The sequence below is a fragment of the Martes martes genome, assembly GCF_963455335.1.
Source record: "Martes martes genome assembly, chromosome: 5".
Taxonomy (NCBI): Eukaryota; Metazoa; Chordata; class Mammalia; order Carnivora; family Mustelidae; genus Martes; species Martes martes.
In genome coordinates, this window is record NC_137892.1 from 120,234,195 (window position 1) to 120,353,697 (window position 119,503).

Here is a 119,503-nt window from a genome sequence, read left to right on the forward strand (position 1 = left end):
TCCCAGGACCCTGGGATCATGACCCGAGCCGAAGGCAGAGGCTTTAACCCACTGAGCCACCCAGGCGCCCGAGGATGAACAATTTTAAAGGCTTATTAAAAATATGTATTCCTTTCCTTAAAAATGGCTTATCTGTATTCCTTGCCTATTCTGCTATTGGTTTTATTGATTTTAAGGGCTCTTTGGATTTCAAGAATATTAACCTGTTATCTGCCATGTATTTTAAAAATATTTTCCCCAATTGCATGTTGTCCTTTGATTTTGCTTTGATACTTCAAAATTTGTATGTCATTTTTAATGTGAGAGTAGTCGAATCTATCGATCTCTTCCTTTATGGCTTCTGCCTTTACCTTGATGTTTAAAAGGCTTCCACCATTCTAACTCAGATTGCACCATTTGTTCATTTTTTTATTAACCATCTCATATCTGTAACCTAGGTCCTCTTAAACTGGCCTTGGTTTATAAGATTCAGAGTCTGCTAACTTGCACTAAGCCATATGACTGCTTTGGCTAGTGGAGCATCGGACTGGGAGTGGAGAATCGCACTAGGTAATGGGAGAAATTAATCTTCAACAGACTTGGCCTCTCCGTGCCTAAATCCTCTGTGTGTGAAATGTAGAAAATTACATTTGGACCCCAATTTTACCTTTTTTTATATGATAAAATGTGGTACATATACAGCAGGCTGCACAGTGATAACTAATCATAAGACAACCATCCATGTAACTATCATCTGTATTATTGAGATGGAGATAGAGACAGAGGGGAGGGGAGGAGGGGGAGAGGAAAGTGGGGGAGGGAGAGACAAGAGAGATTCCCGCAGCATGTCCATTCTCAAGGACACACTCCCCTTACCTCTTGGCAATCACTATCCTATGTATAATCACTGTAATAAGGTCTTCACTTCCTTGTCGTGTTTTACGTTTTTATTCCCTGTGTATTCATCACCTATATTTCCTGCATATTAATGGTTTGATTTTTTTCATTCACGTCCATAATCTATTTAGAAGTTATCTTCTTTTAAGATGTGAGAAATCAGAAGTTATTCTTCTTCAGATGGTTTAATGATGATTGAGGCATGGTGTATGGCACAACCCTTTCTTCCTTTGTCGTCACCACCAGGAGCAGGACATAGAGATGGAATATTCCTCATCCCACAAAACTCACTTGCACCCTTTTGTGGTCAGTCCCGCACTCCCACACCCTGGCCCTGGCAGCCACGCATCTGTTTGCGGTCCCTACAGTTTTGCCTCTTCCCGATGACTGACCCCATATGAGCACACAGCAGGGAGTCTTGAGTCTGGCTTCCTTCACTTAGCAGGATGCTTCTCAGGTTCATCTGTGTTGTTGCTCGTATCGGTAATTCACCCTTCTTACTGATGAGCACTATTCCGTTGTATGGATGGGCCAAGATTTACAGGTTCAGTCGTTCACCCAAGGACGATGCTGGCCACAGGGCTTTGGTAGATATCCTTTATCAGACTGAGGAAGTTCTAGTTTGCGGAGAGTTTGTGAACATCACAAAGGGATGTTCCATTTTATCAAGTGCCTTTCATGCACCTACTGTGCTCGGCATCTCTGTCTGCCTGCCCTGGGAGTGAGAGACCCCACCCGCCTAGAGACTTGAAGCTTTAGTCACCTTCCAGGGAACATCTTGCAGCGAAGAGGGCAGGGCCTCGCGCCCCACCTCATTTTGAGTTCTGTGAACCAGTGAGTTTGCTGCCCTTACCCCTGGGAGCTAAGTGTTTTGATCCTACAGGAGAAGGAGGCAGGGAAATACACGGCATTCTGTGTCCCCAGCAACCACGACTTGCCTCTCCCCTGCCTGCACCTCCAAGAAGGGCTTGGAGGCGGCCAGTCTCTGGCCCCCAGGGTTACTCACAAGCATCTGGTGGAAGTCTGTGGGAAAGTTCCCTGCTGAGTGTGAATTCCTGGGCTACCTCAGCTATTCTGGGTGTGCATATAACACACCAGTGGATTTGACAGGGTTACATTTTGCTGCTTTCTGGCTCCCACAGGGAGGGTTGTGCCTCCACCTCTTATGCTCCAGGGGAGTGTAGAGGCTGTGAAGCCCACCTCACCTCAGAGGGACTGGTGTCTCTTCTGAATCAGCTGAGCCCTCCTCCCAGGCTCAACAGAAGTCGAGATTTTGTAGTTTATCTGTCGTGTCTTCATTGTTAGGGCGGGAGTGATGTGCTTAACAGCTTTCTACATCTGAAGCAGAAGCTAAAGAACATTTAAATCCCAGCTTATCCTGCACCAAATGTATATACTTGAGCCTCATTGGGGGGCTGTTTTTATTCTTACACAAGAACCATGCTACTTTAATAATAAATCTTTCTTTCTAGCAGTGTAAGTCACCCTTCAATCTTCCAAAAATTCTTCAGCCTTTTATTAATCTTCCCAGGTGACCTTAGAATTATATTGTCTAGTTAAAAAAATACTTTTGACATTTTTATTAGAATTGAAATGGCAGAATTATTGAGTTATGCCATCCAAGAATGTGCTATGCCCTCCATTTATTTAAGTCTTCACATCTCCCAGTGAAGTTTTAGTTTTATTTATATGGGTTCTGCATACTTTTCTTATGTCAAGTTTATTCCTAAATATTGTCTATCTTAACATCTTTTTTAAATTGTATTTTCTAACTGATGACTGCTGATTTAAAAGATATGTGCTGATTGTGTATACTGGTTTTATAACCAACTGCCTTATTAAACTCCTTACTTCTAATAATTTTTTGGTTGATTTTCTTGGATTCCCAGGTAGGCAAATATATGCAAGTAACAATCTATCTCCTCCATTCTGAAGATTTTTCTCTTATTTCATTTTGTCTCACTGCTTTCACTCAGCTTCTGGGAAATATTAAATGACTATGGATAGCAGGCATACTAGACTTGTACTTGACCTTGGTGGGAAACACCAGAGTTTCACCATTAAGTACAATGATACCTGGGGCAAATACAGTAAATTTGCTTTCTCAGCAGCCACTCCAGTTTCCTCCTAGATCACACCTGAGAAAGAAAAGAGCAGCCTTTGACATTTGGAAGCTGGTCAGGCATTCAACAGTAAGCTATGTTGTTCTCCTGTTGGCCATAAACCATCTCACATAATACCAGCTCAGACAGGGTCACTCTGAGACCATGATTAAATGAGATAAAGGAAGTCCACACCATAATTTTGTCTAAACAGACAAAAATAAGGTCACTGTGCCACCCACAAAATACCAAACATACCCCTCTCTTGTCTAAAATAAGTGACTGTTAATTCTTTAGCAATGACCTCCTTTATAGTTTGCCTGTATATAAAATTTATTTATTGAGATATTCAATCATAAAATCCCCCTACACATAACTTTGCAATGGCATCCTACCTAGAGTGAATCTTTGGTTCCTTGGACCCTCCACAAATCACCCAACCAAAGGCCAAATCCTGTAATAGGTTCTATCTAACTCCCTCTTGTGGAGGGGTCCCCATGGTTCCATAGGATGTGTGTTCTCCCTCACTGCAACAAGTTCAGAAAATCCACCTTGTGCAGTTATGATTGTGTTTACGGTAGTCTCTGGCTGGAGGACGGGGACATGCTTTAAGAGCACAGAAAATTAAAAAGTTCTTTTCTAGACACCCTTATAGCTACGGTTCAAGTCATGACATTCCTTCCTGTCCATCATCTACACCCATGAGAAATTCAGAAAAGAAAGAGAACAATGTGAGGAGGTGGTCAAAGACTGCGAGAATATGTATTTTAGAAATCACAGTGCACTGACATCTGACCCTTTTAGGGTAGCTACAATGGATCCTGGTATTGAGTCCCTAGCATCATGGGCCTTCTTTCCACTAGAATAGTCCTGTTGTGGTAGAGGGAGTTTGTTTGTGGCTGGACCATCTAGCACATTCCTACACAGGATTCTTTATTTTCTCTGCATGCTTTATGCCCTTTCTCATACCTATTTTTTCATTTGCATTTCTTAATAGGACTCACAGTATCTGTCCATTTCAGGAATTTTTTTTTCTCTTTTCAAAGAACAAAGAGTTAGGAGTGTTCCATTATCAAGTAGATTATGTTTAAATTTTCTTAAAAAGAACAAATTTCTAGTTTTAAGGCAGTAGGATTTTTAAAAGTGGTCTACATAATTCTTATTTGGGAGAATCTACTGAGGTCTTCTTTGTAATAGGCCTGGAATCAATTTTACAAATTGATTTCTAAATCAAAGCCATCTGACACAGGTAAGTATTCTCTGTGGAGTACAAAGTTTAAAATAGTTCTCACAGCTATTGTTATGTAACAAACCACCTCAAACTTCAGTGGCTTGTACTGTAAGAACTTATTACTCTTCGTGAATCGATAGGTCAGCTGTGGTGGTTTTTTATGGTCTCAGCTGGGTTCATTCATGCTTGATTACCAGTTTTTGGTTAGGAAGAGAGCTGTGCTGATGTAGGCTGGGCTCTCTTGTATGTCTAGTGGTTGGCTGGCTGTAAGCTGGGGGCCCAGAACTCTTCCCTGTGGTCTCTCATCCTCCCCCAGCTTACCCTGGCTGTGTCACCATGGCAGAAGCAGAAGTCTAAGAAAGAAAGAGGAAGCACAGAAGGCCTAGACTGGAAACTGCAAACTGTCACTTCTGGCACATTCTACTGCCTAAGGAAGTCACAAAGTCAGCCCAAGTTCAAGGGGTCACTTAATAATAAGAGGACCTGCAAAGTCACATTGCAAGGTGCACGTATATAGGGAAAGAGCAAAGAACTGTGGCCAGATAGATAAACTTAAATCATTCAAATGAGAACTTCTTATCCTGGAGTCCACTATAGATACTTGGGATTTATCAATGACCATCAAGAGGTTTAGAAATTCTCTCAAATTGACTGCAGAATATGTCCTCAATTTGTGTTCTCAACAACCCTTTTAGTTTTAGCTTTTACCCTTTTATATTACTTGGAAGGAGGGCTCTGGCCAGGTTGCCCACATGAAGTGGTGTAGGGACCACTGGGGTCGCACTGGGAAAGAAGCTCTCCTTCCTGGAGTACATTTGGAAGAGGGTATATTGCCTCTCCAAGGACCAAAGACCCTGGAGGTGCCAGCAAACAGCCTTTCAGCAGCAGCAAACAAAGGCACATGCAGAGGCTGGATAACATGGTAGCTGCTTTTGGTGGTACCTCAGCATAGAATCCATGCATCATGCAGGATGGGGGACTGTCTTTTCTGGAACAAAGGGTATTAGAGTCAACGAGCCTCTAACCCAGTCGAGGGAGCAAATCTGAGCAGTGTGGGCTCCTTTAAGATTTGGGGTTTTGAATCCCAGCCACTGGAGATAAATGCAGGAGAGTGGGCCCTAATTTTTCTGTGAGAGTCTCCTGAACTACATAGGGGTAGGTGGGGGGTATGAGATCCCCTGCCCAGAGAGAAGAGACTGAGGTGGTGCCAATTTACCCCTCTACCAACATGGTGGGACATGAGAGAGCAACACAGCAGCCCCCAGTGGAGGTAAGAGCCGCTCAAACCCTGACCTTTCCCCCCTCCCCCCGCCCCGTGCTTGGCAAGTGCTATTTTTACTGGGGCAGGATTGACTCTGAGCCAGCATAAGGGACTTCCCCCCCAGAAGAGCAATGCAGGCAGCAGCCCATGCCCCATGTCTACTGGTCATACAGTGCCCTACAGCATCCCCTTCAGTTCTGGTGGAAATAGGATGAGGTTGGATTTTTTTTTTTCTTTTTTCTTCTTCCTTTGGAATCAGGCTTATAGTTTTTTGTGTGTTTGTTAGTTTGTTTTCTCATTTCCTTCTATCTCTTTCTCTTTTTGGAATTCGACTTCTTTTTTAATTTTTTTTTTTTTTTTTGTCTTTCCTTTTCTTTGGAATCAGGCTTATAGTGTTTTTGTTTTTATTTTTTGAATGTCTGGTTTGTTTGTTTTTTCATTCCCTTTCCTTTTCTCTTTTTGTTTTTGAAGGCTTTTCTTTCCTCTCTCTCTCTCTCTCTTTTTCCTTTTCCCCAGGCCTTTTTCAACCAACAAATCAAACCACACCTAGATGAAGGTCCAGGCACTCCCCACTGCAAGTAAGGAGGAACTCTGCAGAGGATGGACCCATAGGAAAGAGCAGCCAAAACACAACAGCAGAGTGCACACAGTATACACCAGAAACAGTTCCTGAAGTGCCAGGCCCTGGACAGTGTATGATCCTTTTTTAATATAACATCACTCTGAGGTGCAGGAAGTGTAACAAGCTTTAATGATATACAAAAGAAAGAAACTTAGCCAAAATGACAAGATGGAGGAATTCCCCCCAAAAGAAAGGTCATGAAGGTATCACAGCCAAGGACTTCCTGAAAACAGATATAAGCAATATATCTGAATAAGAATTTAGATCAACAGTCAAAAGACTACTAGCTGGACTTAAAAAAAGCACAGAAGACAGAGAAACCCTGGCTATAGACATAAAAGACCTAACAACTAGTCAGGCTGAAATTAAAAAATGGTGTAACTGAGAGGCAAAACTCACTGGATGTAATCTCAATTAAGATGGATGAAGCAGAGGATCAAATAGGTGATATACAAGATAAAATTATGGAAAATAATGAAGCTGAAAAGAAGAGGGAAAAGAAAACTATTAGATCACAAATATAGACTTAGGGAACTCAGAAATTTCATAAAGCAAAATATATCTGTAACACAGGAGTCCCAGAAGAAGAAGAGTAGCAAAAAGGGCAGGTTTATTTGAATAAATTATGGCTGAGAACTTCCCTAATCTGGGGAAGGAAATAAGCATTCAAGTCCAAGAGACACAGAGAACTCCCATCAAAATAAACAAAAACAGGTCAACTCCAAGACATATCCTGGTGAAACCTGCAAAATACAAATGTAAAGAGAGAATTCTGAAAGCAGCTAGGGAAAGAAAGTCCTTAAGCAACAAGGCTAGACACATAGGCTGGCAGCAGACCTGTCCAGAGAGACTTGGCATGCCAGAAATGACTAGCATGATACATTCAATGTGCTAAATGGGAGAAACATGCAGCCAAGAACACTCTATCCAATAAGGCTATCATTCAGACTAGACAGAGAGATAAAGAGTTTCTAAGACAAGCAAAAAGTAAAGGAATTCATGAACACTAAACCAGCTTTGTAAGAAATACTAAATGGGATCCTTTGAGTAGGAAAAAGAGACCTAATGCAACAAAGACTAGAAAGGCACAGAGACAATCTATAGGAACAGGGACTTTACAGATAATACAATAGCACTAAATTCATATCCATCAATAATTACTCTGAATGTAAATGGACTAAATGCTCCATTCAAAAGATATAGGGTATCAGAATGGATTAAAAAAAAAAAAAAAAAAAAACAAGACCCATCTAATGAGACTCATTTTAGACCCAAAGACACCTCCAGACTGAAAGTGAGGGAGTGGAGAACAATTTATCATGCTAACTGACATCAAAAGAAAGCTGGAGTAGCCATCCTTATATCAGACAAACTAGATCTTAAACCAAAGACTATAATAAGAGATGAAGAAGGGCATTATATCATAATTAAGGGTCTATCCAAAAAAGATCTAACAATTATAAATATTTATGCCCTTGAGAACAGCCAAATATCTGAGTCAATTAAAAACAAACTTAAAGAAACTCACTGATGAAAATACAATAATAGTAGGGAACTTTGAAGCCCTACTCACAGCAATGGACAGATCATTTAAGCAGAAGCTCAACAAGGAAACAAAGGTTTTAAATGGCTCACTGGATCAGATGGATTTAACAGACATATTTAGAGCATTCATCCTAAAGCAGCAGAATATACATTCTTTTCAAGTGCACATCTCCAATATTATCCAGAATAGATTGCATACTGGATCACAAATCAGGCCTCAACCAGTACAAAAAGACTGAGATCATACCATGCATATTTTTAGACCACAATGCTATGAAACTGAACTGAAGTTAACCACAAGAAAAAATTTGGAAGGACCATAATACATGGAGGTTAATGAACATCCTACCAAAGAATGAGTAAGTCAACCAGGAAATTAAAGGATTTTAAAAATACATGGAAGCAAATGAAAATGAAAACACAACAGTCCAAGACCTTTGGGATGCGGTAAAAGCAGTCCCTAAGAGGGAAGTATATATCAAACAGACCTTTCTCAAGAAGCAAGAAAGTCTCAAATATACAACCTAACCTTACACCTAAAGGAGCTGGAAAAAAACAGCCAAGGGAGGGGGGGGGAACCCCCACCTAAACCTAGCAGAAGGGAAAAAATAAAGATTAGAGCAGAAATCAAAAACAAAACAAAACAATAGATCAACAAAACTAGGAGCTGGTTCTTTGAAAGAATTAACAAGACTGATAAACCCCTAGCCAGACTTAACAAAAGGAAAAGAGAAAGGACCCAAATAAATAAAATCATGAAAGAAAGAGGAGCGATCACAACTAACACCGCAGAAATACAATTATAAAAGAAAACTATGAGAAATTTTTTGCCAATAAATTGGGCAACCTGGAAGATATGGAAAAATTCCTAGAAACATGTAAATTTAAACTGAAATGAGGAGAAATATAAAATCTGAACAGATCCATAATCAGCAAAGAAATTGAATCACTCATCAAAAATCTCCCAAGAAACAAGAGTCTAGGGCCAGATGGCTTCCCAAGGATATTCAACCAAACATTTAAAGAAGAGTTAATATCTATTCTTTCAAAACTGTTCCTTAAAATAGAAATAGAAGAAAAACTTCCAAAGTCATTCCATGAGGCCAGCATTACCCTGATCCCAAAACCAGACAAAGACCCCACTAAAAAGGAGAATTACATATCAATATCCCTGAAGAACATGGATGCAAAAATTCTCAGCAAGAGAATAGCTAGCAGGATCCAACAGTACATTGAAAGGATTATTCACAACCAAGTGGGATTTATTCCTGGGTTGCAGGGGTGGTTCAACATCCGCAAATCAATCAATGTGAAACACCACACTAATAAAAGGACAAGAATCATATGATCTTCTCAACAGATGCAGAAAAAGCACCCAACAAAATACAGCATCCTTTCCTGATAAAAACCCTCAAGAAAGTAGGGTTATAAGGAACATACCTCAACATCATAAAGGCCATATGCAAAAGACCTACAGCTAATATCATCCTCAATAGGGAAAAACTGAGAACACTTCCCCAACATCAGGAACATGACAGGGATGTCCACTCTCACCACTGTTGTTCAACAAAGTACCAGAAGTCCTAGCCTCAGCAATCAGAAAACAAAAAGAAATAAAAGGCATCCAGATCATCAAGGAAGAAGTTAAACTTTCACTCTTCCCAGACGACATGATACTCTGTGTAGAAAAACCAAAAGACTCCAACAAAAAAATTGCTAGAACTGTTACAAGAATTCAGCAAAGATGCAGGATATAAAACCAATGCACAGAAGTCTGTTGCGTTTCTATAGACCAACAGTAAAGAAGAAGAGAGAGATATCAAGGAATTGATCCCATTTATAATTGGACCAAAACCTAGGTATCCCTAGGTTTTTTATCCCTAGATACCTAGGGATAAAGCTAACCAAAGAGGTAAAAGATCTATACTCTGAAAACTATAGAACACTAATGAAAGAAACTGAGAAAGACACAAAGAAATGGAAAAACGTTCCATGCTCATGGACTGAAAGAACAAATATTGTTAAAATGTTAAAATTGTTAAAATGACTGTACTACTCAAAGCAATCTACACATTCAATGCAATCCCTATCAAAATAACACCAGCATTTTTCACAGACCTGGAACAAACAATTCTGAAATGTGTATTAAACCAGAAACAACCCTGAATAGCCAAAGGAACGTTGAAAAAGAAAACCAAGGCTGGAGGCATCACGATTCCAGACTTCAAGCTGTATTACCAAGCTGTAATTGTCAAGATAGTATGGTACTGGCCCAAATACAGACACCTTAACTCTATGGTCAACCAATCTTAAACAAAGTAGCAATGAATAGCCAACACACACACACATACACACACACACACACACACACACACACACACACACACGACAGTCTCTTCAACAAATGGTGTTGGGAAAATTGGACAACCGCATTCAGAACAATGAAACCGAATCACTTTCCTACACCATACAAAAATAAAATTCAAAATGGATGAAAGACCTAGATGTGAGACAGGAAACCATGAAAATCTTAGAGAACACAGGCAGCAACCTCTTTGACCTTGGCCATGACATCTACTTACAGGAATTCTTACATCTTCTTACATCTCCAGAGGCAAGGGAACCAAAAGCAGAAATGAACTATTGGGACTTCATCCAGATAAAAAGCTTTTGCACAGCAAAGGAAATAACCAACAAAACTAAAAGGCAACCTACAGAATGGGAGAAGATATTTGCATGGGAGAAGATATTTACTAGATAAAGGGGTAATATCCAAAATATATAAAGAACTTATCAAACTCAACACCGAAAAAACAAAAAATCCAGTCAACGAATGGTCAGAAGACATGAGCGGCCATTTCTCCAAAGAAGACATCCAAAGGGGGGGCGCCTGACTGGCTCAGTGGGTTAGGCCTCTGCCTTCGGCTCAGGTCGTGGTCTCAGGGTCCTGGGATCAAGCCCCGCATCGGGCTCTGCTCGGCAGGGAGCCTGCTTCCCCCTCTCTCTCTGCCTGCCTCTCTGCCTACATGTGATCTCTGTCTGTTAAATAAATAAATAAAATCTTAAAAAAGAAGACATCCAAATGGCCAATAGGCACATGAAAAATGTTCAACATCACTCAGCATCAGGGAAATACACATCAAACCACGTGAAAAACCACCTCACACTGATCAGAATGGCTAAAATTAACAACTCAGGAAACAACAGATATTGGTGAGGATGTGGAGAAGGGGAACCCCCTTATACTCTTGGTAGGAATGCAAACTGGTACAGGAACTCTGGAAAACAGTATGGTGATTCCTCAAAAAGGTAAAACCAGAACTACCCTATGACCCAGCAATTGCACTACTAGGTATTTATCCAAAGAATACAAAAACAGTGATCCCAAGGGGCACATGCACCCATGTTTATAGCAGCAATGTCCACAATAGCCAAACTATGGAAAGAGCCCAGATGTCCATCAACAGATGAATGGATAAAGAAGATGTGGTGTGTATATATACACACCACACACACATGCACACTGGAATATTACTTGGCCATCAAATGTGGTGTGTACACACACATACACATACACACACACACACACACACACACACACACACACACACGCAGGAATATTACTCAGCCGTCAAAAAAAATGAAATCTTATCATTCACAATGACATGGATGGAACTAGAGGGTATTATGCTAAGCAAAATAAGTCAGTCAGAGAAAGACAAATACCATATTTTATTCATATGTGGAATTTAAGAAACAAAACAGATGAACACAGAAGAAAGGAAGGGAAAATAAATAGGACAAACACAGGGAGATAAGCCATGAGAGACTCTTAACTGTAGGGAACCAATTGAGGGTTGCTGAAGAAGATGGGGTAACTGGGTGATGGACATTAAGGAGCGCACTTGAAATAATAAGCACTGGGTGTTATATGCAAATAATGAATCATTAAATACCACCACTGTGACCAATAATACACTATATGTTAACTAACTTGAATTAAAATAAAATCTACAAAAAAAAAAAATGTTTTACTTGCATGCACAAGTGTGATTCACCTCCTGATATTTCTTCTCTTCCATCCAAGGTATTTCAAATTCACAGTAGGCTGGTTTGACTTAAAAATAAACAAACCTCTTTCATATAGAGATCTGACCCTTGACAGTTACATCAGACACAGAGACTTAAGAAAAGGAGCCTAGGGGTGCCTGGGTGGCTCAGTGGGTTAAGCCTCTGCCTTCAGCTCAGGTCATGATCTCAGGTCCTGGGATCGAGCCCCGCATCTGGCTCTCTGCTCAGCGGGGAGCCTGCTCCCCCCCCCCCTCGCTCGGCCTGCCTCTCTACTTGTGATCTCTGTCTGTCAAAATAAATAAAATGAAATTTAAAAAAACAAGAAGAAGAAGAAGAAAAGGAGCCTAATCCAGAAGTGTTAATAATGTCACCTACACAATTTTCTCCTGCTTTGGAATCTGTCTGAAAGCTCATCTACTCCAAAAACATTTCCTATTTTAAACCTACATATGTGATTGGGCCCATTCATCTTAATCAACTAAAATCATCATTACAACCTCTGTATTAAAATTAAAAGAAGAGGAGACAAGATGGCAGAGGTGTAGCAGGCTGAGATGACATCAGGTCACAGGAGTTCAGTTAGTTATCAAACCATTCCGAACACCTACAAATCTAACAGGAGATCAAAGAGAAGAAGAGCAACAATTCTAGAAACAGAAAATCGAATACTTTCTAAAAGGTAGGACCTGCAGAAAAGTGAATCCAAAGCGACGGGAAGATAGACCATGGGGGGAGGGGCAAGCTCCCAGCAAACGGCGGAGCAACGGAGCACAAAATCAGAACTTTTAGAAGTCTGCTCCACTGAGGGACATCAGTCCAGAGGCTAAGTGGGGGTGGAGCCCTCGCAGGGACAGCGTGGTGTCAGATCCCGTGGGGTCAGAGAAGGATTGGGGGTATCTGAGTGTAGCAGAGCTCACAGGTATTAGAGCGGGGAAGCTGGCTACAGAGACGGAGCAAAGGAATGAGCTCTCAGCTCAGGGTTACCTTAAACTGTGATCCGTGGCACTGTCAGACCACTGCTCTTTGAGCAGGGACCCCACAAGTGGCAGATCTGGAAAAACCCACCTTCCTTCTCTGGAAACAGGAGTTGGCTGGGTTAGGAGACCCCAAATGGGGCTGTGTGCCAGAGACAGAAATGCTCAGTCACAGGCCAGGTGAGCTCGGAGCACGGCCAGAGACCAGAGAGACGGGAGTGATTGAGTGCTTTTCTCTGAGGGCACACTGAGGAGCTCTCGGCTCCTCCGGGCTGGATATTGGGAGGCCGCCATTTTCATTCCCATTCTCCAGAGCTCTACAGAAAGCTTTTGGGGAAAAAAGCTCCCGAATGCGAACCCGAGCAGATTACTTAGCCCAGCCCTGGCAAGGGTAGAACAATTCTGCTTCGGGCAAAGACACTTGAGACTCACTACAACAGGCCCCTCCCACAGAAGATCAGCAAGAACATACAGCCAAGACCAAGCTCACTGATTAAGGAGAACAGTGGAATTCCAGAGGGGAAAACAAAGCATGGAATTCATGGCTTTCTCCCCATGATTCCTTCGTCTTGCAAAGTTAATCAAATTTTTTTAATTTTATTTTTTTTCTTTTCTTCTTATTCTATTTTTTTAACTTTTACTCTTTCCTCTTTTAACATTTTTCAACTAGTTTATCTTAACAATAACTTTCTTTAAAAAAATTTTTTGAACCTTCATTATTATAGTCATATTTTATCCTTCATTGTATCTAACATTATTTTTTGTATACATATACGGTTTTTTCTTCTAAAAATTTTGGGATACAACTTCCTCTAATAGATCAAAACATATCCTGAATCTACTGCAGGGCTTTGCTCTAGTCTGCAGCCTGAGCAAATTCTCTCCACTTTCTTTTTCTTTCTTTTCCCGACCAACTTAACAACTCCTTTTTTAGAATTATTTTTTAATTTTCATCTTTACAGTCATATTCATCCCTTCATCGTGTTTACCCTTACTTGTGTGTGTGTGTGTGTGTGTATATACATATATATACACACACACACACATATATACATACACATATATATATACTAACATATATTTATATATACAAATTTATATATATATATTTATATATATATATGTGTGTGTGTGTGTGTGTGTGTGTGTATGCTTTTCTTTAAAATTTTGGGAGGTAATTTCTTCTAAGAGACCAGAATACACCCAAAATCAAATGGGTGGCTCTGTTCTATTCACCAGTCTAATATATATATTTTTTTAATTTTTTAACTTCTTTTTACCCCCTGTCTTCTCCCCACAATTTGGGGTCTCTTCTGATTTGGCTAACACACATATTTCTGGGGTCTTTGCCACCCTTTTAGTATTTTACTCTCTTGTTCATATATACATTTATCTGGATAAAATGACAAGGTGGAAAAACTCACCACAAAAAAAAGAACAAGAGGCAGTACCAAAGGCTAGGGACCTAATCAATACAGATATTGGTAATATGTCAGATTTAGAGTTTAGAATGACGATTCTCAAGGTGCTAGCTGGGCTCGAAAAAAGCATGGAAGATATTAGAGAAACCCTGTCTGTAGAAATAAAAGCACTTTCTGGAGAACTAAAAGAACTAAAATCTAATCAAGCTGAAATTTAAAAAGCTATTAATGAGGCACAATGAAAAATGGAGGCTCTTACTACTAGGATAAATGAGGCAGAAGAGAGAATTAGTGATACAGAAGACCAAATGATGGAGAATAAAGAAGCTGAGCAAAAGAGAGACAAACAACTACTGGACCACAAGGAGAGAATTTGAGAGATAAGAGATACCATTAGACAAAACAATGTTAGAATAATTGGGATTCCAGAAGAAGAAGAAAGAGAGAGGGGGGCAGAAGGTATATTGGAGCAAATTATTGTAGAAAATTTCCCTAATATGGCAAAGGGAACAAGCATCAAAATCCAGGAGGCACAAAGAACACCCCTGAAAATCAATAAGAATAGGTCCACACCCTGTCATCTAACAAGAAAATTTACAAGTCTTAGTGACAAAGAGAAAATCCTGAAAGGGCCTCAGGACAAGAGGTCTGTGACACACAATGGTAAAAATGTTAGATTGGCAGCAGACTTATCCACAGAGACCTGACAGGCCAGAAAGAACATTCAGAGCACTAAATGAGAAAACCATGCAGTCCAGAATACCATATCCAGCTAGACTGTCATTGAAAATAGAAGGAGAGATAAAAAGCTTCCAGGACAAACAAAAACTAAAAGAATTTGCAAACACCAAGCCAGCTCTACAGGAAATATTGAAAGGGGTCCTCTAAGCAAAGAGAGGGCCTAAAAGTAGTAGACCAGAAAGGAACAGAGACAATATACAGTAACAGTCACCTTACAGGCAATACAATGGCACTAAATTCATATCTTTCAATAGTTACCCTGAATGTAAATGGGTTAAATGGCCCAATCAAAAGACACAGGGTAGGGGCGCCTGGGTGGCTCAGTGGGTTAAAGCCTCTGCCTTCAGCTCGGGTCGTGATTCCAGGGTCTTTGGATCGAGCCCCACATCAGGCTCTCTGCTCAGCGGGGAGCCTGCTTCCTCCTCTCTCTCTGCCTGCCTCTCTGCCTACTTGTGATCTCTGTCTGTCAAATAAATAAAATCTTAAAAAAAAAAATAAAGACACAGGGTATTAGAATGGATTAAAAAAACAAAACCCATCAACATGCTGTCTGCAAGAAACTCATTTTAGACCCAAAGACACCTCCAGATTTAGAGACGGTGGAAAACAATTTACCATGCTAATGGACATCAAAAGAAAGCTGGGGTGGCAACCTTTATGTCAGATAAATTAGATTTTAAGTCAAAGACTATAATAAGAGATGAGGAAGGACACTTTATCATACTCAAAGGGTCTGTCCAACAAGAATATCTAACAATTTTAAATATCTATGCCCCTAACATGGGAGCAGCCAACTAATAGACCAATTAATAACAAAATCAAAGAAATACATCAACAATAATACAATAAGAGTAGGGGATTTTAACACCCCCCTCACTGAAATGGACAGATCATTCAAGCAAAAGATCAAATAAAGGCCTTGACTGACACACTGGACCAGATGGACATCACAGATATATTGAAAACATTCCATCCCATAGCAACAGAATACACATGAACATTCTCCAGAATAGATCACATCCTGAGTCACAAATCAGGTCTCAACCAGTACCAAAAGATTGGGATCATTCCCTGCATATTTTCAGACCACAATGCTCTGAAGCTAGAACTCAATCACAAGAGGAAATCTGGAAAAAACCCAAATACATGGAGGCTAAAGAGCATCCTACTAAAGAATGAATGGGTCAACCAGGAAATTAAAGAAGAATTGAAAAAATTCATGGAAACAAATGATAATGAAAACACAACCATTCAAAATCTGTGGGACACAGCAATGGCAGTCCTGAGGGAAAGTATATAGTGACACAAGCCTTTCTCAATAAACAAGGAAGGTCTCAAATACACAACCTAATGCTATACCTAAAGGAGCTGGAGAAAGAACAGCAAAGAAAGCCTAAACGCAGCAGGAGAAGAGAAATAATAAAGATCAGAGCGGAAATCAACGAAATAGAAACCCAAAAAACAATAAAACAAGTCAATGAAACTAGGAGCTGGTTCTTTGAAAGAATTAATAAGATTGATAAACCCCTGGCCAGACTTATCAAAAAGAAAAGAGAAAGGACCCAAATTAATAAAATCATGAATGAAAGAGGAGAGATCACAACCAACACCAAAGAAATAGAAACAATTATAAGAACATATTATGAGCAACTCTACGACAGCAAATTTGACAATCTGGAAGAAATGGGCGCATTCCTAGAGCCATATAAACTACCACAACTGAACCAGGAAGAAACAGAAAACCTGAACAGACCCATAACCAGTAAGGAGATTGAAGCACTCATCAAAAATCTCCCAACAAACAAGAGCCCAGGGCCAGACGCCTTCCCAGGGGAATTCTACCAAACATTTACAGAAGAATTAATTCCTATTCTCCTGAAACTGTTCCAAAAAATAGAAATGGAAGGAATACTTCCAAACTCATTTCATGAGGCCAGCATTACCTTGACCCCAAAACCAGACAAAGACCCTATCAAAAGAGAGAATTACAGACCAATATCCTTGATGAACACAGATGCAAAAATTCTCACCAAAATACTAGCCAATAGGATCCAATAGTACATTAAAACGATTACTCACCACAACCAAGCAGGATTTATTCCTGGGCTGCAAGATTGGTTCAACATCCGCAAATCAATCAATGTGATACAATACATTAATAAAAGAAAGAATAAGAACCATATGGTACTCTCAATAGATGCTAAAAAAGCACTTGACAAAGTACAGCATCCTTTCTTGATCAAAACTCTTCAAAGTGTAGGAATAGAGGGTACATACCTCAATATCATCAAAGCCATCTATGAAAAACCCACAGCAACTATTGTTCTCAATGGGGAAAAACTGAGAGTTTTGCCACTAAGGTCAGGAACATGGCATCAATGTCCGTTATCACCACTGCTATTCAACATAGTACTAGAAGTCCTAGCCTCAGCAATCAGCAACAAAAAGAAATTAAAGGTATCCAAATCGGCAAAGAAGAAGTCAAACTATCACTCTTTGCAGATGATATGATATTTTATGTGGAAAACTCAAAAGACTCCACTCCAAATCTGCTACAATTTGTACAGGAATTCAGTAAAGTGTCAGGATATAAAATCAATGCACAGAAATCAGTTGCATTTCTATACACCAACAAGACAGAAGAAAAAGAAATTAAGGAGTCAATCCCATTTACAATTGCACCCAAAACCATAAGATACCTAAGAATACACCTAACCAAAGAGGCAAAGAATCTGTACTCAGAAAACTATAAAGTACTCATGAAAGAAACTGAGGATGACACAAAGAAATGGAAAAATGTTCCATGCTCATGGATTGGAAGAATAAATATTGTGAAAATGTCTATGCTTCCTAAAGCAATCTACATGTTTAATGCAATCCCTATCAAAATACCATCCATTTTTTTCAAAGAAATGGAACAAATAATCCTAAAATTTATATGGAACCAGAAAAGTCCTCGAATAGCCAGAGGAATGTTGAAAAAGAAAGCCAAAGTTGGTGGCATCACAATTCCAGACTTCAAGCTCTATTACAAAGCTGTCATCATCAAGACAGTATGGTACTGGCACAAAAACAGACACATAGATCAATGGAAGAGAATAGAGAGCCCAGAAACAGACACTCAACTTTATGGTCAACTAATCTTCAACAAAGCAGGAAAGAATGTCCAATGGAAAAAAGAGAGTCTCTTCAACAAATGGTGTTGGGAAAATTGGACGGCCACATGAAGAAGAATGAAACTGGACCATTTCCTTACACCACACGCAAAAATAGACTCCAAATGGATGAAGGACCTCAATGTGAGAAAGGAATCCATCAAAATCCCTGAGGAGAACATAGGCAGCAACCTCTTCGACCTCAGCCGCAGCAACTTCTTCCTAGAAACATCACCAAAGGCAAGGGAAGCAAGGGCAAAAATGAACTATTGGGACTTCATTAAGATCAAAAGCTTTTGCACAGCAAAGGAAACAGTCAACAAAACCAAAAGACAACCGACAGAATGGGATATTTGCAAATGACGTATCAGATAAAGGGCTAGTATCCAAAATCTATTAAGAACTTATCAAACTCAACACCCAAAGAACAAATAATCCAATCAAGAAATGGGCAGAGGACATGAACAGACATTTCTGCAAAGAAGACATCCAGATGGCCAACAGACACATGAAAAAGTGCTCCACATCACTTGGCATCAGGGAAATACAAATCAAAACCACCATGAGATACTACCTCACACCAGTCAGAATGGCTAAAATTAACAAGTCAGCAAATGACAGATGCTGGCGAGGACGCGGAGAAGGGGGAACCCTCCTACACTGTTGGTGGGAATGTAAGCTGGTGCAGCCACTCTGGAAAACAGTATGGAGGTTCCTCAAAGAGTTGAAAATAGAGCTACCCTATGACCCAGCAATCGCACTACTGGGTATTTACCCTGAAGATATGAATGTAGTGGATCCAAAGGGGCACGTGCACCCGAATGTTTATAGCAGCAACGTCCACGATAGCCAAACTATGGAAAGAACCTAGATGTCCATCAAGAGATGAATGGATAGAGGCGCCCGGGTGGCTCAGTGGGTTAAAGCCTCTGCCTTCGGCTCGGGTCATGGTCCCAGGGTCCTGGGATCAAGCCCTGCGTCGGGCTCTCTGCTCTGCGGGGAGCCTGCTTCCTCCTCTCTCTCTCTCTGCCTGCCTCTCTGCCTACTTGGGATCTCTATCTGTCAAATAAATAAACAAAATCTTATAAAAAAGAGATGAATGGATAAAGATGTGGTATGTGTATACACACACACACACACACACACACACACACACACACACAGGAATACTATGCAGCCTTCAAAAAAACCGAAATCTTGCCATTTCCAACAATATAGATGTAACTAGAGGGTATTATGGTAAGAGAAATAAGTCAATCAGAGAAAGATAATTATCATATGATCTCTCTGATATGAGGAATTTGAGAGGCAAGGCAGGGAGAGATCATGGGGGGTAGCGAGGGAAAAAATGAAACAAGATGGGATCGGGAGGGAGACAAACCATAAGAGACTCTTAATCTCAGGAAACAAACTGAGGGTTGCTGGAGGTGGGGTGGGGAGGAGTGATAGGGTGGCTGGGTTATGGACATTGGGGAGGATATGTGTTATGGTGAGTGTGGAGAATTGTCTAAGATTGATGATTCACAGTCCTGTACCCTTGAAGCAAATAATACATTACATGTTAATTTAAAAAAAATTTTTTTAAATGGAAACAAAACAAAAAACTCTGTCATATGTTAGAAGTCAGGATAATGGTTACTTTGGGGGAAAGGAGGAGGGTAATGACTGGGATAGGGCAGGAAGGGGACTTCAGAGTTACTATCATGTTCTATCCACTGGGTTACTTGAGCATGTTCACCAGTTGATCATTTACTGAGCTATATACCAGTAATTAGTGCACTTTCTGAATGTGCTACACTCCATCATTATCTGATCAAGCAGGAAGTTACAAGCATTCAGAGATTGCCGTTAAAAATAATTAACAGGGGTGCCTGGCTGTCTCAGGGGGTGGCACATACAACTCTTGATCTCAGGGTCATGAGTTCAAGCCACAAGTTGAGCATGGAGCCTTCTTTAAAAAAAAAAAAATAATAACTAACAGACATTGTTTCTGAACATATAAAGTTAAACTTTAAGAGCCAATATGCTCATTTATGTCAGAAAATGCAGTCTTGGCCATAGAAACTAACCAGAAGTACACTGCACCAGCTGCAATGGGAACGATTCATTGAGGGGATGTACATAAAGTTCTTACAACAGTACTAAATACATAGTGCTATATGTTAGCTATTATTACACTTTTTCACATGTCAAAAGCATTTCCAGATGAATGAAGACTTCAGCTTAGGTCACAGCAAATTTCCTTCATTTCCTTTGCCCTTAATCCTTTCAAAATAGTTATGGAATCCACATCACCACCTGGTTTGTTTTAATCATGCCTGAGGAATTCACAACTCCCAGGGTAAGAACATCTGAAAGAGAGCACAGAGAGCCTCTGGTCCAATGATTCTCCAGTATGTGTCACTGGGGCACTTGTTAAAAGTTCAAGATTCGTATTCACTTAGTGTGAGAGTAGCACCTAGGAATTTGCATTTTTTTAACCAGCTCAAGTGATTCTGAAGGTGATCTACAAGAAACAAGGAACCTCTTGTTTTGTAGATGAATAAAATAGAGGTCAGGGAGGGAAGGGACCTGCCCAGAGTCTTCTTTCTGTTTAGGGAATATGCCAGGACTAGAACGAAGGTAGCCTTTTACCAGTCCAGTGTTATTTCCATGAATCCATGCCCCAATAACTTATGACCCAGCATGAATCTGTCCTAAGCCTTGGTGGCTTATTCCACTGAGCCCTCTGTCTTTTCACCCATGCATTTCGTTAACTAGAGAGGCAAAAATACCCACCTATACATTCATTAGGTATACAGAAACAGGTACTTTAGAAATCTAGTTTCTAAATCAATCATCGCTCTGACATTTTTACACACTGTGTGACACTGAGATAGTTATTTGAATTCTACGTGCTTTAGTTTCTTCCTTTATAAAGCAACAAAATAACACCTATGGTTTGCAGGATATTGTGAAGACTTATGTAAAATACTAGCACAGAGCTTGGTAAATAATGAGGTTCCAGTAAGCAGTAGCAATCATTAATGCCATCTTAAAACATGGCCCTACAGCCACATTCTTCAGACTAGAGGAGTATTCTCAAGTGCGGTTCCCTATAAACAGAACCATCCAGAAATCCTCCTTGTTTTTAAAATACAGACCTCTGATACTCACCCCTCACAAGACCTGGTGAATCAGAATCATGGGGGCGAGACCCAGAAGTCTGTATTAACAAGCAAAGTACCCCAGGTTCTTCCTCTGTATACCAAAGTTTGAGTAACACTGGACTAGGGCTGTGGACCAAACGCTTCTTGTCAGTGAAAACACTCCTTATCAATGAGAGCCAACAAGCGCTGAACACTCACTCTAATACTAACAATTTTGTTAATAAGAGGTAAGTGAGTGCCACCTACTGTCTTATTTTAGAATGCAACCCTCAGACTGGTTCAATTCTCTCAGTAATTGAATTCACTCTGAAAAATAAATCAATCCAGAACAAGATATCCAAGCAATAGAAAGCATTGTTGGAAGGAGACATGAAAACAGTCTTTATTTAACTAGAAGAAAACTTTCTCAGTTAAAGGGTTCTTGGAGTTCTAGATTAATGTATCTAATAAACTTCTGTAATTACAAGTTACTGCTAAAGCAGTAAAGGAAAATATAGAATGCCTCACCCATTGGCCTATGCCAACAGTGAAAGCAAAAACGCAACTACAGAGTGCCCTAAAATACATGTATCTACGCTCACCTCCACCACCTCCTCCCCAGTCTCAAGAAAAAAAATCAAAGGAAACAAGGACAAGCTTTCTTACTCTGCAACATTCTACTCAAGGCCAATATCTAAACTGCCACCTGCACGTGGCAAGTTTACATCCCCCTCCAAAGGTACTCAAAAAAGCCTTCTGAATTATACTGTTTAAAGCTGATTTCCCCTTCCAAGTTGCAAATGCATAAATATACCCAGAGGTTCAAAAAGGACAGGCAAAGCCTTATAAATATTCATATAAAATTAGCAATTATACTTCATACTGCACTAACTCAGTACAAACCATTAAAAACATTTGTCTTTAATTTCTGGTTGATAAGAAATAAATGGCAAAATGGATACACTGTGGAGTCTGAAAGCCCATCACAGAGTGTGAATAATCGTCCGGTTGCGGAGCTCCTGAATATACTCTTTGGCTTGGGTGACTGCCGTCTTCGGTGCCTCACGTGGAGGTGGGGGACCTTCCACCAACTTCACAAAATAATGGCAAAAAACCTTCTCCATGATCCCGAAGCGACCTCTGCCATGGTATCGGATACGTTTCAGGTACTGGCCTCGCCCTGACGTCGACTCAGCTAGACAGGGAAGACAGAGAGAGTTACAGGAAATGACTGCATCCCCAAGACTATAGCTCATCACCTGAGCAATATCTGTCCTTTCCTCGACCAGATTCTAAGACTCCATGAGTTCACTGGCTGATGAGAGCAGATCGGTCTCAAAACAAGTATCTCTGGAGTGCTTATTAAGGACCAGCCTCTATTCTAGGTGTGGAGAGAAAAGAGTGAACAAGACTAGCCAGGGCCCTGCCTCCATGCAGTGTACATTCTAGAGGAGAAAGAAAATAAACATGATCATTCCAGTTAGTGACAAGTACAATGAATTAAACAGTGATGTGGGAGGGGCACCTAGGTGGCTCAGTACTTAAGTGTCTGTCTTCACCTCAGGTTATGACCCTAGCGCCCTGTGCTCGAGCCCCATTGGGCTCAGCAGGGAGCCTGCTTCTCCCTCTCCAGCTCCCCTATGCTTGTGTTCCCTCTCTCGCTCTCTCTCCCTGTCATAAATAAATTAAAAAAAAAAAAATCTTTAAACAGTGATGTGAGAGAGACTGATGGGATGCTGGAGGCAACATCAGACCAGTGGGTGTCAAGACGCATCTCTGAGGGGGCGCCTGGGTGGCTCAGTGGGTTAAAGCCTCTGCCTTCGCCTCTGGTCATGATCCCAGGGTCCTGGGATCAAGCCCCGCATCGGGCTCTCTGCTCAGCAGGGAGCCTGCTTCCTCCCCTCTCTCTCTGCCTGCCTCTCTGCCTACTTGTGATCTCTGTCTGTCAAATAAATAAATAAAATCTTTAAAAAAAAAAAAAAAGAAGCATCTCTGAGGAAGAGACATTCGATCTAACTAAGAAGCATCTCTGAGGAAGAGACATTCAATCTAACTAAGACCAGAATCCATGCAGTCTATGGGCATGGTTTTCCAGGTAGAGGGAAAAGCAAATGCAAAGATGCAATGGTGGGCTTGTTTTATTTTTTTATTTAATATCTAATATCTAATGTGCTTGGCTTGTTTTATTTTTTTATTTAAATTTGATTTAATTAACATATAGTGTTTTATTAGTTTTAGAGGCAGAATTCAATGATTCATCATTTGCATATAACACTCAAGTGTGCATTACATCACGTGCACTCCTTAATGCCCATCTCCCCCGTTACCCCATCCCTCCACCCACCTCCCCTCCAGCAACCCTCAGTTTGTTACCTATAGTTAAGAGTCTCTCATGGCTGTCTCCCTCTCTGTTTTCTTCTTATTCTTCCTTCCCTTCCTCTATGTTCATCTGTTTTGTTTCTTAAATTCCACATAAGAATGAAATCATGTGATACCTGTCTTTCTCTGACTCATTTTGCTTAGCACAATACCCTCTAGTTCCATCCATGTCATTGCAAATGGTAAGATTTCATTTTTGATGGCTGAATAAAAATGCCATTGTATATATGTATATATATATATTTTTTCTTTATCTATTCACTTGTTGATGGAAATCTGGGATATTTCCATAGTTTGACTGTTGTCAACACTGCTGCTATAAACACTGGGGTGCAGGTGCCCCTTCAAGTCCCTATCTTTGTATTGTCTGGATAAATAACATGGTAGTGCAACTGCTGGGTCTAGCGTAGCTCTATTTTTAGCTTTTTGACAAACTACTCCATACTGTTTTCCAGACTAGCTACACCAGTTTGCATTCCCATCAGCAGTGTAAGAGGGTTCCCCTTTCTCTGCATCCTTGCCAACATCTGTCGTTTCCCAACTTGTTAATTTTAGCCATTCTAACTGGTGTGCTGACTTGTTTTAGAAACAGAAAAAATACCAGCCTGCTGAAGCACAGTAAACAAGGCAAAGAGTGGTATAAACAGGGGAAAGAAATCAGTGGTGAAGACAAGGTTACCAAGAGCCCTAAAGGCTGAGGTAAGGAGTTTTTATTTTATTCCAACTATGGTGAGAAGGCCCCTGGAACCAAAAGTTCCCAAATGCTGGTCCTCTGGCTACGTCAGACTAACCTATGAAACATATTTTAAATGCAGATGCTGAGGCCCCATCTCTGAAGATTCTAATTTACTGTATTTGGGGTGTACCTTGGAAATTACATTTGAACAAACACCAAGCCTCTTCCCCCAGTAACTCTGATTTATGGCCAGTTTTAGGAACTCCCACATCACAACTGCTCCCTCATCTCCCCTCCCCAATTCTGCGCATCAACGTCTGACCCTGTAAAATTAAGAAAAAATTTTCAAATACCAGTTAAGAAGAAATCTGTTCACCAGTTTTCACCCACAGTGAATCAGAGGAATATCCACCTTCTGCTATTTTCTGAATTTATTCAGTCAGTTACTCCTTGAGTTAATAAAGCCTTTTAAAAAGCCAAAACCTATAGAAGACATATCAAATTAATCCACTTCAATACTCACCATTCTTATATTCTTACTGTGAAATAACTTTATAAATACAGGGACGGTGTCAAAGTATACGCTTGATAACCCTCTAACTACAGTCCTCTCATGAAATGGGATTTGGCAGAACCATCCTAGCCTGGCCAGAGAGAAAGCTAAGGATGTGAGTGGAGTGGTTAAGAAAATTGCCTAGGGCCCCTGTGAGATAAGGAAAGAGCTACTGTCCTTACACCAACTTCATCACTGGGCACTAAAGAAATGTGTTTGAGGAATTACCAAAGAAAAAGCCAAATTACACAAATCACTTTAGAATGAAGTACCATTAGTTCCTCTGGATCCACCTGTCAGGAGGAAACCCACAAATAAGCACAATGACACTAGAAAAAGTGTAGAAATCCTCTAAAAGGCATTTTACAAACACAATGGCTACTTCTATCCAAAATTGCAACTCTACTGAATTTGAGGACCCATTTCCAAATAGTCTGAGGCAAAGGAACACTACTCCAGTGAAAATAGTATCTGAATTAGCTAACTATGCAGTACTACATAACCTATCCAAGCACAATGATCGGTCTACCAGGGTCTGTGTTAAGCACCATTTTCCATCTCCCCCAAATACGTAAGAGCAAACATCAGTAACTGCTAATTGCCAGTCATGATTTCATCCTAAAGCCGTAAAATACCATGTGCTTATCTTGGACCACATAATGCCACATTTTCTTATGTCAGAACAAAAGCATCAATTCTTCTGAACCACCAGGATTCTTTAATACACTGTAATGGTAATATGCAATACAGCCACCATGAGGTCAGAATGAAATTAGGACTTAGGAGTATAGATTGCAAATTGGTTTCTGTTCTCCCCTCCTCCAGTCTCTTTTACTAATTCTGTATGTGAGGAGTTTAAGTGCATTTATATAGAACCACTTCAATGAAAATGAAACAATAAATAGAAGCCCACTGTGCTGTGGCTCTGTTCTAACCGAAACACGAGTAGGGAGAGATCCAAAACTGTGCCATTCATTCACTCACCAAATATTTCTAAGTTCCTGCCGGGTGCCAGGCTCTACCCTGGGCTGCACCCTTGCCCACAGCACAATTTAAAAACCATTGCTTTAGAGTTAATAGTCTTAAAACACTGCCTTAGTAACATAAATCTCCTACCCCAAAACTTTCTGTTCATCCTCTTCACTATCATGTGAACCAAATTCCACAGCCTGCCATGCTCAGCCCTCTGGATCTAGGCCCAATCCACCTTTCAGTTTTATCTACTCAAGGTCAACCCTCTGCTTCCTTCAACTATTCTACTCACTGGACCACACAATTAATGTTCATTCCAACCTATGTGCCTTAGCTCCTGTGCTTACTCCACTCTGAAAATCTTTCTCTTTCAGATACCCAAACACTTATCTTCCAAAGCTAAACTCTTCTAGAAAATTACCATCACTTTTCTAACCAATACTGACCTCCTCTTCTCTACTCCTACTATTTACCTATATTACTCTTTTTGGTCTCAAACCATATGCTACCTTATCTGAGTGTTCATGGCTAATCTGTGAAAGTCACTTCTTCAACCAAACTTCTATATGTCTTTTGTATTTCCCCTAAAGTTCATATGCAACGAGGAATAGAAATGATTTTGAAATTACAACCTCTGCTAATTAATATATTTTTAGTATAGCTATCTGATAAATTTGCTCAAATTCTAAAATAAGTTTCAAAGTTTTCCAAGTACATACAGTACTAGTGACGTGTATCACTTGTTCCAACTCAGAAACACAATTTATATATCCTTCCAAAGGACTACTACTGTCAAAAAACAAAACTATATGAGCTAAATGTCTTAAGTTGCTTTAATAAGATATACCATCACCTAACTGTATGGACAGTATGCATGTGGAAGGTACTCAAAAACTTTCTGAATCAGAGAAAAAACATTAAGACACCTCAAAAATGGGAACAGCCTAAAGATTATGCCAACTCCCTGCTCAGCAAAGAGGCTGCTTCTCACTCTCCCACTCCCCCTGCTTGTGCTCTTTCTCAATCTCTCTCAAATAAATAAATGAAATCTTAAAAAAAAAAAATTATGCCCAAGATGATGCTCATCTGAAGATGATGCCCAATAGGTATCAAGAATATTTAAAATACTGTCAATATTTCCTATATACTAGTATTTAGGTAAATGTGAATCTTGACATTTTAAAATTGGAAACCCTCTTCCCCCTTCATCATTCTTAGCCCAGAAGAATGATTTACAAAGTCAGTCAATCACTTCCCCTAAAGTAAATCACTTTAGATGCCATGAATCACTAAGCAGTGACATTTTATTAGTCCATGTCCACTTGTTAAGGTCTATTCACAGTGCCATTAGTCATCATTATAAGTCTGAAAAGGAAATGAATTTTCAAAATCTGTGGTTATGCTACAGCAGGTATTAGCTTTAGACTGATGACAGGCATTTGAAGGAATTACCATATAATAAGAACACACACTACCAAAAAAGCACTTCCCTTAAAATGCCTATACTTACTTATGTCAAGAGACTGAGGAGCCACTGCTGAGCTGAAATCGTAGCCAACAAGTGACTAGTCTTTCAAAACTCTAAAAGACATTTATCCATGGAATGAAATGTCTAGGCCTTTTCCAAGAATACAATGAGAAAAATCATTTTCTTGTATTTTATAGGTACAAATCACTGGGGCTTTTATTCAACAAATAACTCTCCAAGCCTCTCCCCTGAGGTTTCAGACCCAGTGGGTCTGCAGTGGGTCCTGGGAATCTGTATTTTTTTTTCCTAAGAACCTCACATGATTCTTATGAGGAAAGTTTGACAAAACCAGAGATAAAATGTCTGACACGTCACGGTAAGATACTTCATCTTCCTGAAGGTACTCCTCTCTTTTACCTTCATAAAACAATTAGGCAGCAAAATACTTAGCAAATGAGTTTTTACAATCATAAGACAAATCAAAATTTAACAGCCCTACTCAAGAGAAGAGATTTTTACACAAAACTAGATGAAAAAAGGGTACAGGTACAGTAGAGATTTTTCAGCAGAAATGTGCATAAGGAGACGGATGAATTAAAGGCCCATTCATGTAGAACTGGTTAAGTTTATTTTTGTGGACTTTGCTCCATTTGGGAAGACAAGATTAAGCTCCTCACCTTTTCTCACTTTACTAAGATTACTGAAAAGGATCTAAAGACAAATTCTATTTCATTTGTATCTGAGTTCCATTACAAAGTTTGTCTGTCAGCTAAGAAGACCATATTCCTATGGAAATGAATAAAAGTAATTAAATCAGATTTGATATCCAGGCATAAAACAGGAAAGGTCACCAAGAGGTTTTAAGCAAATGGTCTTGCTCTTCATCCATTTCATCTCTTCCAATGATTCTGGGCCCTCCCTGCATTATTTATTCATGATGTTCTCAGAAGAAAAAGCTTATGAGTAACTACTATGGCCCTGCATCTTCTGAGATGCCATTTCGATTTCTCTCTGTATCTAGTCATGTATCAGAATATCATCAGTTATACAACATTCAGCTTTAAAATAAGATATTTCAATTGAAAATCGTAACTCATTTGAATTTCAGGAGTAAGTGTGGTTGCCAGCATCAATTCCAGGTGAGCTGAGGTTAAGATTTTAACTTAACCAGAATAAACATCTCCAGTAAGGTGGAATGCAACAAAGTAGAAAATTAGATGGTTTGTTTTTACCCTAATTGTTAAAAAATCATAATGCACAACTAATTTCTCCCATAATGATTCAGCTCTTTTTCCTCTATTTGGAGAGTAGCAGTAATCCCTATCTTCAATTTAAAATATCTTCAGTTCTCCTTACACATAGGTTTAGCAGACTGTGAAAATTTCGCTTCAACATCAACATCACTGTTTGATTACAAAATTGCTGAGGTTGGAGTAATGGCTGCTGAAGTGAGAGGAAAACAGCAACTCCACCCACCGCGTCGCTTTACTCTGGTGCTGAGAGGGGGGCAAGGGAGCTTTGTAATAAGCTTTGTAATAAGCGTTCATCTCTTTCTAGAAAGAGCTGTATGAAGGTATGCGACAAAAAAATCCCTCACATTTGTATGGTGCATCATGCTTCCCAAAGCATTTTCACTTATGTTAATTTAATTTGATATGGAACAAGTACACAAAACCTGAGATAATGCTTCAGAATGTAGTAACAAAGGGAACCAAACACATCTGGATCATCTGAGCCTTGGGTTTTACAATTCAACAGATTTCCCATTCTGGTAATTGGAAGGTTAAATTATGGGACACCTGTATGGATTAGGCACCTGGCTTGGCCCATGATAAATAAATACTCTTTAAAATTCATCTGTGATTCTTTATTTACCTCTTTCAGGGTTGACAAAGAATTTATTTTTTTAAAAAATCACTCTGGGGCGCCTGGGTGGCTTAGTCGTTAAGTGTCTGCCTTCCACTCAAGTCGTGACCTCAGGGTCCTGGGACGGAATCCCGGGTCAGACTCTGCTCAGCGGGAAGTCTGCTTCTCCCTCTCACTCTCCCCCTCTGCTCTCTCTCTGCTCTCCCTCTCTCAACCAAATAAACAAATAAAAATCTTTTAAATAAATAAATAAATAGTTCTGTTCCTTCTTCGTTTTATCATGATTAAAGGACCACTCCATGTACCATCATCTTGGTACCCATTATTAAGTAATTATTGGCAATAGGTTTCATGGTCTCATTCACATTACAGAACAGGTAACAATGAAGCAGTGAGGTTATTACCATTTATAACAGACTAACATTAGCATGCTGAAGGCAGAAGAATAAGCTATTACCAGCAATTTTCACTGGCAAACCCAGTCCTAAGTAGTTAGGTATCAAAGACTATTGTTAGATAATGAACTCAGCATCACTATTGGAAGACATTTCCCAATGCTAAGAATATTAAACATCTTACCTATATATAAATTGGATCTGAATTCCACATTGTGGTCTCTCACTGCCATATCTTGTGCTTCTAAGAGAACCTTAAACAAAGAAAAGACAGGCATTGATATGGTTGACCCTGAACTAAAATGGAATTAAATTTCTCATTTCTTACTGTTATCTCTATAATATGACTGCTAATCACATGCCTCTGTTTTATAGCTAATTTTAAAAAAATATTAAATGATAACAGTACTAAGGAGAAGGGATACACTGAGCTTTCCTTCTTCAGACAAGAACTGCAAATGCAGGCAACACGGTCCATCCTGCTAAGTGTACAATGGAATGTATGAGCTGGAAAGGAGGAAACAGCAGCACTGGTAGCAGTACTGTTGGTGATAAGCATTATGCCTCTGAGTCAGAGATTGTCAAAAAGTTCAAGAAGCTTAAGAGCTAAATTATATGGAAAATTCTTAAACTTTGGATCCAAAATAACCATTAAACATCAAACAAGTAGAGAAAATCATACTTGAAAATTTTAAGAATTATTAAATTTATACTCTAGATATTTTTAATTAAGTTAACCTGCTCCAGAACACATTTTTTTTTGAAGCTTTTATTTATTTGACAGAGAGATCACAAGTAGGCAGAGAGGCAGGCAGAGAGAGAGGAGGAAGCAAGCTCTCTGCTTAGCAGAGCCCGATGCGGGACTCCATCCTAGGACCCTGAGATCATGACCTGAGCCGAAGGCAGAGGCTTAACCCAGGCACCCCATCCAGAACACATTTTTAAAAATAACAGAAACCATGGGGTGCCTGGGTGGCTTAGCTGGTTAGGCAAAAATTCTTGATTTCAGCTCTGGACATGATCTCAGGGTCGTGAGATCGAGCCCTCTGTTAGGCTCCGTGCTCAGCAGAGTCTGCTTGGGATTCTTTCTCCCTCTGCCACTCCCCTTGCTCGCTCATGTACGCAAGCGCTCTATTTCTCTATTTCTCTCTCTCTCTCTCAAATAAATAAATCTTTTAAAAAAATCAAAAACCTAGATCTTTCACTCATTTAAAGAGAATGAATACAATACAAAGCTGAATACACAAAAAATACTTAGTCATTGCATTCTGAACTAAATTAAATATAGGCATTACAACGGAACCTCTTGAAGTCTGAACCAATCGATCTCAACTGCTGAACTACTAAACTAAAAAGATCTCGCTTTACGTGAGAACTAACTGATATGGAGAAAATACTGCTGATATCCCCAGATGTCCTCAACCCAGCATTTTGAAATAAAAACACCACGTATCCACATTGAGGAACGTAGGAAGTACAGGGACACAGTTTAGGGGAGAAATGGATTACAGGTGCTGCAGAGGAGAGGGAGCCATTGTTGCAAATAAGAGTGAGAGAAGAGTACACGGGAATGCACAAGAATGTTTCCCCATAGCCACTGGCTTGGAAAACAAGAGGGGCTAAATTTTGTGAGTTCTTACAAACAGTGGGGCTTAATGCCTGGAGTTTTAATGGTCATCAGGGTTGGCTGGGAATAGACCCCAGAGGGTACTGTACCACCCCTGGAGAGAAGGCAGGTAAACAACCCAGGGGAAGACATCATGGAAACAGTGATCTGAAGAGCACCCGGGGGCACACAGTGGGGAGATTATTCACTCTTCTCAGAGCACTTCCCTGAGAGGCAGCATTCACAGAAAAATCTATGAACAAAGGAGTGGGTGGTGACATTTCCCTCCCCAACCCTCAGCATAAAATCACCTCAGGGAAGCACTCAGCACCAACAATGACTGCCTAATTTGCCTCCACCAAGCCCCAACCCCCTGTGATCTGGTGGGACTGCCCCTCTCAGTCAAGCTTGCCTCAGACCCAGTGGGGCAAGCCCCTCCCCCAAAAGACCAGTACAAACCCCTGTCTACACCATGTCTCCCTGCTTTGCAGGGACTTAGTTCCAGTGGAGATGGTGACACGTCTCATTTCACAAGCAGACCAGAGCACATCTAGTTAAAACTTGCCACATTCAGGCAAGGGACCAAACACTGCCCACAACAGGCAAGGAGAACCTCTGCGGATGACCCAAAGGATAGAACAGCCAGAGCACAACAGAAGAAGGCACAAAGCACACACCAAAGACACTCCCTGAAGCACCAGGCCATGGGCACTACTTCATCTCTTCTTCATAAGGTCATTACTTTCAGGAACAGGAGACATAACTAGCTTTTCTAACACATAAGAAACCAGAGAATTAAACAGAATGCAAGATGGAGGAATTTATTCCAAATGAAAGAACTAGATAAGGCCATAGCCAGAGAACTAAGCAAAACAGATATAAGCAACATGCCTGACAAAGAATTTAAAGCAATGATCATAAGGACACTCACTGCACTTGAGAAAAGAATGGAAGACATCAATGAGACCTGTAGCACAGAGATAAGAGTTTAAAAAAAAAAATCAGAGATGAAGAATGCAATAAAGGAGATTGGAAACAGGCTTGATGCAATGAACAGCAGGCTGGAAAAATCAGAGAAATGAATTAGTGACCTAGAAGACAAAACAATGGAAAATAATGAACCTGAACAAAAGAAAAAAAGAATAATTATGGGACATGAGGACCAATTTAGGGAACTCGGTAACTTCATTGAACATAATAACATTCATATTGTAGAAGTCCCAGGAGAAAAGAGAAAAGAGGGGGAAGAAAATTTACATCAAAAAATGACAGCAGAAAACCTCCTTTATCTGGAGAAGGAAACAGACATCCAGAACCGGGAGACACAGAGAACTCCCATGAAAATCAACAAAAGGCGGCCAACACCAACACATATTATAATTTAATTTACAAAATACAGTGATAAAGAAAAAAATGTCAAAAGCAGCAAGACAAAAGAAGCCCTTAACCTACATGGGAAAACCCATAAGGCTAGCTGGAGATCTCAACAGAAACTTAGCAAGCCAGAAGAGAATGACATGATATATTCAATGTGCTGCATAAGAAAAATCTTTAGCCAAGAATACCCTATCCAGCAAGGGTATCATTCAAAATACGAGAGATAGGTTCCCAGACAAACAAAAACGAAAGGAGTTTGTGACCACTAAACCAGCCCTGCAAGAAATAGTAAAGGGGACTCTTTGAGTGCAAAGGAAAGGAAAGATCAGAAGTAACAAAGACAAGAAAGGATCAGAGAACATCTCCAGAAACAACAACAAAACAAGTAATAAAATAGCAATAAATACTCATCCATCAATAATTACTTTAAAAGAATAAATTATTACTTTGAATATAAATGGACTAAAAGCTCCAATCAAAGATAGGGTGCCAGAATGGATTAAAAAAAAAATACCATTTATATGCTGCCTACAAGAGACCCATTTTGGTCCTAAAAACATCTGCAGTTGAAAGTGAAGGGTGGGGGCACTTGGGTGGCTCTGTGAGTTAAGCCTTTGCCTTCGGCTCAGGTCATGATCTCAGGGTCCTGGGATCAAGCCCTGCATCGGGCTCTCTGCTCAGCGGGGAGCCTGCTTCCCCCTCTCTCTCTGCCTGCCTCTCTTCCTACTTGTGATCTCTCTTCTGTCAAGTAAGTAAAATCTTAAAAAAAAAAAAAAAAAGAAAAGAAAAAAGAAAATGAGGGGTGCAGAAACATTTATCACACAAATGAATTTCAAAAGAAAGCCAGAGTAGCAATTCTTCTATTGGACAAACTGGACTTTAAAACAAAGACTATAAAAAGAGACAAACAAGGGCATTATATAATCACAATCCATCCAACAAGAAGATATAACAATTGTAAATATTTATGGACTGAATATGAGAGCACCCAAACACACAAAACAATTAATAACAAACATAAAGGAACCAATGGATAATAATACAATAATACTAGGAGACTTTAACAGCCCTCTTACACCAATGGATAGATCATTTAAACAGAAAATCAACAAGGAAAAACAACTTTGGATGACACAGTAGAATAGATGGACTTCACAGGTATACTCCGAACACTCCATCTTAAAGCAGCAGAATACACATTCTTTTCAAGTGCACATGGAACATTCTCCAGAATAGGTCATATATGAGGTCACAAAACAGGTCTCAACAAATATAAAAAGACTGAAATCATACCATACACCTTTTCTAAAGACTGTAACACTATGAAACTAGAAGTCAACCACAAGAAAAGATTTGGAAAGACCACAAATAGGTGGAGGTTAAACATGCTACTAAACAATGAATGGGTCAATCAGGAAATCAAAGAAGAAATTTAAAAAACACAGGGAGAGAAATGAAAATGAACACACAACAGTCCAAAACCTTTGGGATGCAGCAAAAGCGGTCTTCAGAGAAAAGTATATAGCAATATAGGCCTACCTCAAGAAGCAAGAATCCCAAATAAACAACTTAACCTTATACCTAAAGGAGTTAGAAAAAGAACAAACAATAACTAAAGCCAACAGAAGGAAGGGGATAATAGAAATTAGAGCAGAAACTAAAAAAATAATAGAACAGATCGAAGAAACCAGCAACTGGTTCTTGGAAAAAATCAACATGACTGATAAACCTCAACAAAAAACAAAAAAAAAACAAACCAACAAATGCCATGTGTCTAAAATGATTCAGCACAAATGCCATTAGCACATTTGCACAAACTGATTCAGTTATATTCAGCTACATTCAGAGGTGGAAGGGTCTTCAGAAATCTTTTAATCCAATTCCACCCAGTTTACAATAAGAAAAACGGAACCAGACAGGTTAAGTGCTTTGCCCATCATCACATTAGAAACTGTCACAGAAAAGACAAGACTCTAGGTCTTCTGAGTCTCAGCAAGTGCTCTTTCCATCCAATTAGGTATAAAATCATAAGCTCTCAGTTATGGAACTGGCCAAAACAAACAAAAAAATCAATCTTCTAAAAAAATCTATCAAGTTCCAAATCACTAAAACAAAGATTTATCATACAGATACAGTAAAAAATGAATAAATGTCTGGTGCAAATAAAAGCATCTCCAGAAAAAAAAAGTACTTAAGGTACAACATTCCTAAGGTACAAGGACATTAATAAAACTGAGTGCCCTGAATCTGTATTATATGAACTATGCATTTACACCAAGGAATTCAGGATTTAGGCTAAGCTTACTAACACCGGCAAGACAGCTATGCACTCCTTCCCCACATATCTTAATTTACCTCTTTAATTATTTGGGCCCCCTTTTTGTCACTGAATTCTAGTTGAGCCAAAGCCTGGTCAATGGACATTCCTCGTATCTAGAATTAAAGGGTAACAGACATGAAAAGATAAATTAGTTTACAAAATCAAATCTCCCTTTGCAATGAGAAGAAAAGCCTTACATAATATAAACAACTTCTAAGAATAGTTAACTAGTTATATGTCAATCATATCTCAATAAAACTGGAGGGTGCACGATTTTAAAAATTAAAATAAAAATAGATAACAAAACGTAGGCAGAGAAGAAGAAAACAAGTTTGAGAAGGGATGCCACCCTCTTTAAGTCAAAAATCAAACTTCAATATTTTAACCATAACATCTCGATTATAAATGTTTTAGTAATATCGAGAGAGCAGACATAACAGAAATCACAGAGTGGCGAGAACCACATTAGGCGTGAAAGTCAAGTTCTTCTACAGGATAAGTGTATTTTATTTATCTGGGGCTTTGTCTTCTCTCACAGATTAATTTTATTCTCCCAGGAAAAATCTTAAAAAGCAATGGTTTTGAAATAGGCTGAATCAACTTTTAAGATAAATGAGCTTGCTTCCTAGATTCTCTTAGCTTACAGATTCCTGACGCCTTTGGGCTAAATATCTATGTATCCAACATGATTCAGTTTCTCAGAAGAAAGGTAAAAATTAAGCAAAATCACTCATCTCTGGACAATCATTTGTGGATTACCTACCAACTGTCTAAACATGTAATTATATTCCTCACTTTTTGGAGAAACCAGGACAAATTTTTTCAGTTTTTTAAATCCTGAGGGAGAATTCATAGCTTCTTTTCTTAAGTATTATATGGTAATGTCATTTTGGCTTACCAATTTTGCCAAATACCACATCTTATCTTTGCTGTATTTTATTTGCCTTCGACAATGGTAGATTTCCTTGCAAATAGGGAAAAGAAAAAAAAGAAAAGTTAGCAAATTTATCAAAATAACAATAACATACACTGTTAATAAAGCTTTAACTTTTTATGCCTAATGAAAATGCTGCCACAAGAAATAAAAACACTAAGTTGTATTTTTCCAAAGCCTCATAATGTTAAAAAGATCATTAAGGCAGTGATAGAAACCAAAAAATGGCTACTTTGTGCCAATATTTGCAACATTTCTATCCAGAGGAATAGTAAAAGATCTAAATGAAAACATCAAGCTAGATAGAACAACAAAAGAAAAGGTACAAGAAAAAAAGTTTCCTGTCGGTGGGGAAAATAAGAGGACATGGTGAAATGGACAAAATAACTGGTTTCGCAGGACACTAAGGTATTTGGTCAAGAGCACAGGTCCTAGAATCAGACAGCCTGGGTCTAAATTCTAATTCTCTCATCTACTGGCTACAGAACCCAAGCTCTTTAACCTCTCTGCCTAAGTTTCTTCTTCCTTGAAATGAAGATAATAATACCAACCTCATAAAAATATACTGAGAATTAAAGAAAATAATCTATGTAAAGAAAGCATTTTGCAGTGCCTAGCACCTGGTAAGATCCTAGTAAATGTCAGTTTTTATTATCTTCTATTTAGAGTAGTAAGTATATCCCATTTCATTTTTTTAATCAATCATCAATTATACAATTTACAGTTAACAGAGTAGTTTTCAAGCCCATTATTTCATTTGCTCTAACTCTAGAGTGAGAAAACACTTTATGATCCTTTTACAGGGGCACCTGGGTGGCTCAAGCATCAGACTCTTGGTTTCAGCTCAGGTCATGATCTCAAGGGTCGTGGGATGGAGCCCCGTGCACGGCTCCACACTCAGTGCAAAGTCTGCTTGAGATTCTCTCTCTCCCTGTCCTTCCTCCCTCCTCTGGTCGCTCACTCTCCTACTCTCTCTCAAATAAATAAATACATCTTTTAAAAAAAAAATCATTGAACATCATATAAAAAACTAATGATGTACTCTATGTTGGCTAATTGGATTTAAATTAAAAATAATAATAATCCTTTCACAAAGTAAAAACCAGAAATAAAAAATTAGAAAAATCAAATGACTTATCTAAGACCACAAAGTTTGTGAGAGACAAAGTTGAGTCAAAGTGCCATACAGGAAGTATATGAAGTCTCCAACACAATGTCTGACAAGTGTATCTTTAAAGTTTCCCTATGACTACAAAAGCCACATTCCTTCCACTACACCATATCGCCCCTTTAAAACAATTAGAAAATATTTGTCATGGCAAACAATAGCAAGGAGACCTTAGAACTTTCTAACATTCTGACTCCACCTGGAAATTTTCAAATGCCTTAGAAACAGCAGTTTCTCAAGTGGCCATCTTTTAATATGTAGCATATTTCATTTCAGTTTGCAATAGAAGCTGACAGGCTGAAAACTGTAGCAACAGCCCAATTACGTTTTCAGCAATAAAGTGTCCAAGGGAGCACTGGAGAAGAAAGAACTGTCATGACTGATAATATTCATCTGCAAAAATTAATATACTCAATAAAATCTTTTATATAGAAATCCTTCAATTCTTGGTTTCCCAAGATGGGCTACCTCCAAACATGAACTGTATATGATTATCTTCAAATTCTGTAAAAAAGATATTGTACTCCTGGCAGAAGCATGGGGAAAAAAGGAATCAAGTATTTACCCAAAAAGAAGAAAGTTATCCAATCATACTCTTTTAAAACAAAAAAGCTCAACATTTCCTTTAGGCAGGTGCAATGTCTAAAGGCATTTTCTAAAGATAAACCAGACAAACGTATCATAGCAAATCAATAAAGTGGCAAAGTTGGAGGTCAGGAAGTCCAGTTAAATGTCACTATTAACCAACGTATACAGTAAATTAGATAAAGTTAGGATACAATATGCAAGGTAGTAATTCAAATGAAGTAAAATTAAGTCTAAATTATGATATGTCTAAACCAGTAACTTTCAAAGAAACTAATTTTAAAAAGCATATAATAACTCCAATGATTAAAAAAAAAGTGTCACCTAATGGGGCGCCTGGGTGGCTCAGTCAGTTAAGTGTCCAATTTGTGATTTCAGCTCAGGTCACTATCTCAGTGTCATGAGATTGAGCCTCACATGGGGCTCTGTGCTGGGCGTGGAGCCTGCTTGAGATTCTCTCTCCTCTTTCTGCCCCTTCCCTCACCCCACCCTCCCCACTCCCACACTCTCTCTCTCAAAAAAAAACAAAAACAAAAAAAAGTGTCACCTAGGGGCGCCTGGGTGGCTCAGTGGGTTAAAGCCTCTGCCTTCAGCTCAGGTCATGATCTCAGGGTCCTGGGATGGAGCCCCACATCAGGCTCTCTGCTCAATAGGGAGCCTGCTTCCCCCTTTCTCTCTCTGCCTGCCTCTCTGCCTACTTGTGATCTCTGTCTGTCAAATAAATAAATAAATAAATAAAATCTTTGGGGGGAAAAAAAGTGTCACCTAGTAAGAATCCAAACTAGGGCCTTATGGGATTCACATGACTTATAAGTATGACTTACTATCAGTATGTCAATCCATAAATTAAAAACATGCCTCCTACTGAAAGGGTTGTTCAAAGAGTTTTGATATAGGCTCACTATATTTTTAGTTTATTTAACATAGCTTTCTTCATAGATATTGCAAAAGTAAACCCAAGCCCAAACTAACAAGGGCTGACTATTATGAATAAAGCCATTTAATTTCTCCCTGGCTCATCTTCTTCACCATGATGAAGCTGCAGGTAAGATAAAAGTCTACGTGGGTTTCTATATTGTTTGGAAATTGGGGCTAGCTAAGCTGGGAAAATAATCTTAAAGATAATAGGAATGGCCCAAAACATACCTAAATTGGTGACATTCATTCTAACTTACTGCTATAGGATTTACTCATGACTGATGCACTGTTCTTTTTTAAAGATTTTATTTATTTACTTGAGAGAGAAACGAGAGAAAGAACATAAGCAGGGAGGGACAAAGGGAAAGGGAGAAGCAGGTCCCCGACAAACAGGGACCCTGATGCGGGGCTCAATTCCAGGACCCTGGGGTCAGGACCTGAGCCAAAGGCAGACGCTTAACCAACTAAGCCACCCAGGCGCCCCTGATCCACTCCACTTTAACTGTATATAGTAATGCTAAAGATCAGAAGGAGTTAGAATGGTAAATATTACCTGACTCCTTCTGATTTTTTTTTCTAAGATTTTATTTATTCATGAGAACGAAAGCACAAATCATGAAGAGGGGCAGAGGGGGAGAGAGAATCTTAAGCAGACACCCTCTGAGGGCAGAGCCTACTTCTGGGCTCAATCTCACATCCCTGAGGTCTTGACCTGAGCCAAAACCAAGAGCTGGACATTTAACCACTGAGCCACCCAGGCGCCCCTGTCTGACCCCCTTCTAAATTAGAGATAAAACTAATTTTTAAAATGTTTGCGGTTAGCAGATTGGCAAGGTCACACTGCACATAATGACAGTATAAGAACCATGTGGCTAGGTGTGCAAACTACTCCATTATTAAGCTAGTATTTAATGAAAGGCACTAATATTTCAATCATAACAGGTATAAATGATGCACCAAGTCAATTTAACAAGTACTATTTAAAGTCAGAAAATGTTGAAGTATTTTCTAAAAGTCAGTTTGTTCCCAAAAGGATTATTCACACAAACAAAATCTGTGATCTACTGTTAACTACCTGAATTTTGCCACTAGAGATATATCCTGAAGCGCATTTAGTTTAATATTCAAAAAGACTAGTACTATAAATACAAAATTTTGCTTTTAGATTCTGGACCTGACAAATGTTGTTATGATTTCTTTCTCAACTAATATCTAAGTTCAAAGAGCTCAAGCAAGAAGTAAAGAAAGCTCATTAATAATAGGAAATATTTTTTATGGGGCGCCTCGGTGGCTTAGTCGGTTGGGTGGCTGCCTTCGGCTCAGGTCGTGGTCTTGGGGTCCTGGTATCCAGCCCCACATTGGGCTCCCTGCTCAGCGGAAAGCCTGCTTCTCCCTCTCCCTCTGCCTGCTGCTCTGCCTACTTGTACTCTCTATCTCTGTGTCAAATAAAAAAAATTTTTTTTAAACCCTTAAAAAAAATAATAGGAAATATATTATTTATATTTGTAGAAATATGTAACTTTTCCTAAACTTTGGTTAATTATAAAATGGAATCAATACCTAACAGCACACATTCTGTCACAAATCTAATTTTTAAGTTCTGATGGAAAAATAAAATATGAAAGTTAGAAAGTTATTTGTTTAAACTATTAGCATCTCTATTCCCCCAATGAGGGGGCAGCTCTTTAAATCAATAAATTAACTCCCGTAAATAAGAAAAAAAAAAAACAACATAAAACTGTACTAACTCAGACCAATACTTACCAATTGAATCCTAATGAAAGGCAAGCTGTCAAACCAATATAAAAACTAAGCAAATGACATTACTTAGATGATATTGATTATACACCAGCCTTAAATCCCAAAGGCTTTTAAAAGATGTTTTCTGAACTGAATGATTTATAATTAACACCACTGAATGTATTAATAAGTTATTAATTAATTTTCTATTTTGAAGCACAATTTATTTTCTCAAGGATTCAAATGCTTCCATCTTGTTTATGTTATCATTACTTGTTTAAGCTTTTTAACAGACACCTTTGTATTCTACAGCAAATTCACATTAAGCTAGAAATTAGTCTTGTATCTCAGACTAGAGCACTCACAAGCAGTATGGAGAGGGTACAAGAATTCCAAGCAGCTAAAAATGAGATAAAACTCAGTATCTCTGGGGAGCCTGGGTGGCTCAGTGGGTTAAAGCCTCTGCCTTCAGCTCAGGTCATGATCCCAGGGTCCTGGGATCGAGCCCCACATCGGGCTCTCTGCTCAGCGGGGAGCCTGCTTCATCCTCTTTCTCTGCCTGCTTCTCTGCCTACTTGTGATCTCCATCTGTCAAATAAATAAATAAAATCTTAAAAAAAAAAAAACTCAGTATCTCTGAAAGGAATCCAATGATTAAATTCAAACTAGACAAAAAAATCACAACTAAGTGTGTCTATATTCAAATTTAAGACTTTGGAAAACCAAACATACGATTTTAAACATGGTCAAGGAGGTTGCCACCTCCTCATGGTTCACTACCAATAATGCATTAGCGAGCCTCTTAAGGGTCAAAAATCTGTCAGTATGTCTCAAGCTATCAGCTTAGTTACAGAGTTAAGGCCCCCAAACAGAAGGTTAAGTCAAGGCAAACAAGTAAAACACAGACAATCTTTTAAAACTACCAAGAAGATAAATCTAGAACATCCTCTGCATCAATCTAATGATCACACAAATTGTGGTATATTTCTTCCCTTTCTTCACGTAGAACAATAAATCAATGCTAGCCACATAAGAGTAAGGGCTCTAAGAGATAATTTCCTTTAAAAAAGAAAAAAAAAGATTTCATTTCTTTTAGAGAGAGAGGGCGTGCGCTCAAGGAGGAGGAGAAGGTAGAGGGGAAGGGAGAAAGACTCTGAAGCAGACTCTGCACCAAGCTGGAAGCCCAATGCAGGGCTCAATCCCACAACCATGAGATTGACCTGAGCTGAAACGAAGAGCTGGATGCTTAAATGACTGAGCCACCCAGGCAACCCAAGAGATTATTTCTACCCACAAACTTACTGCTGGTCTCCGAGGTTCTCCAGGCAACTGTGGAGGATAAACAATTTTATTCTTCTTTTCCCATTTTCGAGAAATATCCAGAGACCCACTAGTGTGGATATGTGATTGGGGTAAAACATTATGAGATGAAAGAAGCCTGTAAAACAAAAGACACTCAGAGTGTTTTCCACAAATCTCCTGAACCACATCGGCTCCATTTTGATCCAAACTCTTTAAGGATCAAAGTGGAAACAGTCTAGATGTTCATTAACAGAGAACAATTTTACATAAAATACCATAAAGAGCTAGTTCACTGAAAGCTAAGAGTAAAAAGTTGATAACTGGGGCACCTGGGTGGCTCAGTGGGTTAAGGCCTCTGCCTTCAGCTCAGGTCGTGATCTCAGGGTCCTGGGATCGAGCCCCGCATCGGGCTCTCTGCTCAGCAGGGAGCCTGCTTCCCCCTCTCTCTCTGTCTGCCTCTCTGCCTGCCTCTCTGCCTACTTGTGATCTCTGTCAAATAAATAAATAAATCCTAAAAAAAAAAAGTTGATAACCAGCATAAGTCAAATAATAAACAGATATTAACTCAAGATCTCTTGCCTGACTGGCCAAAAAATACCAACTCTCTAATTTAAGCCAGTTCAGTCCTAAAACAGACTTAAAGAAGCATACAGTGGATTCCTAACTTAACCTGTGGAATTCCTGTTTTGTGGAGTAGGCAAGACAAATCACAATATTTTGTAAACCTTAAGAAATTAATAGATAAAGAAATTAATAGATAAAGCTGGCATCACATGCCTCCTGAGTTAAGAAATCACTACCCACCATCCACAAAGTATTACCATCTCTATTCCCTGAATTAACGGAGCTTCTAGATTCAATATAGGAAATACAGAGACAGGAACGTGTTAAACAATATGAGACGCGTACCCTCAGCAAAATCCAGGCTGTACAAATTCTACAAGACAAACAGCCTACTTTCACCAACAAATAAACTACAAGGGGAAAAATAAAGAGCTAAATAAAGAACCTACTGATTAAGAGACTTAAAATATCAACTAATTTCAATATGTTGATTGCAATTTTAAAAATACAAGTTATTTAGCCATTGGAAATTTGAACATTAACTGGCTATTTGATACTTTTTAGTGAGATATATAGTGAAATATTTATGAATTAAATAATATGGTGTCTGAGATTTGTTTCAAAATATGATGGGAGGGGCGCCTGGGTGGCTCAGTGGGTTAAAGCCTCTGCCTTCGGCTCAGGTCATGATCTCAGGGTCCTGGAATCGAGCCCCACATCAGGCTCTCTGCTCAGCGGGGAGCCTGCTTCCTCCTCTCTCTCTCTGCCTGCCTCTCTGCCTGCTTTTGATCTGTCAAATAATAAATAAAATCTTAAAAAATATATATATGATGGGAGATAGTAGGGGCCATGGATAAAACAAGATTGGCCATGAGTTGAAGCTGGTAGATAAGTTCATCATATTATCTACTTCCCCCAACCTGGGGGCGGGGGGGCTCTTTAAATGTCTGGGTATATCCAATTAACACACAGACTTGGGTGTTTCCCTGCTGTGCAGAATACAGTCTAAATTCCTAGTAAGACACAGAAGGCCTTTTCTAATCTAACCCTGGCCATCTTGGTTCATTCACCTTATGGGCTGGCCACACAAACTCTCCTTGTTCTCTGAACAAACCACATACTTTCATATCTTTATACTTTTGATTATATTGGTTTTTCCTCAATCATCATCTCCTGAATGAAATGCTTATCCTGTTTTAAGCTCCAGCTCAAATGTCACCTGAATGCAAGGCATCGACTGATCCCTTCTCCCAGACAACCAACCATTCTCCCCACTATCTTCGTACTCTGTTCTTGCCAGACATGCAGCAGCGAGTTGGGACTATGGTACTAGAAGGTGGCTGTAGAAGAATGACTTCCTGTAGTAAATGTGCATCTGAGCATTCTGAGGGCAAGTATACCATTCTCTATAATCTAGCATGAAGGACAATATCCGGCACATGGATACCAAGTAAATATTCAACCCAGACTTAAATATTCAAAATTGTTGTAAACTGGCAGATTTTCAAACAGTTTATGCAACTGGATAATACACTTAGCAAAGCCTTTGTTTTTAGTTTATAAACCATTCAGACTAAAAAGAATTTTTTTAATAAGATTTATTTATTTCATAAAGAGAGAGAAGGCAAGCAAGCGTGAGCAGGGGAGGAGCAGAGGAAGAGAGAGAATCCTGAAGCAGACACCCCACTGAGTAGGGAGCGTAATCACCTAGGCTCCCCCAGACTAAAGAACTTTAAAGATCTATTTTCCTGGGGCACCTTTGTGGCTCAGTGGGTTAAAGCCTCTGCCTTCGGCTCCGGTCATGATCCCAGGGTCCTGGGATAGAGCCCCACATCCTGCTCTCTGCTCAGTGGGGAGCCTGCTTCCCCCCCAACTCTGCCTGCTTCTCTGCCTACTTCTCTGCCTACTTGTGATCTCTGTCTGTAAAATAAATAAATAAAATCTTTTTTTTTTTTTATCTATTTTCTGGGACGCCTGGGTGGCTCAGCTGGTTGAGCGCCTGCCTTTGGCTCAGGTCATGATCCCAGCATCCTGGGATCGAGTCACACATCGGGCTCCTTGCTCGGCAGGGAGTTTGCTTCTCCCTCTGCCTCTGCCTACCACTCTGTCTGCCTGTGCGCTCACTCTCTCTCTCTAACAAATAAATAAATTTTTTAAAAAAATCTATTTTCCTCCTGGCTCATTTCTCCTGCTCTACCTCAAGTTCACCATTTTACATCCTGATATTAAGATCAGTACCATCAAAATACTTGACAAAACCTTTGCCATCCACATTTAGGTTTCGCTATTTTAACTGAAAAGCATAAGACTAGGATACATAATGTTAGCAGAATTTCCTAAAAAAAAAAACAAAACAAAACTATAAGCCAAGGGATGAGAACAGAGACTGTGGAATCAAGTAAGCCTGAGTCTAAATCTTTTTTCTTATTATTTAATTTCTTTTCAGTGTAACAGATTTCATTGTTTGTGCACCACATCCAGTGCTCCATGCAATACGTGCCCTCCATAATACCCACCACCAGGCTCCCCCAACCTCCCACCCCCCTCCCCTTCAAAACCCTGAGATTGTTTTTCAGAGTCCATAGTCTCTCATGGTTCATCTCCCCCTCCAATTAACCTGAGTCTAAATCTTAACTCTAATATGATATAAATAACCTTAAGGAAATCACGTAACTTTCCAGAGCTCAGTTTTCTCGTTGGTAAATGAGAATAATAATAATAACCATATAATAACCATATGGAATAATAACCATAATTACCTCACAGGCTTCTTAAGGAGCTCAAATAAGATACTTTAAGTAAAATACTTAACCTGACACTTAAAAGGGCTCAATAAAACTGATGTTATTACTTTTAGAATGAGAAGAATAATGCCCACTTTATTCTGTCGGTGGTGGATAAATAATTAATGTACTGCACCCTAAAGTGCCTAGCACACGATAAACGCTGATTAATATTTATTTTAAATCAGACCCTCTGAAGAGTTTCTCTCTCCTGTTCTCTAAAAAACTAAACACTGTGAACTGTAAACTTTATATTACACAATTTCAAACCTTCTTCTCAAGTTTGTAATCATGACTGCTTGCTTCTGTGCTGCTGTAATTCAGAGGTACACTAAGTTCATCAACTCTTTGGGCCTCCAGTTTTTTATGAAAAGAGGAATTGGAGTACATCATCTCTAGAAGCTCTCTGAACCTTAATTCTATATTGAATCTCATGGTTGACACAGGATTACAGGAACACAAATCCCTTGGCTTCTATTTAATTCTTCTTCAATGAAATCACAGTTATACCAACCAGCCTGAAAAAATGCTCAAGGGTAAGACCTGTGCTTTCTGTATCCATCATATCTAGCAATGTCTTATACTCAAATCAATACACATTCAATGAATTAAATATGGTGCTTAATAAATTAAATACATTATGAATAAATAACGACAAAGATGTCTGAATACCTACAATACTTTCAGGGCTCAACTGGCTCATAAAATGAATTATCACGCAAATACTAAACAGCTATAATCAAATTAAATTAAAATATTACGCCGGGGCGCCTGGGTGGCTCAGTGGGTTAAGCCTCTGCCTTCAGCTCAGGTCATGATCTCGGGGTCCTGGGATCAAGCCCTGCATCGGGCTCTCTGCTCAGCAGGAAGCCTTCTTCCCCTTCTCTCTGCTTGCCTCTCTGCCTACTTGTGATCTCTCTCTGTCAAATAAGTAAGTAAAATCTTTAAAATATATATATATATATATTACTCCAAACACAGCACTTAATTCAGGAGTGTATTAAATCAAAAGCTCTCTCCTGGTCAACTGTTGGAATAATACCAAATTAAAGCAGAAAATTAAGAAATTATAAAGTAAATCAAAAATCTTTAATTCAACACTTAACTACCTAATTCAAAACCTGCAACTTTTGAGACCTTTTTAAGTAAGAAATACCGTGAAGACTCACTAGAGAAAATGAACTCAAGAAAAGGAAATTTGTGGAATTAACAAAGGAGAACCTGGGTTATTGCTGGAATCCATTTCCTTCTGTAAAATTTTTCCCAACAAATATTAAATTTTAAGTCTGCCTAGCACCCTAGTTCATTGTTAGTATTCTAAAGAATCTAAACTAGTTAAAACCTTTTTTAAAAAATGAAAGGCATCCAGGACTAACTTTTAGTTAACTTTCATTCTGAAAGTCAAGTATCATTACTGATATTTATTACATCCTTTCACTTATTGGGAAGTTCAAGTCCTTTTAGCTTCAGGAAGGTAGGCCTGAACCAACTCTCCAAAGTCCCTGTACACACATGCTGTGTGTACACACGGATGCCCACAATGTGGTGAGACTGTCAGACCTCAAACAGAAAGTAGGTGGTAAGGGCGCCTGGGGGGCTCAGTGAGTTAAAGCCTCTGCCTTCAGCTCGGGTCATGATCTCAGGGTCCTGGAATCAAGCCCACGTTGGCTCTCTGCTCAGTAGGGAGCCTGCTTCCTTCTCTCTCTCTCTCTCTCTCTGCCTGCCTCTCTGCCTACTTGTGATCTGTCAAATAAATGAATAAAATTTTAAAAAAATAATAAAGCAGGTGGTATACTGAGACTAGCATATGAACTTCCTTACTCCTGTTACTCTCATGTCTTCCATCTACCAACATTTAAGGATTCAGTTTGAGTATCACTTTTCAAATTCTACCCATAGTCATTAGACATGGAAAAGTAGCAAATACAAAGCCAACTTTAGGATTAAGAATTCAGATAAAACAGTATCTGAGTTTCTAAAGTCACAATCTGAGGGGCACCCAGGTGGCTCAGTCGCTTAAGCGTCTGCTTTCAGCTCAGGTCATGACCCCAGGGTCCCGGGATCCAGTCCCACATCAGGCTTCCCGCTTGGCACGGAGTCTGCTTCTCCCTCTGCCTGCCACCCCCCCCACAGCTCATACCCACGTGCTCTCTCTCTCTCTCTGTCTCTCTCTCTGTCTCAAATAAATAAAAATTTTTTTAAAAGTCACAATTTGAGAAATAATACTTCCTATCTATTGCTCAAAGTTCATTTTGAACTTTAATACAAGGTACACCCAAATCCCAAGTGAAGATAATACTGGCCTCTGGCTCAACATGAGAATATCATGTTATTGTTATTACATGCACCAGGTAAAAAATTCTTCGTTCTCAATTTACTTCATCTAACATTAAGTTAATCGCACACTTGAGAGTGAAATAAAAGAACATTCTCCATCTTGCCTCAGTTAGAATCTAAAATAAAGGACTGGAATGATACATATATTGTCATAACTCAATATAATTTCATTTTGTGAAAGTCAAGGACAATCAAACAAGGAAACAAGAGTTTAGCAAACAAACCAAAAAAAAAAAAAAAAGAAATTCCAGCAACTTTGAACCATGACAAACTCAGAAGTTTCTCAACCTCTCTAATATTTACATTTTGGGCCAGATCATTCTTTGTTGTGGGGACTGTCCTGTGTCTTGTAGGATGTTTAGTAGAATTCCTCACTTCTAGCCACTAAATGTCAACAGCACCCCCTGCCTGAGTTGTGACAACCAAAAATGTCTCCAGACATTGTCAAATATCTCTGGGGGCTGAAGGTAGTGGATGGAGGCAAAATTGCCCCCAGGTGAAAGTCACTATTAGCTAAAGTGACAGGAAAAAGGGGGTCAGGGAGGGGCAGACAAGGGATTTTGCAGACTAAGGAGCATGAATTCTCTGTTCCAAAAGGTTCTTGTTATCATGTCATACCCATGTGGATGGTTAATAAGCCAGATTTTCAGGGAGCCTGGGTGGCTCAGTCAGTGAAGTGTCTGACTCTTGATTTAGGCTTAGGTCATGATCTCAGGGTCCTGAGATGGAGCCCCACCTCCGGCTCCATGCACCATGGGCAGTCTGCTTGGGATTTACTCTCCCTCTCTCTCTGCCCCTCCCATCTCTCTCAAAAATAAATAAATAAATCTTTAAAAAAAGAAAGTCCAGAATAGGGATTCATAAAAGTATATAACTTCAGGGCTAAAAAGAGCCTTAGGGATTATCCAGCAAAATCCTGTATTACATAGATAAAAAGACTGAAGACAAACTGCTTAAGCTGCTTGCTCAGAGCTGCCAAGTGTAAGTCAGTGCAGGACAGTTTAAGCCAACAAACATTAACAAAATATTCACTTTGTGCAAGACCCTAACCTGGAACTATAAAGAGAAACGAGAACTATTCATACTTATCCAGGGTATACAAGCTGGTAAAGGGCACAAAAACATAACATGAAGCTACTATTCGAGACACACGTGCTAAAAGAAGAGATTAATTTCTTTCTTTCCAGTGAGATCTGAGATTATCTACATAAGAAACATATGAACAGGGTTTAAATAATTAGAACTCATATTATAGACAGGAAGTGAAGGCACAGCATGAAAGCCAAGAAGCAAATAACAGCATATTCAGGTGAAGTAAGGAAATTAGCATAGCTAGGATGGAATAATAAGAGACAATCTTAAAAAAAAGCAAAGTATAGACAAATCCTAAGGGGCATTGCCTCCTATTTTCTTCTTTAGCCCACCTCCTGGGTCTCCTGACCAAAGAACTGGAAACAGAGCCAATTATAATGTGAACTCAGTAACAATTTATAATGATTAAAAACAGTAATGGCAGTTAGAATTTAGAATGGGACTGTTACATGCCATACACAATACTAAACACTTAATATGCATTACCTCATTTAATCCTCATAAAAAATCTATGACATAGATACTATTACTCTCCTAGCATATGTAAGTACTAAAACTTAGAAAAGAGAAGTAACTTTTCCAAAATCATACAGTTTAAAAAGTGGATACACACCCAACTTATCTGTCCCCGAAGCCTATGAACTAAACCAAAATAAATTCCAACAAATGCGCCGATCAGATAATTTATATTCAGATTATCAATCTCCAACTATCAATAGCTGTACTGCATACGAGGGTAAGAGGGACGAGAAGGTGGCAGATAAAGACTCCTTAACAGTTCTAACTTAACTGCATTCCCTAACCTTAAAAAAACGCATTTGTCCTGAGGTCTAAGAATGCTCTAGAGAATACAGTATAAAGCTTTAAAACTTCCAGTGATTCGAGGAGACTTAGGGAAGTCATTTTATTCTTCAATTTCCTTGTTGGAAAATGAGCCCATCAATACCTACACTATGCAAGATATTATGAGAATGAGATGATGCATAATAAAGCGTTTAACACAATGCCAGACACGTTGTAAAGGGCGGTGATCTACAGCACAGTCCCTGCTCCAGGGAAGCAAGTTAACCAGAGAGGTAACTAGAAAGGTCGGACGCTCCCAACACGGCTGGGAGAGTGTAACCATGTTCAGAGATTATTTAGAGAAGAGATTTACAATGTCCCCAAACAGGGTATCCTGATTCCCTCAGAGCTGCGGCGATGGAATGATGGAGTGACCAAGCAGAGACTGCCTATCTCGTTCGCTTCCCCAGCCCGGGAGCCTCAATGCCGTGGGTGGCACATAGGCGCTCAGTAATTAACTGACAAAGTGGGAAGGAGGCCTTGAGCCCTCTGAAACTCCGATGTGAAAGACTTACCCTAAGGCCAGCTTCCCCCTCAGATTCTGCATCCATAATGTACCTGAAACATTAACACAAGCGGTCAATTCAGACTCCCACCTCCACTCCCCTCTACCGCGCCTAAACCACTAAGAAATCCCTACCCATACGTTCCAGCACTGACGCCGCCATCTTTCTCCCTCCCTCTACGGGAGCCTCCGAGTTCAAGCACTGTCTGACAAAGCGCATGCGCAGTCCTCAATTTGCCCTCCCCTGCAGGAGACCCAGCAGTATTTACACCCGGAATGCTGTCATGGAGACCGCGAACACACCGCCTGCGCTTTGGGTGTGATCCGGCCAGCCTTGCATGGGAATGAATGACTTTAATAAAGCCCAAAACTAGTGAGTGTCCGGACACTCATCGTGATGAAGAAAGATTGAGAAACCTCACCTCACAAGTGGCCGGAAAGATTATAGAAAAGAGACGGTGAACCAGCCAACTAACCTGGGTGGGCCTCAGTTTTCTTCTCAACAAAACAGAAATAACTATCCCTACAACACAGGCTTGCTATGAAGATCACTAGAGATCGTGTGGAAAGATCTACAAAGTACAAACAGCTCAAATACAAAGTATGATTACTAATTCCCATATTAATCTCCAAGCTGACCTCCAAGAGATAAATTAATACTCATCGGCAACTTGCTACCATATATGTCGGGCAGGCGTTTCACTAAATCTATGTATTCCTCGTAGCTTTAGTGAAACGCCTGCCCGACATATATGGTAGCAAGTTGCCGATGAGTATTAATTTATCTCTTGGAGGTCAGCTTGGAGATTAATATGGGAATTAGTAATCATACTTTGTATTTGAGCTGTTTGTACTTTGTACTAACAAGGCATGGATTATCATCTTCCTTCATATGAGGAAACAGATTAGGATAGATTAAAGTCTCTCCAACAACTGGCAAAACCACTGATTCAATCTGGGGCTGGATGCCTCCAAAATTGGTGCTCCTACCCACAGCCAAAATATATGCTTGACCTCTCTACATAAGGACAGCTATTTCAGGTTTCGTTCGCTGCCTGTGCAGGAGTGCCACATACCCTATGCAAACAAGTAATACAGGAGTAGGAGAGTGCAAGCGCAAAATCTGAAACTTCCATTCCCTTTCCTCCACAGCAGTTAACCACATAAATTCCCTTCACAGAGTTGGCACTCAATCAACAGTCACTCTGTTCTGCTCCTCTTTGAGTAGTTAAGACTTTAGAGCCAGAATTTCCACCCACTTGCCGAAACTAACTCTTCTTTTCCATTTGATTTGATTCGAACTTTTATCTTTTTGTTAACTGGCTTGTTGTAGATGCTTTGAATGAATCTCTAGAGCTGGCAAAGTGCCCTGGCACATAGCGTTCAAAAATAGTTGATGGGATAGTGGTTGAACAGGTCCAAAAATAAAACGGTTGTGCGGGGAGGTGACTCCACTAGTCTAACCCTTAATTATGTACTTTGCTGCAGGACCTGAGAATGCCTAACCCCCGGGCTAGGCTCAGGCTGCACCAGACCTTCCGGCCGCCGGTAGGCTGGAAGGCAGAGCCCAGCGCGCTCGACTGCCTCCCTCCCAGTCCGGCGGCGGCAGGGCAGGGGGCGGGATGGGGGAGGGGGGAGAGAGCGCAGAGCTCGCGGTGTGGCCTGGACCTCGGCGCGCACCGTAGCGGCGGGCCCGGCGAGGCGGGGCTCCGAGCCAACCCCGCCCCCTTCCCGGCTACGGCGTGGGGCTGCGAACGGTCTGTCCTGTGCTTCATCCTTGGTTCATCTCTACTGGCCTGTGATCATGGGACAGGATCCGCGCACGTTGCCGCCCTCTCCTAACTGGTACTGCGCCCGATGCAGCGATGCCGTGCCCGGGGGCCTCTTCGGCTTCGCAGCGCGGACCTCTGTCTTTCTTGTCCGCGTGGGCCCGAGCGCCGGCGCGATCCCTGGGACGCCCCCATTTCGAGGTAACCCCCCACCTCTGGGCCCCGGCCTTCCTGCCCTTCTGGGTTCGCCTGAGGCGCCCGGTCGGCGTTTCTAGCTACCATTCTCTACAGATGGGGAAACTGAGGCCCAGGTGGGCAGAATGATCTGCTCACAGTCATTACTACGCCGAGTTGCGTCCGTGTCTCCAAGATTGAGCTACACCACGTTGTGGCTGAGCGGTCCCGCCTCCTGGCGCTCTCGCGTAGGATCGCTCGCTCACCGAAGTTATCCCTTTGTAGACTCAGGCATTTGAAACATCTGTGGCCTCCCTCCCCAGTGCAGCGCGCGGGCCCCCAGGAGCCTTCCTGGGTTTAGGGGCTGCCTACAGCTTCCAGGCCCTAAAGCAAGATCCTGGAAATACATACTTGTCTCTGTAAGATGAATGAGTTGAGCCAGATGCTTTCATGCTCCAAACTAGGTTTGATTATGCTTTGGGATATGGCAAGCCAGGTATTTATTCTTTCCCAAATGACCTCTGGCCATATCTAAACAAGAATCACTTTTACATTCTTCATTTGAGCCATACCTCAGCCTGTGAACTGTGAACATCAAGGGATATCAGCAGCATTTCACGGTTGAAAAGAGTGAGGCTCAATGAGATAAAATGACTGGGCTGAAGTCTTGTGGCAGAGCCAGAACCAGCTCTTGGAATTTCTGATTGTGAGTGCCTGGATACTTTTTGTAATACCACAGGATAAGTGAGGTCCCACTCATCTAACAACAGTATGATTCTGCCAGGAATCTTATGTAGCACTCTAACGTGAGGTCTTGTTTTGCTTGAAGTCATAGGGGAGTTGGTGGGACACACCGAAAGGGTCTCTGGCTTCACATTTTCTCATCACCCGGGTCAGTACAACCTCTGTGCCACCAGCTCTGATGATGGAACTGTGAAAATCTGGGATGTAGAAACAAAAGCAGTTGTGACAGAACATGCACTTCATCAGGTATCATGGCTTATTGGTTTCTCAGACCATTACTGTCTATCTGTTGGGAGTTCTTTTGTTTCAAGTATGCTAGCTCATCTGTGCAAGTTAGCTTTTATAACATGTTCATTAACTGCATGACAACCTCTATATTGTAAGGTGCCTCAAAACTTTTTTGGAAGAAGATACATATAAACCAGAGGTCAGCAAACTACAGTGCTGCCTGTTTTTGCAAACTGCTTTATTGGAATACGGCCACAGTCATTCATTTAAGTATTGGTTGCTTGCATACTACAACAGCAGAGATGAGTAGTGGTACCAGAGATAGTATGGCTGACAGTCTAAAATGTCTGCTCTCTGGTTCTTTACATGAAAAAAACTTCCTGATATAAACTGTAAATGAGTGAATGAAACTTCTTTCTAAACCAGGTAATTACTTGATAAGCCTGCCTTTTGAGAGAATATAGAAAAGGGAAAGACTCACTTAATCTTAGTAAGAACTTTGCATTAAGCTATTGAAGGAATGTTTTTAAATGGTCCTTCGATCCTTAGGAGCGTAAATTCTTCTTCCATTTGGTTCATGTGCCCTTGGTATTACAAGTGGCATTGGTAGTATTTATTAAGTACCTGTCAATGTGCCTAGTATTGTACAGGTTAAAGACAAAGTAAAAATTCAGTACCGACAAATGAGAAGCAAATGTATTTTTGTCTTGTTTTAAAGCATACAATATCAGCATTGCATTGGTCTCCTCAAGTGAAGGATTTAATAGTATCTGGAGATGAAAAAGGAGTAGTTTTCTGTTACTGGCTTAACAGAAATGACAGCCAGCACCACTTTATAGAACCCAGGACAATTTTCTGTCTTACTTGCTCACCTCACCATGAAGATTTAGTAGCCATTGGGTAAGTACTGTATCATCTGTTCCGGTAGTTTGTTTTAATGAGCATATTTGCATTTGCTTTATCTTCTCCTGTCCCCCTTATTCCTCAGAGGAAGCCATTTATAGGTATTAACTACTCCCTGAGCCCTTGGTAACATTTATTCCTGTGACTTCCAGGCCCTTACCATCTCTCTCACTTTCTGTTTTTATTTCTTTCGTTTCTACAACAATGTACTTTCCTCATTCTTCACATTTGACTTCTTCAGTCAGCCTCCAAAGGTAGGAAATACCCTCATTCCCCCTTTTCCTCCCTCAGATACTTGCTCTATAGAGATAACATTTACTCCCCGAGTGTCAGAGAACTCTGCTCCATCTGGATGGGGAGAACAGTCTGGCATCGGGCTCTCTGCCTCCACCTCCATCACCAAGGGGATGTTTCACATCAACTGCCCAAACAGGCACCCCCCTTTCCCTCACCACTCCATCTACTTCTCTCCCAAAAATGTCTTTTCACTCTAGTTTGAAGATTTGACATAAGTTCTAGAATGTTGGAAGAGAAAGTCTGGCTGGAGTGGATTCAAGAAACTGGGGGTACAGTAATCAAGATACACATGGAGACTTTTGTTTGTTGTACAGGTGTGCATAGACAGGAAGCCAGAGGAGGTACATGGGAGTCAAGGGAATATTAAATAGAAGATAATAAGGGCATGTTTTTATATTGATGGAAGAGGAAGAGCTGGTTGCACAGATAGATAGTGATAAAGACAGCAGTGATATTGAGAAGTCAAGAGGGGACTGGCTCCAGATCACAAGTAGAAAGGACAAGTGAGAATATGGAAACAGGTGCATGTAGGTTTGTTGATCTGGTTGCAGGAGGAGGGTGTTTCATTCTGATGGCTTCTGATTTTCTCCATGAGACATAAATCAGAAAAGGTAGAGTCAAGGTCAAAGTGGGGTGGGGAGCATGCAAGAAGATGTGAAAATAATCATCTCAGAGAATAGGAAAACAAGCTTACTGAGAGAGAGTGTAGGTCCAGTGGTCCCTGTTGAGTGCGAAGCTTTATATCAAAGTCATGAATTCAAAATAAACTTCAGACTTACTGAGAAAGAGTACGGTTGGATTCGACAAGGTTTGGCATTTTGTGGAGTAAATACCTCTGAAAGAGACAGGACAAAGGAGCTAAGGGTGTTTTTAAAGGAATGATTATAATGATGGATGGTGAAATCTGCGGCATGAGGAGAAGGAGAGGAAGACAGGTGTGGGTATGTAACAGTGAAAACGGAAGGGGTCGTGGATCAGTGGTCTGCTGGGTGAAGTGGGAGTGCTAGAGAGGAAGCAGATTGGGTGGTAGGCAGGAATCAGAGAAGGTTGAATCAAACTGACCTTGAAAGACGAGCAAGAATTCACAAGAAAAGAAGAAATCTTTCAGGTAGAAGGAACTGCACATTCAGACACAGGATTGAATCAGAACAATTTGTTTTTAGAGGATCTTCAAAATGGTGATCATTCCCTGAAGAGCTGATTAAAATGGCAGAACAGACTGTTAGGTTGCAAAACTTGATGGTTTTTGAAATCCACACCTGCAAAGATTGATATATGATTTCATTCTTTTAAATAAAGCTATATTGGGGGGGTGTTTTTAATAAAAGGAGAAAAATAAATAGAGCTGTAGTAGTGTGTTTCCCCTACAGCACCATCTAGCACGTAGGAAATGTAAATAGGTACAGCCACTTTGGAGAGCACTTGTGCACTTTCTAGGAAAGTGAAGATATACACATCTTATATTTTAGCAGTTCCACTACTGTGCCTCAAATCTGAAATTGTCTTCAGTGTCCTTAAGATTATTAATGGCATTTTTGTTTGGTGTTGTTTGTAATAGCCAAAAACGGAACCCCTCCAAAAGAGAAATTGAATAGCCTTGTGCCATATTCACACAACGGAGCGCTGTCCAATAGTATAGTGACTGACCGGGAACAAGGGTCACACGCATCAGCGTGGGTGACTAACAATAAGTGAAAAATAACAAGCTACAGAAAAACAGACTGCACGACACCATTTGTATGAAGTTTTAAAATAAACAATCATTTTCCATCATCTTTGGGAATGTAGACAAAGAAAGGCTAGGAATGATGGAATAGAAAATTCACAAATAGCAGTTTACCTCTGGAGAAGAGAGGGAGCAAGGTTTGATTGGGGTGGGATGTACGAAGGACTTCAGCCACGGGGTAATTGGAGGGTTTTTTTTTCCTTAAGCAGGTTGGTGGACTTCTTTATGTGTATGAAGTACCTCGTCTTTTTTGTTTAAAAAGCTATTCAAATTTCTCAGTGTCCTCTGAATTAAAAAAAAAGATGATAGCCTTGGAATATCCAGATTTAGAAGCTACAGTACTACAGCTTTTGTTAAGTTCATAGTTATAGAAATAAGAGCATTTGTAAAAAAAAAAAAAAAAGGGGGGGGTGGGGGAGGCAGGGGGAGAGGTGTAAGTGTGTTAGGACAAATTTATCTCTAGTCAGAGGGTTTGCTGGGCACCACAAATAACCGTTCTTCTGGGAGATCCCTTCGAACACTGAACTGTATGCCAGGCAATGTATACATTATTACTTAGTGCCAAGAGTTTGATTGGAGGGGCAGGGAGATCCATGTGTTAGAACCACCAGGAAACAGAAAATGAACATTTTGGAAAAAGGACAAAACAAGATTATTTCTTGCTTTTTTCCCTTCTCCCTCATCCCAAATACACTTACCTTTTAGAAGTGCACAATGATAGCTCCTAATCCAAAATGTTTACTGTTCTGTCTTCATTTTTCAATATTTCTAACTCTTGTTTTTTAGCTACAAGGATGGCATAGTGGTTATAATTGACATCAGTAAGAAAGGAGAAGTTATTCACAGGCTTCGAGGCCATGATGATGAGATCCACTCCATAGCCTGGTGTCCCCTGCCTGGTGAAGACTGTTTATCCATAAATCAGGAGGAAAATTCAGGTAGAGATGATTTAAGAGGGTCAAGTACTCCTCGGACTTAAAGAACAGTGTGGGTGAAACTGTATCATTTGAATTACATTTAAAACTTCAGGTTTTACAGATCAGATCTATAGACATAATAGCTAAGTTTCAGGAACCTTGCAAACTAGTTTTTCTTTGACAAGTTCATGTTTCATACAACTTAAAAACAAAACGACCATCTCTCCCCTAGAAGAACCTGAAATTCCCAACGGTAAAGTTATAGAACAAACTCCAGTAACAAAAGGCTGCTACTTAGCCACTGGAAGCAAAGATCAGACCATTCGAATCTGGAGCTGCTCTAGAGGCCGAGGTAAGACTGATGTTTGAGATTTCTTTTGTGATATAACCTAAACTGATTGGTAGAAGTAGAAACTTTTTTACTGTGTCTTGTTATCCTAAGGGTGTGTCATCATCTGCAAGAAAGCAGTTCTTTACTTTTCTATCCAGAAAGTTGTTCCTCCCAGTCTGACTTTGGTTTTGGAGATGAGGGTTTCTGATGCATCCCTAGAAGGGGCACCGCAGGGAAGGCAAGATGTCTGTTATAAGGATAGGAATATTCCAACTTAGCATGGTCTGGATCAGAGAAATGGAAAAGAGCTAGAGGTTTTAATGCACAAATGCAGGATAAATAATCTATACCCAGTGTAAAAGCACATGTTTAAATGTTAAAGCTTAGTTTATCCAAACTACAAGGGACCCTCAGTCCTTTGGTTTCCCAAGCTTCTCTCTTTGAACAAAACTTTCACCTTTAATTTGCAAATTGAGAGGAACTCCAGGCAGAGTGGTCTTGACCTTTATAGTGAAAATTGAGCCTTTCTCTTTATAGCAGTCTTCTTTCTCCACTTTATTTAAAAACCATGAAGGTTTTATCATCATTAGCCAAGTGCACTAATACATATAAAGCAAAAAACACAGTACTGGCATATAGTTACAGCTTAGTCAGTGGTAACCAATAGTGTAATTCTGGAAAACAGAATTTTTTAAAGAATTGTGGGCTGCTTTTGGACATACTATGGCTGATCCTCCCAAGTGGGGACAGCATTAGGCCAGGAATCCCTCCAGAAGGGCCTCTAAGCCTATGGAAATCTTGATACAACGGTTTTCAATTCTAGTCATGCAGCAAAATCACCTGGAGAGTTTTTGGAAAATGTGGGTGCCTGGACCCCACCTCAGATCTACTGAATCAGAATCTCTAGGAGTTGGGCCCTTACTTATATATTTTTAGAGGCTCCACCAGTGAGTCATTCTGATATATAATAGGGATTAAGGACCACTGGTGAGTAGCCTGTTGGGGGTGGAGGGACTTCCCACGTTGACCACCATATTTGTCCCTTTTGTTGGCTTTCCTGCCAACTAGGAGAAGGAATCCCACTCTCGGTCCTGCCAACTTTGGAGAATCTGGAGTTGTGTTACCCCCTGGGTTCACAGTTCAGTTGAAACCTCATTTTCCCAGATAGACAATATTCTTAATGTGCTTAGGTTGCCAGAACAGCCTGTGAAAGCTTGTCTCACCTAATTTAGGCTAGCATTAAAACTCTGTATAACAACATTTCCATGAGCATATGAGGTCTGAATTCTAAGTAACCAAACTAACAGACTTTTTTAAACCACAAACTGTGTTGTGAACTGCTGGGGACTTATGTTGTTTCACTGTTTTGAGCACCCTCTGACCTTTTAATCTGCAGGGGTGATGATTTTGAAATTGCCCTTTCTGAAGAGAAGAGGAGGGGGTATAGACCCAACTGTTAAAGAACGCCTTTGGTTGACACTCCACTGGCCTAAGGACCAACCAACACAGCTGGTATCCAGCTGTTTTGGGTAAGGGTTTTTTTGGTCACACTTTCTCTGACATATTTTATTTTCCACTCTAACTTGAGGAATTTGTAGGCTTCTCTTTCTAGACAAGATGGAAAAAGCGATAGTTAAGGCTTTTATTACCATGGGCCATTTGTAATAGAAAAACCATGAGACAAATTCCTATGCTGTCTATAATAATAGTGCTGAGAAAGAAAATCCAGGAAGCATAGCCTGGTGGTTCAGAGCATGGACTCTGAAGTCAGGCAGAACTACATTTCAGAATCAGTCTCTTATCTTCTATGTGTTCATGAGCATGACCCTTTACTCTGAGCTTCAATTGCTTCATATGTAATAGAGGGAGCTTACAGAATTTCCTGTCTCTTAGGGTGATTATAGCCATTCACTGAACAAAATGTATTGGGTACTGGCTTCTAGCCACAGACAAGGAAAGGCCCTGCTTTTAATTGAAATGAATTAAAGCATATAAAAGTCCTCCCCCCACCCAAAAAATGTTGGTCTTGGCTCTACTCCCCCACACTGCCCCCCAAAAAAGAGAGTATATTTTAAAGCTCCAGAGCTGTGCAAATTATGATGGCATTTTACAGTTAAAGCTGTTAGGAAAATCTGCTGCAAAGGTAATACAGTACATTCTTGTCATTCAGAAAGAACGTAGGAGCATAGGGAAGTACTATTCCGACCTCAATCTTCTCAAGTGACTAGAGTCCCTTCTCCACGGGCAGTGGTTCCTTGTATTGTGTGGGTTCTTTCTGAGCTATTTTGTGCATTTTTCAGGATATGCAGTTTCTTCTCCTTAAAAGAACAGTTAGCAGATTATTTTGCAACAGAGGGCCCCTACGCCCTGTCCCTAAATCACTCGTTTTCAGATCATTTGTGAAAGAGAACTCGTGCTTGTTTTTCCTTCACAGAGGCGAGTTGTTACTGTGGGATCTCACTCAGTCTTGGAGACGGAAATATACCCTCTTTAGTGCTTCATCAGAAGGGCAGAATCATTCAAGAATTGTATTTAACTTATGCCCTTTACAAACTGAGGATGACAAACAGCTGCTGCTTTCTACATCAATGGATAGAGATGTAAGAACTGCTTATTTTGCATTCAGCGTTGTAGAGCAGTGATTTATGACTTGGATGGGATTAGAGGGCTTTTCAAACCATCCGTCAGTTCTCATGCCCCACCTTAGACCCTTGAACCAATCTCAGAGTTACTGTTACTGCTCACCGCTAACTATGTCAACAGCAAAAGTATGGGGAAAGATGAGGAACCACCAAAATGCCTTTTTGTTAAAGCAGGTAGGATAAAAAATTGTACACGTGTCCAGGGAAGGATGTGTGAAATCATCATGCTCTGGCTTTAAAATATCTTTATCTATAGTTTAGGTAGAGAAATATCTGCTCTTCGTGAAATCTCCAAGAGAGGACTGGCTCAGTTGTTTTGCACTTATGCTAGGCTTATTTGACACACTGTTTTCTCCCAAGCCCCTCTGTTCAATAAGTGAAGATTAAATATGTAGCACTTTCCATTCCCCTGGGTATAAGATATTTTGTTGTTTTTTTTTTTTTTTTTTGAGATAGCTCCAGTCATTTTCCAGTGTCCTGAGGCCACCTTCATTCTTAGTTAGGGTTTGCCAAATGAGGAGATTACCAATACTATAATACTGTAGAATGGAAACGCCAGTGGATTCTGGGAAATGGGAGCCCTGGGTCTGGTTTATTCATTGTGTGACCCTAAATTCACTTGATATCACTGGGAATAAATGTATTCTAAGGTCCCTTTGACCTCTACAACTTACTGCTTTTTTTTTTTTAAATCTAAGGGATACTTTTTCTAATACCTACTGGAATAGTTAAATTACATTATTCTTACCCATTCTTGGAGTCTATCCAAATTGAGATGTTAATTCTTTTTCCAGTTTCTCTGATCTTTTTTTATATTTAGACCCTAACCCTTGATCTTTTCAGGTAAAATGTTGGGACATGGCCACCCTTGAGTGCTGCTGGACCCTACCTTCCCTCGGTGGGTTTGCCTATAGCCTAGCTTTCTCTCCTGTGGACATGGGCTGTTTGGCCATAGGTGTTGGGGATGGCATGATCCGCATATGGAATACACTGTCCATCAAGAACAACTACGATGTGAAAAATTTTTGGCAGGGTGTCAAGTCCAAGGTTACAGCGGTAAGGATGATTTCTTTGAGCTTGCTCTGAACTTTTTTCCAAATAAGAAATTCTTGTAGTAAGAAATTAAAAATGATCTGGATGTGCATTCATAGAAGATAAATTTAAGTTATAATACAAAACATATTGAATGGTATCAAACTATTAAAAATGTTATGTGGCTCTTTCTTTGATGTGGAAAGGTGTTGATTCATGGAAAGTGAAAATTATAAAACATGAAATGCAGATTACACAACTATATATGTTTTTTGTTTTCTCTATTTAGTCTAAAAGCAATAAATGTTTGGTTAAAAGGAAAACCGTTCAGAATTGTCAAGTCACTATGTTGTACACCTGAAGCTAATTATAACATTGTATGTCAACTATACTTCAATAAAAAAATAATAACAGGGACTCCTAGGTAGCATAGTTGGTTAAGTGTCTGACTCTTGGTTTCAGCTCAGGTTGGGATCTCAGGGTCCTGAGATCCAGCCCCATGCAGGCACTCGGCGTTCAGTGCAGAATCTGCTTGAGATTCTCTCTCTCTCAAACAAATAAATCTTTAAAAAAATAATAAAATAATACCAACATAATAGCAACAGAAAAAAAGAAAACCAAACTGTTTAGAAGTGTAGATCGCAAAAAATCATCCTACCCTCCACTCTGTTCTCCCACTTTTTTTTTTTTTTAAAGATTTTATTTATTTATTTATCAGAGAGACAGAGAGTATAGGCAGGCAGAGTAGCAGGCAGAGGCAGAGGGAGAAACAAGCTCCTCGCTGAGCAGGGAGCCTGATGTGGGACTCGATCCCAGGACACTGGGATCATGATCTGAGCTAAGACTGCCGCTTAACCAACTGATCCACCCAGGTGTCCCTATTCTCCCACTAGTATAAAGCAGAGAACCACTGTTGCAGATTATATTAATAGACTCCTATTTTCTAAAGTATTATGGAATCTTTTCTCCCCACTCAACAGTGTATCATGCACGTCATTTAAATGTTTGAGCCTATTTTTGTTTTTTTCAACTGTATATATTTAGCTTTATTCACAAAAAAAAACCTGGAAAGATACAAAATTGGCAATGGGGTGTTCAGATGGTGGGCTTACCAGTGACTTTTACTTTGCTTTATTGCTTCGCTTGTTTTAAATAATGAGAATTTGTTGCTTTTAAATTTAGAAGATACCAAGAGCAAGAAAGTTGTGCATTTGAATACTCAAAGGATAACCCAATGGTTCCCTTGACAGTTTTGCCCCTCTCCTCCTGTGTTTTGTAGCTATGCTGGCACCCAGCCAAGGAAGGCTGCTTAGCTTTTGGGACTGATGACGGGAAAGTGGGATTGTATGACACCTACTCCAACAAGTAAGAAATAGAGTGTTTGACCCACTGACCATAATGTCATTGATGGAGTTAATTTTGATGCATAAACCTGGATGTACATCAGAATTGGCCTGGGAAACAGCTTTAAGATCCTGGCTGTGAGACTTGACACTTAACAACTTGGATTTTTATTTTTTTAAAATTTTTTCAGGTGATAGTGATTCACGCTTTCGGACCTGTGGTTACCACGAAAATAAATCATTTGCTTTTGCTCTCCTTCAGCTTTTCTTACAGAAGTTTTCAGGTGTCCGTGAACACTGAAAGCCTAGTACAAAGAACAGTTCTGTGCCTTCCACCTAGACTCACCATTAGTTAACATTTTGCCATTTTGCCATACTTCCACAGTTAAAATTACAGTAATTCCATAATATGATCTAATATCCAGTCCATATACACTTTTCTTCAGTTGAGCCAAAAATGTTTTCCCTAGCTATTTTTTTTTCAAATTAATTTCAATTAGGGTTCAACCCATTGCATTTTGTTATGTCTCTTTAGTCCCTCTTACTCTAAAAGAGCACCCCCACTTCTTTCCATAACATTGCCTTTTCAGTTTGAAGATACCAGATAAGTTTTTGGTGAGAATATTCTACATTTTGGGCTTACCTAGTTATTTCTTTGTGGTGATTTCTAACTCATTTCAGTACTCCCCATATTCCCTGCAAGCTGGAAGTTATATCTAGAGTTTCATTGTCCATTCCAGTAGTCTTTCGCCACAGGTGACTATTGGGCTGTGCTATAAGTGAAAATACACTCGAATTCAAAGACAGCCTCCCACCTCCTCTAAAATGTAAAATATCTCAATAATTATTTTATTTTGATATTTTAAAAGATAATACTTTTGTATATTGAGCTAGATAAAATATACTATTGAAATTTAATTTCACCTATTTCTTTTGCTTCTTTGAATGTGGCTATAAGAAAGCTTTAAGTTGCATATGTGGCTCATCTGTATGGCTCACTTTATGAATCTGTTAACACACAGCTATCCTAGATGCTTGATTAGATTCCAGACCTACGCTGTTCATTTTGGTAGCCCCAAAATTCTATTTATAGTTAAAATAATTAAAATTAAATCAAATTAGAAGTTAAGTTCCTTGTTTCTCCCAAGCCACATTTCGGGTGCACAAGGCCCAGTGCTTATTGAACAGCACTGTTCTAAACCAGGGATTGGAGAGCCACAGCTCATGACTTAAGAATGGTTCTACGTTTTTAAATTATTGGGGGAAAAAACCAAATGACTACTATTTCATGACATGAAAATTACACGGAATTCAGATTTCAATGTCCACAGATAAAGCGTTATCAGAACCCAGCCACACTCATTTGTTTACACCTTATCGGAGGCTGCTTTCATAGCACCAGAGCACAGTGAGAGGAGATGGGTACTGGCTGGCCCTTTTCAGGCTAAGTTTGCCAATCCCTATTCTAGATCATTCATTTCTAAGTAAGAATTATTAACTACACTGCAGAGGCAACCTTTTTTATATGCAATTTTTTAAGTACATACATAAAACCTATATGCAGTCAGTTACTGCATTTTCTGTTCTGCAGTTAACTCCATTTTTTAATTCTCAAAAAATAATAATATACTATTTCAAAGGGGCACTGAAGAAAATAAAACCAGATTTCAATTTAAATAGCTCTGTGTCTTCACAAAATTATTGACTAATTCTATTAAATTAATATCTAATGGTTATTACAAGCTAAATATCCAAACACACACAGGAATGGTGTATAGTAGGAGGAAGGATGCTGCTGTAGATGTGCTGTTAGGCAGTATTCAGCCAGAACTACTTGTTCTATTTCTTTGAGCCCAAAGAAATTGGGGTTTATTGTCCAGAATGGTGATGATGCATGTGTCAGAAATGTGGAAGTAAATAAGTCAACAGCTAGTTTGGTCATAGGTTCTGGACCCCAGGAATTCTCACATACAGAGAACACAGTTTACGGTAAACGTAACGGCCATACCACCCTTTACTGACACCTCATGTGTCTTTAACCACCCCAGCCTTCCACATGATCCTCAAGAGCAAGATGTCTTCAGTCAAAAACTTTGAAATCAGACTTCTCTAAAATCTTGCCTTAGTTTAAGAATGTGATATTAATGACACGGTAAGCCTAAAATGACTTCTGGTCTTTTACTTGAAAGTGAGGTGGGTCCATCTGTATGATGGTAGCAGACACTTAGCAGTAACCTTAGTTCTGGGTTGAACAGTTCACATTTTCTGTCTTGTTCTGTTTTTCTCTAGTTGTAATAGCCTTTACCATACTTGTAACTACAGTAACATTAGAATATGTGACATTTAAGTGAAGTGGGCAACTGGGGGGAGAGGGGAAAAAATCCCAAACTGGTCCCACGGTGGGGAGAGGGGGTAGCGGGGAGGGATAACCTATTTTTCTGGGTAAAGTACTTTTGGGACTTAATCATTTTGGTGGCAGATACCATTCCATGGTATGTTATTTAAGGGCTGGCTTTTCCAAAATCAGCTATTTAGAGAAGGATACTGTCAAATTGTTTTTCTCTAGTATCAGCAACTAGTAGATATGAACGTTTTAGAAAAAGCTGAGTCTGTTTTCCACTGTGCCTTCTGTTTAAATTTCTGTTTGACATCCCCTTTCCCCCCAGACCTCCACAGATTTCTAGCACATATCATAAGAAGACTGTGTACACTTTAGCCTGGGGGCCACCACTACCCCCCATTTCGCTTGGTAAGTACCTGAGCCATTCTCTAGCAAACATGAGTGCATTTTCTTTCTTTCAGTTTAATTGTAAGATACTCAAGCTAGAAAGTCATAAATATTCTAGTACAGTGACTGCTTAGGCAGACTGCTATGTCTCCCCAAGGATCCATAAGGGTAGTCATAGCAGGTAATAAGTTAGAATCCATTCACCCATAATAAGAATCCCCAAACTCTAAAGCATCATTTGGTCTCTTCAAGCTGAATTTTTTTCATGGTGCATGTAGTTCCCTCATGCTGGCTTCTGGTGCCCAATCTAATGCTTTTTCACTTAAGTTTGCTATTTCTTTTTAATTTTATCAGAATTACAATGTTATTTGAGTACAGAAATGGAGTAATGATAATCTGTTTTCACCTACAGTTAAAGCACACTTAGAATTCCTCAAATGATCTCTTTTTGGCATCATTGTACTCTGACCCTTTACCTCTTCTTGCTTCTCGGCCTTATCTTTATTACCCCTAAAGTGATATCCATAGTAGTGGCAGTACACAGAGAAAATAATGTAAATCATCAGAACCCAGGCAGCATTGCAGTTGTAGGTCATTCCTTCATTCATTCAACAACTGTTTTCGTGGATCCTTGATTTGTGCCAGGCATAGTTCTAGCAGTGGTTGAAAATAAAACTTGTCCTTAAAGAAACCCACAAGAACCACTGTTTGCTTCTTAAAAGTCAACAAGAGGATTGCTGTAATACTAAACCATTGCTTTGAGGACAGCTCCTTATAGTTAGTCACAGGAAACCCATATGTTTAAATGCGCACAGAATGGAGCGCTCATTTCTGAAAGGAAAGGTGAATTCTCATAAACATTGTGAACATGTTTTTTTATCCCAGCTTTAATACCCATACAATTTGAATAGCAGAAGAATGGCTAAAACAAATATGCTGTATTATAAATATTACTATAGAATTAGTATATCTTTTTACTTCGCCCAACAACTGTGTTCATATGCAAGGAACAGTGACTTTATTCCAATGTGTTAATAAAATTCTTTTAAAACAACGCATAGTATGCTACAGTATAGCAACAAATAGTTAAGTTGATGAAATATGAAACTAATAAACTTTCTCATCTCCTATAGGAGGAGAAGGAGACAGACCTTCCCTTACTTTATACAGCTGTGGAGGGGAAGGGATTGTCTTACAGCATAACCCCTGGAAGCTTGGTGGAGAGGCCTATGATATCAACAAACTCATCAGGGACACCAATTCAATCAAAGTGAGTTCTTGTGGTCTAAAGTCTTCTCTGAATCTCTACATCTTCTTGCTTTCCCATCTTGCATAAAAATGCCATTATTAGAGATATCCATTATGCTAACAGATTTCTTAGATGTTCCTAAATGCATTAGTGAGTTTGTGATTTGTAATACGTAATGTAGAAATCTTAATCCCTGAGTAAACCAAGGAACTTAACCACACACACACACACACACACAAATAAAAGTTTTGTATCAATTGCCATGGTGATATATGATAAACATTCAGATCTTTTTCTGGCCAGCATCCTTTTCAGGCCAGCCACTTCCTCCATAGTGAGACTTTGATAAAAATTAATATGGTGACCAAGTGTGGCTGCAGAGTACTTTGCTCAAGACAGAATAACCATTTTATTTTTAATTTTTTAGTGAAATAATTAAAGAATTTACACAAAAATAATACATATAGTTCCCTTATATCCTTGACCCAGATACCCAAATTTAATCACTTTTGCCTTACCATTTTATCAATTTATCTATGCCAGAACTGTCTTTTGAAGTGAGACCGTAAATGTTGAAAGTTCCTTACTCCTGCAGGTGAGCATTTTTTTTAAAGATTTTATTTATTTATTTGACAGACAGAGATCACAAGTAGGCAGAGAGGCAGGCAGAGAGAGAGGAGGGAAAGCAGGCTCCCTGCTGAGCAAAGAGCCCGATATGGGGCTCGATCCCAGGACCCTGGGATCATGACCTGAGCCGAAGGCAGAGGCTTTAACCCACTGAGCCACCAAGGCACTCCAAATGAGCATTTTTATTGGCGCTTATTATTTTTGAATTTTTTTTTAAGATTTTATTTATTCATTTGACAGACAGAGATTACAAGTAGGCGGAGAGGCAAGCAGAGAGAGAGGAGGAAGCAGGCTCCCCGCTGAGCAGAGAGCCTGATGCGGGGCTCCATCCCAGGACCCTGGGATCATGACCTGAGCCGAAGGCAGAGGCTTTAACCCACTGAGCCACCCAGGGGCCCCTATTTTTGAATTTTTGAATAACAAAAATAACATTTAATCAAACTGATCTTTATCAACTGCATTCTGTCATTAAATATTATCTGAGCATTAACATACAGCAGTGAATAAAAGAGATAAAATTCCTGTTCTGAAAGAGCTTTTAGTTTTGTGGTTGAATATGTGCATCAGAATTTCATGCACTGAGGGGCACCTGGCTGACTCAGTCAGTGGAGCATGTGACTTTGTTTTTTTTCCAAGATTTATTTTTTCTTTTTTTTTTTTTCAAGATTTATTTTTTCTTTGAGAGTGAGCAAGAAAGAGACAACACAAGCAGGGAGAGGCAAACTCCCCACTGAGCCAGGGACTCGGTCCCAAGACTCCAGGATCATGAACTGAGCCAAAGGTAGACACTTAACCAACTGAGCACCACCCAGGCACCCCCCAGAGCATGTGCCTCTTGATCTCAGGGTTGTGGTGTCAAGCCCCATGTTGGGTATGGAGATTACCTAAAAATAAAAGCTTAAAGAAAGACTTCATACGGGGCACCTGGGTGGCTCAGTGGGTTGAGCCTCTGCCTTCGGCTCAGGTCATGATCTCAGGGTCCTGGGATCGAGCCCCGCATTGGGCTTTCTGCTTGGCTGGGAGCCTGCTTCTCTCTCTCTCTGCCTGCCTCTCTGCCTACTTGTAATATCTCTCTCTCTGTCAAGTAAATAAATAAAATCTTTAAAAAAAAAAAAAAAAGGCTTCATACAAGTAGTTTAGGCTGGAGTTAGAAATTTGGAATTCCTGGGGCACCTGGGTGGCTCAGTCGGTTAAGCATCCAACTCTTGATTTTGGCTCAGGTAATGATCTCGGGGTGATGAGATTGAGCCCTGCATCGGGCTCCATGCTGGGTGTGGAGCCTGCATGGGATTCTCTCTTTCCCTCCCCTCTGTCTCTCCCCAGCTGCTTGAGAGCTCACTCATTCTCTCTCTCTCTCTTTTAAAAAGAAAGAAAGAAATTTGGAATTCCTTCAGATGAATGGTAGCTGAAGAAGCTGTGGGCATATATGAAACGGTCTAAAGAGATAAGAAGACAAGAGGGTGTCCCTTGGTGAAACACCAACAGTTGGGAGAAAAAAAAGATGTAGAAGGAAAGAAACAGAAATAGGAAGAGAACCAGGGTAGTGTATATAAAGCTTTTGTTAAGGAGACATGACCCCCATGTTACCAAGCCAATGGACATGTTACCTTCTCTGCTGTGGGATAAAAATCATTTTAATGAAGTTCAAACGTAATGTAAATGAAGTTCATTTAATGAAGGTTAGATACTGTAAATTTTAATAATTACTGGCCTCTCTTTTTTGTCCCAATTAAGCAAATTAAATTAGAATGCTTGCTTTTAGTAACTCTTGTGGTAACTCTATGTAGGTTATTTACAGGTTGCATAATTAGAACATTTTAAACTCCAGGGATTTTTTTTCTCATGCCGTCACCATTGATTTGTAAGATACGCAGAGAGAACAGTGCTTTTAGTCAAGATTGGTTTGTTTTGCTTTCTAGTACAAATTGCCTGTACACACAGAGATCAGCTGGAAAGCAGATGGCAAAATCATGGCTCTTGGCAACGAAGACGGGTATGTATTTGTTTCTTTAAAAAAAAAAAACAAAATTATTTTATGCTTCACAAAATGCTCATCTACTGCACTGAACTGCCTAAATCTTCATTTTTTTAATGTAAGCCTGGGCAGAAATGCTTTTTAGACCTCACTGTGCTCTTTCTGATGTTGATCATAGCAAATAGTCCTAATTTAGCCATTGGTTCATTAATTCTATTTTAGCTTTTCCATAGCACCATTTGTCACAAGAGGCTGAGAAACACAACTTTACAGAGATTGTTAGGATTTTCTTTTCTTCTTTTTTTTTTTTTAAGTTTTATTTATTTGACACAGAGATAGAGAGTACAAGTAGGCAGAGCGGCAGGCAGAGGAAGAGGGAGAAGCAGGCTTTCCGCCGAGCAGGGAGCCCAATGCGGGGCTCGATCCCAGGACCCCAAGATCATGACCTGAGCCGAAGGCAGCCGCTTAACTGACTGAGCCACCCAGGCGCCCCTGTTGGGATTTTCTTAAAGCTGGATATACTTGTTGAAAGAACAACCTTTTGTTTCTAGTTCTCTGTAAGAGAACTTTGCAATGATAGATAGGGTTACCCTATTCCATTTCACCTTTATTTGAGTGATGGAATGAGGGAGATACCTGTTTGCATTAGACTGTAATTTGATCATCCGTCTTTCTTTTCATGTGTTTGCTATTCCAGATCAATAGAAATATTTCAGGTTCCCAACCTGAAACTGATATGCACCATCCAGCAGCATCACAAGCTTGTAAATACCATCAGCTGGCATCATGAGCATGGCAGTCAGCCGGAGCTGAGCTACCTGATGGCCTCTGGGTCCAACAATGCCGTCATTTATGTGCACAACCTAAAGACTGTCATAGGTAACTTTGGTTTCTTACACTGCTTTGCACTCTTTATACTCCAGCTACTTTGCATTCTAAGTTGTTTTGTTTTTTTTTAACTTGCTTTTTGGTATTAAAATGTTGTTCCTGTTGTTTTTTCTGCTTTCAAAAGTAACATATTCTTGGGGCGCCTGGTGGTTCAGTCTGTTAAGCATCTCCCTTTGGCTCAGATCATGATCCCAGGGCCAGGGATCAAGTCCTGCATTGGGCTCCCTTCTCAGGGGAGAAGCTGCTCCTCCCTCTCCCTCTGCCAGCCTCTCACCCTGCTTGTGCTCTCTCTCACTTTCTCTCAAATTAAATAAATAAAATCTTTAAAAAACAAAACAAAAGTAACATATTCTTCTTCATTAAAATAAGACAGGTGTCTGGGTGGCTCAGTCGGTTATACATCAGACTCTTGGTTTTGGCTCAGGTCATGATCTTGGGGTGGTGAGAGAGAGTCCACGTACATGGTTAAAAGAGCCCCTTTTTTAAACACAAAAGCAGTGAGATTACTTTTTTCCTAATTTCCTAATATGAAGAAATTAAAATCTAACACTACACTGTTTCCAGAATACTCCCAAGTGTGTACTGTCAGCCATAGTGAACATAGTTGACATTTTTATTTTCTCTAGAATTTTCCATAGTTTTCTGAGAATCCTTATCTGTAACAGCTACAAAAAGAAACAATTCTAGCAGTGGTTCCCTCAAGTTAAAAGCAATATGGAAAAACTATTAAAGTATAGACAGACTTTCCTAACAATGAGTAGTAGACATTGTATAAGTAATGAGCATGACACATTAGAAGGCTTTTCCTGGTCCTCATTATTAGTGGGATTCCAAATTAAGCATCCACTTTGGCAGAGGGTACTAACTTAACTGTTCAGAGCAATGTAGATGTTTGTTTACTTTAACACTAACATCTCCATTTGTTTTTTATTTCATATCTACTGAATAACAGAAAAAGACCAAAAAATGGCCAGAATCAGTATTACTTTATTTCAGGCTTAGAGGAAAGATGCAAGAATAATACAGAGAACTCTCATACACCCTCTCACACGTTCAATAACTGTTAACCTTTTGTCATAGTCATGTGGTTCTGTGTATGTGTGTGCCTGAGTACATATTTTTTCCGAACTGTTTATGTTGCATGCATCATGCCCCCATGTCCCTTAATATTTGTGTATTTTGTAAGAATAAGGATATTCCCTTACAATCTACAATTCCATTATGAACTTCAGTTAATTTAACAATATATATATAGTAGTTTAATCTACCATCCATATTCTTTTTTTTTTTTTTTTTTTTTAGATTTTATTTATTTATTTGACAGACAGAGATCACAAGTAGGCAGAGAGAGAGAAGGAAGCAGGCTCCCTGCTGAGCAGAGAGCCCAATGCGGGACTCAATCCCAGGACCCTGGGATCATGACCCGAGCCAAAAGCAGAGGCTTTAACCCACTGAGCCACCCAGGTTCCCGTCCACCATCCATATTCTAAGGGGTTTTTTGTGTTTTGTTTTGTTTTTTAAGATTTTATTTATTTATTTGTCAGAGAGATAGAGAGAGTACAGGCAGGCAGAGTGTCAGGCAGAGGCAGAAGGAGAAGCAGACTCCCTGCAGAGCAAGGAGGCCAATGTGGGACTCGATCCCAGGATGCTGGGATCATGATCTGAGCCAAAGGCAGCTGCTTAACTGACTGAGCTACCCAGGCATCCCTCATATTCTAGTTTTGCCAGCTGATCCAGCGATGTCCTTTATATCTAGAATAGTCTCTAAGCCTTTTCTTTTCTTTTTTAATCTTTTTAATACTGCCCTGTTATTTTGTAGATGTCCCCTTAGTCTGGGATAGTCTGGTATGAAAATATGATGAAATTCACATTCTGTATCTTCAGCTACCATAAAAGTGATGATACATCCTTCTTGATATTACATGCAAAAGATACTATTTTCATTTTGGTGGCTTTTAGAAAGACAGAATGACAGCTGATGCTTCTTGCGGTAAACCATGTGTGAGGTACTGCTTACGTGCCCATTGTCTTAACCAATAAATAATACTGCCTGCTGAAAGTCATCTAGAAAGCACATGGCAAAATCTTGACTCTCCATGTTAACTCCGCTGTGTCTTTTTGTTGTTGCTGTTGGTAGAAATGACATCTTCCGCTTGTCTCTTAGAGAGCAATCCTGAAACTCCAGTGACCATTACAGAGCCCTACCGGACCCTGTCAGGGCACACAGCCAAGATTACCAGTGTGGCATGGAGCCCACATCATGATGGAAGGCTGGTATCTGCTTCCTACGATGGTACAGCTCAGGTACTATTGTGTCCTTGATTCTGTAGGTTCTTTACTATATACGCTAACTGGAACTCTTTCCTCTTTTCCCCCAGCTGTGTATATTTTTAGCCTGGCCATTATCTTCTACAGAAAGGGGTATTCTGAGCTTTAGAAGGCATTTTAGTTCATCCCACATATCTGAGCCCTTGGCAGGCTAAGATTGGGTTTTGGGGTTTTGTTTTTATTTTTGTTTTATTTAGATGACAGGGAAAGTATTGATAAGAACTATTTTTTAACATTTCATTCTTACTGTCATATGATGGATTAAATTGATGTGAGAAGCACTTGGTCCTGTTTTTAAACACAGAAAAGGGGGCTATAAATCAATAACAGTTTTTAATGATAAACTGGTGAGTCGAAAATCTTCAGACTGGAAAAAATAAAGATGAGATGCCAAGCCAGAGCTATGAGGTAGGACTTTCAGATACCGAACCAGAACAGACGTGAGGAACTGGAGAGCTAATCTCTGATGGATGTCCATCTCAGTGTTGAGTTGTGACCGACAACTCAACTATTTGTGCAACTATTTGCACAAAGCTAGGAACCAGGAAGGGCTGCCCTCTGTGAAATGGAGATGGGGTAATTCAAGAAACAGTAAGGAAATTGATAATCTCACAGAGATGGGGACAAAAGAATCACCTGTGAGAAATCAGAATCATACACATGCCCTACACATGCAAGTATAGGCTCTAAATTAAAATTCTCTTCATGAGGGGTGCCTGGGTGGCTCAGTGGGTTAAGCCTCAGCCTTCAGCTCAGGTCATGGTGTCAGAGTCCTGGGATTGAGCCCTGCATCAGGCTCTCCACTCAGCGGGGAGCTTGCTTCCCCCTCTGCCTGCCTCTCTACCTGCTTGTAATCTCTCTCTCTGTCAAATAAATAAATAAAATCTTTAAAAAAAAAATTCTCTTCATGACATCAGACTCCCCAGCCCAAAAAACATAGAATGCTCATTTAGTACAGTGAAATCCATAGGGCACCAGTAGAAGCCCATTCAGAATCATCCCCATAAGAATGTCTCTATATCCCAGAATGCATAAGCCTTCTACAAGAAAAAATATTTCTAAAGTTTGAACTCCTAAGAGAAAATAATAAATCATAAGGGGAAATAAGAGTATACATATTTTTTAAAAATCTTTTTTAACTTAAATCCCCCAATGTAATAGATTAACCAGAATTGATCTATGTTATTGTGTGACTTCGGGTTTTAGGTGTGGGATACTCTCCGAGAAGAGCCTCTTTGCAATTTCCGAGGACATCGAGGTCGACTGCTTTGTGTGGCATGGTCCCCACTGGATCCAGACTGCATCTACTCAGGGGCAGATGACTTCTGTGTGTACAAATGGCTTACTTCCATGCAAGAACATTCCCGCCCTCCTCAAGGTCAGTCAGAACCAGCAGCCTGTATGCTTGTCTAATTCCCTTTCTCCCTTCCTCAGTAATTGAGTTGATCAAGGTCAAGAAAAGAGGACATTCCTGTAGAGTCGCAGTGATAGTATGGCTTGGGTTGCCTTCCTAACCAAAGAATGCAGCCATGAGGACAACATACAAATACTAATGATTTATACCTAGCACCCTGATCTTGGTTTCTATGTATCATTTTCTGTTAAAAGAGACCAACCAGAGCTTCTTAGAGAAATGCCTAATTCCGGGTTGGGAAAGGAAAAAATAAGATATGGGCCTGGAACATCATCTGGTGCCAGAAAGGAAGGAGGTGCTCAAAAACTGAGATATATCAAGAGGACAAAGAAGCCAGCTCGCAGGGGCTCCCACTAACCAAATCTGGGACAGTCTAAACTTGAAAATAGTGAGAAAAAGAATTCCATTTCTGGCAGTCAAAGATCAAGGTGCCAACTTGCCCACCTGCCATAAACAGCTAGAAAACTAGACAGAGGGGCGGGACGCCTGGGTGGCCCAGTCAGTTAAGCGTCTGCCTTTGGCCCAGGTCATGATCCCAGAGTCCTGGGATCAAGCCCCACATTGGGCTCCCTGCACAGCAAGGAGCCTGCTTCTCTCTTTGCTGCTCCCCCTGCTTGTTCTTTCTTTCTCTCTGTCAAATAGATAAATAAAATCTTTTTTAAAAAAACTAGACAGAATAATATACAAGTAAAAATGATCCAAATAAATGAAAAGATATATCCATATTAAAAATTTATAAAAGAATGCTTATAGCAGGGGCGCCTGGGTGGCTCAGTCGTTAAGCATCTGCCTTTGGCTCAGGTCATGATCCCAGGGTCCCGGGATGAAGCCCCACATCGGGCTTTCTGCTCAGGGAAGCCTGCTTCTCCCTCTCCCACTACCCTGCTTGTGTTCCCTCTCTCGCTGTGTCTCTCTCTGTCAAATAAATAAATAAAATATTTTTCAAAATAAATAAATAAATAAAAGAATGCTTATAGCAGCTTTATCTGTAATCGCCACAAACTAAAAACAACCCACAAGCCCATCAGCTGGTAAATAAACTATGGTCTGTCCCTAGAGTGGAATTCTACTCAGCTATAAAAAGAAAGTAACTACTGATAAAAACAACAGTATGGATGAATCCCCAGAAATGTTACACTGAGCAGAAGACACTGGGCCCAAAAGACTATATGCTGTATAATTCTAATGTACAATAGAAAATACTATCATAGGGGCACCTGGGTGGCTCAGTGGGTTAAAGCCGCTGCCTTCGGCTCAGGTCATGATCCCAGGGTCCTGGGATCGAGCCCTGCATCGGGCTCTCTGCTCAGTGGGGAGCCTGCTTCCTCCCTTCTCTCTCTGCCTGCCTCTCTGCCTACTTGTGATCTGTCAAATTAAAAAAAAAAAAAAAGTACAATCATATATAATACAAAATTCTAAAACAGGTGAAACTATAGTGACAGCAGATGAGTGACTGCCTGGGATTCAGAGAGTGCATCTTACTGCAAAGAGGCAGGAGGGAATGTTTTGAGAGAATAGAAATATTTCATATTTTATTTGTGGTGGTGAGTTACATGATTACACATCTGTCAAAACTCACCAGAGTATTAAAAAGTGGGTATAGTATGTTAAACTATACCTTAATAAAGATGACTTTTAAAAAAGCAAAGGATAAAGGCCTTAAAACTTAGAAAGTAGGGGCGCCTTGTGTGGCTCAGTCGGTTGAGTATCTGCCTTTGCCTCGGGTACTGATCCCAGGGTCCTGGGATGGAGCCTTGCATCATCAGCCTCCCGCTCAGTGGGAAGCCTGCTTCTCCCTCTCCCTCTGCCCTTTCCTCCCATTCATGTGCTCTCTCTCTCTCAGAGAAACAAAATCTTTAAAAATATATATACTTAGAAAATAAATAAGTAGGGGCTCCTGGGTGGCTCAGTCGTTAAGCGTCTGCCTTCGGCTCAGGTCATGATCCCAGGGTCCTGGGATTGAGCCCCGAATCAGGCTTCCTGCTCAGTGGGGAGCCTGCTTCTCCCTCTCCCACTCCCTCTGATTGTATTCCCTTTCTCGCTGTGTCTCTATCAAATGAATAAATAAAATCTTAAAAAAAAAAGTAAATAAATAATAATCAATTAAAACAAAATGGGAATCCATGAGTCCATATTGAGGGAAAAAAAAATGAAGGTCTAAATAAATGGGGAGAAACAAAAACTCTTATTCATAATAGAATGCCAACTAATAAATGTAGAATGAATAATGGAATCAGCAAATTACCATTCAGCAGTCAGTCATCACAGTAACATTTTGTGGTCCAGAAACATCAATGGAGGGGCGCCTGGGTGGCTCAGTCGATTGAGCGTCTGCCTTCAGCTCGGGTCATGATCCCAGGGTCCTGGGATAGAGCCCTGCATCAGGCTCTCTGCTCATCAGGGAGCCTGCTTCTCCCTCTCCCTCTCCCTCTGCCTGCCACTCTGCCTACTTATGATTGTGTGTGTGTGTGTGTGTGTGTGTGTGTGTGTGTCAAATAAATTAAAAAAAAAGAAAGAAAGAAAGAAAGAAAGAAACATCAATGGATCCGAAAACTAGTGGATGCAAATACTTAGTAATTACAAAGGAAAAATGATTTTTCAAGGAGAAACCTGTAAGACACCCCCTTAACCAGGTGGTGAAAGTAAACAATCCAATAATGAGACAAAAATTTTGTGCTATCTCCAATATTGTACTGACAGCATCACTCCTATGTATGCCAGCCCAAAATGCAAAACGTAAATTTAATCATGACAAACATCTTGCAGTGGGGGAAATCAACAAAGTAACTGTCCTGTAATTTTTATAGGACAAGTTTCAAGGCATGAAAGTTTAAGGAAAACAAGCCTGTCTCTGGCTGAGGGAAACTAAAGAGGCATAACAAGCAAGAACATTGTGTAATCCTGGATTGTTTCCTTTTGCTATAAAAGACATTATCCGTACATTTGGCAGAACTTGAATACAGTATGTAGAGTAGACAGCAGTAATGTATTGATGTTAGTTTCTTGATTCTAATGGCTGTGCTGTAGTAATGCAGGAGAATGTCCCTCTGTATAGAATACATACTATAAGTGTTCAAGGTTAATTGGGCATCATATTAATGATTTAATGAAATCCTGCAAGGGTTTGGTTACCATGTTGATAATACAGCTCTAAAAACTTATTGGGAAGGAAGGGAAATGGTGAGAACACTATCAAAAAGAAGAGTGATGAAGTTTTGGAGATATCTCCTAGAGTGCTTTTAACCAAGAATATATATTTTATCTATAGCCATCCCACCTTGAATGCACCCGATCTCCTCTGATCTCGGAGGCTAAGTGGGGCTGGGCCTGGTTAGTACTGGGATGGGAGAATACATATTTTAGTCTGTCCTTGTCTTAACTGTGATTCCTCTAGGTAAGAAAAGTATTGAATTAGAGAAAAAGAGGCTCTCTCAACCTAAGCCAAAGCCCAAAAAGAAGAAAAAGCCCACCTCAAGAGCTCCTGTAAAGCAGGAAGTATACGACGGAAATGAAGACGAGAGCATCAGGGAGAGCTCAGGACCTGTTGAGAATGGCGTGTCAGACCAGGAGGGTGAAGAGGAAGCCCGGGAGCCAGAGTTCCCCAGTGGCGTTGCCTCAGTGGGTATGTGGCCAAATCCTGTGTTTCACAGACTCTGGGAGTTAGCAGGCATATCCAGCAGACTAAGCCAGGTCCTTACTCAGTTTGAAACTTCACTGCTTTTGACCTACGTACTGTCCCATCCCTTTAACTTAGGTTGTATCTTTGGTGCCGTCAGAAACTGCATTAGTTTCTTAAAGAGTTGTTTTAAGCCTCTAAACCTCTGAAGTGTTAAAGGGAATCTGGTGGAAGCCTAAGATAGAAATAGTGAAGGTCTTCAGAAAACACTTCTTACTAACTTGGGCAGAACAAGACTATGGGACAAAGTGAAACCAGGGGTGTCTATCCATAGAAACATATATGGAAGAAGTTTTCCCAGTCCCAGATGTCTAGGACATCTAGACAGTTACTGAAAGAAACCACTGTTGTGTACAAATATCTAGCCTAGAAGCTACCACCACTCTGGGAACTCACAAGTTCTCACCCTTCATAACTGGGTTTGTACCTAGTGTGTCTGTGTTGTTGTTTCTGAAAAAAATACATGAGTTAGGTTCTTCTGATTTGGTAAGCTATCATGGCAGTTAGATTTCTCACAGAACAGTTTTTCAGGGCTTTGTCACTAATTTCTAATGTAGTCTGTTTCTAGTTTGAAGAGAAAAAGTGTTACTGGATGAAATTTTAGTACTTTAATTCTTTTTTTATATGTTTACCTTCAAGTTGTGGTGCCTATGACCTATTAAAATGATTAAAGAGCAAAAAGTATAAATAGAAGCAGTGACTCATGTTTAATTCTAAAATGGAATATTTGGATGTGACAGAATTAAAATGGCCAAAGTCTATGGTACAGATACATCCAGACCCTTTCCATCCCAAGGAACGGCTGTTGGACTCATAATTTAGGAAAATAAAGAGCTAAAAGTTTAATGGGTTTATTTATTTATTTTTTTTAGGCTCATCAAAATACCTCTTTATCACAAAATGGTTGCACAAAGTATCCTTCACCCCTATAGATCAACAGCTGGGCTTTTTTTCTTTTTTAAAGTTCATAGTTTTGTGTCCTCAGGATTGTGACTCCATATCACATACCCTTAATATTCTCTATTGTAATTAAACATGCAATTAGTACTTTGTCATCTAAATAGATAAGAAGTGTTGTGCCATCTGAGCAAAGTTTCAGAACTCCTAGGCCTGTGGTATAAAACTGTGGGGGCTAGAAACAACTTCTTAGACCAATTAGTCAGAGTTCCTAGAATAGACAGTTTATGAGGTGGGAAAAGGAAGACTACACATGTTTCCTTTCCAAAGTATCTTGTCTCCTACTATGGAATACATAAAATCACACTATTAATCCTAGTATACTTCTTAATTATTAAAAAGAACTAGATTCTGCATTGTCCTCCAAACTTTTTTTCTTTATCCCCCATGATGTAGCTTCTAGAGAACCAGTTACCTGCGCCCCGGTTTCATTAGGCTTTGAAAAGTCAAAAGTCACTGTTAATAACAAAGTCACTTTACTGAAGAAGGAGCCACCTAAAGAGAAGCCAGGTTGGTGTCTAATGATTAAAATATTTTGTGAAAGCACCCTCAGATATCACATGCAACCTCAAACTCCAAAGTGTTTGGTTCTTATTGTTGTTGGTTTTTTGTTGGGGTTTTTGTTTTTTCAGGTTTAAAGTATTTGTTTGTTGATTTGATTGTTTCCATTTTGGGTCATGTTTTTAAAGAGCTTTAACACTTAAACAACTTTAAACACTTTTTAATGTTTTCCTGGCAAAGTGTCATTTTGCAGCTGTTGATAATGCTTCACAGGGTGTTCACAACGACTTGTGTGTGTGTGTGTGTTGTAAACACTGCCCCCAGCTAATTTAACTTGAAAGTCTTTGTAGGCATAGGAATTTTTCTGAGGCCCAGCAGTATCCTTTCAGTAGGTTACTGTCACACAGTGGCCATCTAGTTTTATGATTCTGGTCAGCTCTTCTTCAGGCAGTCTGTATTTTTATTACATTTCAGAATCCTTAACCAAGAAGCGAAAAACTCGTTCCATGCTTCCACTGACTACCAGCCTGGACCACAGGTCCAAGGAGGAGCTTCATCAGGACTGTTTGGTATTAGCAACTGCAAAACACTCCAAAGGTACAAAAACAGACTTCCTTGGCCCATCCTTAGTCTTCTGGGAACTAGCACATAAGAGGTGCTCGTATATTTGTTGAATGAATGTGCAAATCAATGCCTAAAACTGTTTGTATTTCTACATTCTCTTCCAGGTTTCCCTCCCCACCCAGACTGCAATGCCAGGCTCCCCATTCTGATCCCACTGTCAGCACTCCCCAGTGACTTTGAGAGGCAGTGCTCTGATTTATTGTTATAAATTGAGTTGTTACCAGCCATCTGTGTGCCAGAATTTGTGTGATGGCTTAAATAGCTCAGCATGAGTCAATTCCTTCAACTATCTTTTCCCCAGGAAACAGTATCTTCATGTAGGGGAAAAAAAAATCTTGCTTATTAGAAATATACCCATAAGATGGCAGTTCCTTTTTTAGAATTTTGGTGGAAGTTTTTTTTTAGGAAAATAAAGAGCTAAAAGTTTAATGTTTTTTTTTTTTTTTTTTAGGCTCATCAAAATACCTCTTTATCACAAAATGGTTGCCCTCATTCAGTGCCTATTATTTTGATATTTGAGCAACTATATATTTTTTTAATTTTGCATTTTACATATTAAAACAGGATACATATGATAAAATGATACTCAGAGATTCAAAAAGAATGTAGATCTTTTTTTATATTCCCTGATACCTACTTCTCCCATTTCCTCTCAAGGCCACACTATTACCAGTTTCTGTCTCTCTCCAGGAATATTTTATGCTCTTCTTATATACATAACCTTCTTTAGGAGACTTTTTGATGACTTCCTATAACTTAATACACCTAATCATATAGTTTTACATTATTAACCTTACTGGAAAATTGCTCATGTGACTTTTTTAAAAACAGAATGAATACTGAATCCCTCCGTGGTAGATCCTAGTGAATGTTAAGGATATTTGTTAGTTTTTTTGTTTTGTTTTCTACTGTATTTAAAATACATGTTGGGGTGCCTGGGTGGCTCAGTGGGTTAAAGCCTCTACCTTCGGCTCAGGTCATGATCCCTGGGTCCTGGGATCGAGGCCTGCATCGGGCTCTCTGCTTGGCGGGGAGCCTGCTTCCTCCTCTCTCTCTGCCTGCTTCTCTGCCTACTTGTGGTCTCTGTCTGTCAAATAAATAAATAAAATCTTTAAAAATAAATAAATAAAGTAAAATAAAATACATGTTGAATTTGGGGTTTGCTTTTTATATCCCTTTTTCCCCCAAATCTTTATTTGAGCAATCTGTAAACTAAATTATCTCATTGGATTTTGCCAAGGCTGAGTTTAACAAACTCAAAGTATTCTCCTATTTTGCTACCCTTGTAACCAGCAGGGGTCTCTGTTAGGGTAAACAAGGTCCCAAGACTCTTCTTTTCACTCTCTGAAATGGGTGTTCTGGACATATATTTGGAGAATTGGACAGAAAACAGTAACCTCATTTTCTTTGTCTTTTTGAATTAGCAGAGCTAAACGAGGAGGTGTCTGCTGATCTTGAGGAAAGATTTCACCTGGGGCTTTTCACAGACCGGGGGGCTCTGTATAGAATGATTGAAGTTGAAGGTGAGGCAAGTCCAGTCAGCATAACGCAGTCTGTCTTTATGCTTTCCTAACTCCTTATCCGTACCTTAACTTTATGCTTTCCTAACATCCTGGAACATCCTAATGGCTCATTTTACATGTCAACTAACTAGGTTTTGAGCTCCCTGGTCTGCATATTCCCATACACCCCTTGCATCTGTCCTAGGACCCGGAACATGCAGCGTTCACTGTGAGTGTAAGTGAAAGTGAGCATGTGGACGAGGGACTGAGTGGGCCTCACACCACATTATGAACACTCTGGGAGATGACTCTCCCATCAGCCAGCAACAGCATATTCTGGGAGTTTGTTCCTCTTTCATCCAGCCTTTCCTACTCTAGAAGTCTGTGTCGACAGAGGTTTCTGAAACATTTTCCCAACATTCTCTCTCCTCCAAACAGGAAAAGGTCACTTGGAAAATGGCCACCCCGAGTTATTTCACCAGCTTATGCTTTGGAAAGGAGATCTACAAGGTGTTCTTCAGACTGCAGCAGAAAGAGGGGAGCTGACAGACAGTCTTGTGGCTATGGCGCCAGTTGGTATGTTCTTCTCAACAACAGTGCTATCACCTTGAGGTTAAGTCCACTAAAGATGGACACTCTTCCAGCGCCTGGGTGGCTCAGTCGGTTAAGTGTCTGCCTTCAGCTCAGGTCATGATCTTGGGGTCCTGGGATAGAGCCCCATATCAGGCTCCCTGCTCCACTGGGCCTCTACTTCTCCTCCCTCTGCAACCCCACCCCCACCCCTAGGCTCATGCTCTCTCACACACGTTCTCTCTCAAATATATAAAATCTTTTAAAAAGATGAATCCTCTCTTGCAGGACAGCTTGGTCTGGCCTTAACCTTAACTTAGCAATTCTCGGTGTGGGAAATAACCGTACTCACACATGCAAAATGACAAGTATACATGGGCTATCATTATAGCAGTATTTGTAATAGCAAAAGATCATAAGAACCTCTCTGTCCATCAGGAAGAGACCGGTTAAATCTCATACCTCTAGACAGTAGAAGCTCCTATGAAAGAATGAGGCAACTCTATGCATTCTAATATGGAACGGAGCTCCAAAGTGTAGTAAGTAAAAAGAATCAAAGTGTAGATGCACAACAATATTTACTACTCTGAAAAAAAAAAATTTACTACTCTGTCATTTATATTTAAATGTGTCTTCACAAACTATTTCAAAAGGTTTCAAAAGAAACTAGTAATAATGGTTTTCTCCAGGGAAAGAAATCTGGACAAGTTTGGGTGGGGAGATGCCAGGACAACAGGGAAAGCTTTTATGCCATGCCCAGTTTTTAACTGTATTCAAGTATACTATATATATATAAAGAGAGGGAGAGAGAAGTACACAGGTCATTGTCGTGACTGACAATGAATTTCACAAACTTGAATGCGCCCTTATAACCGGCACCCATATCAAGAAGTGTAACACTGGGGCGCCTGGGTGGCTCAGTGGGTTAAAGCCGCTGCCTTCAGCTCAGGTCATGATCCCAGCGTCCTGGGATCGAGCCCCGCATGGGGCTCTCTGCTCAGCGGGGAGCCTGCTTCCTCCCTTCTCTCTCTGCCTGCCTCTCTGCCTACTTGTGATCTGTCTGTCAAATAAAGAAATAAAATCTTTAAAAAAAAAAAAAAAAAAAAGAAGTGTAACACTGCCAGCACTCTGGAAGCTTCTCTCATGCTGCTTTTCAGTTAGTCTCCACACACCCCAACAAGGGTAATCACTGTTCTGACATCCATACTCTTTTGTACCTTTTGAATTTTACACTATTTTATATGTGTTATAGAATCAAAGAAGAAATTGATGTTTTAAAATGTGGAATTTGGGGGACGCCTGAGTGGCTCAGTTGGTTAAGCGGCTGCCTTTGGCTCGGGTCATGATCCCAGGGTCCTGGGATAGAGTCCCACATCAGGCTCCTTGCTCAGCGGGGAGCCTGCTTCTCCCTCTGCCTCTGCCTGCTTTTCTGTCTGCCTGTGCTCACTCTCTCTGACAAATAAATAAGATCTTTAAATAATAAATAAATAAATAAATAAAATGTGGAATTTGGGAGAGTAGATGAAGCAGATGATCTGTAATGGCAACTTAATTAGAATCTAAATGTTGTACTTAATGCAGTTACTAAAACCAAGGCATTTTCAACCCAGATGTCTGTATGTGCTTTTTTTTTCCCCTTAACCTGATTTTTATTCAACCACCTTTTTTTTTTTTTCCCCCAAAAGCTGGCTACCATGTGTGGCTGTGGGCCGTGGAAGCTTTTGCCAAACAGCTGTGTTTTCAAGATCAGTATGTCAAGGCTGCCTCTCACCTACTTTCTATCCACAAAGTATATGAAGCTGTAGAGCTGCTCAAGTCAAACCATTTCTACAGGTTTGTATGACCCTGCAGTTGAACCAATAGCTGGACAAAATGTGAAATTCATCGCTAAACAGCTCTGCTTACTGATAACCAGCACAAACCTCTGTTTTGTAATCAAACATACAGAAATATGCATACACTAGTTTAACAAACATTAATGCACCCACAACCTGTACTCAACAAATGTTAATTTTTATCAGTGTTTGCCACTGATTGTTTTTTCAGAACTTCTTTATCCCTAAAGTAACACAAATAGAGAAAACAGTGTAAGACAAATGGGACAGGATCTTGCCAACCACCCCAAAAAGCTCCCCATGCCCCCAGTTTTAAGTATAACATTCCAGATTTGGTTGAATTGCCTTTCTCCAATTCTGTCCTCATCCCTTCTCTAGAAATACCACTCTGCTGAGATTGGTATGAATCCTTCCTATCCAAGTTATTACACTTCCACTATAATAACGTTTTTAAGTAGTGATAAACAAAAGAAATGGAATATTTCTTGGAAACAACATACAACTGGGTCTTGTTTTTATCCAGTCTGATGGTTTCTGTCTTTTAATTAGAGTGTGTAGGTCATTTACAATTAATGTAAATATTAGTGCGATTAAAATTTACCATCTTGCTACTTGTCCCATCTATTATTTGTTCATTTTGTCTTTTCCTGCTTTCTTTTGAATCAATTGAATATATTTTTATCTCTGGCTTATTAGCTATACTCCTATTCATTTATTTTAGGGTTGCTTGACAGCTTGTGATGATTACCATTTTTAATTTATCACAGTTCACTTTCAAATAATATTTTATTACTTCTTATAGACAATGTATTTCTTTCCTTCCTCCCTGTCCTTTCTGCTGTTGTCATGTATTTGACATCTTACAGCCCCACATTACACTATTAGAATTTTTGCTTTAACCTGTCAGCTTTTTTTAACCGTCTTTTTATATAATTTTTTATTAATTTTAAAATGCTTTTTTTAGTATTTGCCCGTATATGTATCATTCTCTTATATAGGTCCAAGGTTCTAATTGCTATCAGCTCCTTCTTGACCTGAACAAGATCTTCACTCTTATAGTGGGATTCTTCTGGCAACCAATTCTACCAACTTGTTTGTCTATAAAAGCCTTTAATTTTGCCTTCATTTTAAAGGATCTTCCTCTGGCAGTTTTTGTCTTTCACGGCATCAGAGATGACATTGTTTTCTCTTATGTTGATTTTGACTTGACTACTGCATTTAATCTCACCCTTTTATATAGGAACTATGTCATTTTTCTCTTACTGTTTTTAGGACTTTCTCCATCACTGATTTTTAGCCATTTGATGTGATGGCTTTGAGGAGACTTTCTTTTTCTTTATTCTGTCTTGGTCTTTCTTTAGAACACATTGAACTCTGTTTTAGAGAGCATTAAAGTTGCTATGGACCTGGGGAGCCTGAGTGGCTCAGTCGGCTAAGCAGCTGATTTCAGCTCAGGTCATGATTGTAGAGTCCTGGGATCGAGCCCCATGTCAGGGTTCCCTGCTCAGTGAGGAGTCTGCTTCTCCCTCTCTCTCTGCCCCTCCCACAGCTCATGCTCGCTCGCTCGCTCACTCACTCCTTCAAATAAATAAAATCTTTAAAAGTTGCTCTGGATCAGCTTGATCTTTCCATGGCTTGGTTTCAGGCTTTCTTAGGACAAGTTTAGGGAAATCTATACTCTAGAATTAGTTTGCCCTTCTACCTTCTGGTGACTTTACTGAATGCCTTGTGTATTCAACAAATCAGAACTCAGATGTCTGGCTGGTCAAAACATAAAAGTCCCTGAGGCCCCTGAGTGAGCTCTGGGAATTACTCAGCTTACACTTCCCTGATTGGTCTTTGTCCAGCCTTGAAGAGTTTCCTACACATGTATGGCCTTTGTGTTTAGCCAAAGACTCCATGGGATCCGCAAACAGAGTTCTATAGACCCTTCTCTGGACAGCTTCTTCCTTCCTATCATTTTGGCCCTCAAATTCCAATTGCTTTGTCTCTCCTCCACTCGATGAGACTGCTGAGACTCTGCTGGGGTTCCCTATAGGAAGATGGCTGCAGGGGTCCCTGACAGGGCTCATATCCTTGGTTCCCCTCCCTCCAGGATGACAGTCCTGTGCTGCCTGGTTGCCCAGTGTCTGAAAAAATACATATTTTGTCTAGTTTTGTGGCAGGAGGGCAAGTCTGGTCGCTGTTACTCCATCATGGCTACAGTTTGTTGTCTCAAAATACCTCTTGAACATTCCTCTGCCTAGATCAACTTAACCTAAAATACTTCAATTCCAGCTACAACTTTATGTTGGTGCAACTCAGAATTTGTATGTCGCCTGGAAGATATTAGTTCACGGAATTATATAGGTACTCCAGGTGTTAACACATTTCATTATAAAATATCCCCCCCAAAAAGTCACATTCTTAAATATCACCGTCAGTCTCTTCAGAAGAATCTTTAACTTTTGGGAAGCGGTCAGGCCACAGCAGCAGGCACAGATTTCCTAAAATTCTAGTTTTCACTTAAAAGCTCAAATTTTATCATTGGCAACAATGTAGATGGTTTTCTGTGAAGTGACAGGACTTGGGGACCCCCAGGAATCCACAGACCGCACTTTAAGAACTGCGGACCCAGGGAAAAAACTGAGCTCAGCATGTGGTTTTAAATTCTCACATAATGCAGGAGAATGGTTTTTCACAGGCTGTTGGAACAGTATGAACAATACAAGAGGGACAGTTTGTCCTATCTTCTAGCCTTTTCAAGTTGGCCAATATCTGTTCTTGCCTCCAGGGAAGCTATTGCAGTTGCGAAGGCCCGACTGCGCCCAGAGGACCCGATCCTGAAGGACCTATACCTCACCTGGGGAGCCATCCTGGAAAAAGATGGCCATTATGCTGTAGCCGCCAAATGGTAAGCCTGAGGGAACAGGCATGAATCTGAACACAGAGCAGCAGGATAAGAATAGTAAGTGAAGGGCGGGGGATGGGGGTGGGGGGTAAAGTGACTAGAAAATAAAAAGGCATATGTGTATTAAACCCAGCTTCGTAAGATTCATCAGGACGTGCCTCCTTAGTATTTATTTGAATCACCGTAACTATTCAGGAAACCTCAGTAGCAAACTCGGGAGGTCCCCTTCTTCTAGTGATGTCTTTACCATCAAACAGGGAAACTGGAAGGGAATGAAGACTCTTCAGTCCAGCAAATGTTGAGGTTCCTTTATGTGCTTATCCCTTGTGATGCTGTCACTCATCCTGTGTATGGCAGTGGAACAGGGAACGGAGATCTGCTTGTGACACGTTGGGGTTTTCTTCTCTATCGCAGCTATTTAGGGGCTGCTTCTGCTTACGACGCAGCCAAAGTTTTGTCCAAGAAGGGGGACGCAGCATCACTTAAGACGGCTGCAGAGTTGGCTTCAATTGTAGGAGAGAATGAGTTGTCCTCTTCCCTGGCGCTCCGCTGTGCCCAGGAGCTGCTTTTGGCCAGGAACTGGGTGGGAGCCCAGGAAGCCCTGAAGCTACATGAAAGTCTAAAGGTCAGTCTGTTACTGTATCTCCTGGTATTTAAGAGGGAAGGGCCCCAAGTCCTATACCAATTAGGCAGGTCTCCTCAGAAGTGTCTAGCAAGCCCTGGCCCTACTATCCCGTGGAAGTACCGTGGCTTGTCAGTTGCCATATTCAAAAAGAGAACATGATCATTCGCAGTGATTCTCCTCCCTTAGCAGTTTGTGTACAACATATATGAGTAGACTTGAGTTCGCTCAGCCCCTGGGCTCCGGTCTGGTGTTTCTTCGTTGGTGTCATCAGGTCTTCTTTGAAGAGGGAGAGGAAGAGGGATTAACACCTGACCGAAATCATGGCTCTGCCATTGCACTCCATGTTAGCTTTAACACATAAAGAAGTGTGGTAAAATCAGTATTTTGTTAAATGTCTACTTTATCCCTTTCTGGTTAAAAATGAGTAATTTACCACTCAAAACCGAGATTACTTTAAAAGCATCAGCAGTCTCAATTTCCGAAACACAAACATTTGGTCCATTTTAGACAACTTTGCTGGCCAGATACTAATATGAACTTTGTAAATTCCTCTTTCCCTAGTAGAGTTACTGGGCCTAACGACAGTTCCTAGCTAAATATTCATAGCCCAAGAAAAACAGTAGCCTTCTGGGAGCTGCAAAATAAAAACGGAGGCAAAAGTAGTATACCCTCAAAGATAGTGTCATTTGGTGTATTATTTATAAAGTGACCAAATCTTGAGAGAGTTTAATTTGTCCATAGCAAAAAAACCAAAAAGTTTCCAAAAATGGTTATTTACCATTTCTTTTTTTCTCTTAAGCAGCATCCTTATCAAAGCAAGAAAACCTTTAACCTTATGCTAAATGCTGTTGTGATTAATGATGAGGCTATTTTGGCTCATCAACAGAGGCCTTCCCAAGCCTAACTGAGAAGATATTATAAGGATACACATGAATCTCGTGGCAACTGAAAGTCTAGCAAAAAGAAAGATTTTCATCTAGGGCTTCTCTCTGAGCTTCTAATCCTCTTCTTCTGAGCTGCTTCTCCTCTTCCAGCTGACTCCCTCTTAAACCTGCTGAGACAGGCTACCTTAACACCTACCCCAACCCTCAGAACTACACAGCTTATCTGCTCTAACACCTTCTGCCCATTACACTTTACTTCTGTATCCCTTAATCTAAAGTTTGGGCAGGAGCTAAGAACCGGATGAATCCAGGCCATCTTTTCTCAAACTGGACCACAAGTCTTAGGTGGCTGGCCAGCATGTGGCTTACATTATAATGGGCAGAGCTACAGTTGGGGTTCTGTGTTATAAAAATGTTTGCTTGGGTCCCGGCTACTTCCAGGATCCCTGCAATGGCGTCTGGAAAAATGTCTATTAGATCACATCCTTTCCCCCCTCATTCATGACTCACAGTGGCCAGAGGCAGCCCACGAAGGGGTTTGGTTGCTGCGGATGTAATGGGGAACACACTGAGAAACTGAGAGCTCTCGAGCCAATCAGGCACTCCGCTGCCTAACAGTTCCTTTGTTGTTGGGTTCCAGGGACAGAGACTGGTGTTTTGCCTTCTTGAGCTACTGTCCAAGCACCTGGAGGAAAGGCAGCTTTTAGAGGCCAAAAGCTCTTCCTACAACTCCTGGGCTACAGGCACTGCAGGGCCCTTCGTGGAGAGGGTGACTGCTGTATGGAAGAGCACCTTCAGCCTGGAGAGCCCAGAGCAGTACCAGGCAGCCCTGGAGCAACTGCAGAGTATCAAGTACCCATCGGCTACAAATAACACTCCCTCCAAACAGGTAACCTATCTGCACTCTCTAGTAAGACTTCCATAGTCCGTGTCCAGCATAATAAGGAAACAAGCTGAATGCCAGTTTGCGGTTCAGAAAAGACCAAGGCAGGCCAGGCAACCTGGAAAGATCTCTCCAGACTGATTAAAGCCCTTTGGCTTTGAAGTTAGTCTTGCTCAGTCTTCTCTTAAAAAAAGAAGAACAAGTCTAAAAAATACAGAAAAGTGTAGAGAAAAATAGAATACCCATCAGTCAGAATTAACAGATGGTCACATTTTGTCAGTTTTGCTTCATAGTTTTCTGGTTTTGTTTTGTATGTACTAGTTTTTAGTAAAAGAAATACAGTAAGGTTGAAGTTCGTGGTACCCATTCCCCTTTGCTAGCTCACCAGAGGCAGCCCCTAAGTCAGGCCATATGTATTTTGTACCTTGCTTATTTCAGTGAGCAGTTTGTAAAATCACTCCATATTGATGCAAGGAGATAAAGTTGACCCACTGTAACAGCTGTACCCATGCTATAAATAGATACCAGTTTATCTACTTGTTCTTTTGAAAATGAGGGCACGGTATTTATGAGAAACAAGACTTCCTTAAATGATACATAGCACTTTGTGAAACAGTCTGGCAGTTTCTTATGAAGTTAAACATAGACGTGCTCAATGGCCCAGCATTCCCACTGCCTAGATATTTCACTGAAAGAGGGGAAATCAGGTGTCCACACATACTTGTACACAAATGTCCATTGCAGCTTAGTTCACAACAACCAAAAATGAGAAACAACCCAAATGTCCATCAGCTGGTGAATGGATATGCAGACTATGTTATAGTCATACAGTGGAATACTATGCAACCCTAAAAAGGACTGAACTAGTGACATACAGATACTATCAGCAAATCCTGAGACTATTATGACAAGTGCAAGAAGGAAGACACAAAAGACTGTATACTCTGTGGTTCTATTTATATGAATTCAAGAAAAGACAAAATTTATATAGCCAAAACCAGATCAGTGATTGTCGGGTTGGGGAGAGGAGAGTGCATGCAGAGGGGTACACAAGGGTATTTTACAATGATGAAAATGTTCTAGGTTTTGATGGTGGTGATTGTAGCATTTATGTCTATACAGATAGATGTATTTATCAAAACTCATCAAATTGCTCACTATAAATTTTAATTATACTCTAGCTTGGTTGGTTGAATTATAGCTCTTAGTTCCAAAACTTAGTTTTTGTTTTAATTAAATACAAATGTCAAGGCATTTTTTTTTTTTTAGCATGAACAGACTTTGACACCAGACAAGGTATGTTACTGTGCAACTAGGTAGGAAAGTTTCTCAGATACGGAAGCAAAAATGGGTGGTGGAGATATGAGGAGCTTTCTTAAACGTACATTGTCTGTACTTCGTCCAAGTGCAGTCAGTAGGAATATTCTGGTATCATCCCGGTGCTTGCTGTGGGAGAATGTTTAACTGAAACTCTGGCTCCTCCCTCCAGCTTCTGCTTCACATTTGCCATGACCTGACGTTGGCAGTGCTGAGCCAGCAAGTGGCCTCCTGGGACGCAGCTGTGGAAGCCCTGCTTCGGGCTGTGGTCCGGAGCTACGACTCGGGAAACTTCACCATCATGCAGGAAGTGCACTCAGCCTTTCTTCCTGAGGGTAAATGACCCCCACTTCTGCTGGGGCATGCCTACTAATGGATGATAAAACCACCACCAGTGGTGTGGCACCAGCAACGACATACATCACTGAAAGATAGAGACCAGCCAGCTATGTCATTTAGCACCAAGTTTGAATTCTCTTACCCAAGCTCCTAAGAGGTAGCCAGAATGACTGAGCTGTCTTCCTTTACCTGGCCCTACCTGCCTTATCTACCACACTGTCTTCTATAAGTTTTCCTACACAGTTTGAGAGAAATAGTAATGTGCTCACCAGTCAGTTAAGAATGGAAAAGCTTGGGACGCCTGGGTGGCTCAGTTGGTTAAGCAGCTGCCTTTGGCTCAGGTCATGATTCTGGTGTCCTGGGATTGAGTCCCACATCGGGCCCCTTGCTCAGCGGGGGGCCTGCTTCTCCCTCTCCCTCTGCCTCTGTCTGCCTGTGCTCGCTCTCTCTCTCTTTCTCTCTCTCTCTCTGACAAATAAAAAAATAAATCTTTAAAAAAAAAAAAAAAAGAATGGAAAAGCTCATGGGGTGCTTGGCTGGCTCAGTTGGAGGACCAGGCAACTCTTGATCTCAGGGTTATAACTTTGAGCCCCACACTGGGTGTAGAGATACATTTAAAACAAATAAATGAATGAATTAAAAAAAAAAAGAGAGAAGCACAGCAGAAAGATATTCTTTGAGCTGCATAGTCACTAAACTAAATCACTGTGATTTTTCAGAAACATAGTGGGATATTACCCCCCAGAGCTTTCATAGGAAGATGGATTATTTTTTCTATAATGCTTTGACACATAGACTACAGCAAGAAGAATACTGTCCTAGGTCATGAGATGTTTAGCTCTGGTTGACTTTTGGTGAAGGGCATGTGGTCCCATGGATCACGGCTGTCCTTTATTGAGATCCTCTCCGTGGGTGATAGCAAACATAAGGGGAGGGGGCAGATTTCTAGCAGATAAAGAAACACACAACCCTAAATCCTTTTCTTCTTCTTCTAGGTTGTGACCATCTAAGACACAAACTGGGTGAACCTCAGTCCCCTATCACACCAGCTTTCAAAAGTTTGGAGGCCTTTTTTATTTATGGACATCTGTATGAATTTTGGTGGTCTCTCTCCAGGCATTGCCCCAAATCCAGTGTTTGGGTAAGAGCTGCTCACAGGACAACCTCTGTTGAGCAAAGCCAGCAGATAAACAATGCCACCCCTGAAGAAATGGACCCCAGAGATTCTCAGCCAGACCCAAGCAGGCCTCCAGAATTAGATGTGAGACTCACAGAAGCAAGCAAGCAAATGCTGATCACTTGTAAGGAGCTCTTTTCAGAAAAGCACGCCAGTCTCCAAAACTCACAGAGAACCGTTGCTGAAGTCCAAGAGACCTTGGCAGAAATGATCCGCCAACACCAGAAGAGTCAAGTCTGTAAATCTACAACAAATGGTCCTGATAAGAGTGAATCTGAGCAGGCCACAGAACAGTCCCTCTCTAGTCCTCAGAACGAGTGGTAAGTAATGAGTCAGTATAAGGTGGAATTGGAAATACCCTGCTGAGTTCCCACATTATCATCAGATAAAAATCAGCACATGATGAGCCTGATCAGGTCACTTGCCAGCACCATAATGTAGCATGCACCGGCCTCAGAGTCCAACATGGGGGTCTAATCGTGGCTCTGCTGAGTGACCTCAGGCAAGATTCTTAATGTTCGTGAGCTTTCGTTCCCTCATCTATAATTGGGAGTACCTACTCCTACCTCGCTTGTTGGGGCAATTAAATGAAATCAAGAATAATGTCAGTAACAGTAGGACAGACAATAAAATCCTACCTTTGAGCAAAAAGTAGATTTCCCCCTCCCAAAAAAATTAATCATGTAAAATGGGGAGTTGAATTATCACATCATTAATGATAACCAGTTTTTCAACCATTCTGTGCTATCCCAGAAAATACACAGAAAGGGTAGTGTACAAAAGTGCATGCTGAATTGAGAAAATCCCAAATGATCAGAATGCTGTAGCACCCTAATTTCTTTTGAACACAGGGGCCAGGTGGATGACAGGAGCCAATCACCAATCACTGTAAAGCTCATCTGCACTGTTACAGGGCCTTCTGCCTTGGGCATTTGTAGTGATTAACAGTTATTGATTGGTTATTATACAGAGTGCCTTTTACATAGACGGTCTCCCACACAAGGCTTAAAACATGGTAACTAGTACCATTAATAAACTGATAACTGTTACTCGTATTAGTAACTGAAAAAAAACTAAGTTTTGAACCCCTTATATATTTATTGCTGTACAAACACTCCCATGGGCCGGCGGTGGGGAGACTCTTGAGTCAGAGTTTTGAGTCGCTTCTCCAGTAAGCCACCACACTCTAGGCAGCTTTAGGCTTGGTTTTAGTAACAAGAAAAACACTAAAAAGTTCTCCAGCCCTGCAGCTCTTAACCTCTGAATCACAGGACTCCTTTAACACGCTTAAGACACTCCTCCCAGAAAAATGTGCATCCGTACACCTACGATTAGGAGCCCCAGCTATGTCTAACTGTTCCCCAGAGAAATCCAGGCTTTCTGCACTTGGCTGCAGAACTGAATCCCCTCGAGGTCCTAAATTTTCATTAGAGCTATGTGTCTAAGAAGTGGGGATTTGGAAAATAGTGAGGAATGGTATTGCATTTTGAAAACTTAACATCACATTAAATTCCCTCCTCTTGACCTTTGTATTAAAGATGAGAGATAAGACCCAGATGACAAAAGAATTTTACTAATAGGATAACAGTTAAAAGTTATGTGGGGGAAGGCATATGACTTACACTTTTTTTTATTATTACTAGTAAAGAAGAAAAAAATCAGCCACTTTCTCTGCCTGAATTAACCAAAAGGCTTACAGAGGCAAATGAGAAAATAGCTAAATTTCCTGAGAGTGTTAAGGTAAGATTTATAGCAGTTCACTTGGTAAAACATGATTTTTTATATTATCAACTGACTATACCAAATTCTTTAAGGTCATCTGATTCTCTGTACCATTTCTGAAGTCTCTTCACATCTGTATATGCTTAAAAGTTTAGGATCTCATTGTGTCTGGTTAACTAAAATGTTTTGTGAGAATAAGATTATTGACAACACAAGCAATTTTATACCTCATACTTCAGCAAAGTGGAACAAATTTTGGAATTGGGAGGTAAAATAAAAATTGGTACCATGTATTTGATAACTTACAGATGGATTGGGTGTATTTGAATGTGGCCGTGCCATTAAAGGAGAACCATGATTTAAATTAATTGAATAGGGCTCTAGAGACAGATTCTTTCATTTGAGAAAGGATATCCCAGTAACCATCCCAGTTTTGATTATCCTCTATCCTTAGAGTAACTGATGAGCCTTATAAGGGAAATGGCTCAGTCATGCCTGAGAAGTATCACTAGATGAGACTTTGAATTGCTGGTGCCTCTAAGCAGGTATATGTCGCTCTTTTGTAAATGCTTCTTTATTCATCCCTGTGTCATCTTTCAGATCTGGCCCTTCCCCGATGTGCTGGAGTGCTGCCTTATCCTGCTTCACATTGGGTCCCAGTGTCCTGGCAGCGTGACCCAAGACATGCAGCAACAGGCCCAAGAGCTCCTTCAGAAATATGGCAACACTAAAGTTTACAAAAGATACTGCGAGACCTTCTGCACGTGAATTTTCAAGGACCTCTAAGAAAACTGTGCCAAATTCAAAATGTATGACACCCTTCATCTCTACAGTTGTACCATGCCAGACATTCACTCTCATCCCTAGGTGTTTTTGCAGTGATCCAAATAATACAAATGAGGGTCAAGTTTGAATTGACTCTATTCTACCTTACACATAGTGGAATCAGACTTTGGACTCAACTGTGGTTTCCTACTGGAGTAAGGATCATGAAAAGCCAGCAGTAGGTTTTCAGAATTAACACCTGCAGTGTGATCGTTGGTCAACTCTAAAGCCTTATGTAGGTTTCACCCAAAGAGGAGAAACTTTTTAATTACCCAAAGTGTTATGTTCTTAAACACAAGCTACCTTTATAAATACTTCACCTGATGAAAAACATGTCATTCTTGTTGGAGACAGAATTGCTACATTTTATGCCTTGGTATCATTTTTCTTACTTTTTTGTTAATATGAGTTCTCCCCTTCTGTTCTTTCGAAGACTTCACTTAGAATGTGAAATAGGCCTTTACCCATCATGTTGACTCTACCATCCATCTGAACTTTAGGTCAAAAATTTGGTTTTATTGTTTTTTGTCACTGCTTATTTGAACAAATCATTTACTAAAGCATTAGAAGAACAAATAACTAAAACAATGTGTCTTATCCCTTCAGTTTTATAAAACGTAATGGTGATCAAAAGAGCTCAGGAAGAAATTACTGTTTCAGTGGCTTGTAATCTTTTCTGGATCACAGGATCCTTTGAGAATTAAAACCACAGACGGTCTTTGAAGAAAAATTAGTAATTCTGCATATGTAACTTTTGGATCAGTATGTAACTTTTGGATCAGTGGACTCCAGACTTCAGCATAATAGGATCCTATATACTATTTAATTATAAAACCTGTTCATCCCCCCCCCTCCATTATTGAGCATTCTCTTGAACAATGTCAGGAAGAGATGTTTCTGTAATATCCCAGTTGCTGGGGCATAAAAATCAGGTAGTCTGGTGTAAGGCTGGGAGGGAGCACTCTTTCCCAATAGTATAACTATCTTCTTTTGGGATTCATTGTGAAAACTTTTCTGCTTGAGTGTCCGGTTTATTTTTCAATTATTTTCTAAGTTGGGATTGTTGTGGCAGCAAGAATAAAATTCATTAACAGAAATTCTAGGAAGGAAGGAGTTTAAGAGACCATTATTTAAAGATCTGACTGACCAGGGGTTTTGTTTGTTTTAATTAGACCTAGCTTTAGGGCGCCTGGGTGGCTCAGTGGGTTAATAAGCCTCTGCCTTCTGCTCAGGTCATGATCCCAGGGTCCTGGGATTGAGGCCCTCATCAGGCTCTCTGCTCAGCAGGGAGCCTGCTTCCTCCTCTGTCTCTGCCTGCCTCTCTGCCTGCTTGTTGATCTCTCTCTCTCTCTCTCTCTCTCTCAAATAAATAAAATCTTTAAAAAAAAAATTAGACCTAGCTTTAGAATTTAAAAATGCTAAACCCAAAAAAACAAATATTGTAGAACTTAGATCCTCATGATTCTTTATACAGTTACTTGAACTTGAAGAAGATGCATTGTTACTAGGGATCGAAAATCTTGGTTGCAAAGATTATACACAGGCTTGGCTATGTGGAGAAGTAGATACCAGTTCTACAATCTTCACTGAAATGAACAAATGCTTCACTTGCAGAGAAAGAAAAATATTTATTCCCTTCCACTTAATTAAAGAACAGTATTATTAAGCTAGAAATTTTAAACTCCTTCACAATTTATCAGAACCATCATCTGTGCTTGGAGGAATCGTACACACCTCAATTACTGCTTTAGTAAGAACAAGAGTTACTACTTGACAACTAAGAAATGAAACTACCCAGAAGAGAAGTGACAAGATTCCATTTCCTCCCAAATTCTTTCCCATACTAGAAAATGTAGTTAAGCCACTTACAATTTGAATAAATGGTTTTCATTTCTATCTCCCTAATTATCAGAACCACAAAGAGTCAAAGTACTGAGGAGGTGACTCAAGCTAAGTAGATACCAATAGGCAAATGAATTAGTGTTGGTCCTCTACCCAAGCCAAACCTAATACAAACCACCACCTAATTAATCAGATGATTGCTCTCACCTCCCACTGCCTCTCAATCTGCTCTTATTACTGATTCTCCATTCTTCATAAACCAATGACAAGTCCAAATTACAAATCAAATCTTATCAACTTCCTGTTTTAAAAAATTATTTCACTACTGTCCCATTGTAAGTGGAATAAAAAAATTATTTCAGCACTTCCCCATTGTTAGTGGAAAAAAGATCACCTTGCAGGGCTTCCAAGGCCCTGCCTGATCCTACCGTTTACCTCTTAGCCTCTTTTTACACACTCCACCTTGTTTCTAGATTCCACCCACACTGGTCTCTTAGGCTGCGGGAACCCACCAGTTTTTCTTGTCATCTCAGTAGTTTTGCCCATGTTGTTCTTTTGCCTGGTCCATTCTTACCCATCTCTTAGATCTCAATTTAAGTGTTCCTTCTCAAGAGACTGTCCCTGAACCTCAACCTAAAGGACATCAGTGTCCTATACTTTACAGGTCACAAATTGTACTTTAGTGAATTAAGTACTCTTTGGCTACACAGACTGTAAACTCCAGTGAGGGTAGAGATTATGTCTTCCATGTGCTTTTTTATCCCTAGCTCCTATTTACAGTGTCTAGTAGGTGTACAGTGGAAACTTACAGGCCGAATAAATTAGGAAATTGAAAGAATATTAACAGCTTAGATTGAAGACTCAAACTGAGCTCATTCATACTAGCACTAGCTGACAATTAGGCTTGTAGTTGATAGTCAGCCTTACTAGTTACCAGAAGACAAATTTAATAACTTTTGGCAATTTATGTGGAGGGGCTTGAATTTACCCATAATTAGCATTCTCTGGTTACCCTCTACAGGACCATCCCTTCCTGAGAATGACCACTAACAAAGTCCTACATGTGCTCGTATATATGTATACAAAGTTCTTGCCAATTCTACTAGAGGTGTGGAACTGGCTCTTATCTCTCCCATGCAATGACCAAATCCCAGGCTCAACAATGAGTTAGTTCAACCATTCATCTCAATATTTCTCCTGACATACAAATCTGTCAACTGTGGCAAAGATAAATTCCCTATCTGAATCTAAATCTAGGACATCTGGGGGTGCCTTGGTGGCTCAGCTGATTAAGTGTCTGCTTTCAGCTCGTCATGGTCCCAGGGTCCTAGGATTGAGCTCTACGTCGGGCCCCCTGCTCAGCAGTTAGTCTTTCTTCTGCTGCTCCCCTCCCCCACACACATCCACACTCTCACTCCCTCAAATAAAATCTTCTCTTTTTTAAAGATTTTATTTATTTGATAGATAGCAAGAGCTGAACACAAGCAGGGGGAGAGGGAAAAGCAGGGAGCCTGATGCAGGACTCAATCCCAATAAATAAATTTAGGCCATCTGTACAGGCCCCACAATCACCAGCATGCCAAAAAACTTGGCTGAGAATCTCTTCCTATGTGAACATCCCCATGAAAACTTAGATCTGCTCCTATACCAGACTTCTTAAAACTCGTTTTATGCCAACTGGAATGGTGGGAAATAGTCTGGAGCCAGTGCTACAATACCAGAAGTTCAATTTGTGTTAAAAATCCACTAATTAAAAAGCTAATCCACCAAATGTAATGGAGTGGTCCCAGGACAGAATTAAAACTAGTTTTCCTATTAAGGCTGGATAATCAGTCGGGGCTTATCAAGTGAGGAGACAATTCCATTTACACAGTTAGCCATTAAAAACTTCCTACAGGGGGGCGCCTTGGTGGCTCAGCAGGGTAAAGCCTCTGCCTTTGGCTCGGGTCATGATCCCGGGATCTTGGGATCGAGCCCCATGTCGGGCTCTCTGCTCGGCGGGGAGCCTGCTTCCTCCTCTCTCTCTCTCTCTCTGCCTGCTTCTCTACTTGTGATTTCTGACTGTCAAATAAATAAATAAAATCTTTAAAAAAAAAAAAAAAAAAAAACAACTTCCTACAGGGATGCCTGGGTGGCTCAGTCGCTCAAGTGTCTGCCTTTGGATCAGGTCATGATCCCAGGGTCTCAGGATGGAGCCCTGCTTCTCCGTCTCCCTCTGCCCCTGGTTCGCGGTTTCTTTCTTTCGCTCACACTCTCTCAAATAAATAAAATCTTAAAAAAAAAAAAAAAGAAAGAAAAGAACAACTTCCAAGAAAGTGAGACATTTTATATGCAAGCCCAAGCCAACTTGTGGGATATGGAGACAAGAGTTTGGGGGCAGGTGAGATGCTTCTAGTCACTGACTGCAAACTGCTATCTTCTACAGTCAACAATTAATAGCTATGAAAGACCAAACCTTCATGCCAGTGGTTAAAAAGAAATCTTTATTTTACAAAATTAAAAACATAAATAATATTTACAAGCATCTTAAATACCAGCTTATAATACTTGACATTTTCGAATCATGTGAAATTGAGTTTTCCATAAGCTTTTAAAATGTAAGACTATTCATCCACTTCAGTGAGTTACCAGTTTTCATATTTCAAAGGGGTTTTTGGTTTTTCTAAATTGTCCGTACTGTAGTCATTCAAAAAACAATATAATGTACTTTTTAAATGACTAGTTTAAGAAAAAACAAAAAAAAAAAAAATCACAGTCCTGAGCTTCCTACCCCAGTTGTGGGATATTACTCCAAGAGAACTCTAACCAAATTCCTTACTGCCCTGTTTACATGTACCACTATTAACTTTTTAAGACTCACATTCCTGGTACTCACATAATCAGTCTCCCTAACTTCTCCTCAGGTTTGCCAAAAGGAAAAGCAGGGAGAACAAAGAGATGTGGAAAAATACAAAAGACCATCTGAAATCACATTACTGAAAATATAAGAGTTATGGTCCAAAATTCTGATCTTACTTCATTCAGGAACAACATTAGGATATTTTATTATATTAAGACTTAAAATGATTGCAAATGATAGACATGTGACAGCAAATCTCAGTGGCACAATGGAACACAGACTTAAAGACACATAAAGTGGTTAACTTAATACCCATTACCAATTCTGGAGTTCCTCATGAATAAAGGGTAAACATATTCAGAAGAATTTTGTTTTTAATAAAAGTTTTCATTATCTGGTCTTCAAAGTTTCAGCACTGAGTAATTCATTTCCACATAATAGCATATAATGAAAAACTAACAAAGTGTGAGGAAAGCAAGGACTAGAGAAAGTTCCAAAAAAAAAAAAAAAAAAAAAGAAGAAGAAGAAGAAGAAGGAAAAGACATCTATAAACCAATTCACAAAACACCCATTTTGTTCCACTTTCCCTGGAAGCCCTCAGCTCAGCTGAGAATCCCATCAAAAAGTCTTCATCCTCAGAGAGTAGCAAGACTTAAAAGAAAAAGGATGACAACAGATAAAGAGTTATATATATTTTACTAGTCTTTCTGACTTGTCCTGGATATTTAAAAAGGTGTCAAATGAGCCATGGATGCTGGTGGCAGGAAGCAACTGGAGAGAGGCTTGGGGATGAGGAATAGGGAAGACTTGTTTACAAATTCAGAGTCAACTCCCCTCTTCTGGATCTAAAATAAAGACATCTTTTGTCTTCAATACAACAAAAGTCTTCCAACGCAGATGGTAGGTACAGTTTGCTCAAAAGAAGCGTTTTCTCTTGGGGAGGAAGGGAAGTACACAGTCAGCAGAGAAGCACCACTCTGGGATCAGGCCCGCTCTACAGAGCCTCGACACCATCACTGCTGCATGTTGTTGATGATAGCCAGAATGCTCATCTTCTCCTGGGCAGAGTCCACATCCTCATTCTGCTTCTGGGCCACTCCTGTGCCTAGGCCATAGAGCCGCCCACAGTACTTGGCATCATCAATACTGTCCTCAAAAAACAACTGCAGGATAGGACAGAGAACCCATGGTCAGAATCCCGCCAGGAGTCATGCCAAGTCTCAACACTACTACATCAGCACCTCCCAGCCGTCTCCAAGCCCTGACGATCTACCCAACTAGGAAGTAACTTCATAAAGAAAGGCTCCAAACCTCTCCTCTACATAGTCTTTTCACGTTCTCTTCTTAATATATAGGCTCTCCTTTCTGAGCAGACTTCGAGTTCTTCTACTGCCAGGATCTGTGGGCTGCTGCCACTGTTTAGTACAACCATCTCCATCTCCTCCCTTCTCTTTAACAAGCAGTGCAGGGCTTAGGAGCTTAAGCTCTATACTCTGTGTGATCTTCCAACTCTCCTTCTGCCACGGTTCCCTATCTAGAAAATGGGCCAATAGGAGGCCTTTACAAGTGAGATAGTGGATATTACACACTTCAGTAGGGTACCTCAACCCTGGCCCTACTGGGCAGGATAATTCCTTATTGGGGGCAGGGTGGGGGAGGTGGCATGGAGGGGAGCTGTCCAATGTACTGTAGTACTATGGAATGTTTAGCGAAGTCCCTGGCTGGTAGTGGGCCTCCCCTCTGCTGCTCCAGACTGTGACAACCAAAAATGTCTCCAGCCATTGCCTAAGGAACCTCAGGGGAGCATGATGCCACCAGCTTTGTTCTTCTTTCTCGGGACTTCTATAGTTCCACACAAATTATAAGATCACTGTTCCACTTCTGTGAAAAATGCCACTGGAATTTTGATAGAGACTGCACCGAATCTGTAAGACTGCTTTGGAAAGTACGGACATTTTCAGAATATATATTCTTCCAGGGGCGCCTGGATGGCTCAATCGGTTAAGCATCTGCTTTCAGCTCAGGTCATGATCCCAGGGTCCTGGGACTCAGCCCTACGTCGGGCTCCCTGCTCAGTCGGGAGTTTTCTTCTTCCTCTCTCTCTCTCTCTCAAATGGATAAAATCTTTTTTTAAAAAAATGGATATTAATTCTTCCAATTCATGAGCCCTAAGTATCTTTCCACTTATTTGTGTCTTCTTCAGTTTCTTTCATCAATGCCTTATAATTTTCAGGGTACAGGTCTTTTACCTTCTTGGTTAAATTGGTTCCTAGGTACTTTACTGTTTTTGATGCAGTTGTAAATGGGATTCTTTCTTAACTTCTTTCTGACAGTTCATTATTAATATACAGAAACACAAGATATTTGTATACTGATTTTGTATCTTGAAATTTTACTGAATTCATTTACTCTTAAGAGCTTCTTAGTGGACTCTTTCGAGTTTTCTATGTATAATATCATGCCATCTGAAAACAGTGACAGTTTTACTTCATCTGTTCTAATTTGGATCCCCTGTATTTCTTGTGCTTGCCTAATTACTCTGGCTAGGACTTCTAATACTATGTTCAATAAAAGTGGCAAGAGTGGGCATGCTTGTGTTGTTCCTGATCTTAGAGGAAAACCTTTCAGCTTGTCATGGAATATGCTGGTTGCCAGACATTTGACAATTCACAGAACTTAAGCATAAAATAAGTGAGTGTACAAATGTGTCCATATTAGAGAAATCAGAAGAAAAGCAAATTACTACAAGAATGAGAACTGCAAAGAACACCAAGTACAGGTCTAGACTTGAATAAGCTGAGGGAGCCTCCATTTCAGGATAACTTTGCCTCCTGAACTGCATATAATATACTGAACATCGTAACAAACAAACAAAACAACTGTTTTCAAAGTGATCAACTTCCATCAGAACTATAAATTTTCAATAAATCTCGGCCCACAAAGATAACCCACCTCCTTACCTCTTTCATCCTGAAGAAGGCCATTCCTGTCAGCAGCGAGTCTGAGCCTGCCTGGTGTTGCCTTCCAATTCTCTGCAAATCCAACTGATCAGCAACTTCCTGAAGACCACCCTGCAAATGTAAAGAAAACAAAGAGAGTATTTCAGACCCACCCCTCCTCTACTGGAATCAACTAAGTCCACTTTTTAGTTTAATTCTTTTGGTGATGACAAGTGGGAACAGGTCATTTACTAAGGCCTTACCCCAGCAATATCCCCTTTTTAACCCTCCAAACAATACACTGTGTTATATTTCACTTTTCATTCCTTCCTTTTACATATCTTTAATTGTAGCAGACCTCTGCCCCATTTTAAAGTCCTAATGGCTATAAAACAAGTTTGAGGAAATAGTAAATACCAATCCAATTCTAGACAGAAAATCTCTTATGTCAACAACTTATTAGAGTGTTGAGTTCTTGAACTCTCTAGGGTTAAGAACCCCTCTGAGTCTGGTACACTACAGACCCCATCCCTAACAAACTACATACACGCCTCACGCCGCCAACTATTCCACTAGGTTTGTGAGCCCTAAGTGACAAACGCCTCCTCCAGAATAAGAGAAGCAGAGGGCTCCCTTCATCCCCCGACTAAATACATTCACCACACAAATCCCTGTGCCAATCAGCTCTACATACACCCACTTCAGTACAATGCTGGCACCTAGAAGGCACTGAAGAATGTGTAAAGAGCAATAAATAATAATAATAATTTAATTTCTAAAAATAGTGATAAAGCAAAATGACAAGCTTGTTTTGTCTTTTTTGTTGCTATTTATATTAAGAAAAATATTGTGTACCTTAAGATTTTTGCAGCTCTTCATCAGGTATTTCACATCATAAATGGATGGGAAAAAAAGGTTCAGAATATGAAAGAATTCATGTTCCTCTTCTGGCAAACGAGAATCCGTAAGTAACTTTACCATGTAGCCAAAATCATAGCCACTACAAGAGAGAATGAGGCAATGAGAGGAAAAGCAGCAATTACCAGGCCCCCGAGTTCAACTGCTTTATTTCTCAAAACTTAATGGCGCTACCTCGTAACTTTCAGTTTTCCATAATCTATCCTACTATAATCTGAACTTTCCCTTAAATACCAACAAACCAGACTAATATGAGAGACTTATAAGAGAACCCAAGGGGTTACAAATGTGGGTTTTATTCATCATAAACTACAGGCCAGCCACTTACAGGACAAGAAAAAGATGATCAAGTACTTTGATCTTCCCCACCCTCCATTTTTCCACCTGAATGTACCTACTGATAGCCAGTCACATGACAGAGCCCAGTACTGTGCGAAACAAACCAGCATAAGCTTCAAAGTCTTTTTTGAAACACTGAAACATGGTTAAGTTACCATCTGAACTCCGTAACTACCAATAGGTAGTTTAAAAAAAAAAAAAAAAAAAAAAGACAGCCAAAAGGACTGCAGCGATAACTTAAGAATGCAATTTCCTGTTCCCAAAGCAAGAGAAATACACATTATCTGGGACTTACCTATGAAATGAAAGCCATTTGACGTTGTCACAGAGAACCACCCCTGATGTCATAAGCAGCTCTGCAAAGTGCAATGTGTCAATCCCTTCCTCTTCATGCTTCTGAAATTGCAGTCCAGAGTTAGCGAGGAGATCTATGGAATCTTGGGAGTACATGTCCTCTCTAAAAAAGAAGGCATTCACTTCTTAATCTAAGAGAAATAGTGGGCAGCAATATTAACATCACCTTGTAATTATAGAACAAGTATTCTTGAAATGCTTTCATAATTTAGTAACAGATCAATTCATTCTTTCCAGTATTCCAGCAAGCACGCAAAGTAGATAATCTTATCTCTGTGGCTGATGGAAAAGTGAGACTTGCCCCCACAAAATAAATTTCTTAATTATAAAAGATTCTCATTTCTCCCATTATTTATAGAAAAAGAGAATCAACCAATACAAAAATATTTAAAATACCAGAAAACTTTTAAAAATGTCCTTATAATATTATATCATAGAAACAACTGCTAATAACTCAGTTTATATATCCTTGAAGGCTATTTTCTCTACATACACATACACAACTCCAGCCTTATATCTACACAGTACAGACCATCTTTCCAGACCAATGCTCAGAGATATACCACATCCGTTGCAACTCTGGCATAATATTCCCCTGCAAAGATACACCTATCAATTTAAACAGAGGAATATTTATAATACCACATAGCACAAAGTAGGAAAATAAATTATGTAACTCCTTTCCCACTAGATTTCACTGTTATTTCACTTGTTCTTCACATAAACTTAGGACAGACAACAAGGAAAAGAAAAACACAATCTTAAATTTTTTCTATTAAAACCAGTGTTGAATCATTCTGTTTTGTTTCACCTAAAATAAGCATTATTTTAAACACACACATAAACTCTACAATAACAAACAACCCTTATTTTCCTTTGTGTATTAATTACCATTAAGGCATAAATAACAGGCTTTGAAAGTGGACTGGAAAAAAAATGCAATTAAAGGAGAGATCCAGATCATCTCCCCAAATTATTCCTAAAACTGAAATCTCCAAAGCAGACGAACAATCAAAAAATTATTCCTGAGCTAGCAAATGCTCCTGGTGCTGCTAAATAAAGCAGTACTTGAGTACTATGACCCAATCAGAATTACACTAAAACTACCTCATATAATCAGCAAAATGACAGTCTCCCCAAAATTTTCCCCTTAAAAAATTACATCATCCCGGGGCACCTGAGTGGCTGTCAGTTAAGCATTCAACTTTTTATTTCGGCTCCCGCCATGATCTCAGGGTCTAAAATCAAGCGCGGCATCAGACTATGCACTAACTCTAGACTCCCTCTATTTCTCCCCAATCCTCCCCCGCACTCACACGCACGCTTTCTCGCATGCTCATTCTCTTAAAAAAAAAAAAAATTACATCGTCATCAAAAAATTAACTACCAAATGATCCAGCAATCCCACTTCTGGGTCTATATCCCAGAAGAATGAAAAGCGCGGTCATGAAGACGTTTGCACATCCATGTTTACAGCAGCACTATTCCCAACAGTCAAGAGGTAGAAATAACCTAATGTCCATCAGTGAATGAACAGCTAAAAAAATGTGGTCTAGGGGGCCTGGGTGGCTCACTGGGTTAAGCCTCTGCCTTCGGCTCGGGTCATGATCTCAAGGTCCTGGGATCAAGCCCCACATGGGCTCTCTGCTCAGTGGGGATCCTGCTTCCCCCTCTCTCTGCCGCTGCTCTGCCTACTTGTGATCTCTCTCTATCCAATAATAAATAAAATCTTAAAAAAAAAATGTGGTCTACTATACAATGGAGTATTATTCAGTCTTTGCTATAGTCTATGCCACAACATGGATGAACCTTAAGGATATCATGCTACGTGAAATATGCCAGTCACAAAATGACAAATATTTTGTTTCCACTTATATGAGGGAGCTAAAATATCCAAATTCATAGAAACAGAAAGCAGTATGGTGGTTCATCAAGATCTGGGGAAGAAGAAAAAGTTGTTTAATGGGTAGAGAGTGTCAGATTTGCAAGATGAGAAAGTTCTGGGGGTCTGCTTCACAACAATGCAAACATACTTCAACACTACTGAAATGCGGACTTAAAAATGGTTGAGACGGTATATTTTATGTTTTGTGTTTTTTACCACCCTTTTAAAACATCAAAATTCGCTTCAGTTTCAACTACCCTTAATTAACATCTACTCCTTATTTCCTTTTTTTCTTCTATTATGAAAGATAATAATAATCCTGTTTTACACATAAGGAAACTGAATTATAGAAGGTAAAATTACTAACCCCAAATGATCCAGCTGAAAAATGGCAGAACTGCAATTTATATCTTAACTGGAGAATTAACTTTATTTTTCATTTTGAATAGCCTTATTGAGCTGTAATTCACACACTAAACATCTACTCATTTAAAGTATACACTTCTGGGATGCCTGGGTGGCTCAGTTAGTTAGGCGTCTGCCTTCGGCTCAGGTCATGATCCCAGGTCTTAGGATCAAGCCCCGCATCGGGCTCCCTGCTCAGCGGGGAACCTGCTTCTCCCTCTCCCCCTCTCCCTGCTTGTATTCACTCTCTTGCCTTCTCTGTCAAATAAATAAAAATAAAATCTTTTAAAAAATAAATATAAATAAATAGATAAATAAATAAAGTATGCACTTCAGGGTGTCTGGGTGTCAGTTAAGTGACTGACTCTTGATTTCAGCTCAGGTCATGATCTCAGGGTCATGAGATGTATTAGGCTCTACTCTCTACACAGAGTCTGTTTGTGACTTTTTCCCTCTTCTGCTACCCCTCCACCCCCAACTCTACACTCTCTCTCAAATAAATCTTTTTTAAAAACTTAAAAAATAAAGTATGCAATTTAATCACCTTTAGTATTTTCAGAATTGTGCAACCACCACCAGTCAATTATAAACCATTTCATCACCTCAAAAAGAAAACCCATACCCATTATGCAATCAATCCCCAGTACCCCATAATCTCACCACCACCTACACCCTGGACAACCACTAAACCTATTCTGATTCTATCAGTTTGCCTATTTTGAACATTTCCTATAAAAAGAATCCTATAATAAGTGGTCTTTTGTGTCTGGCTTCTTTTCCGTAGCATGTTTTCAAAGCACATCAATGTACAACATATATTACTACCTCTTTCCTTTCACTGTCCAAAAACATGGCATGGATATACCATATTTATTTATCCATTCATCAGTTCACAGACATTTGGACTGTTTCCACTTTGGGACCTTTGTAAGTAATGCTGTCATGAATATTCCCATACAAGTTTTTGGATGGACATATGTTTTCATTTCTCATGGGTATATGCCTAGAAGTGGAATTGCTGGGTCACATGGTAACTCTACGTTTAACCTTTTGATAAACTGCCTGTTTTCCAAAGAGGCTACACCATTCCACTTTCCCAACAGCAATATACGAGGATTCTATTTTTCTACACCCTTGCCAACACTTGTTGTGTCTTTTTTATTACAGCCATCTAATGGGTATAAAGTGGTATCTCACTGTGGTTTTGATTTGCATTTCCCTCATGACTAGTGATGGTGACCACCTTTTCACGGGTTTATTAGCCGTATCTATATCTTCTTTGGAGAAATGTCTACTCAGATCTGATGCCCATTTTCAACTGGATTGTCTTTTTATTGTTGCCCTATAAGAGTTCTTTAAAAGGGACTGAACTTTCTGAGATTCCTTATTCCATCGTCTATTTGACTGCTGTGTCCAATCCTTACTTGGTTTCAATGGAAATAAAACTTTATATTAATAAAAACAGATAGAAATCACAGGGCACAAATGTGGTAGATCTAAGAATAACACTGAGAAATGTTTCAGACACTTACGTAAGGTTAAATTTGAAGTTGAACTGCCAAGTGTTGATTCCAGAAGGATATTCTCCCTTTTCATTTGTGAATGTAAGGCCCAGTTGGATAATTTTTAGAAGGTCAACATTGCACCGTAAAAGCTGATACTGGTAATCTATGGAACTACGAAATTCACCAATTGGTCGTACCACAACACCTGGAAATTCTGTGTCCTAGAAAAGTAAAAGGTCTCTCATCATAAGGTTTCACAAAAGGATGCTGAGAATTGATAATTCATAAATAAAAATTTTATCTTAATTTATAAAAGTTATGTGACAAGACCCAAGCTTGGGCACAAATATTAAAATACTAATCTCATTGATTCCTACACAAGGAGTACTAGAATCATGAAGTTTTGGGCAGCAAATTGGAAATCCTAGGCAGGATGTGAGTAAAAGCAGATGACTATAGATTCAGAACATTCTATATTCATATACAGTGAATTTTTAAAAGTTTAGGTTTAGGGATGCCTGTGTGGCTCAGTAGGTTAAACTGCTGCCTTCAGCTAACGTCATGATCTCAGGGTCTTGGGATCAAGCCCCAGTTCAGGCTCTCTGCTCAGTGGGGAGCCTGCTTCTCTCTCTCATGCTCCCTCTGTGCACTCACTCCCTCTCTAATAAATAAATAAAATCTTTAAAAAAAAAGTTTAGGTTGAGAACATGTATGAATAAAAATACAAATATAGGGAAAGGAAACAGCCATTCAGAAAAAAACAATAGCTACATTTACCATGAGTAAAAAGCCTGGAACAAGATCACAGACAGTTTTAAATATGAGGCTAAAGACTGACTGCTTATGAGTAATGCAGATTAGAGCAAACTAGACAGTGCATGCCTTCTCTAGAAGAGGCCCTCAATATCACTATGACACACATCTGCCTCTCCAGCCGCTCAATAACACAGAAGAATATGGATCCTGTAATGCCAGATCTTCCCATTTTTTTCCAGAGGTGTCAGAAATCTGGACTTTAAAAGAGATCTCTTAATTTTTACATGGTGATAGCTAATTTTTAAAAACCATTTTTAAACATTGTCAAATTCACCCTATCTGCGGGACAGAACAGACCTGCCCTATGGATGACATAACTTCTGCCTTAAAAACAATTAAACACAAAGTAACATTACAAAAAAATCTAAGATATTATAGGTTACATCCTTCTCAGACACACTGGCTACCATGTTTTATAAAAGCATCACAACCTTCCACCAAGTTTAATTTACCATGGGTTAGTGTTATCCTTTCTTTCAAAATCTCACACTGAACATTCCCTAAGTCCATAGGAGAAGGTGAGTCAAACAGAGCGGAGCTCTTTACCATAGCAATATAACTGTAACTGAGCACAATTTCTCGGATCTTCCTCATCTCTTCTTCTAGATTGCTGGCCCAGACTTCACAGATAACTTGGCTGTTCTCCACAAGTGCTGCAGGCATCTTGAAGAAACTTGGTAAGTCACTTTCAGTTGACTCTGTAAGAGGGTAAGCCGATGGTTGATCTGATCTAGATTCAAAAACATATTTTGAAATCACATAAATTTACACACTGGGATAATGTCAAAAAAACAAAGATTAAAAAAAAATCACTTCATCAGTTTAAGCTAAAACATTAAGACTATTTACATTCATTCTTCAGTTTATAAGGTGGGGAAATTTGCCCTTGTCAAGGCAAAGACACACACACACACACACACAGAGTTCTTTAACCCAAAGAAACTAAAATTAAGAAATCTGAAGAAACTGGGGTGCCTGGCTGGCTCAGTTGGTATAGCATGTGACTCCTGATCTCAGGGTTGTAAGTTTCAGACTCATGCTGGGTGTAGAGATTACTTAAAAATAAAATCTTAAAAAAAAAGGAAAGAAAGAAATCTGAAGAAACTTTTGCCCAACCTGCCCTTTAGCACAGAAGTGAAACCACTATCCTAAATAAGTATTTGAGCCCTTTTCAGACTATCTAAATATTAAAATAGGCCCTAGTGACCACAAATATTCCCTCATCTATGACTTTTACACTTCGCACAGAGACCAAATTATGGAAACATTTTTAAGGAATCACTTTAGCCAGTTTGAAGGTATCAGGAACTCTGAAAGCCCTAAAGAATGTAGACCTAAACTCTCACATGTAAGTCTTAACAACTACATCGTGAATATGGTCATGGGACTCCTCCCTCTGCCCCCTATAAAAGGGGAAATTCTTTTTCTCCACAATCCAAAAGTCATATATAACCAAAGACAATTAACTAACTTAATATAGTGCCTCTTTAGATCTGTGCAAATTGATCATGAAGTGAGAGACTTAAGTGGTAAAAACCAACCCCACTTGCTAATTTGAAACTTTAACCACCACAATGAAAGGAAGAATTGGAATTATTAATGTCTACTTTTAAACACATAATAATAGAAAGAAACTAAACCATTCAACAACAGGAACAGAGAAGATGGCAAGTATAAATAATTCAACTAGAAAGCATAATATGAGTTATAGTGCATATTCTGGGAGGAAACTATGGAGGGGCACAGTATTCTGCAAGATAAAACTCAACATGATTCAGCTTCCGAGTAATGCTGTTATAATAATGAGATGCTTAGGGGCGCCTGGGTGGCTCAGTTGGTTAATGCCTCTGCCTTCGGCTCAGGTCATGATCCCAGGGTCCTGGGATCGAGCCCCACATCGGGCTCTCTGCTCAGCGGGGAGCCTGCTTCCCTTCTTCTCTCTCTGCCTGCCTCTCTGCCTACTTGTGATCTCTGTCAGATAAATAAAATCTTTAAATAATAATAATAATAATAATAATAATAATGAGATGCTTAGTTACAAAAAGACCAAAAGGAGCTTATCATAATGGCCTTTATTTAAAAAGGCAACCCCACCACATGCACCCTCAACGTAAGAGTGGGCTCCAGTACACAGATATATATTCAAAGGAAAATTCCTAGAAATAGTAAAATGAATCTTTGCTTCCTACTTTCAAGACAGGCAGATGCAACGGTAAGAATCTAGATCAAAACAAAACTGTCATTCTCAAATGTCATCATTTCTCTGAGAAAATTCTGAGAAACTGATCTTTTGGTTTGTCAGCAACCCTGAAAGATCCCATTTATTTAAGTACCCAACACTTCAACAGATGTTTCTCTGAAATTATAATAGACTGACTATAATTACTCTGAAACTTAAGGAGACAGTGGTAAGTTCCTAACAAATATGGGTGGATACTTCTCAAAGACAGAATCCATTTCTTCTCATTTCAGTCCTGTACATGATGGCATGAATTAAAAGCTTGCAAATGAATAAAGAACATCCAACAAGGGCAAAAGTTCAAACTGAGTATGGAATAAATCCCATGATATAATCATAATTAAGAAAATGTTAGGACTCTGATTAGATTATAAACTGTGTTTAAGGTTTTCCCCTGCAAGAGGGCACAAAGCCATTTCTATGCCCATTAATGTTAAATCAGTACCACTTCACTTCCTTATTTTTCTAACTTAAACAATGCACTTCCTTTTTGGTGTCATTTCAAGCACTACCATAAACTACTTTAGGGGAAGTAGGTATGACTGTGAAGACATTTCCATAAAAGCAAAGCACCAAAAAGGACCCAAGCAAAAAAATGCCTTTGGTCTCAAAGCAGAAAAAAGCAGGCTTATAAAGAAGACAGTTGGGTATTTACACTAAATTCTTAGAACCAGGCTCCCTAGTTAATCAGCTCTTAAGGTTGTGTCAAAAGAACTCAGGAAATATCCTGAAGAGGCTCCCTCTGGTCGAAGAAAAGATATATAAAAGATAAACATATATAAAAGATTATAATATAATAAACATCATTATGAATAGTTACTACAATTAACATCTTGAAACTTCTAAGACAGTGCACTATGAACTCATGGATTTTTTTTAAGATTTTATTTATTTATTTAAGATTATTTATTTATTTATTTATTTGACAGAGAAATCCCAAGTAGGCAGAAGTAGGCAGAGAGAGAGGGAGAAGTAGGCTCCCTGCTGAGCAGAGAGCAAGATGCGGGGCACAATCCCAGGACCCTGAGATCATGACCTGAGCTGAAGGCAGAGGCTTAACCCACTGAGCCACCCAGGCGCCCCTAAGATTTTATTTACTTGAGAGAGAATAAGAGAGCACAAGTAGGGAAAGCGGGGCGGGGAGTGGGGAATCCTCAATCCCAGGACCCCAGGATCATGACCTGAGCCCAAGGCAGACACTTAACCAACTGAGCCACCCAGGCACCCCTGAACACAGATTAAAACATTATAAAATAAACTTTATTGGTTACCAATGGAGAATGCTAGTTAATCAATTTATTTTAAAAATATGTATCTTGGGGCACCTGGGTGGCTCAGTGGGTTAAGGCTCTGCCTTCGGCTCAGGTCATGATCCCAGCGTCCTGGGATCGAGTCCCGCATCGGACTCTCTGCTCAGCAGGGAGCCTGCTTCCCTCTCTCTCTCTCTCTGTCTGCCTCTCTGCCTACTTGTGATCTCTGTCTGTCAAATAAATAAGTAAAATCTTAAAAAAAAAAAAAAAAGTTGCCTTTTAAAAAAAAAATAAAAAATAAAAATATGTATCTTGTCTTTCCTATATAAGTTGTACTAAGAAAAGAGTTGAAGGCAAGTTTCCTTTAATAGAAGTTATAAAGCTAATGAATATGGAATGATAGAGTATCCGTTTTGTAGATCCTAAAGAATTCACAGATCTGGGCAATAATCATAATGGCATCTATATGGAATATTCAGAAAAGGGAAAGCTATAAAGGCAGAAAGTAGACTATAGCAATGGAATGGGAACAGGCATTAACTGTAAATGGCATGAGGTTATATTCCCGAGGTGAGGGAAAGGTTACCAAACTCAACTACCTGATTACTGCACAACTCCATGCGTTTACTAAAAATCACTGTACTCTAGTTTTACAGTACTTGAGTTATACTTCAATAAAGTTGTTAAAATATCACAATGGCTATAATAACCACAGAAAGAGACAACTAGGTATTATGTGCCTCCTGACAGAACACATCACCACTATGAATTACACGTGTCAAAAAAAAAAAAAAAAATCTAACTTGAGGGGTGCCTAGTTGGCTCAGTCAGTTAAGTGTTCCACTCTTGATTTCGGCTCAAGTCATGATCTCAGGGTCCTGGGATCCAACCCTGCAGCAGGCTCTATGCTCATCAGGAATTCTACTTGGGATTCTCTGCCTTTCCCTCTGTCCTCACTCGCTCCCCTGCCTCATGCCCCACGTGCTCATGCTATCTCTCTAAAATAAATAAAATCTTAAAAAAAAAAAAATCTAACTTGAACCTGACCAAACCTCTAGACCAATTTACAGGAAATAAAGAGGACAGAGGAACATGTTAAATGACACCATAGGAAGGCAATCAGCAAAATCCAGAAACTACTGTGGGAAACTACAGGATAACCCAGCTTCTTCAACAAACTGCAAGAAATAAAAGTAAGACTCTCAATAGACTTATCAACCAATCAAAATCTATAGACCCTAAAGAGATCTTTAAACTGTTAGAAATTTTTTTAAAAAGTGACATTTTCAAGACAAAAGTCTGAACAATGGCTGATTTGGGTTTATTGTATGGGGGTTTTGCTTTTTTTTTTTTTTTGGTGTTACATTATCATGGGTTTTTTTTAAAAGAGTCCTTATCTTTTAGAGATAATGTGACACAGATATAGGTGGCAAGATATGAAATGTGGAGTTCTGCTTCAAAATTAACAATGGAGAAATCTTACAACTTTGTACAGTTCCTTCCTCTACATTTTACAGATAAGAGAAATGAAATTCAGGGGCGCCTGGGTGGCTCAGTGGGTTAAGCCTCTGCCTTCGGCTCAGGTCATGATCTCAGGGTTCTGCTCAGCAGGGAGCCTGCTTCCCCTCCTTCTCTGCCTGCCTCTCTGCCTGCCTCACTGCCTACTGTGATCTCTGTCTGTCAAATAAATAAATAAAATCTTTAAAAAAAAAAAGAGAGAGAGAGAGAAGTGAAATTCAGAGACATAAATTTTATCTTTTTTTTAAGATTTTTATTTATTTATTTGACAGAGACAGTGAGAGAAGGAACACAAGCAGGAGAGTGGAAGAGGGAGAAGCAGCCTTCCCACTAAGCAGAGTCCCATCCAGGGCTTGATCCCAGAACTCTGGGACCATGACCTGAGCCTAAGGCAGAGACTTAACGAACAAGCCGTCATCCAGGCGCCCCAGAGACATTAATTTGAAAAGGCACTATCATGACTTCCATTTCCAAGAAAATTTTTTTAAAAAGCTAAGCCAGGAGTGCCTGGGTGGCTCAGTAAGTTAAAGCCTCTGCCTTCGGCTGCAGTCATGATCCCAGGGTCCTGGGATTGAGCCCCGCATCGGGCTCCCTGCTCAGCGGGGGGCCTGTTTCCCCCTCTCTCTGTCTCTGCCTGCTTCTCTGCCTACTTGTGATCTCTGTCTGTCAAATAAATAAATAAATAAATAAAATCTTAAAATGTGTGTGTGTGTATATACACACACACATAAATGTGCGTATATATATATCTACTATTATATATATATAATATATTTTTAAATATAATATCTTTTTAAAAAAATAAACTAAGCCATGGGTGCCTGGGTGGCTCAACCAGTTGGGCGTCTGCCTTTGGCTCAGGTCCTGATCCCGCAGTCCTGGGATCAAGCACCACACTGTCAGCTGTCGCTGCTCAGCAAGGAGTCTGCTTCTCCCTCTCCCCCTCTTCCAGCTTGTACACTCTCTCTCTCATAAATAAAACCTTAAAAAACAAAAATCTAAGCTACTTTCAAAAAGTTAACCCTTGTTACACATATGTGATAAATATGGAACACAAATGCAGACCACTGGCAAAATATGTAAGACATCCTCACACCAAACCCTCATCTAGGAAAATTGTCGGGAAATTGCTTGCAAATCTCAAAATGTAGTGCCACTCAAAAATTGAAAAGGAATCACATTATGCACATTGAGCTTAGCATAAACTACTAGATATGCTAGGCAAAGAGGAGAGAAATAATAATAAATGATACCAGTTTTGCCTGCCACTTTCCAATCAGTGAGCACATGCTCCAGAAGGATCCTAAGACGGGAATCACAAACATATTCTCCTCAGTTATTCTTCCTCCTTTTAAGCCTCTTAGTGCCAGCTGTGCACAGTACACCTTACAATACGGAAAGGCTATCCCATTCAAATATGTTTATGTGTGCAATACAGCCCCTAAAGGTAAGCTAATTAATTACTTGGGTTGCAACCAGAGACACAGTAACAAGTTTGAAAGTTGAAGGAAACACTGTGCTAGAATTACTGAGAAACAGAATGTCCATCTATAACTTTAAACCTTCCTAAGGAATTTTTAAGGATAACTATGATCACATGCAAAGTTTCCCTCACAGGCTGACATTAAACCTTGACTTCCACTTGAGTTACTCCACTGTATGACAATCTGACTACCACACCAGCTACTGCTCTATATGAAAGCAAAAAACAAGTACTGATACCTATACTGGAGGAGTTACTCCACTGTATGAAAATCTGACTACCACACGAGCTACCCTACTCCACTCCATATGAAAGCAAAAAACAAGCACTGATACCTGCTGTTTCGACTATTCAAGAAGAAAAGGTCACACAGCAATTACTGAGGTCCCTGCCCTGTGCTGATCTGCAGTAGAATCTGTGCAGATCGCTCTTGCTAACCTATAGTGTAAACTTCTCCGAAACAAAGCTCCTGTTTACCCAGGAAAGCTCTAAAGCGCAACGACGAATAAAGCCAACCGAAATCCTTCTCTGCAAGCAATCCAGAGCACCAGGTCTTGCTTAGGAAAAGAAAATTGGGGTTTTCCGGGTTTTGTTTAGTTTAAGCCTAAGGGTGCAAGGAGACAAAATCACTTCCCCATTCCGAGAACTGAACAAAGACTTTGCCGCGCAAGGATAAGATGGAAAAGGAAGTAGGAGCAAGTTAGAAGAAACGGCACAGCAGCTTGAAAGAGGGTCCCCTCCTATACATCGCCGCGGTGGCCCTCGCCGTCCTCCATCACTCCCGCCCCCAAAACAGTGTCCAAGCACAACTACCATGGTCTGAACCGCAGTTCAACCAGTTCTTAAAAACCAACCATGTGGTCCAGGCCTCCAGAGCAATAACTATGGTTCATAAACACAGAACGGCAAGAAAAAGTTGTGGGGCCAAAAGAACCGAGAAGCGAGAGGCCCGGAAGGATCCAAACTCAGGTCCTCCTCCTTACACAGTCTCCTATCATCATTCTCTTCCCGTTCTAGTTCACCCTCCCTCTCCAAACAACACTCATCCCGCCCCTTCCCTTGTAGCCACCTTTATTTCCCCCGAAGAAAAGACATTACTTTCAGGCCAGAAAGACCTACATTCGAACCCATGCCACCAACTAGCTGTGTGGCTTTGCATAAGTTACTTAACCCCTCTGGTGCCTCAGTTTTCCTATCTTGTAAAATGGGTTCAATAACATACAGCTCGGAGAACTGTAGTGGAGGATAAAAAAATGAAGCATATAAAGTGCTTTATATAAAGTCCTGGCACATAACACTAGAATATTATTACTATATGCTAGTGATTGGTATTATTACCACTATTCGATGGGCCTCTTTCTCTTTTACACCCCCTGCCCCTCACTCACGCCCCCATTCCCCTTCTTCCCACAGGTCCCTGATGGCCTTCTACACTCTCTCATCTCACGCTCCTCCCCGGTAGGCGCAAGCCCGCTTACCCTGAGTAGCTGGGCCCGCAAAGCGCGGGCTGGCGGGCTGGCGGGTAGAGTCCCCCGGGAGCGGCGGCAGCGGCGGCAGCGGCCCCTGACCCGGCGCTCTTCTCCTGCCCCGGATCTGCTCCGGGAATCGAGCGGGCCAGTGAGATGGGCGCCCTCGTGCCCAGAGCGGCCTTACGCACTGCCCACCTAAAAACCTGGCCGAACCACTCTACCCATTGGATCCTCCCGACTCGCCTGCTCCTTTATCGTCACTCCAGACGCGCGCGCGCGCGCACGCGCGCGCGCACCTGGTCAAGCCTGCTCCACCCCTTTTGCGCGCCCCGGAGACTCCGTGCGTGTACGTCCAACCCGAGCTCGCGGGAGAAACGCGCAGGCGCAAAACCAAGAAGGCTCCCAGAAAGCAGAGAGGCGGGGCGGCCTCGCAGGACGCATGCGGAACACGACCGGTGCTGGGCCTCCGCGCATTAGTTGCTCTGGCTCAGTTCAGTTAGTACCACCACACTGTTTCGGTTCTCCTTCCGCGCGCCCAACGGAGGGGCGTGGCCTAGAACTAGCCCCGGCTTGGGGGCGTGGCCTAGACCCAAAGGCCGAGGATGGGGCGTGGACGTTCAGACCAAATCCTTCAAACTGCAACGTCCTCGCCACCCCGCTTTGATGGGCCGTTAAAGTCGTTGACAGGAGCGGATCCTCACCCCCTTCCCTGTACTAATGCAGCTCCCTGGACCCCTCACTTACAAAACGTCCGCTATCTCTCGGCTTCCTTTCTGGCAGACAGTTGGGGGTGGGGCAGCACCCCAAACCGAGTCTGGGTGACGTCCGGCGAGGCCCGCCTCCCACCTCTCCGCCTCACAGAGTCGGCGAGCAGCGTTACCACAGCAACCGGCCCGCCAGGGCCTGCTCGAGTTACAAAGAAGTCGCGGCCTCCGGTGGGGAAGGAGCCCGGCCTCTGAGGAGCTCGGAGGCGCCGGACGCTAGGAAGGAAGGCTCTGCACATTTTCCTTGCGAGAGCCCTGGGCTTGGGCTGGGCGTAGGAACCCCTAGAGCCTCCATCCGTTCCCGCGATCCTCTGAATCCTGCGTGGACAGAGGGCCGTTTGCCAGGGCCTGTCCTCGGCAGCATCGGGGCCTCGCGTTCTCCCGCAGTGGCGAAGAGGACAAAGCACTGACTTCCCGCACACAGCTGTCTATCCTCTCCCGCTAGAGCGCCACGCTGTCTGAGATAGGTGCGGGTCGGCCCAAAGCAGGGCTCTAGCCATACCCTAGGTGCCTTCCCTTGAAGGGGCTGTTGGTAACTGGATAGCAAATATCCAAGCTACTGGACCTTCTTGTTTTTAAACGTTGCCTCCTACGGGGATTTTTAAAAATCCTGCTTCCATTTCCAAGGCCGGAGGCAGAGCAGGCCTTCAGTGGCAATTTCACGGGATTCCCAAAACTTATTCTCTGGGGAGATGAACTCCCACCTCCCCTCCCCAGAGTAGAGCATCAGGTGCAGTTTCTGAACCCCACTCTCCTTCTCCCTTCCAGTGTCTGGTGTGGTTTAGGAATGCAGGTGAGATGGGGGGTTGGGGGTGGAGTCCAGAGCCCAGGACCAAGAAATAATTCTTGAGACGTCTTTCATGGGTGCAAAACGCTGGTTTATTTAAAACACAGGGACAAATTGCACAAACAGAGCTGCTGCACTGGGGTTATGAGAGGTGGCTGATTATATACTGTGGGGTTGGGGGAGTAAGGAACAGGAAGGTTTCATAAGAACTTTCCCACACTAAAGGAGACCTACAGGATACCAAAGGCCTTGCCATTGTCAAGTTAAGGTTGTTTTCCCCTGTAGCAAGGCATTAACATTAAGATGATAGTTGGGAGATTCCTGGAAGAATGTCACACAATTCCCACCCCGGAGTCGGGTTGACGGGGAGGTTGCAGGGTGTCAGCCTTAGCTTTGTCCTCAGCCAGGCTTCAGCTCCCGCTTTGAGTCTGCTTATCTGTAACACAAGGATGTAACTATCTCATAAGGTTGTTGCTGTATTAATAAATGGAAAAATCACACCGCTCTGAGCATGTCAGTCTACTCAATAAACAATTGTTTCTGGCCTGTCTCTGTTGCTATCCCGAAGATCCTTGTTGTTTATTAGCTTTGGTGCAGGCTTAACAATAAGTCCATTGAGCAATACAGGCATGAAGAAAGCAGGCAAAACACTCCCACACCCCACCCATCTCGTGGGTTTCTAGTGTCCTTTCACCCGCTTGTAATTAGATTCTAGAGAGGGCAGCCCTTTGGGGAGCTAGTCACATGAAGAGCAGCCTCCACAATCCTTTCTTGGACTTTTGTTTCTTCCTGCAGCACTGGGCCTGGTGTGCATGGAAACAATCAAACAGGAAACACAGCATCTCCATGTCCCCAAACCCACCCCCCCCCCACTGCCCTCCACCCAGAACTGGGTGTTCATTTCTCAGGTTATTGAAGAGAAATGAAAAACACACAGATGGCTTGTACTTCAGGAGGCATTGGAGTGTTTGTTGGAAACAATTGGGGTTCACACTGTACTTATGATACTGCAAAATTAGAACAATTGTATAAATCCCTATTTCTCAAAGGGAGGGAGGCCCCAAACAAATGAGAGGGCAGTTGGAGAAGAAAATATCCAGTAATATAATTTACTGTTTGGGGGGGGGGGAACCTATTGTCTTTGGTCTGCAAACTATAAAAAGGCTTGAACAAATCTTCTCAGCTAGGAGAGTAGAAAGGCTAAATGAACTGAAACACTGGTTGTGAAATGGTTCTCCTTAAGAAGCAGACAGGGTGAAATCCTTGGCCAGATAAGCCTTTCTGTTATTCTGAAATCTAAACACCAAATCTAATGGGATGCATTTCTTAAAGTATCTGTAGGAAGATAAAATTTTATTTTATTTTTAAGATTTTTCATTTATTTACTTGACCGAGATCACAAGTAGGCAGAGGCAGGCAGAGGTGGGGGAGGGGGGGTGGCGGGGGGTGAGCAGAGAGCCCAATGCGGGGCTTGATCCCAGGACCCTGAGATCATGACCTGAGCCGAAGGCAGAGGCTTAACCCACTGAGCCACCCAGGCACCCTAAAATTTTAAAAATATACCGTTGACCCTTGAACAATGCAGGGGTTAGGGTATAACTTTTGACCCCCCCAAAACTTATACATGGATTTTTACCATATGGCACAGTACTACAAATGCATTTTCTCCTCCTTATGAGTTTAACATTTTTTTTTCTAGCTTACTTTATTGTAAGAGTACAGTATGAAAATGGAAAAGAGGGTAAATGCCTCCAGGTTTCTTTCCAATATAACTACCCTCTGAGCTCAAGTCTCAGAAACAGTTTTACCAATTAGAGTGCTGATAATACCTAGATGCCTGTCAACTGATTCCATTGTTAAAAGCCACCAACACAAACCAAGTTTAGCCAAGGTCTGACACTTTGTATAATGCCTTTTATCAGATAATACATTTACCTTTAAATTCAAATGAAGAATGCCCCCAGCTGGCTTTTTTCCTTGGTACAGATGGAGTTAACTTCCTGCTTTTGAAGTGTGTTGTCCTTGCTTTGTTTACATAATAGAAAACCCTTCTTCTGACTCTTGGAAATTATCAAGATCATCAGACTTCCCCTAAATATAAAGCAAATGTCATGTTTCTTGACTAAGCATTTGAGTATTGTTTCAATATTTTGATTTCAGCCTGAAAAAAAAAACCTTTGTTCTTTGATGAAATCAGAAATCAGAGTTCTTTCTTCTCTGGAAATGGACATCAAACCTATTTTATTCATACCTCATTTGATTTTTTCCTGGATTTTCCTTCCCCCTCAGAGTCTACTAACATAACAAAATTAACCCTAACCTTTAAATATCCAAATCTGGGGGCGCCTGGGCAGCTCAGTGGGTTAAAGCCTCTGCCTTCGGCTCAGGTCATGATCCCAGGGTCCTGGACTTGAGCCCCCGCATTGGGCTCTCTGCTCAGTGGGGAGCCTGCTTCCTCCTCTCTCTCTCCCTGCCTGTCTGCCTACTTGTGATCTCTGTCTGTCAAATAAATAAAATCTAAAAATAAATAAATAAATAAATAAATATCCAAATCTGTGAGGGTCCATAAAGATGTTCTAACTAATATATTCCCCCAATTTAACAGAAAGTAACTAAAGTCACCCAGCACCCAGAAACAGGACCGAGATTTGAGTCTTCTGATTTCCCAATTTCCCAGTCCAGTATGAGATTAGGTGTTCATCCAGTGGGCTATAGTTATGGTCCATTTGCTATGTGATGTGTCCTTCGTTGATGCTGGAGAATGCGCTAGAAGCAGATGAGGTTCCTAGACTCATGAAGCTTAATATTTGGTGCCAGGGACTGACAGTAAAACAAGTAAACAAGCATTCAAGTAGAAAATAAAAGGATGACGAGAACTGGTGATAGCTATGATGAAAGAAACTAATGAGGTAAAGTGACAGAATAATTGGATTGAGGGAAGATAGGGGAAACTACTGAGGGGTCAAAGAAGGACAGACTCAGAGAAACCAAGGTCATAT

At 40.4% G+C, this 119,503-nt stretch overlaps 3 protein-coding genes across 10 annotated transcripts; 1 reads left to right on the top strand and 2 right to left on the bottom strand.

Annotated features, from left to right (window-relative positions):
- Positions 1–11,348: 11,348 nt before the first annotated feature.
- MRPL22 (mitochondrial ribosomal protein L22) lies at positions 11,349–49,695 on the bottom strand. 5 transcript variants are annotated; one of them, XM_080804416.1, is made up of 8 exons: positions 49,646–49,695; positions 49,521–49,563; positions 41,387–41,522; positions 35,638–35,703; positions 34,775–34,852; positions 29,621–29,690; positions 22,090–22,322; positions 11,349–11,515 (listed from the first exon to the last, which is right to left on the bottom strand). In XM_080804416.1, exons 1-7 carry the CDS (start codon positions 49,671–49,673, stop codon positions 22,111–22,113), a joined length of 633 nt encoding a protein of 210 aa, XP_080660542.1. In that variant the 5' UTR covers positions 49,674–49,695; the 3' UTR covers positions 11,349–11,515; positions 22,090–22,110. The 5 variants fall into 5 exon arrangements, with proteins under 5 accessions (XP_080660542.1, XP_080660545.1, XP_080660541.1 ...); XM_080804415.1 differs by lacking the exon at positions 11,349–11,515 and adding an exon at positions 21,503–21,618; XM_080804419.1 differs by lacking the exon at positions 41,387–41,522 and having other exon boundaries at positions 11,352–11,515.
- Positions 49,696–51,238: 1,543 nt separating this feature from the next.
- Positions 51,239–94,531, top strand: GEMIN5 (gem nuclear organelle associated protein 5; the record flags this gene model as incomplete). 3 transcript variants are annotated; one of them, XM_080804087.1, is made up of 28 exons in its annotated part: positions 51,239–51,480; positions 52,283–52,443; positions 53,144–53,325; positions 56,138–56,289; positions 56,501–56,620; positions 57,996–58,128; positions 59,034–59,199; positions 60,085–60,297; positions 61,553–61,638; positions 64,283–64,365; positions 65,478–65,614; positions 68,140–68,213; positions 68,893–69,074; positions 71,248–71,387; positions 72,618–72,789; positions 76,220–76,447; positions 77,855–77,968; positions 78,434–78,556; positions 80,008–80,106; positions 80,524–80,661; positions 82,341–82,488; positions 85,264–85,383; positions 85,795–86,005; positions 87,530–87,778; positions 89,262–89,424; positions 90,424–90,925; positions 92,249–92,345; positions 92,928–94,531. In XM_080804087.1, the coding sequence occupies 28 exons, from the start codon at positions 51,315–51,317 to the stop codon at positions 93,093–93,095; spliced, it is 4,527 nt and encodes a 1,508-aa protein (XP_080660213.1). In that variant the 3' UTR covers positions 93,096–94,531. The 3 variants fall into 3 exon arrangements, with proteins under 3 accessions (XP_080660213.1, XP_080660214.1, XP_080660215.1); XM_080804088.1 differs by having other exon boundaries at positions 80,011–80,106; XM_080804089.1 differs by having other exon boundaries at positions 51,315–51,480; positions 56,504–56,620; positions 80,011–80,106.
- Positions 94,532–97,456: 2,925 nt separating this feature from the next.
- On the bottom strand, positions 97,457–115,227 carry CNOT8 (CCR4-NOT transcription complex subunit 8). 2 transcript variants are annotated; one of them, XM_080804091.1, is made up of 7 exons: positions 114,963–115,227; positions 107,541–107,692; positions 106,206–106,399; positions 102,325–102,486; positions 101,628–101,772; positions 100,794–100,904; positions 97,457–98,996 (listed from the first exon to the last, which is right to left on the bottom strand). In XM_080804091.1, the coding sequence occupies exons 2-7, from the start codon at positions 107,655–107,657 to the stop codon at positions 98,847–98,849; spliced, it is 879 nt and encodes a 292-aa protein (XP_080660217.1). In that variant the 5' UTR covers positions 107,658–107,692; positions 114,963–115,227; the 3' UTR covers positions 97,457–98,846. The 2 variants fall into 2 exon arrangements, with proteins under 2 accessions (XP_080660217.1, XP_080660216.1); XM_080804090.1 differs by having other exon boundaries at positions 107,541–107,724; positions 114,963–115,225.
- Between the last annotated feature and the right edge of the window lie 4,276 nt (positions 115,228–119,503).

What these genes read in the sequence shown, in the direction of transcription:
- MRPL22 (XM_080804416.1), bottom strand. Translation starts at nt 49,673, where the DNA reads ATGGCGGCGTCAGTGCTGGAACGTATGG. An exon ending in GGGCCCAAATAATTAAAGAG is followed by an intron (nt 29,691 to 34,774) that starts GTAAATTAAGAT and finishes TCTTTGTTTAAG; the next exon opens with GTTCTCTTAGAAGCACAAGA. An exon ending in CAGATCCAATTTATATATAG is followed by an intron (nt 22,323 to 29,620) that starts GTAAGATGTTTA and finishes TTCCCTGTCTAG; the next exon opens with CTGAGTCGACGTCAGGGCGA.
- CNOT8 (XM_080804091.1), bottom strand. Translation starts at nt 107,657, where the DNA reads ATGCCTGCAGCACTTGTGGAGAACAGCCAAGTTATCTGTGAAGTCTGG. An exon ending in AAATGGCTTTCATTTCATAG is followed by an intron (nt 101,773 to 102,324) that starts GTAAGTCCCAGA and finishes TCTCTCTTGTAG; the next exon opens with TGGCTATGATTTTGGCTACA. An exon ending in AGAGCTGCAAAAATCTTAAG is followed by an intron (nt 100,905 to 101,627) that starts GTACACAATATT and finishes TTACATTTGCAG; the next exon opens with GGTGGTCTTCAGGAAGTTGC.